The sequence below is a fragment of the Canis lupus genome, chromosome 21, assembly GCF_048164855.1.
Source record: "Canis lupus baileyi chromosome 21, mCanLup2.hap1, whole genome shotgun sequence".
In the NCBI taxonomy this organism is placed as follows: Eukaryota; Metazoa; Chordata; class Mammalia; order Carnivora; family Canidae; genus Canis; species Canis lupus.
Genome location: NC_132858.1, coordinates 6,661,471 through 6,785,801, shown reverse-complemented (window position 1 = coordinate 6,785,801; position 124,331 = coordinate 6,661,471). Strand labels below are relative to the sequence as shown.

At 48.4% G+C, this 124,331-nt stretch overlaps 3 protein-coding genes and 1 long non-coding RNA gene across 17 annotated transcripts; 2 read left to right on the top strand and 2 right to left on the bottom strand.

Annotated features, from left to right (window-relative positions):
* Nucleotides 1-23,607: 23,607 nt before the first annotated feature.
* On the bottom strand, nt 23,608-24,788 carry LOC140612554 (uncharacterized). Its single transcript, XR_012013721.1, has 2 exons — nt 24,257-24,788; nt 23,608-23,798 (listed from the first exon to the last, which is right to left on the bottom strand). It is a non-coding gene; the product is annotated as an uncharacterized lncRNA (long non-coding RNA).
* A 111-nt stretch (nt 24,789-24,899) lies between these two features.
* Nucleotides 24,900-81,586, top strand: CPT1A (carnitine palmitoyltransferase 1A). Its single transcript, XM_072790225.1, has 19 exons — nt 24,900-24,992; nt 39,603-39,756; nt 42,478-42,617; nt 48,704-48,875; nt 50,374-50,475; nt 53,461-53,598; nt 54,004-54,081; nt 54,760-54,867; nt 55,835-55,922; nt 58,891-59,086; nt 61,737-61,925; nt 62,615-62,720; nt 66,405-66,521; nt 68,728-68,892; nt 75,126-75,260; nt 76,143-76,295; nt 77,505-77,618; nt 77,885-77,977; nt 79,314-81,586. Exons 2-19 carry the CDS (start codon nt 39,616-39,618, stop codon nt 79,398-79,400), a joined length of 2,322 nt encoding a protein of 773 aa, XP_072646326.1. The 5' UTR covers nt 24,900-24,992; nt 39,603-39,615; the 3' UTR covers nt 79,401-81,586.
* A 1,140-nt stretch (nt 81,587-82,726) lies between these two features.
* On the top strand, nt 82,727-121,804 carry TESMIN (testis expressed metallothionein like protein). 14 transcript variants are annotated; one of them, XM_072790209.1, is made up of 12 exons: nt 82,727-82,824; nt 83,742-84,325; nt 87,459-87,617; nt 89,731-89,851; nt 92,295-92,371; nt 95,768-95,859; nt 99,282-99,353; nt 114,520-114,622; nt 117,776-117,913; nt 118,265-118,318; nt 119,813-119,988; nt 121,588-121,804. In XM_072790209.1, the coding sequence occupies exons 2-12, from the start codon at nt 83,819-83,821 to the stop codon at nt 121,778-121,780; spliced, it is 1,692 nt and encodes a 563-aa protein (XP_072646310.1). In that variant the 5' UTR covers nt 82,727-82,824; nt 83,742-83,818; the 3' UTR covers nt 121,781-121,804. The 14 variants fall into 14 exon arrangements, with proteins under 14 accessions (XP_072646310.1, XP_072646318.1, XP_072646312.1 ...); XM_072790211.1 differs by having other exon boundaries at nt 82,771-82,925; nt 83,742-84,307; XM_072790215.1 differs by having other exon boundaries at nt 82,771-82,925; nt 121,592-121,804.
* On the bottom strand, nt 108,089-108,457 carry LOC140612553 (histone H2B type 2-K1-like). Its single transcript, XM_072790224.1, has one exon. The coding sequence runs from the start codon at nt 108,455-108,457 to the stop codon at nt 108,089-108,091; it is 369 nt and encodes a 122-aa protein (XP_072646325.1).
* Nucleotides 121,805-124,331: the final 2,527 nt, after the last annotated feature.

Below are 124,331 nucleotides of genomic sequence, written 5' to 3'. Positions count from 1 at the left end.
TGGTTAAGCGTTGGACTCTTTTATCTCAGCTCAGGTCGTGATCTCAGGGTCATGAGTTCGAGCTCCACACTGGGCTCCGCACTGGGCTGTGGAGCTTACTTACTTGAAAAAAAATTTTTTTTTAATTTTTTTAAACCTAGGACTCTCACAGAAGATTCTTGAAGTGGGGCCATTTCAAGGGGCAGGATTTGAGGCCTGGGCTCAGAGCCCTCCATCACCCCAGAAATTACTCCCCCCACAGCACCTTTGCCTCCCCCAGGGCACACCTGTTCTTCACCAATTTTCCAGCTTTAATGTTTCTGTGGGAATGACACACAGCATTGGGGAGTTTGCTGTGCCACTACACAGGGCCTGGGGGAGGGGGGTTCTCTTGGCAGGATTCCTCCACCACCTCAAGCCTTGACCGGGTTCAGAGCCCCAGCTCTGATGGGCAACAACCTCACCGCCTGAGCCTCCGCCTCCTCCTCAGCTGCGTGGGGCCTTAGTGCTATTTGCCTCAGTGAGGCACTTGGCAGGAGCCATCGGCCTTAGTACCCAGAGGGCACGACGACCCCTTCCCTGGCCGCTCCGCACACCTTGCCAGGACCTCGGCGCACGTGCCAGGGGGGCGCCTGTGCGAACCTCTCCTTTCTCCTTCTCCTGGCCAGCAGGGAGCTGCATCCCTCTATTTAATTTTATTTTTATTTTTTCGGCATATGGTTTAAAAATCTTTGATAACAGACTCTGTTAAATCATACATCACACTTCCTGTGTAATGAAATACGCAAGGTGGAGTTCAATGGCACAAAAAAGCATTCTTCCGCCATGTGCCCACTTCTGTCTCTAGTCGTGTGGAATTTGCTCTGTCGGGCTTCGGGTCAATTTCCGGGATATTTAAGATGATTTGATAGCTAGGTATTTGTGTTCATGGGACAAGACAAGCTTAGGGTCCCCTCCTCGGCCACCACCTCCCTCCCCTCTTCTGCATTCCTCTGTTTCAAAATACAGGTTTGTGGGGGTTTGTTTGTTTGTTTGTTTTAAGAAAAGCTGTATTTATTTGAGAGAGAGAGTGAGCGAGGGAGAAAGAACAGGGGCAGGGACAGAGAGAGAGGGAGAAGTAGATGCCCCGCTGAGCAGGGAGCCAGATGTGGGGCCCAATCACAGGGCCCCGAGATCATGACCTGAGCCAAAGGCAGGCGCTTCACCCTCTGAGCCACCCAGACACCCCAAAATACAGGTTTTATTCTCATTAGGACAGTGAGCAGTGAGTCCAACAGATCAGGACTCGGCTGCTGTTGGAAAGATGGTTTATTACACACAGATCCCGAGAGGAAGAGGAGGGGGCCACACAGGAAAGCACTAGGGCCGCTCAGGAGGCAGAAGGAGACAGGAACTGTGGGCAGGAGCCTTCACTGTGGTTTCTGAGGGAAGGAGCAGGCGGGGCGGAATGAACAGGCTGAGGCTTGGCCGGTCTGGATAATTTCAGAGGATGTGGGACACAGGCCATCCCTGGCTGTCTGGGACCTGCCCTGGGCTGATGAGGTCCTGAGTGTGAGACCCAGGAAGACAGGTGGGGGTGAGCAAAGACTCTGGTCCCAACCACTTTTTTTTTTTTTTTTTTTTTTTTACTTCTGACTCCCATCCCTGCTGATTCCTTAACTCAAATACAGCCACAGAGCCCAGGGGTGTCCCGAATGGAACCCAGCAAGTATGTGCTTGAATCCATTGCAGTACATTCTTTGGTAATAAAGGGTCACCTTTCAAATGTAGGGACCTGTGGCCAGTGCCAGGGGATGTCCACGCAAGGATGTCAGGAGTTCCTTCAGAAATCACCCTGGGTTTCTTCCAGTAGCCGGGCCAGCACCTGGCAACCAAATTCCTGTGTAGGGTCCTTACCACATAATAGTGGTGACACAGAGAGGCAGGGCTGGGATACCTTTGGAGAACAAAGCCTGGCACATGTAAGTGATTGTGCTGATTGTGATTCCTGCCATCTTAAAGAAATAAGATTTTATTTCTTTATTTTAGAGAGACAGAGAAAGCACGGGTGGAAAGAGGGTTGGGGAGGGGCAGACGGTGAGGGAGAGACAATCCCAAGCAGATGCTGCGCTGAGATCATGACCTGAGATGAAATCAAGAGTCAGTCACTTAACCGACTCAGCCCCCAGGGGCCCCTTGTGCTGGTTGTTTTTATTGCCACAGACAGATGTGGGGTATTTGGGAACCGAAGCCAGCTTGAGGAGAGGATCTGTCTTGATCTCTCATCACCAAAGAACACATTTACGATGGGCTGAGATGTCCAGTTACTCGATTCTGTAGGGGAAGCTGCTGGTGTCCGCAGCTTCATTCAGGGTTAAGGGCTTCAAATCTCAGCAGAACACTTGTTCCTTTAGGGGCTCGCACTCCAGTCTGGTCCATGTCCCGTCTAGTTATCAATAAATATTTGTTCACAATGAGCTAGCTCTTCTCTTCAGATACTATTTCACTTGGGGGGGGGGGGAATCACAGGAAAAAGTATATGTTTGTGAAAACATGGAATATCCCTCGAAGTTGGCACCCAAAACTGACCTAAGTTTCTCTCTTCAGAGTGGGGAGCTGGGAAACCAGAGGACAGGAAGGGCATGCTTTTCTTACATGCCCTTTTGCGCCTTTGGAATTTTTGCCATAGGCAAGTACTATCTGTGCAAAAGAATGCATTAAACTCATTCAGAACAGCCATCATAAAACTCCGACTTCTTGCTTGGAATTCACAGGATCTTTGTGCAGAGGCGCGAGGAGGTTCTGTGCAGGGAAAAATCAAGAGCAAACAACCACCACCTTGCATCCAGAGCTTCCTGCAGGCGCTGCACCTCCATAAGTTGTCACTCCATCCCCAAATGATCACACCATAGGAGTCAGGGTTCTCCAGAGAAACAGCACCAATAGGATATCCGGAGATACACGATTTAGTGTTGGAGATTGGCTGTCACAGTTACCAAAGGGGAGATGTCCCATGATCTGACACGTACAAGCTGAAGACCCAGGAAAGTGTGATTCCACCTCCTTTTTTCTTTTTTTAGGATTTTATTTATTTATTTGAAAGAGAGAGCAAGAGAGCAGAAGTGGGGAGGAGGTGGGGGACAAGGAGAGGGAAGAAGTAGGCTCCCCACTGAGCAGGGAGCCCGATGAGGGACTCGATCCCAGGACCCCAGGATCATGGTCTGAGCAGAAGGAAGATGCTCAACCACTGAGCCTCCCAGGCACCCCATGATTCCACCCTCTTCTGCCAGTTTGCTTCATCCAGACCCCCAAGGGTGGGACAGTGCCCACCCAGTGCCCACCCGCACCCCCAGGGGACCAGGCGATGCTTCTCCCTTAGCCCCACCCATCAAAAGTTAACTTCTTCTGGTAATGCCCTCACAGACACACCCAGAAATTATGTTTTCCCAGCTGTCGCTACGTCCCTCAGCCCCATAAGGTCAATGTAAAATCAACCATCACACCCATGAATTTTTCACAATAATCCTGCAAGGCAAGTTTCAGGATCCCTGCCTCACAGGTGACAAGCCTGAAGTTTAGAGATGCCATGCCCAGAGGGGGAGGCACCTGGAGGCCCTACCTGGGGAGGTGGCAAAAATGCAATGGAGCAAATGTAATGACCTGATGGGCTTTATTCAACGATTCATGAATGGGGCAGCAGCCCACCCAGTGGGTAGAGGGGACGCGGAGGATCTGTACAAAATGGAAGGATTAATTTAATGGTCAGAAATGGGGACTTGACAAGGAGGTTATTAGCAAAGAAAAGATGGACTGTTTTGGGCAAAGTCACCTCCTTTTGGGGGTGGGGGGAGGGGGGATGACATCACAAGTGAGGTCCCAGGCCTTGAGAGGCTGAAAATGCCATTCGATGAGGTATGAAGTCTTGGCTGGGCGTAGTGACAGTGAGTGAAAGTGACTCCACTGCAGGCCTGTTGTTTCTTTGCTTTTTTTTTTTTTTTAATAAGATTTTATTTATTTATTTAAAAGAGTGAGCAGGAGAGCACAAATGGGGAGAGGGGCAGAGGAGAGGGAGAAGCAGGCTCCCCACTGAGCAGGGAGCCCAATGTGGGGTTCAATCCCAGGACCCCGAGATCATGACCTGAACTAAAGTGATATGCTTAACCGACTGAGCCACCCAGGCACCCCCACACACACCTTTTTAAAGAAAAAATCCATCTTATGCTCATTACTCAAGTGCACATCCTCCTCAAGAGTTAACAGTTGATGGAGGCACCTGGGTGGCTCAGTCGGTTGGATGTCTGCCTTCAGCTCAGGTCATGATCCCAGGGTCCTGCTCTGCGGGGAGTCTGCATCTCCCTCTCCTTGCCCGCGCTCTTCCTGCTTGTACTCTCTGTCAAATTAATTAATTAATTTAAAAAAATGTAACAGTTGATGGCAAAATCTTCCAAGCTTATTGCAACCCATTTATCTCTATTAAGCGTTATATAACATAGCATGTATTTTTAATTATTTTTTCTGCATGCATTTTTTTAAAGTTTGTATTTGTTTAATTTTATTGGAGAGAGTGAGAAAGGGCATGAGCAGGGGCAGATGGGGGGCAGAAGGCAAGAAAGAATCTCAAGCAGCCTTCAAGCCCAGCTTGATGCAGGGCTTGATCTCATTACCCTGAGATCATGACTTGAGCCGAAATGAAGAGTAGGAGGCTTACCAGACTGAGCCATTCAGGCTCAGAAAGAAAATATATTTTCCCCTATCCATCGTAGGTTGTGTGGTTGGGACTCTGTGAGTGAGACTGGCAAAGACAGACGAAGGAGAGAAAATGAAACAGAAGTTTATTAACATGGGCATTGCATGGAGACACACTGGAGCACACAGGGCAGAGCAACCAGTGTGGTGGTTAGAATTTAAGCTTAAATAGACCATCTTATAACAACCGTAAGAATCACCTAAGTTAAAACCAAGGCAAAGGGGATTTGGGCTGCTGGTCGGAGGACCAGTGTCAGGAACGTGACAAGGAAAAGAATGGGAAAAGAATGTTAAGCAGATGGGAGTCCCAGCCTTCCCCACTGATTTGCGTGGAGAGCCCTCCACTTCCTGTGTGAGAGAGGCAGACTCTTTACAAATGGAAATTACCTTTATAAATGTAAATTTCCTTTACAAAAAAACCCTTGTGCCCTGTTTTTAGAGGTTTTCCTGAATCTGCTGGTTTTCAATGGCTATTTTGCTCAAAAAACCCCCAAAGGCCAAAGAGGCCTATTTTGGGGTGGCATATGCTGGCGTCCCAACCCTTCTTCTCCCCTCCGGTTGCCTGGGAACTGCTCCCAGGACCCCCATCTGAGGACCCTGTGCCTACAGAGGTTGACCCAAGGTACCGATCTTGCCATTCTTGATGTAGTTAGTGTTCAGAATTCTGTAGGGTGGCACGTGGTTGGCGCTCCTGCAGCCCACTCTAGGCTGGACCCCACCAAGGCACAGGGTGCCTTAGGGGCCCAGGGAAAAGGCAATCCCATCAGATGTTAATGTTTGTTGCTGTCGCAGCCACAAAAGTACTTCTCCAAAAACAGCCAGCCCTCTCTCCACGCAGAAACAGCTGAGCCACATTTGGAGTGCTAGCTCTGTGTGTGTGTGTGTGTGTGTGTGTGTGTGTGTGTGTGTGTTAAAGAGACTCAATGTTTTGGAAGGAAAATCAAATCAGAGTGAATGTGAATGTTATCCATTGCAAGCCTTATAAAGAGGATTTGGTTGGGACTCCCGGGTGGCTCAGTGGTTGAGCGTCTGCCTTTGGCTCAGGGTGTGATCCTGGAGTCCCTGGATCAATTCCCACGTTGGGCTTCCTGCATGGAGCCTGCTTCTGCCTTGGCCTGTGTCTCTGTCTCTCTCTCTCTCTCTCTCTCTGTGTGTGTCTCATGAATAAATAAAATCTTTAAAAAAAGGAGGATTTGGCAAATTGTTTCAAAAGTATTAGCATTCACAGACTGTTTCTATCAATTCTAGAAATTTGTCCTAAGAAGATAATCAGATATGTGCCCAAGTGTGTATGTACAAGGACGTGCATCATAGCTGGATTAATAAATAGCAAAATGGGATAAATGCGGACGCCCAACAATACAGGGATGCTCAAATAATTACAGCCATGTGGTGGGCACTGTGCAGTTATCAAAGACCAGGTCGATCTTTTCCTGGGGATGGGCGAGATGCTATCCAACCTGGCTCTTGGGATCTCCTAGAAATAGAAACTGACAAGAGGCTAAACAGGTTTCAGGCAAGGCTTTATTGGGGTTTAAGCTCCAGCACAGGGGAGGCTCACAAAGGAAAGAATCCTCAGGCTGACTCCCCACGGAGGGTGTTTTAAAGAAACCCAGGAGAGGAAAGGGTCCTACCGAAGGATGCAGGGCTGTGGACTTATCAGCACCTGTGCACTCAAAGATGATGCTTCTCTCATGTGGCATGTCTAACTAGCATGTTCAATGTCTACCCCCAGCATGTGATTTTTATTTTATTTTATTTTATTTTATTTTATTTTATTTTATTTTTTTTTATGATAGTCATACAGAGAGAGAGAGAGAGGCAGAGACACAGGCAGAGGGAGAAGCAGGCTCCATGCATGGGGAGCCCGACGTGGGATTCGATCCCGGGTCTCCAGGATCGCGCCCTGGGCCAAAGGCAGGCGCCAAACCGCTGCGCCACCCAGGGATCCCTGATTTTTAGTATTATGACAGGAAAAGTTGGGGAAGGGTCACCACTGGGGTCCATCTTGGTGCAGACTAGTTTGGTCCACTCTTTGCCAGTCTTTGTTGTGAGCATCTCCCTCTCAGCTTGCATCCTCCTTCCCTCTGAATTCCTGCAAGATAAGCTATACAAGAAGCATAGAGCCTTAGCTTTTTCTTCTCCTTACGGAGGCAGCCGAAGATTTTGCGGTCAGGGTAAGGGGACCCATGTCCAGCTCCTGCTCTGTCTCTGGGGTGGGGACCACCAAGAATAAGAGGTACTTTTGGAGGTGATGGATATGTTCACTGTCGATTGTGGTCACAGTTTCCCAGGGGTACATGTATGTCAAGACTTACTGAATTGTACACTCTAAGTTGTGTGGCTTATTGTACATCAGTTATGCCCCAACAAAGATGTTTGTTTGTTTGTTTGTTTGTTTGTTTATTTATAAGATGTTTTTTAAAAGAACCCTGAAAGGGGCACCTGGGTGGCTCAGTCGGTGAAGCATCTGCCTTCAGCTCAGGTCATAATCCTGGGTCCTGGAATCAAACCCCTCGTCAGGCTCCCTATTTCACAGAGAGCCTACTTCTCCCTCTGCCTGCCGCTCCCCCTGGTTGTTCTCTCTCCTCTCTGTGTCAAATAAATAAATAAAATAAAATCTTTTTTAAAAACATAAAAATTAAAAAATAAAAGAACCATAAAAAAGAACCGAGCATTCAACCAAACAATGTTTCAAAAATATTCAATTAAATGGCACGTGTTATCAAAATAAAATGAAGGTGGAGGGGAATAATTTAGCTCAGACTTTTGGGAGAACAATTTGGTGGTTTGCTGAAAAATGTGAAAGTGTCTTAACCTAGAAAATTTCCCTTCTTGGTGTTATCTTACCAAGGACACAGCTGGAATGATCTTACACACAGCAGTCCAGTGCCATTATACCCAAAAGAAAAATCCCACTTCACAGTTGCTTGCAAGGCCCTCTGTGACCTGGCAGCCTACCACCTGCAGCCACTCTGGTCTTGCTGTTCTTAGAGCCTGCCACGCTTCAGAGCGCTCTGTCTGCTGCTCTTCACCTGCGAGGCTGGAGTGTGGGTCCTTTCTCCATATGTTCAGGTTCCTGTGCAAATGTCCTCTCCTCACACTGGGCTTGCTGCTGCAAGTCCCTCCCCACAGCGGTGCTGGGACACAGCATGCTTCTGGAAAAGGAAAGAAGCTGATGTGTATTTCACATCATTTACCAGAATAAGGTCCAAATGGATCCAAGTTTGTTTTTTTTTTAATAATTTTTTAAAAGATTTTATTTATTTATTCATGAGAACACACAGAGAGAGAGAGAGGCAGAGACACAGGCAGAGGGAGAAGCAGGCTCCATGCAGGGAGCACCAGACGTGGGACTCGATCCTGGGTGTCCAGGATCATGCCCTGGGCTGAAGGTGGCACTAAACCACTGAGCCACCCGGGCTGCCCTTTTTTTTTTTTTTAAAGATTTTATTTATTTATTCATGATAGTCACAGAGAGGGAGAGAGAGAGAGGCAGAGACATAGGCAGAGGGAGAAGCAGGCTCCATTCAGGGAGCCCGACGTGGGATTCGATCCCCGGCCTCCAGGATCGTGCCCTGGGCCAAAGGCAGGTGCTAAACCGCTGCGCCACCCAGGGATCCGAGAGAGAGAATCTTAAGCAGGCTTCACACCCTGTGCAGAGCCCGATGTAGGGTTCAATCTAATGACCCTGAGATCATGACCAGAGCCAAAACCAAGAGTCAGATGCTTAACCAACAGAACAATCCAGGCACCCCTTGAAATATATACTTTAAATGAACGAGTTGTATCATATAGAACTTTATTTTGATAATGCTCATTATAAAAAGACATACCGGTTAAAAAGTTATTTTTTCAGCACAATCTATGAAAAGGCCAACAACCTAGTAGAAAAATAGGCAAAATGTATGAGCAGTACACTGAGGAGAAATACAAATATTCCCCAAGTTTGCAAAAAGATTCTCAGCCTTACTCATAATGAAAAAAAAAATACAAATTTAAATGCACTAAGACAGTATTTTTCACTTCTGGGACTGGAGAACTCATCCCAAGCAGGGGGGAGGGCAAACCAAGACAACTCCAAGGAGGGTGTAAGGATTAATTTTATTTGTTAACCTGACTAGGCCAAGGTCGGGGGGGGGGGGGGGGGGGGGCCCGATATCTGGTCCCACATGATTCTGGGTGTGCATATGAGTCTGCTTCTAGAGGAGATTAACATTTGATTCAGTGGATTAAGTAAATTAACCTACAGTAAAACTTGCCGGTGGAAGAACTGACTTTTGTGCAGTTAACCATTGCAGCAACTTCATTGCAGTTTATAAAGCAAAAGACAGGAAATGCAAAATGTCACAGGACACAAATAAATCATGGTAAAATAAACTATACGATGGAACACTGCGTACCTTCAAACAATAAATAAAGTTAAATGACCCCCCCCACCATACTCCCTCTCTATGCAATTACAGGAAAATAACACCAAGACATCTTTTTTTAAAAATCTTTTTAAAAGATTTTTTTTTAAGATTTTATTTATTTATTCATGAGACACACACACACACACACAGAGGCAGAGACACAGACAGAGGGAGAAGCAGTCTCCATGCAGGGAGCCCAATGCGGGACTGGATCCCTGGTTTCCAGGATCACACCCTGGGCTGAAGGCAGCACTAAACCACTGAGCCACCCGGGGCTGCCCCCAACACATCTTTTAAAAGGAGAGGGCTATAGTAAACCATAGCAAGTCTCCTTTTACACGAGAAAGAAGGGAAATATATATATATATACACTCTCATTTTTTGGTTGCTGTTCATGATTTTTTAAAGTTTTAATTTAAACTCTAGGGAGTAAACATACATTGTAATATTAATTTCATGTATACAGTATAGTGATTCACCACATCCATACATCACCTGGTGCTCATCAGAAGTACCCTCCTTCATCCCCATCACCTATTTCCCCACCCCCCCCACCACCTACCTCCCCTCTGTAACCAGTGTAATCCGTGTGTTCTCTACAGTTCAGAGTCTGTTTCTTGGTTTGCCTCTCTGTCTCTCTTTTCCCCTTTGCTCATTTGTTTTGTTTCTCAAATTCCACATAGGAATGAAATCATATAGTATTTGTCACCCTCTGACTGATTTTGCTTAGCATAACATCCTCTAGTTCTAGCCACATCATTGCAAATGGCAAGATCTCATTCTTTTTTGATGGCTGATAATACTTCATTGTCTATATTCACCATATCTTCTTTATCCATTCATCAGTCAAGGGGCACTTGGGCTGTTGCCATAATTTGGCTATTATAGACAATGCTGTTATAAATACTGGGGTGCATGTACCCCTTTGAATTCTGTATTTTTGTACCCTTTGGGTAAATACCCAGTACTGCCATTGCTAAATTATAGTTTTATTTTTAACTTTTTGAGGAAACTCCATTCTGTTTTCCAGAGTGGCTGTACCAGTTTGCACTCCCACCAACAGTGTACAACACTGTATCCTTGTATCTGTATCCTTGCCAACACCTGTTGTTTCTTGTGTTGTTGATTTTAGCCATTCTGACAGGTGTGAGGCAATATCTCATTGTAGTTTTGATTCGCATTTCCCTGATGATAAGTAGCATACATGACTCATTTTGCTTGTTTTTTTCCCCCTTGTATTTTTATAAGGAAATATTGGAAGGATAATACAAGAAACCTAAGACTGATTACCTGTGTGTCAGATGGGGCAGATACCACTTTCCCTAGATCTTTTTAAAAATATTGATTTGATATTCAAACCACATTAGTGATCAGAGCATATTTCCCACTCAAAAAATAAAATATCGGGATCCCTGGGTGGCGCAGCGGTTTGGCGCCTGCCTTTGGCTCAGGCCGCGATCCTGGAGACCCGGGATCGAATCCCACGTCAGGCTCCCGGTGCATGGAGCCTGCTTCTCTCTCTGCCTGTGTCTCTGCCTCTCTCTCTCTCTCTCTCTGAGTGTGACTATCGTAAATAAATAAATTTTAAAAAAATTTAAAAAAAATAATAAAATAAAATAGAATATCCCCTCCTCACCCACATGCAGTGCTTCTAGACAGTGAGCCCCAAGAGGGTAGCATTATTTTGTTCTATTTTGTTCATCTGTTGTATGTCCCCAGCCTGAGAAAGGTGAGGCACACAGCAGGTGCTTAAGAAACGCATTTGGGATGAATGGTTGAAGAGAGTGAGATTGGAAACCAAGTAAAAGCGAGAAACAACAGGGACGCCTGCGTGGCTCAGCAGTTGATTGTCTGTTTTTGACTCAGCGCGTGATCCTGGGGTTCTGGGACCGAGTCCTGCATCGGAGTTCCCACAAGGAGCCTGGTTCTCCCTCTGCTTATGTCTCTTCCTCTCTCTCTCTCTCTGTGTCTCTCATGAATAAATAAATAAAATCTTAAAAAAAAATACACAAGAAACAACAGAGAATGCTTGAAATAGATAAAGGTGCATTCAAATTGTATAATATCATAAAGCAGTGAAGGACGTAGGTCCAGACCAACTGATTTCCAAAATGTACTGTGAAGGGGGAGGGTAGGAAGCAAGTTCCAGAACCGTATACACAACTTAGTTTGGTGTCACTAAAAGAGAGCTCTAAAATAAAACTGTGTATTTCTAGATATACGTAAGGTGTGATGTAAGAAGTGCAAAAAGTCTGGAAGAAGATCTTCCAACACTAAGGATGTTGGTTACTTCTAGAGAGGGGAGTTGGATGGAGGTGGGAAGGGAGGGGACGAAGGGGCTTCCAGGCAGCTTCCATTTATCCCCAAGAGAATCCATCCGTTGGGGAAAATGAATAATGTTAAATTAAAAAGAGAAGATGAGCACTTCATAGGCCCTACTCTACGACTTTCATTTTGTAAAAAGCAGGAAAGGAGGGTCTTAAGATCTTTAGAAAGCAGGACAAGGGACAGAAAGGAGGGGCGCCTGGGTGGCTCATCCCCTTAAGCAGGTTAAGCATCAGACTCTAGGCTTCCCCTCAGTTCCTCGCTGTCCTGGGAGGAGCCCTGCTTCCCCTCGGGGCTCCCTGTGAGGCGCCGGGAGGTGCCCTCTCTGCACTCCCCCCACCCATACTCCCTCTCGCTAAAATAACTAATAAGTTCTTAAAAAAGAAAGAAAGAGAGAAACGAAGGAAGGAAGGAAGGAAGGAAGAGAGGGAGGAAGAAAAGACCCACCAGAAAGGAAATACCCCCCAGCGTTAGGCCCTGAGATTCCAGGCAACCTTGTAAAGCTTTTTATTTTCATTTGACGGTTCAGTGTTTCCTGCGCTTCCACGACGAACGCACTTTACTGTGTGATTCGAAAACGTGATGAGGACGGACCAGAGCAGCGAGCTGCGCGGCGCCCACCCCGACCCTGCGCCGCCAGCCGCGCCGCCCCCGGGCGGGGACCCCGAGCTCGGGCCCTCGCTCCCCGGGCCGCGCCGCCGCCCCTCCCCCTCCCCCCCTCCCCTCCCCCCCTCCCCCCACCCACACACTCGAAGCGCTAACCAGCTGCCCAGCGCGACCCTGGGACGCAAATGGAGCTGTGGGTGGGCCCCGGGGGGGATGGGTGGGGGGCGTGGGCGCCCTCCCCTGCCCCCAGGACCCCCGGCACCCAGGCGGGCTGCTGCGTCGGTGGGTCCCCCTCCGCGCCGGTCGTTTCCGCGTCCCCGCCCCCCGCCGAACTTCCCCCTCCCCTGCCGTCCAAAGCGAGTGATCGCAAGGAAATCGCTCGTCTGGCAGCCAATGAGCGTCCAGGCAATTTCCCTCTTTCCCATTCCACACCAGTCTTGGCGGGTTGGCCCGCCCGGCAGGGGACCCGGGGGCTGTTCCGGATCAGGGTCGCGGACCTTAGGGAAGGTGGAGTGTCCTGCATCCCAGACCTATTGGAAGACCCGGAAGAAGGGATTCATCAGTCTCTGGGAGAAATCTGGGGAGGGAAATTGGAGCAGGTGGTATCTGACTTTGAAGGAGAAGTGAAATTTTTCCATAAAGGAAAAGAAGACCGGGCTGTATTTCAGGGTCAAGTTCAGAGCGGGAGCTGGGCTCCTGCAACCTCCAGGCATTGGAAGCTGATGTGTGGGTGCTCAAGGCATCCGCCAAAATGTCCCTTTGACACACAATGGAATATCCAGCCACAAAAGGGAAAGAAGTCCTGATACCTGCAAACGCAAAGATGAACCATGAAAACACGAAAGGAGCCTGACACCAAGATCATATAGTGCTGGATTTCATTCATATGAAACATCCAGAGTAGGCAAAGCTGTAGAGGTAGAAAGTAAAGTAGTGCTTGCCAGGGAGGCAGCAGGTATGAGAGGAGCACTGCTACTGGGAATGGGGTTTCTTTTAGGAGGGGATTTGTGGGAAATGTTCTGGAATTGCATCATGGTGGTGGTTGCGCAACCTCTTGTATATATTAAAAACCACTGAATTGTATACTTTAAAAGGATGAATGTTATAGCACGTGAGTCATATCTTAGGTTTCTTTTGGGGGGGAGCACTCGCAAGGGCAGGGAGGGGCAGAGGGAAAGAGAGAGAGAGTCCTAAGCAGTCTCCTCCGCACTCTACATGGAGCCTGACGTGGGGCTCGATCTCAGCACCCTGAGATCACACCCTGAGCCAAAATCAAGAGTCGGATGCTTAACCATCTGAGCCACCCAGGTGGCCTTATAGCGTAGATTTTTTTAAATGGGGGAGGGTTATGAGCAGAACCCCAGGTGGATGCAGCATTGGCCTGGCTGCTGCCCGTTTTGCAACAGAGGAAAGTGTACCAGCTCTGGGCCACGCAGTGGGCAGGGCTGCAGCTAAGCCAGAACTCAGGTACCCTGTGAGCATCTTCTCTGGAGTCAGGACTAGGTTTGATTTACCGCATCTCCCTTCCTAACGTCTAGCTCATGGCTGTGCACAAAGACAAGCGGTGAGTGGGGAAGGCACCCTGAGCAGGGAACAGTAGGAACAGATGCCCAGAGGCTGGAAGTGGAGTGAAGTCTTGAGGGAAGGAGCACAGAATTCATCGAGGCTTGTTTTTTTGTTTTTGTTTTTTTTAAAGATTTATTTATTTATTCATGATAGACACATAGAGAGAGAGGCGGAGACACAGGCAGAGGGAGAAGCAGGCTCCATGCAAGGAGCCCAACGTGGGACTCGATCCCACGACTCCAGGATCACGCCCTGGGTCGAAGGCAGGCGCCAAACCACTGAGCCACCGAGGGATCCCCTGTTTTTTTGTTTTTTAAATATTTTATTTAGGGATCCCTGGGTGGCTCAGCAGTTTAGTGCCTGCCTTTGGCCCAATGCATGATCCTGGCTGGAGTCCCGAGATCGGGTCCCACATCAGGCTCCCTGCATGGAGCCTGCTCCTCCCTCTGCCTGTATTTCTGCACCCCGCCCCCCGTCTCTCATGAATAAATAAATAAAATCTTTTTAAAAAATAATAAAGATTTTATTTATTTATTTATTTAGAGCCCAAGAGAGAGCACCAGCAGTGGGGGCGACAGGCAGACGGAGAGGGAGACACAGGTTCACCACTGAGCAAGGAGCCTGGTGCAGGGCTTGATTGCAGGACCAGCCCAGGACCCCGGGATCATGATCTGAGCTGAAGGCAGACAGCTGCCTGAGCCTCCCAGGCGCCCCTTCATTGAGGCTTGTAAGCACAGCCTGGGTGGCTCCTTAAGTACAGATTTAGGAAGGCCTTCAAAGCAGGCCCAGTTTCATGGGTGTGCCACCCATGCTGTTACAAGAGCCAGCAATCAGAGTGGCCCTGTGGTTGGTTTAATGCTCAGCTGTCACCGTCCTCAAATGCTTAATCATTTTCAAACAAGAGTCTCTGCATGTTCATTTTGCCTTGGACCTGACAAATTATGCATCTAGGTCTGCCTGAGGCCACAGGGTGCATCAAAGTTGTTGTGACTCAGAAGGTGACCTTAGGCACACCACGAAGAAGGACAGACAGGAATGAAGTTTAAAGATTCTTGAGGAAGAATTTGTGATGGGTTGAGGACACGGAAAGGAAGGGCCCACCGGGAAGGGCATGAGGGAGCTCATACCCATCTACCCACCCATCTATCCACCCATTTACCCACCCATCCACCCATCTACTCACCTATCAATCATTCAGCTAACATTTCTGAGACCCAAGATGAGTTAGGTGGGGTTACAAAGGTTTCTACCTTTAGGAACTTATGCTCCATTGAAAATATAAGCTAGCCTTACCTACCCCATGCTAGGTCATGCACCCTGGGTCCCCCTCCTTGTTTTTTCTCCTTTGCCCTTTCTTTTCACACAAAAGAGTGAATTTGCTGCTTGTCTGCTTCTCCCACCAGAATGAGGGCTCCTGAGGACAGGGCTTGGTTTAAAGCTCTATTACTGCAGAGTTCCAGTATCTAGAACAATCCTGGCACATTGGAGGTGCTCAATACATATTTGTCTGATGAATGAATGAATGAATGAATGAATGAATGAATGAAGAAATGAATGAATATGGTTCAGATCAGGGCTGGATTCAGATTTTTTTTTGAGAGAGAGAGAGAGTGAGAGAGAGAGAAACACCACATGCACAAGCAGAAGAGGAGTGAGAGCCAGAGGGAGAGAGAGAGAGAAAATCTTAAGCAGACTCCACCCCCAGCACAGAGCCTGATGTGGAACTTGATCCCAGGACCCTGAGATCATTACCTGGGCTAAAACCAAGAGTTGCCCACTTATCCAATTGAGCTACCCAGGAGCCCCTAGATTCAGATCTTTTGAAAGCCCTCCTTGCTAAAAGGATTAGGCTGACTTCCTCATATGTAATTTAAAAGATACATACTGGGATCCCTGGGTGGCGCAGCGGTTTGGCGCCTGCCTTTGGCCCAGGGCGCGATCCTGGAGACCCGGGATCGAATCCCACATTGGGCTCCCGGTGCATGGAGCCTGCTTCTCCCTCTGCCTGTGTCTCTGCCTCTCTCTCTCTCTCTCTCTCTGTGTGACTATCATAAATAAATAAAAATTAAAAAAAAATTAAAAGATACATACTAAAATGAGTATAAGAAAATCCTTCAGAGTTCTAATTTTCCCCTTGGTGGTTATTTGCTGCTTTCTTGGACATAGGAAATATAACACACACACACACACACACACACCTATTTTCTCTTTGTCCCTGCTCCACTGGCCCCTGAAACTTGCCTTCTCTTCCTGGTGGGTAGCTCAGCCCTATCATTTCACCTGGGGAGGGCCCCTCTGGTGAGGATTTGGGAGGATCAGAATGGGGTGTAGTGTGGCCGGGTGGGGGCTCACAGGGGAGCAAAGCTGGTGACGGAGGCAGGGCCAAAGCAAGAGGCTTGGAGCCATATCTAGGTTGAAAGGCAGATGGAGGTGAGCCAGAGAAGGCATCTGAGAACAGGTCCCAGCGGAGGAGGAAAACCTGGGACCAGAGTGACTCACAGGTTACAGGAGGAGAAGGCTCCCGGGAGAGGAAGATGAGGCAATAGTGAAATGTAGCACAGGCTTCCAACAGGATGGGATCTAGAGAAGGAGGCAACTGTGGTTTGCCAAGTGGCCTCTGCTGGTCCAGGGAGCTTGTGGGTCACCACAGTCACTAATGAGCTTCGGGAGGACTCGTGCTGGAGGTGAAGGACAAGATGCAGGATGAAGGGGCCTCTGAGGATCTCACATTCTGCAGTCACTCCCCGGTTAGCTTGTTGCCTGGCATACAGCAGGTGCTCAATAGATTCTTAAAAGTTCTCCCACCCCTCCGAGATGAGTTGGTGTATTTGACCCTCCTTTTATTTTTTTATTTTTTAAAGATTTTATTTATTTATTCAGGAGACACACACACACAAAGAGAGAGAGAGAGAGGCAGAGACACAGGCAGAGGGAGAAGCAGGCTCCATGCAGGGAGCCCGATGTGGGACTTGATCCCGAGATTCCAGGATCAGGCCCTGGGCCGAAGGCTGCGCTAAACCACTGAGCCACCCAGGCTGCCCGACCCTCCTTTTATAAATGAAGAGGGCCTGCTAGGGACAGGAGGGGACAGGCCTGGGGCAGAAATTGGGGCAGGGCAGTGACCTGAGGCCCAGACGGTTTGTGGAGCATGGAAAGCAGATATGCTTGCTCTGGCTTAAACCTAGAATCTTCAAGTGTTTCCTGCTTGGGATAAGGACCAAAGGAACGTGTCATTGGACTCGGCAGAGCCAGTGCTTTTCTCAGGCCTTGATATTTGCAGTCATCCTAGGTCTTTTTTAAAGGAAAAGAAAATATGGAATACATTGGAAATGTGAGGATAACACCATGTATGAGTAGGAAGGTGCAGTACAAGCTGGAGGTCTTGTACAAATGGTCCCGCGGTTTACCAGCTGCCCTGTGCTGCTCCAGGGGGCTCGTGGGTGTGGGTGCCCCCAACTCTTTCCCAGCAAGGTCTCCCCTAGTGTTGCATTGCTGCAGAAACGCAGGAGGATGCTATGGGCAAAAAAAGAGGTCCAAGCTGCTATCTCAATGTCTCTGCCTCTAAGAAGTTTGACCCTGGGTGGCCTGAGAAGTGAGCCCATTTATAACAAGAGACCCCAGAGTCCTAGGAATGTTTGAAGGCCCTCCTCTCTCATCCTTCATTCTCTGAGACGCTTTGTACCAAGTGTCAGCTCTCGGAAAGGCATCCGGCTCTCATGCACAGTAATGTGTGTCGGATAGGATTTTCAGTAAGTCAAAAACAGGACTCTCAAATACAAAGTGAGCAAATGTCAAAGATTTAAATTTATCAGTGAAGGAAAGAAAAAAATAAATAAATAAATTTATCAGTGAAGGACCCAACAGGATGGTGGGAGGAGGAGGATTCTAGAGGCTGAGTCCAGAAGTTCTGACAGAGGAGAAAGCTGGAACATGATGGCTAGGGAACTATTTCGACTCTGTGAGTTAACAGAAAGTATGCATAGGGGCTCTGCCCACCCCCCCACCCACTCCCGCCCCTGCCCCGCAGAGCTCCTGAAATCCTTGCAAACTCCTAAGCAATAAGAGCGCTGGCACCATCTGTCCAGGCGACTCTGGGGGGACCCCGGGCTGGGGGCTGGTCAGCAAAAAGACCAAGTCAGTATGAGAAGCTTGAAATTCTTGGCTGCCCCCTAGCCCCATTCTTCAGAAAACAGAGAGGGGCTGGAAATGGAGTTAGCAATCCCTCATGCCTACATGAGGGAGCCTCCAAGACACCCCAATAGCACAGGCTGGTGAATGTACCCACGCTTGGAGAGTGATGCATGCCAAAGCCATGGAGACAGAAGCTCCAGACTTGCCCTATGTGCCTCCACTGGGCTGTTCATCAGCATCTTTGTCATATCCTCTAATAAACCAGCAAGTCTAAGTAAGTGTGTCCCTGAGTTCTGTGAGCCACTCCAGCAAATTCCTTGGACTCCAGGAGGGGTCTTTGGAACCCCTGTAGAGGGTTGGCCAGAGCACACATAACAACCTGCTATCTGAAGTGGTGGGCACAGGGGAGCCTTTGGTGAGGATCAAGCCCTTAGCCTGTGGGATCTGACGCTATCTGGGTAGACCATGTCAGAATGGAGTTGAATTCCTAGACACCCTGCAGGTGTCTGAGAATAGCCTATTGCTGTGGGAAAAACCTCCCCGTGTTTGGTGACTAGAAGTATCAGAAGTGAAGTGCTATGATGGTGAGTAGATGAGTCACAGAGCAAACAGACACAGGGCAGGAAGAGCTGCGTTTTCCCTACACAGGAAGGTGGAAAAAAATCTGAAGTTTATCCTAAGTAGGTACAAAACTCCTTAACATCCTACAGGGCAATGAAATCATACCTTTGAGTCTCTTTTCTTTTCTTTTTTTTCTTTTCTTTTCTTTTCTTTTCTTTCTTTTTTCTTTTCCTTCCCTTCCCTTCCCTTCCCTTCCCTTCCCTTCCCTTCCCTTCCCTTCCCTTCCCTTTCCTCCCTCCCTCCCTCCCTCCCTCCCTCCCTCCCTCACTCTCTTCCTTTCTTCCTTTTTCTAAAATTTTGTTTATCTGACAGGGCAGGCACAAGCAGGGGGAGCAGCAGAGGGAGAGGGAGAAGCAGGCTTCCCAGGGAGCAGGGAGCCCGACACGGAGCTCTATCCCAGGACCCCAAGATCATGACCTGAGCCGAAGGCAGACACTTCACCGACTGAGCCACCCAGGTGCCCTGGAATACTTTTCTTTTTTCCTACTTTTTTTTTTCCTTGCATCTAATGCAAAGGATTTCTGTTGGACAAAAATCTACTGGTTAACACATAGAATCTTCATAGAGTCTGGGGCCTGGTCGAGATACGTTTCCCCAGAGAAGAAGCAAATCCTTGGATGGGCCAGTTAGACAACAAGCCCATGAAATAATATTCAAATACCCTTTTGCCTTGTTGCCACATTTCAGATTATTTTTCTTAACCTGTGTGAGTCAGGAGTTTGTAAATGGCTTTGGGAGGTTCAAGAATTAAATTATTTACCATGGTTTACACACGTGCATTTTTTCTGGGGAAAAGGTTGTAGCTGCCAGTAGATTCTCACTAGTGACCCTCCCAGCATAAAAGCCACTGACCCAAGACGCTAGCTGCCCATCTTCTTCTCCCTCCAAAGCGGGGGAATTTCCTTCTTGACACAGAAGTCTTCTGCTAATGCTCTCACTTGGATTTCTAGGCACCTACTTGCAGGCGCTGTGGGGCAGGGGGGTCAGTCACCTCTTCCCTATATTTAAGGTCCCAGTGTCCAGGCTGGTGCAGTTCCAGCTAGGGACAGTCAAGCTGTCAACTTCCAGGAGTACCCACTGAGCTGTCACCAGCTTTGTGACCAGCACGCTGCTCTGGTCCCACTACAAGCTCAGGTCCAGGCCCCAGTGCACACTCTCCAGGCAGGCTGGGCTAGTTTGCGCAGACCTCGGAGATGACCGGGATCTGAAGTCCGAATGGTGGCCCTTGAACTCTTCTGACATTTTCCATAAAGAGTTCCCAGATTTATTTAAAATAAAACTCTACAGTTCAAGAAGCCCAACTTTTTTATCCATGGCTGGCAAGTAATGCATCGGGTCTTGGCAGTCTGGACTTTGGAATAAACATCTGTTGAAAGAGTGGATGTGCCTCATGCTGATCGCAAGCTCTGGCTGACAATCATATCTGCATTTCTGATGACTAAACCAGGAAATAAGTTATTCATTGACTACATTTTATTGTTTATAAACAAAAGCTTTTATTATTTTTTTTAAAGATTTTATTTATTTATTTGACACAGAGAGAGAGCACAAGCAGGGGGAGCAGCAGGCAGATGGAGAGGTAGAAGCAGGCTCCTAGTAGGAGGAGGGAGGCTGATGAGGGGCTTGATCCCAGGACCCCGGAGATCATGACCTGAGCCCAAGGCAGACGCTTCACTGACAGAGCCACCCTGGTGCCCCTTAATTTTTAATTTTTGAAATTGAGGCCTACCATGCAGGTAGCAAGAACAGTAAGCGCATAATCTGAGGGATATAGAGCCCTGCATTTTCATATTACTCCACTGAGCCCGCCTGTGGCCTCCTTACTCTGTTTCTCAGTCACCCATCCCTGCAATTATTATGCACATTTGTTATAGAAATCATACAGCAAGGGCAGCTGGGTGGCTCAGTCAGTTGGGTGTCTGCCTTCAGCTCAGGTAATGATCTCAGGGTCCTGGGATTGAGTCCCATGCCGGACTCCCTGCTTAGTGGAGCCTGCTTCTCCCTCCACCGTCCCCATACTTGTGCTCTCTCTTTCTACCAAATAAATAAACAACAAATAAATCATATAACATATAAATATTTTGTGTGTTTGTTTGGTTTTCTTTTATATGATATAAGATCTGTAGGATCCATCCACTTGTGTGTTAGCACTCTATTCTTTTTTTTTTTTTTTTTAAGATTTTATTTATTTATGAGAGACACAGAGAGAGGCAGAGACACAGGCAGAGGGAGAAGCAGGTTCCCTGTAGGGAGCCCGATGTGGGATTTGATCCCGGATCCCAGATGCCCTGAGCTGAAGGCAGATGCTCAGCCACTGAACCATTCAGGTGTCCCTTTATTCTTTTTTTGTTGCTCCTTATTGCTCTACTATATGGAGAAATCACAATATATTTATCCATTCTATGTCGATGGCCCCATGGGTTGTTTCTGGATTTTTGTCCATTTGAGTGAAGCTTCTTTTTTTTTTTTAAGATTTTATTTATTTACTTGAGAGAGAGAGAGAGAGAGAGAGAGAACGAGCACAGAGGGAGAGGGAGAAGCAGATGCCCCACCGAGCAGAGTCACCAAGTCCCAGAGCCCCGAGATCATGACCTGAGCTGAAGACAGATGCCCAACCGCTTAAGCCATCCAGGCACCCCTTGAGTGAAACTTCTGCAAACATTCTTGTACCAGACGTCTTTGCGCAGACATGTGCTCTTATTTCTCTTCAGTGATACTCAGGAGCAGGATTACTGACTGGGTCATAGGGCAAGCCTATTCAAATAAGAATACCCTTTGGTTGTTACTAGGAGTTCCTGTCACTAGCACATGGTCGAGCTGTGTCTGAAACAGTTTGCTTGCACCTGCATGCTTTACCTCATTTTGTCCTTACCAAACTCCAGCGATGCTGGCTGAGCAAATATTATTGCCACCTGACGTGGGACTGCTGTTATTTGCCCACTACTGACAGCAGCTCAAGGTTCAAGTTCAGAGGGTTTCAAAGCACTGGAGAGGAGAGAGAAGCACAGAACTCCGGGATTACAAAATTGTTTCCTATGGGAAGTGAGAGCTAAATTCTAGAAAATCCCACATGTTTTGGGATCAGAACCGGCTGGGAGCTGCCAGCAATGAATATGGCTGGCAGGAGAGTGGGACTCAGCCGTGCTCTTGGCAGCCCAAGAGGGCCTACAAGCTTTTTTTTTTAAAAGATTTTATTTATTTATTCATGAGAGACACACAGAGAGAGGCAGAGAGAGAAGCAGGCTCCATGCAGGGAGCCTGACATGGGACTTGATCCCAGGTCTCCAGGATCAGGCCCTGGGCTGAAGGCAGCGCTAAACCACTGAGCCACCCAGGCTGCTCCAGGCCTTACAAGTTTTGTATTACAATTGTTGTGCTATTTTAGGTTGGCCAATGGTATTCTTGGTATGTTTTGTGTGTGTGTGTGTGTGTGTGTGTGTGTGTGTTAGGGGGATGTGTTTTTATTTATTATTATTATTTTTTTAAATTTATTTATTTATTCATGAGAGACATAGAGGCAGAGACACAGGCAGAGGGAGAAGCAGGCTCCCTGCAGGGAGCCCGATGTGGGACTGGATTCTGGATCCTGGGATCACGACCTGAACCGAAGGGTGGCGCCCAACCACTGAGCCATCCAGGTGTCCCACAGGGGAATATGTTTTTACAAAAAAACTTTTGTCTTTCAGAAATCTGTACTCAAGAACAGGTAGACAGAACAGTAGGATTTCTGGATTTGCTTTAAAGAAATCCAGAGGCAGTGGCAGGGGTAGACAAAAACAAGCTTGGCCCTCACTTGATAATTGTTGAAACTGTTTTGCTTGGTTATCCAGGACTTTATTGATTTCATTAACTTTTATATGCTTGAATTTTTTCATAAAAAGATATTTTCAGGCAGCCCGGGTGGCTCAGCCGTTTAGTGCCGCCTGCAGCCCAGGGTGTGATCCTGAGACGCGTGATCGAGTCCCACGTCGGGCTCCCTGCATGGAGCCTGCTTCTCCCTCTGCCTGTGTTTCTGTCTCTCTATCTCTCTCTGTGTCTCTAATGAATAAATAAAGAAAATCTGAAAAAAAAAAAAAAGATATTTTCAGAGTAAAAAAAAGGGGGGGTTTCTTAGTGATAATAAAGACAGTACATGCATTTTTTTTAAAAAGAGGTTTCTGTATAGCCACAATAGGCAGCTGCGATAGTATGTTCCTTTCAAACTGGGGAAGAATTGAAAAAAGAACAAAAACAGAAACGGACCTTGAGAAAGATTACTCTAGTTTCTGAGGCCGACTCTGGGATATTTTTGGCCCAAAGAGAACACAGGATTCGACAGGCCCGGAGCTCCCCAGAGGCCTAGTTCCTGGGCTTTTTATTAATAGTGGCTGCTAAGCGGCCCTGGGGAGCTGCAGTCTCGGGGAGCAGAGCACAGGAGGAGAATGAGGCCTCCACGCTCTGGCTGGAACTGCTGGCGGGCGTGGGCTTCCTTACCGTGGCCCAAGAGCCCAGTCACTGGGGCACAGGTGACTGTAGCGACCTGGTGGCCCCATGGACAGCAGTCCTGCCTTTGTCCCTGCCTCACCCGGCCTGCAAGGTGACACGGGGACATGCGCAGGGAGGTGTGTAAGGTCAAGGCCACAGAGCCCTGGGAACATACACAGCGCAGGGCTGATCCCAGAGGGGAGCACCATGGGACTTAAGTGAGGAAGAAAGTGACCTTGGGCTGGGACCTGCAGACCGCCAGCTGTTGTGTTCCAGGGAAAGGAGAGGGAAGAGCATTTGAGACAAGCCTGGAAAGCCTACTTGCCATGATTGTGGAGTAGAGGATGCAGGTCTCTGCAGGTGTGCCCTGGCCCAGCCCACCTGCTTTGGCAGGCTGCGAAATCTGGAGGGGAGGGGTGGGGGGTGTCGCAGCCTGGGATCCCTGGTGGGCAAGATGGGAGCCAGCAGTGGCGGGAAATCTCTAACTTCTAACTTCAGAGAAACGCAAATAAAAATAAATAGCATTATCTACACGCTCTCCTTTAGGACTGAGAAACATGAAGAGAGCGGATAGAGACAGACAGCACTGATGGTCCCTAGAGACAGGACTCCACTCCCATGCCTGGGTAGGAATAGATAGATGCCAGTAAGCTTTTTTGGGGCGGCTCTGCAAGTGACACCAATGTCACCAAAATGTCACAGGTGCCTGCCCTTTGACTCAGTTGCTTCACTACTAGGGATCTACAGAGAGAAATCAGAGCTCAGAGAGGCCCACTCACAGCCAGTGCAGCTTTATTTATACCCGCAATGGTGAAAAGGGGCTCTAAGGGCCGTGGGGCGCGTTCATCACCGAGACAGAGGAGGTCATCTCTGTATCTCCACAGGGAACCGTCGTCCAAGGGGGGAGCCAAGTGAAAACAAGAGTGTCACAAACAGCACAGATCCTGTGACTTCACTTCAAACAGCCTGGAGAGCGCACACCAACAGTTAACTGTAGTAGCAGCAGTGACGGGGGCGGGAACAAGAGAGAACTTTCATTTTCTCTTCTAAACCTTCCAGTGGTAACCACCAAAGGATACAGGCAGAAAGATGGAGGCAAGCATGGCCTTTTCATTGCCCAAAGAAGTCACTGAGCTCTAGGAGAGCCGGGTCTCTGTTCATAAACCTGGGGCCTTTACGGAGCACCTGTTACCTGCAGGGCCACCAGCTAGAGGGAAGGGAAGGCGCGGGGCGGGGCGGGGCGGGGCGGGGCGGGGGGAACCGCTGCGCCCCTGACCTGAGCGCCCTGCGGCAGCTGCCGGCCCAGGCCCCGGGGGTCCGCCCACGCAAGGGTCTCTGGGTCACTCTGTCCCCACTACCAGCCAGGTCTTTCCTGGCACCTACACTGCTTTAGGCGCCTGAATGATTAATTTGCCAAATCTTACCAAAGCCCCCGAGGGAGGTGTTTTTCTCCCGGTTAGATGAGGAGGAAGAGGCCTTCTCAGAAGGGTCGCGGGAACTCGCAGCAGCGGGTTGGCTCCGCGAGCCACGCGGCCTCCGGCTCGCCTGAGCTGTCACTCCCGGGACAATGTCCGATTTGGGGATTTGGGGCGACGGCTCTGGAGTTAGACTTGGCTCCAGCGTCGGGTCCATTTTCTCAGCCATATGGTCATGCGCGAGTTAGTGATCCTTTCTGCAGCCCCGGCCGGGATCGGCTATTTATGGGGGCGCTTTGCGGATTAGAGGCGGCAATGGCTGTGGAGGGCTCGCGTGAACCCCGCACCCTGCTAAGCACTTTTACGGGCTTGGCCCACGGGAGTTGGCCCATTTTTCAGATGAGAAAACCGAGTCTCCGGGCTGAGGAATCTCGCCCCGGGCCCCAGGCTGGCAGAGGCGTTGGCCGCGTGCCCCCAGCAGCCTCAGTTTCCTCACCCGACACGCTCCCCGGGGAGCCGCGGAGGCCCCGCCCCGCCCCGGTCCCGCCCCCCCCGCGGCCCCCCCCTCCGCCCGCCCCGCGCGGGGAGTCTCAGCCCCGCCCGCACCGCAGCCCCGCACGCTCCAGCCAATCGGCGGCGGCGGCGTCGGGTGCACTCGGCCTCGCCCGCGGCCCTCCAGCCCCCGGCTCTCGCTCGCTGAGCGCTCAGTGCGCCGCCGCCTCCGCCGCCTCCGTTCGCTGACTCGGTAAGGCTGGGCCGAGGCTGCGCCCGCGGACGGCGCGCGGGCCTGCGGGCTGCGGCGGGCTCGGGGGGGGCGCGCGGGGACTGCCCGGGTCCCGACCCAGGCGGGGGCGGGGGGCCCCCGCGGCGCGGAGGGGAACCCCCAGCATCCCTCCACCCGGACGGCGGGTTTCGCCGGGAGCCCGAAACGCGAGCGCGGCAGGGACTCCTCACCTCCCGCCCCGGATCGGATCGCGGGGGGCGGGGGGCGTCCGCCGGGGGCCGGTGTGCGCGCGAGTCCCCGGTGCGGGTCCGGTGCGGCCGCGAGAGGGATGCTCAGCCCCCGGACTTGGCAGGATGCGCCAAGCCCGGGACTAGCAGGGCCACTGGCTTCTTTGCTCGCTCCTGTCCCCCTCCTCTCCCGGGAGTGGATTGGGTGTGAGGGTACGCCCGAGGGTCGGCCCGCCGGCGGGTGCGGTGCCGGAGCTGGAGGGATGCGCGGGTCTCCGGATTTGGCTGGATGCCCCCGGCCCGGGGCCACGAGGGGCGCCGGCTCCCACATCCGCTCATCCCACCCTTCTCTTAGGAATGGTTTGGGCGTGGGGGTCCGTCCGAGGGGCGGCGAGGCTGCAGGACGGATGCTCGGCCTTCTGGACTTGGCTGGGCGCCGTCCACCCGCTCTCGATCCCGCCGCATCCCTTCCCCCATCGGGGTAGACTGGGTCTGGGGGGCCGTCCTGGGGTTCCAGGCGGGAGCTAGAGGGACGCTGGGGCCTCAGGACTCCCCGGCGCGCCGTCCGCCCCCCTCCCCGGCTGCCCCCGCATTGCAGCCGTCGGGACACGCCCTTGACGCGGGGCTCCAGGCGCGGCCCCGAGCGTCCGCCGGGGACCACAGGGGCGCCCGGCCGGGGTCTCCGCTGGCGGACGCCCCCCACCCCCCGGTGAGGCCCTGGGTGCGGGGCAGGTGGGCGCCGAGCGTCCGCCCAAGGTCGCGCCCCCCGCCGCGCTGGGGTGGGGGAGGGGCGTCACGTGACCGGGTCCGGGCTCCCTGGGCCCGCAAGCCCCGGCAGGCGCCGTCCGGAGCCCCGACGGGTGCAGCCCTGACCTCCGCTCCCTCAACGAGGCCACGACCATTTCCTTTCCTTTCGTTTTGCTCGGAAAGGCCGTGGGTCAGCGTCTTTGTTGGCTTTCGTGAAAGCTGGAGGGAACCAAGGTGAGGGCCGACTTGAACACCGAGAGTTAACCATCCCGTATAATTAACCAGGTTCGGTGCAGAACACGCTTAAGCAGTCCCCGCTCAGGACAAGGCTTTCGGTTCCTCGGTGCTCCCTGGGTTGAATTATTTAAAGGGAGATTGTTGTGGGGGAACTGGTAACTTTGTAAGTTGCCGAATAAAATAGAAATCCGTTTAACCTTTTGAAACGTGTATTTTGTTACACCATCCTCTTGCACCGGCGTCGGGTTTCTGGCCATTCCAGATATTCAGGCGTGTTGATTTCCTCCCGAACCTCAAACTAAGGGATTAGAACGTGGCTGGACTCCCTGGTTTTTTTTTTATTTTGTGCCAGCGAACAGCACCCCTCCCAGCCCCCCTTTCTCCGAAGTATTTAAGGTGACTCGCGGTGAGTGTGCACGGAGGACGACCTTAATGCAGATAGATGAGCTGGTCTTTGAGGGGAAGCAGGGTCTGGTGGGAAGGCCTATGGGGCCATCGCGTCCCTCGGAACTGAATGCAGCCTCAGACCGAGGGGTCTGGTGGTTGAGCCTCTGTGAGCCTGGGGGCTCCTCTTCGCCTCGAAACGACCCGTTTCCTTCCTGTGAAGCATTGCTAGACCCGGCCTCGCACCCTGAACTCCCATCTGTTGGAGTCCAACAGAAAAGGGCCACCTTTGGGGGCGCACATACTTTGTGTCAGGGTGGCAGAAACTGGCTTCCTGCGCAGGCCAAAATAAGCTTTCGAGTTGGTCCCGAAAACAAGTGGCCTAACCCGGAGGCCCAGGGAGTAAACCTGGCGTCCCCGCTGCTGCCGCCCTTGGCCCGACCCTGGACGCGCGGTAACCCAGCGGTCAAGCCTGGGCCTCCGGGGAGTCCTGGGGCCAGGGCCGCGCTGATGCAACCCGGCCCTTCGCGCCCATTCATAGAAACACTTCATTTTTCCTGGGGCGGGAGTCCCTTCCGGGCGCGCTTTGGGCGCCTGGGGCGCGGGGCTGCGGGCCGGCCGTGGGGCGGCAGCCGGCGCCCGCAGCCCTTCGGTGCCCTCGGGGTTGGCCACGCGGGGCCGGGCCTTCCCACGGACAGGCGCTGCGTGTCGCCGGGGGAGGAGGACGGGCTGCGCCGGCGATGCGCGCCAGCTCGCTCCGGAAGGTCTCTCGGAGCCGGGCGGGTGGAACAGGATCTGAGCGCCGGGGACGCGCCGGGCCGGGGGCGGGGCTCGGGTTAACCTTTCCCCTACTTTTCGCAGCCGTCACGTGACGCCCGCGGCGGGGCGGGGGGGGCGGGGCGCGGCGGCCGCAGCTGCCCGCGGCGCCCTCGAGGACGCGTTCCAGGCGAGCAATTAAAGACGCAGGCGGAGCTCGGAGGGCGGTGGGGAGGTGGGAGGCGGAAAGCGCGCCCGCTGCGGCCCGGGGCTGCTGCTGCACTTTGATCCGGTGCAGTTTTTCCTTTGTTGGAGAAAAGGTTTAGTCATTCTGCGTGGTTCTTACCGGCAGGCCAGAGTGCTGCTGCCGCTGCCGCCGCTGCTGCTGCTGCTGGTGCTCCTGGAAGCCTCAACTTCGCTTCCGGAAGAATTGGTGCTGTTAAGGCTAAAATAAAATTGGCATGTTCAGAGTGCGTGTCACAGATTCTCTGCTGGCTTTGATGGGGCCTCTTCTCTTTCTCCCCAGATGCTTGAGCCACTCCTGAGCAGCTCTTGCCAGCACTGTTCTGTTTGACAGATAAGTAAGGACAAGCACAGGGTCCAACATGAAGGCGGTGCTTAGGGGACCCAAGGATGCGCAGAGTTGGCCTCCCCTACGCGCCCAGGTCCCCGCTCCGGGGACCACCCTCTCACAGTGCCTTGGGTGCCTGTAGAAAGAGTCTAGGCTGCACAGGGCGTGCTTAAAAAAAAAAGAAAGAAAGGAAGGAAAAAAGATCTGGTAATTAACACAAGTAAAGAATATGTTCTTTTTGTTGATTTCTGACGTTTATGCCGCTTTTTGTGAACTTCACCTTTTACCCAGCGCAAATATGGGTGGACCTTGGGTTCCCAGCAGGCCCTGGGTGGAAGCCAACTGACCTTTTTGGGGTAAGGTGATCCTGAGCCTCAGTTCTCTGGAATGTCCACCTTTACTTTCCTGTAATGTGGGTTGTTTTTCTGCCTGTTTTTGGAAGTCAACAATTGAAATTTTGCTGCTGCCTTAGGCTTGCCTCTCTCAGTGTACAGTATATTTGCCACCGTGGAAGGCTGCGAGATTGCACAAGATTATCAACTAGTTGTTGGACACCAGGTAACTCAGGTAAAAAAAGAAAGGACTCCATACCACCAATGCTGTGGGTTCACCACCCACCTGTCCCCGCGGAACCTGAGTGTTCTAGATTCTTTCTGACCGTCCCTGAGTGCCACCTGCTACCTTTGCTTCCCACGGGACTCTTAAACTTGCCTTCCTGCTGATTCCTGTGAGCCAAAGTGGCCTTTCAGATATTAATCCAGTGAAGAACATTTGGGATCCGTTCTCCCCTGGATTGCTGCACTTTTCTGATGCGGTGGGGTCCTTAGGGGCTGTGAAAGTCTGTGCCAGGGAAGCAAGCAGCAGACAGAGGAAACTGTTATGTTCTTCCACCTGCCCGGTGCCCTTGTTTTGCCTTGTGACTGTGCTCAGGGATGTCTGGATGGGAGACCTGCAAGCTCCATACTTCCCACATCAAGGGAGGGACCAGTGACCTCCTCTTCCTACCAGTCTACTGGCTTCCTCCTGAGTCCCAAGGAGGCTGTTGATCCCCAGCGCACCCCTGTCTGGTCACCTCTTTGTTTCCGTGCCCTGGTGAGAAATACGGCTCCATGCAGATGGGACTCGTCCAGTTTCTGAGGAGTCAAGTTCTGAGGGTTAATTCCTTCTCTTTAGAAGCCCTGGCACCTCCTCCCACTGCCCCAGTAAAAGGTAATACGTGTTTAGGTTAAAAGCAAACACAAAATAACCTTGCCTTTAAGAAGTTTTCTTAGGCTGTAACTCTGACTTTACATTTTATGAAAGTCTTCCTCATTTATGAGATAACGCATCTGTCACTAATTTTCCTAAATGTCAACTCCTCTACTGCCCTTAAAAAGATTTAACGTGAAGAGTTTTGGTTTCTTTCTATTTTTTCAAAAACACTCTGTTGTACAATGGGGGGTTAAGGTTAGGGTACGATAAGGTGTACTAGAAATGGATCAGCAGCGCTCCTGCAAGCTGAATACCAGAGTGAGGAGGTCGGTCTGGGAGGTATCTGATGCTGGCAGGGCGTGCAGGGAACGGGGAGAGGGGGGAGAGGGGTCTAGGAAAGAAGTAGAGGGCAGATACACGTGGAAACCCACGTTCCTGGAGCATGGGACCGTAGTTCGGAAGGTACAGTGTGTTCCTACATACTGTGGTGTCAGGCCTATTACTTGATGTGAGGGGGGCATATTCTGCATACTTGATGTGCCAGGAAACGATGTTAGGATAAGGCAGTGACATTTGTTCAAGGCCTCCCTCTCTGTCTCCTTGTCTCCCTGTCTCCTACACGCACGCCCGCGCGCGCGCACACACACACACACACGGCTAAGTGGCAGAGCTGGAGTTCGAATCCAGATCTGTGTTCTCCAAACCTTGTGCCCCGTCTGTCTCCCTGTCCCAGGCTGCTTCCCAGACCCCTGTGCAGGCAGTGTTGGGTGTTAGCATTGCCCCCACCCCACCCCCCTGGATATGACACTGAATCAGCCTTATATGTGTTTCTGGATTTCCAGTTCCTCATCTGTAAAATGGTGCCTCTGACACCTGTTGATTTGTCTCATGAGTGGGGAGGATCCAGTAAGAGGCCAGATGTGAAAATAGTTTCAAGGGTATGAAGTAGGCATGAGTTTTAGCAAATAATACCATAGCCTCAGGCATGTTTTATGGATAGGACCATCCTCTCCAGGCCCTGAGCTGGAACTGGGGCTTGGCAAGGTCAGCGGCATCTCTGGGTGCAAGAGTGAGGAGCGTGCGAGGGAAAGCCACCTTGCCCTTGGTGTCAGGAACATTTGTGGGAACGATATCTTGCTCTGAGCAGAGGTTCAGGGATCTCTTTTGGGTGGAGGCATGCTTCTTCCAGCAGAGGGGCCGCCATCGGCATGGCTGGTGACACAGGTGCTTATGGATCTGCATCTGGAGAAAAATACTTGAGCGGAGCACAGATGATTGGGGCCTGGTGAGGCATTTTGTATTTTCTTCATAAAAACATGACTCTCGGTGACCTTTCCCGAATTCTTTTCTCTTGCGTGGATCATATTTCTTTGTATTTTTCTGATTGGCCATTATTTACTAGAGTGGGCACGATATCAGGTGTACATTTGAATTTGCTTTATTTTTATGCTAGCTCTGTGGGCAGAAGTTGGGTTTTTCCGGAGCCATAAAACAAACTATGATGATTGAGAATTCCCTCTATAATCTGCCTTGACTCAGCATCCTTACCCCATAAACGTGAATGGTGCCCCGTGAAAGACCGTGCTGCAGGCTCTGCCCACAGTGTCTCCTCTGGAGAGTTTTTCCAGGGTTGGAGGCCCGAGCATCCTCCCTGGTGAGGAGTACGGCCTGTGCTGTTGGAGACCCTGCCTGGTGTTCCACGTGGCTGCTAAGCCGTTGCTTCCTGTGGGTAACCTTTCCTCAAAGGATTCCCACCACAGCTGTTGACCCGCTAGATGAGATGGGCCGCCCTTTGCCGGATTTTAATAGCAGGCTGAGCCCAGTCCTGTGCGCGCGTGAATTGTGCAATTCAGTGGAGAGGCTGGTGCCTGTGAATAATTTTAGCGTTGGCACCAATCGTGTTTGTAGTTACTGTAGTTTTATTGCTGACTGCAATCACATCGTTTCGGTTACAACAGGATGACCTAATTTTATATTTGTGTAGCTTTAGGAATCTTACGTGGAACTTTTAATGGAGTACCTACCACTTAACTTGGGAGGTAGGCACGTGGTGTTTGGAGTTGGACGTGGGTCTGCTGGCTGTGACCTTGGGCAGGTGTCTTGGCACCTGCACGTTGATCTGCCCCTTGGTAAATTCTGTGCCCCTTCCCTGGGTTCTCCTGGGAATCAGATGGGTAACGCGGGTGAGACGCGGGTCATGTTGTCCAGTAGCCACAGTTTGGTAGAAGGAATATTTTTGTGTTTTCATTGTTAAAAGCACAGGAAAGAATCTGCTGCATTTGTCTGTCTGCCTACCTACCTTTCTCTCTCCTTATCTGTTGTTTTTAAGGTTAGGTTGAAAGACCTCTGACAGCAACTAATTACATATTTTGGATATCACAGGGCAGGTTTTACTGTTTGTTTATTACGGAGGTGATTTCCATATCTGAATTTACCCCCCGGGCTGTTTTGGAAGCCGGCTAAGCACTTTGCATTGTGCTGACCTTTTACCTCCTTTCCTTAGCCAGCTGCCTGCCCCAGAATCCTGGCCAATGGGGGTGGCACTGGGCCAGCTCCTCCTGAAGGGTAAGGGGACTAGCTTAGGGATGGCTGATGTTATGATTGCTGGCCGCTGACCTTGTGTGAACAAATTATGGTGAGGAAGAGTTGATGGAGGAGGAGGACAAAGCAGGCACATATGAAAAATGAACTACAGAACAATTTTTTTGTCCAAAGATGTGGTGAGTGGCATTGGGCAGTTATCAAAATTAAAGTAGTCTTACTGAAACTAAGGTATGTGTTACATCAGCCCCCACCCCCTGCCCCCAGCATTCACTTGGCATTAAGTGTTAGAGAGCTGTCTGTCTGTCGTCCTCAATGGATTCAGAGTAGAACAAGGATTTGTGTCCTGGAGACACTCCTCACTTCCTTTGGGAGATTAAATGAAATATTTTTTTTAAGTTTTTAAAAAGGTTTTTATTTATCAGAGAGAGAGGGAGGGAGCGTGCACATGTGAGATGGAGAGGCTGACTCCCCGCTGAGCATAGCCTGACTCAGGGATTTGATCCCAGGTTCCTGATATTGTGACCTGAGCGGAAGGCAGATGCTTAACCAACTGAGTCACCCAGACGCCACCTAAATGAAAGATTTACAAATGAAAGTCACCTTCCAGCCTGTGTGGGGAGAATCACCAGCTGAAACCTGGTGGAACTCGGTTCTCTGGGAATGTGGGGTCAAAGGCAGCCTGCAGAAGGGGAGTTTGAAGCTAAGTGTGAACCCAGAAGATGGGAATGGAGAGAGAGCAAAGGCATCCCAGCTGTGAGTTGGAGTTAGCAGGCTCTCCCGGCCAAGGCCCAAGTGGGGGTCTGGCTTGGGAAGCTGTAGGAACAGCCGCATAATAGACCAGTGATGTGAATTTATAAAAATTGCTATAAATAGGTCGTTGCTCTCAACTCGGATCTTGGTGTCTTTCCGAGAGCAGATTAACATAAGATGCTTAAGTTCTCTGGTGCAGACCTTGTAGACTCTCTCTCCAGTAGTGGGCTTCATGATTTTTAAAGTAGCACGTCACATGGTTCCCATGCTCAGCCTGGGGGTGCAGCGCCCAGGTGTGTTCCAGGCCGGGAGGTTCATGCAAGCTCACGTCAGCTGGGGCTGCCAGGTGGGCACTCTCCACCAGAGGCGGCCAGAGGTGGTTTCTGCAGTGCCAGGAAAAATAAGCAGGTCCACAGCCCCACAGCATGCCAAGCCACATAGACCCAGGGGGCTTTCTTTCTATCTTCAGCACTTTGGGTAAATTTCTTCACGTCTCAAGTGCCTCAAGTGGCCACTTCCTGGTTTACCCCTAAACTGGTCTGGCAGGTGCACAGCAAGAGGTGGCCTGACATCAAGAATAGTCCCCAAGGGGCCTTCCCCCTAGCACAACCAGGGCTTCTGGGGGAGGAGGAGCCAGCCTGTGTTCCCAGAGGGTGCGTCTGCTGTCACTCTCTTCCCTCCTGCTCAGATTTCTTGTCAGAGGGCTTCCGGTGGAGATGATTCGAGGGAAATAATGAGTGACCCAAAGGGGAGTAAAGCTCTCTTTTATGCTTTTGTGGTTTCTTTGCAGCCTCTCCCTCTCCCTCGTCTTTTCTGCTTTTCTCGCCGGTACGGGTGTTTTCTCTAGCCATGTGAGAACTCGGAGTGCAGGTGCGCATCCTGCTGAGCAGGAGGTGGATCCCAGCAGTCATGCCCTGTAAACTTTGTTCCCAGAGAAGCCACCTCTTTCCACCCAGGTAGATAGGTGCTCAGGTGAGGATGGTATGGTGGCAGTGGGGGTGAGGGGCAGCATACCTTTCCAGACTATCAGGTTCTGGTGCTTGCACCCAGCACAGGGGTGAGGTGCAGCATGAGGACACTCCAGCCTGTGTGCATGCCTGGGCCTAGCAGGCAGTGGCGGTGTTAGGGAGGGAGAAACGGGGAGGGTGTGTGGAAGGTGACGGGATGAATTTGCGGTTGACTAGCTTTGGTGTCAGTGGAGGTGTGCATGAAATGGTGAGTTGTGTGTGCAGGGAGAGGTTAGAGCCCCAGGCAGGGTCCTGCGGGGGGCTGAGTCCTGGGGTGCAGAGGGGCTGGAAGAGGAACCAGTGGCCCCCAGCTCAGAATCCTGAGAATCCCTAAGAGGGGCGAGTGGCAGGAGCAGAGAGATTGTGGGAAGGTGTCTGTGCCCGGTCACCTTGTCCAGGAGTGAGTGAGGCCAGCCCATGGACACTAACAGTTTAGTTGTATGTCATAGATTGGACACTGCAGAGCCCAGTGACAGCCCCAAGGGGCAGGGAGGGAGGTATGGCCTGCCCTCTCCAGGGCCACTGTGCTGTGGCCTTCACTGTTGTGCTGGAAGGTTGGTTGGAGGGATAGAGAAGAGGCTGTCGATCGTAAGTGGCCTGCATCCACACGCAGGCCTGGCCTGCCAACTGGCCCAGGGCCCTTCCTCTTCCAGGGTGTTGGGGTTTCCAGCTGTGCTGACAGAATGACAGGACAGCCTTGCCTGGCCAGGGTCTCCCGGGAGGCCAACCCGGGAACGGAGAGTTCAGAGACTGGGCAGTGTCACATGGACACAGCAGGTTCATCGGTACTATTCCAGACTGTGTGTGCAGCATGTATGATTGAAAACTTTTAGAACAGAAGACAGCCTTGCCGTGTAGTACAGTGACGTTCACTGGGGCTCTTTTGAGGTCCCCTGATTCATAATTGTCCATGAATTAATTGATGGCTTGTCTCCTTCCCCTGGGCAGGTTGCCTCTTTCCAGCCTCCGGCGTGGTTGGCCTCCCCTCCAGCCTTTGGGAAGTGATGGTAGCTGTGCCTATATCAGTTACTCCGGCTGTCCTTCTGGGGAGACGGGGAGGCAGGGCAGGCGGGCAGGCTTCACCCACACCCACCTGGGTGAAAGGTGAGGGTGTGCCCCGCGTCCGGTGCAGAGCGAGCAGTTCCTGCCAGGGTGCAGTAGGTCAGGGGTGCTGGGATCCCACAGACAGTCTTTGTTGTTGTTGTTCTAGGTGTAGTTGGGTGGGTCGGTAGATATTCTTATGTTGTGGACACAGTGGAATGCAAGGGCAGGCTTGTGGGCAGACAGCAGCCCTGGAAACAGACCCCTCCTTATTTGACTTTGTCTCCATGCCTGGTTAAGGGGCCCAGCCATGGCTCTGTTGAGGCTGGCTCGTGGCTCGTGGGGCTCAGGGGTGAGGTGTCCCCAGAAGGCAGACACACTGATGAGCTCACAAAGGGCCTGGGAGCTTTGAAAGTTCATTCCTGAGGGTCAGATGTAGTGCTGAGCTACAGTGGACAGGTATTTTATTTTGTTAGATACGTTTTAAGAAATTATGATTTTTTTTATTTGAGAGAGCGCGCGCGCACGAGTAGGGGAGCTGCAAGCAGAGGGAAAGGGAGAAGCAGACTCTGCTGAGCAGGGAGCCCGATGTGGGGCTCGATCCCAGGACCCTGAGATCACGACCAGAGCCAAAGGCAGGTGCTTCACGGACTGAGCCACCCAGGCGCCCTATTTTAAGAAATTATTAAGAGAGAATCACAAACGTACAGGAGAAAAGAGCCCAGCATAGCAGAGCCCGATAACGGCCACTGCCCGACTTCACCAGTTCCCACCGGTGGCCAGCTTCTACCTCTGCTCCTCTGTGCGCTCCACCCCCAGGGATCTTGAAGCAGACCCTAGACTTGACGAAAGATGAAATTGCATTGATAAATACTTCAGCATGTGTCGGTAAAAGATAGTAGCTCGTTTAAAACATAACCACACTATCCTATGCCACCTAAAAATATTTAACAGTAATTCCTCGATGCTATGAGCTGACAGTTGTTTGGAGGAGGAGTCCTCATTGAGTGGGACACTGATGGCCCTGCCCACCTGCCTTACCTGTTTGGGAGAGAAGGTTTAGGCACATGAAGGTTGAATAGATGACACTTGAGTTTCAGGAGGCTCGAGAGGCTGCATTTTAAAAATAGCTTTAGGGGCACCTGGGTAGCTCAGTGGTTGAGTGTCTGCCTTTGGCTCAGGGCATGATCCTGGGGTCCTGGGATTGAGTCCTGCATCAGGCTCCCCTTGAGAAGTCTGCTTCTCCCTCTGCCTGTGTCTCTGCCTCTCTCTGTGTGTCTCATGAATAAATAAAGTCTAAAATAAATTAAAATAAATTAAAATAATAAAATAAAATAAAATAAACAACCGCTTTCTGGCGGTATGACTTCACCCACTGTCCCTATGCCCACCCAGAGCATGCACTTCAGTGGGTTGAATCCATTCACACACAGGGGCACCCAGCACCATCCCTCCCCTCGGCCATCCACCCCACTCAGTGGTCATGTGTACCCCAACCCCCGGCAAACACTTCTCCCTTCTGGCTCTGTAGATTTGCCTGTTCTGGACACTTGACATAAATGGAGGTGTACAGTATGTGGCTTTTTGAGTCTGGCTGCTTCCTTCCTATGGTAGGATATCCTCAAGGTTCATGAGTGTGGTAGCGTGTGTCAGGTGCTTCACTCCTTTTTAATAGTAAAGAACATTCTGTTGGATGAATAGGCCACATTTTCTCTACCCATTCATCAGTGGAAGGACATTTGGGCTGTTTCTGTTTTGTTTTTGTTTTTTTTTTTGTTATTTGAGTAATGGTGTTGTGAACCTCTGTGTACAGGATGTTGGGTGGACACGTGTTTGGTTCTCTAGCATGGACACCGGGGCGTGGAAGTGCGGGGCTGTGTACTAACACCATGTTTTGAGAAACCACCAGACTGGTGTCCATAGCAGCTGCACTGTTGTGCATCCCCAGCGGCAGCACATGGGGGTTCTGGATTCTCCACCGCCTTGCCAGCACTTGTTACCCTCCATCCTTTGGATTCTAGCCATCCTGGTGGGTGTACAGTGGCATTTGGCCTCAGTGTTGATTGGCATTTCCCCGACAGTGATAGGAGGTAGCATTGAAAGCATATATTGTTTTTCTTTTTCTTTTTTTTAAAATATTTTATTTATTTATTTATGAGAGACACAGAGAGAGGCAGAGACACAGGCAGAGGCAGAAGCAGGCTCCATGCAGAGAGCCCAACGTGGGACTTGATCCCGGGTCTCCAGGATCATGCCCTGGGCTGAAGATGGCGCTAAACCACTGAGCCACCTGGGCTGCCCCTTCTTCTTCTTCTTCCTTCTTCCTTCTTCCTTCTTCCTTTTCTTCTTCCTTCTTTCTTCTTCTTCTTCTTTTTTTTAAACGCAGGCTCCGTGCCCAGCATGGAGCTTGCACTCAGGACCCTGAGATCAAGACCTGAGCTGAGAGCGAGGCGGACGCCTAACCGTTGACGGAGCCACCCAGGCGCCCCTGTGATTGTAAATGTTTTTAAACACGAGTCTGTGGATGCCAGGACAGAGGGTGGGATTTTCACTTACTAGATTTGCACAGGGAGTTCTTCAAACCTTTGTCTGCAGATACTGCAAACCTGGTTCTGCAGATACTGTCTCGCCTGCCTCCCTGACAGAGGTCAGACCCCTGAGCAAACACTGGACCCACACCTTCAGATAGAATTGACTGCAGACGCTATGTTTAGGTTCCATCTCCTGCCATTAATAATCCCTCACATCTGTATAAAGCCCTGGAAAGAGCTTATAAATCATCCCGAGGGTGGCCAGTCCGTAAGTTTGTTTGCCATGCTTCACTCTCTGCAGAGTGATCTCTGTGACACCTGCCTCCTGCCACATGTGTAGCCTGCAGTCTTTGTGGGGAGGGGTTAAGAGGTGGCCTTGAGGCGCTAGCAGAATCCTTGAGCCACCTGGATAGCTTTTTGAGAACAGGATTCAGAGCTGTTGAGGTGCCCTCTTCAACATCCTGCATTATCTGCAGGAGCCCTTTGCTTGGAGATCTTGCTGCTTTCAGACATGGGATCTGTTTCTTCAGAATCGGCCAGGCTAGGGAGCTTGGCTCCATGCCTGCTGAATAACACGTAGATAACCATGAACACTTTGCAGGTTGCGTTAAGCTAAGGTGATTCCCAGTGGATTGAGTTTTGCCGACTTGCTCTTTGCCTCCATGATCATCAAAGCAGGTTGTGTGCTGACTCTTCCCAGGTGTGCCTGTCCCAGCCTCTCCCTTTGCCCCTAGCCACGTCACATGTGGTTAAGTCCACACACCACTCCTCTGCTCCCACCCCCGACTTGTCGTCCCCAGGCAGAGACTCTCCTGTGTCAGGCAGTGGCTCTTCTGAGCCAGTGATCAAGCCTGAAGCCCCAGGGTGCCTCTGAAGCCTGTCTGGCTGGAGCGGGTTATCCTCCTCACCCCCACTCATGCCACTTTGGGCCACTGTCTCCTGGAAGACTGACTGCCTCTACTTCTTACTGGTCTCACGCCCTGCCCTGCCCACCATCCATACTGCAGCCAGAGTGGTCTTCTGTCTGTTAAAGACTTATTCATTTGAGAGAGCATGTGAGAGAGCATGAACGGGAGATGCAGAGGGAGAGGGAGAGGGAGAGAGAGAATCTCAAGCACACTCCCCACTGAGTGCAGAGCCATACATAGAGCCTCATCTTGCCACCCTGATACCATAACCTGAGCCAAAACCAAGAGTTGGATGCTTCCTCAACTGAGCCACCCAGGCGCCCCCAGAGGGGTCTTCTTGAGACAGAAACAGTAACTTAAAGCCCCTGGATGCTCTTCCTTCACCCTTAGCATAAAACCCAGCTGCCTCCCCTGGCTGCCTGTGGGTCATCCTCTCTGACCATAGCTGCCTGCTCTTGACACCAGCCACCCTGTCCTTGACCTGCCCTTGACCTCTGCCCAGAGTCCTGTTTTACCTTTGGGCCTGAAAGGCTTGCCCTCCAGCTGATCCTTCTGGGCTTCCATGTCATCTAGGAGGTCCCCTCTTGGACCCTCTCTACTTTTTGGCCTCCCTATGTGAGCTCTAGAGGGGCAGGAGGAGGACTTTACTGCCAATGTCTGCATCCTCCCCGTGGCTGGCATGTGGGAGGCAGTCAACAAACGCTTGCCGAAGGAGCAAATAAATGCAGGCCGCATGCCTCTCTGGGCCTGTAATGGAACCATTTGTTCCAATTAGCCGAAGACTAATAAGCTAGTTTGGCTTTTGTAAGTGGGCATCTTTGAAAGCATGACACCTGTTTATATTGGTAGGTCCTCCTCCCACTCAGTAGGCTTCAGAAGGTAAAAACAGGAGAAATTGTGATAAGAAAACATACAATTTTGGGTTTTCATTATAGTTCTTGGTAGCTTTTCCCCCTTCTGTTAGCTTCCTTTTTATTGTGGGGCATCCGGTATAGAGCTTAGGAAGAAGGAGCATGGTCCCGGGGCTCCAGGAGGTAGCAGAGGGGCTGGCTGTGCCGGAGGGAGCCGTGAGGTGCATCCTGAGTCCCCAAGGAAGAAGACAGGAACCATGAGGAAGGGAGCCGGAATAGACCTGGCTCTGAAGCCGTTGAAAGGAAACACACTTTTATTGGTTGAGGCAGGGCAGCTAGCCTGAGCAGAGACACCCATAGACACCCACTCCGGAGGATTCTCTGTGTCTCCTTTTCATGGAGTCTTCAGTGGCGCCTGAGCCGGTCTCTCAAGACAGCAGCCACATGCATCCCCCAGAGTCCAGTGCTCCTGCCTGGACACAAGGGGTTCAGGGCCATCAGGGACTCATCTGTGGACTCTCTGGGTTTCTTCTGTGCCAGACTCCAGGAGGTTGGTGGGTGGCAGTGAGATTGGCAGGTGGCTAAACGGCTGCCAACTTCCTGGGTCAGCTGGGTGTGGCCTGGAGGCCTGATGGTAGGGGTGGGGGTGAGGTTCCACTCCTGGACTCCACCGGCCACCCCGGGCCTCTGAGCAGAGGGGACAGTGGGCTGGGTAGTGCTGGACAGGTCGGGGAGGGGCCAGTGGCCCCTGGAATTGGGTCTATTAATGGAATATGAAGTTTGTTAGATGGCTGGGAAAGACTAAATTCAGAACACATCCCAGGTCCAGGTAAGGGGCTAATACCTGGTAAAATGCTGGTTGTGTCACACTGTCCCCTTCTCCTAGGAGATTGCCGAAGATGGCGGAAGCTCACCAAGCCGTGGCCTTCCAGTTCACTGTCACCCCAGACGGTATCGACCTGCGGCTGAGCCATGAAGCTCTTAAGCAAATCTATCTGTCTGGACTACATTCCTGGAAGAAGAAGTTCATCAGATTCAAGGTTTGTGGATCCTTGTTTAAATCTATGTGGTGCTCACGCTAGCACCTGAGAATGCGTCTGGGTGCTGGTGCAGGATGGGTGTGTCAGTGCTGACGGGCACGGGGTTGGTACTTCATCGGGACTTATGAAACACTTCCACATGTACTGGCTCACTGAGTTCTTTTACTTTTATTTATGTATTTATTTTAAAGATTGTATTTATTTACTCATGAGAGACACACAGAGAGCCAGAGACATAGGCATACGGAGAAGCAGGTTCCATGTGGGGAGTCCAGTGCGGGACTTGATCCCAGGACCCTGGAATCACAATCTGAGCCGAAGACAGACGTTCAACCACTGAGTCACCCAGGTGTCCCAGGCTCACTGAATTCTTGAAGAAATTCTGTAAGGCAGGCAGGCTGGTTTGGCACCCTGTAGGCAGGTAAGGCGGTTGTTCAGGGAAGCAGAGTAAAGACTAAAATCCACGTCTCTGAGTTCAGAACTCTTTACACCTTGGAGGAGGAGTATCGTTTCCAGCTGTACGAATCGCAGTGAGTTTATCTAACAGATGCCTCGCTGATAAGACAGTCAGATGTTGAAATATATGCATGTAAATTCAAATAGAGTTAACTTCACATGTTCTCAATTCTGTTTACCTGAAAGACTGGGAATTTATTCACTTTTTATAAAGATATTTTATTTATGAGAGAGAGCACGCACATGAGCAGGGGGAGGGGCAGAGGGAGAAGCAGACTCCCTGCTGAGCAGGGGGCCTGACTACAGGGTTCCATCCCAGGACCCCAGGACCGTGACCCAAGCCAAAGGCGACGCCCAACCGAGCCACCCAAGCTTTTTTTTTTTTATTCAAGCACAAGTCTCGTTTTCCATAATCATAATTTTTTTTTCACTTAATCATAATTTATTTTGAAAATCATAGGAGGAATAAGATGCATGTTTGGAAAGAATTCAAATGAGATGACAGTTCATCAAGTTACCTGCCGCAGGGAATGAGGAAAACTCATAACCGTTTATTTATTTTCCAGTTTCCTTTTCAGAGGGTGTAGCTCAGACTAGCGCTGTTGAGAAGGCCAAGGAGCCAGAGTAGGTGAGAGCAGTGACTCAGAAGGGCGACAGGCCCCCTGGGAACCGGCCTGGCTGGGCAGGTGCTGCCCCGGGTGGGGGTGGGGGTCCCCGCACACGGCCCTGGCAGCTCCCGCGGTCGAGCAGGCGCCACCTACAGGGGGAAGCGCGCTCTGCCACCTGACCTTCCCGAGAGCAACACCTTTTACCGCCAAATCCAGGGAAAGAGAGACTTGGGTGCAGAGCTGTGGCCATGTGTCCTTGCACCCCAGTGGAAGTGTTCTTTGGTTTCAAAGACCTTGTAGTACTGCTGGCAAGACCAGTGGATAGGAAGAGAGAGGATCAATAGTGCATGGCTGCACCTGACTGCATGGTTACAGAGGACCATGTGGCTCGGAGCTGGAGGGGCCGCAGGGGGAGGCTGGGGTGAGTGGGAGACCTCTTATCTGGACCCTTCTTGCCTTGGTTTTAATGTAACGTAATACATGTATGTGTCTTCACCTTAAAAGAACGTTTACTTCAGAGAACACCAGGAGAAACCCCCACTTTGTTTAAAATCTCTTTCTCGGGGCACCTGGGTGGCTCAGTGGTTGAATGTCTGCCTTCGGCCCAGGTAGTGATCCCGGGTTGAGTCCCACATCGGGTTCCCTCTCAGGGATTCTGCTTCTCTCTCTCTGCCTATGTCTCCCTGCCTCTCCTTCTGTATCTCTCCTGAATAAATATATAAAACCTTAAAAAAAAAATCTTTCTCTTAGACCTCTAGACAATAGGAAATCTATGGGAATAACATGGAAGGATGCAAGTAGCTTCTAAAATAATTCAGAAGAGCTTTGAGAGTTTTTAAATCCATTGTCTTGGTCAAATCAATCTCTTATTAAGAAGGCTTTAGCAAGAATTTTTTTTTTTTTTTTTTAGTTTAGTAGTTTCGAAACAAACACCAAAATAAAGAGAATAAGGAGGGCAGCCCCGGTGGCGCAGCGGTTTAGCGCCGCCTGCAGCCCGGGGTGTGATCCAGTCATCGGGCTTCCTGCATGGAGCCTGCTTCTCCCTCTGCCTGTGTCTCTGCCTCTCTCTTCGCTCTCTCTGAATAAATAAATAAATAAATCTTTAAAAAAAAAAAAAAAAAGAATAAGGAGGCACAATGCTTACCTGGGTTCCAGAATTTTATTTCATAACGTGCTTTCTCATTTCTACTTTTTTTGTGGTTTTTAGGGTGGGGGAAGTAGGAAGGTTTGGCTGAAGGATCATAAGCAAATTCTCAGCCTGGAGTGAGGTCTCCTGAAAATATTTGGGGGTCGACAGTACAGCCTCATGATTCAAGAGCAACAGGAGGGGTGGTTTTGGAGCTGGTCTTGGGGCATCCCCAAGGTGTAGCAGGTTGGGAGAGAGGACTTCATGGTTGGTTCAGTTATGAGTCAGTCTAGGTAGAGCTCGGGAATCAGTGTTAATAAACTAGTGCCTCGGGTGATTCTGATGTCCTGGGGTCACTCTCAGAGGAATCTGCTTCAGGGAGAGATTTGGCTCAGATGTAGAAGAAGAGAAGGAGCTGGAGGCTCTGGGGAAGATTTCCTCCAGGGACAACGTGGTCACTTAGCCACCATGTGCTACGAATGCCTCCTTACCACTCTGCCCAGGACTCAACGATACATGTTCTGTTTCTAGAATGGCATCATCACTGGCGTGTACCCAGCGAGCCCCTCCAGTTGGCTCATCGTGGTGGTGGGTGTGATGTCAACCATGTATGCCAAGATCGACCCCTCGCTGGGAATAATTGCAAAAATCAATCGGACCCTTGACACTACGTGAGTACTCTTTTCATATCTTAGATTGTCTAGGAAGCTAGCGATTTCTGTTGCTAATATTTTTATGTCTCTTCAAATATAATGACCATTCCTGTTCTGATTGAATCATTTGAAGCTTTGCTCTTCTCCGTAGGCTTTCTTCTGTGTTAAGGTCCACAGGGAGTTTATGGTCTCTTGCAGCTCTTTTTCTGGAGACAGCCTTGGGCCTGGGTTGTGCTGGGACATCGTGTCAGGGCCTGAGGTAGTGTGGTCAGTGCACATAGCCTGGCTGCAGTACCGCTTTTTTTTTTTTTTTTTAAGATTTTATATATTTATTCATGAGAGACACACACAGAGGGAGAGAGAGAGAGACAGAGACACAGGCAGAGGGAGAAGCAGGCTCCATGCGGGGAGCCCGATGTGGGACTCGATCCCGGGTCTCCAGGATCAGGTCGTGGGCTGAAGGCAGCGCTAAACCTCTGAGCCACCCGGGCTGAGGCTGCAGTATCCTTAAAAGAAATCTCTGCTTCAGGAACTGGTTCTGGATACGGTCAGTTCTTTGCACTGGAGTCCATGATCCTAACAAGTAGCTGCTCTGGGGGAGACCTCAGCCCCTTAGCTCTCTGTCAGAGTGGCATCAAACCCCAGAGGGAACCCTAGCACTCCTGAGAGTTTCAGGTTTTTCTAGGAGCTTGAAAATAGGCTCTCTTTTCACCATGATGTTTGGCCTAGAGGAGCCTCTGGGTTATTATGTTTCTGGGAAGGTGTATGTAGTGCGAGAGCACTTATGGAACCCTCCCGGCGTCCTTCCTCTGCTGCAGTCCCAGGGATGGGCCCTGACATGCGTGTAGGACCCCCTAAGGTTCAGACTCTACGCTGTGGTGACCTCTCACTGGGGTAAAGTGAAGAAAGGTACACAGGTACGAAGTCTCAGAGAGGAAGCAAGGGACTGGAATTCAGACCCAGCTTGGCACATCTCCAAAATCTAAGCTTCCTGCAACATGCCCTGAGCCTCCATTCAGAGAACCTTCCTGCCACACATACAACGGGCACCACTCCCTGGTTGGCATTTGAGTGACCAGATGATAGAACACAGGCATCTCTGTCACCCTGTTTGCATCTGGCCCTTTGTCTAGAATATTTATTTTTATTTTCTGGCTAGAAAGTATCCCAGTACCTCTATGTCGCCGTAGCTGTTCTGTGCCAGACCTTCCATTCTGTGTCTCTGTTTCTCGTTTGCACTGACAAACCTTCTAGGTCTCTTCCTAGAAAAATGATGGTCTCCCAAGTCCTTGTCACATAGCCAGGCTTTGTTTGGGGCAGTGGTTGTGTGTGGAGGGTAGGGTCCCCTGATGGACCAGATGGTAGCCCAGGGGTGTCCTCACGTTTCCTGGGGTGTACCTGGGGTGTCAGGTGCTGGCCTGAGCAAAACAGACTCCAGGCCTTTTGATAAACCAGCACTTTGCTGGTTGTTTGGATTTAATGTCGTTCCTGCAGAAAGGAATAAATTGGCAGGGTAGGACTTTAGATGAAAACTCTCAGCTCATGACTGAGTCAGACTCCGATGACTTTGAAGAAGGAATTCAGTGTGTGTGTGTGTGTGTGTGTTTTAAGATTTATTTATTCATTCATGAGAGACACACAAGAGAGGCAGACACACAGGCAGAGGGAGAAGCGAGCTCCCCATGGGGAGCCAGATGCTGGACTCCATCCCAGGTCCTGGGATCATGCCCTGAGCCGAAGGCAGACGTTCAACCACTGAGCCACCCAGGCGTCCTGGAATTCAGTGGTTTTATGTAAAGGTGTGAACTTCTGCCTTGAGTGGGTGCCCCTTCCCCTTCCCCTGCTTCTTGTTTAAAGCCCAGAGTCCAGCCGAGTTGCTCATGGCCTCCGAGCTGCTTCAAGAACGCTGGCTCCTGCCTCTATAAGCATCTGCAAGGCCTAGAATAAAAATTCCATCATTTCAGGGGAAGTGTGCCTGGGCTGGACGCCTGCTGATTCCTTGCTCTGCCTGGGGGCTGGGGAGGCTGAGACAGCGACCCTGACACTCCCCATGCTCTGGCCAAACCGTGTTCCTGCTGTCAAAACCCTTGTAGACAGCTGGCCTCTGCATCCTAGGTCGTGCTTTTTTTGCATCCTCTTTACACTGTTGTGGGCTTAATACAGATTTTTTTTTTAAGATTTTATTTATTTATTCATAAGAGAAAGAGACACAGGCAGAGGGAGCAGAGGGAGGAGAAGCAGGCTCTATGCAAGAAGCCTGATGCAGGACTCGATCCTGGAACTCCGAGACCATGTCCAGAGCCGAATGCAGATGCTCAACCGCTGAGCCACCCAGGTGTCCCTTAACACAGATTTTTAATTTACTCTCCACTGTGGGCTCTTTTTTTTTTTTTTTTTTTTTTTTAAGGAAGGCTTTTTAAAATTTTTTTTTATGATAGTCACACACAGAGAGAGAGAGAGAGAGGCAGAGACAGAAGCAGGCTCCATGCACCGGGAGCCCGACGTGGGATTCGATCCCGGGTCTCCAGAATCGCGCCCTGGGCCAAAGGCAGGCGCTAAACCACTGCGCCACCCAGGGTTCCCTCCACTGTGGGCTCTTTTTTTTTTTTTTTTTTAATTTTTATTTATTTATGATAGTCACAGAGAGAGAGGGAGAGAGAGAGAGGCAGAGACAGAAGCAGGCTCCATGCACCGGGAGCCCGATGTGGGATTCGATCCCGGGTCTCCAGGATCGCGCCCTGGGCCAAAGGCAGGCGCCAAACCGCTGCGCCACCCAGGGATCCCCACTGTGGGCTCTTAACACTGGATTATATTTAAAAGTGTTGGCTATTTAAAGCCCTATAATAATCTGGATCCTTATACGATTTGTCTCTTTGTGTCTGTAAACCGATTGCAGTGAACTGGGCCATCCCTGGCCCAAATTTAGAAGGACCGGGTTAAGGGTCAGTGTTTTCCAGGCATGGGTCATTCTGGAACCTAGGTGGCTGCTTGTTTGCTTTCTTTGAGAGATGGCAACTGAGAAAGTGAGACAGCACACAAGTGGTAGAGAGAAGCAGGATCCCCGCAGAGCAGGGAGCCCAATGATGCAGGGCTCGATCCAGGATCATGACCCAAGTCGAATTCAGATGCTTCACCGACTGAGCCACCCTGGCACCCCAGGTGGCTGCTTTCACAAGCGCAGATGTACCTGGCCCAGCAGGGTGTGCTCTGCTTTTGTCTGACTCCTGCAATCTCAGAAAGAACCTGTTCTTTAAAAGAAAACTTTTTTTGTGAATGCTTGTCATTGAAGCGCCTGTGTGTGTATATCATATAAAAATTGTGAACGTGTATTTATTTGCTAATGTTAAAATACTGTTCGGTTTTTGTTGGTCAATAGGTATGTGTGTCTTTTCCTTTAGTGACATAGTCCTTTGGAATCTAAAATGTAGATTATCTGAAAGATAGGTTCTTAACTCCTAGCTCCAAGCTTGCTTGTAGATTATATTGTCAGCAAAGAATGTGTAGGTGGAAAGTAGAAGCCACAGCTGAGTCTGAACACAAGATTTGACAGATTATAAGGAAAACATGAGTTTTGAAGCAAAACTATTTTACCTTGAAGACAATTTGTTTCAATACTTACGTATCATAAGATGTTAACTTGATGGTTTTTAAATATTGGAGATACCTGTAGGTTATGTATACTTGTTTTAATGATTTGAAGCACACTGAAATATTTTTTTTTAATTTTATTTTAAAAAAATAAAATAAAATAAAATTTTATTTATTCATGAGACAGAGAGGTGGAGACATAGAGGGACAAGCAGGCTTACGTATGGAGCCTGATGCAGAACTCGATTGCATGACCCCAGGATCATGACCTGAGCCAAAGGCAGACACTCAACCATTGAGCCACTCAGGTGCCCCTGAAATAATTTTAAAAAATGAGATATGATTGATATATAATGTTATGTTAGTTTTACGTGTGTAACATTACGATTTGGTAGACGTATATAGCTTAAACTGATAACCACACATCTAGTTAAGTAACACTCCTCTCCACACGAGTACAGATTTTTTTTCTTGTGATGAGACCTTTTAAGATCTACCTTCCTAGCGATTTTTAAATATACAATATGGCACTGTTACCTATGATCCCTAAGACTTTTTTGTCTTAATGCTGGAAGTTTATACCCTCTTTATTAAGATTTTATTTTTAAGAATCTCCACACCCATGTGGGGCTCGAACTCACAACCCTGGGATCAAGGAGTCACACACCCTACCAATGGAGCCAGCCAGGCGCTCCTGGTAATATGTACCTTTTGACCATGGTCCCCCCCCCCCCCCACTTTGCCTGTCCCCTGCCTCAGGCAGCCACCAGCCCATTCTCTGTGTCTGTGAATTTAGAATTTTGTTTTAGATTCCACGTATAAGTGAGATCCTGCAGTGTTTGTTTTTCTCTGACTTATTTCGCTTGGCATAAAGCCCTCAAGCTCCATGGTTGTCACAAACAGCAGGATTTCCTTCTTTTTTATGGTCGAATAACATTCCATCATATTTATATAGCACACCTTCATCCACTCTCCCATCAATGGACACTTGGGTGGTTTTCATGTCTTGGCTCTTTTGGATGATGCTAAATTGGACATGAGGGTGCAGATACGTTTTCGAGAGGGTGATTTCATGTCCTTCCGATAAATACTCAGAAGTAGAATTGCTGGATCATAGGGTAGTTCTATTTTTAGTTTTTTTGAGGAAGCTCCATACGGTTCTCCGCAGTGGCTGCACCCTCAGTGGCTGAGGGTTCCCTATTCTCTGGGTCCTTACCAACATTTTGTTATTTAAATCCTTTTTATTTTATACTAGGTTGTGGTTTCCAGAGCAACTAAAACTAAAAACCACAAAGATTTTTGACAGTCCCATCTTTACCGTACAGTCTATCCCCTTCCTTAGCCAATGAAAACATTTTCTCTTAAGTTTATTATTACTATTATTTTTTAAATATTTAATTTATTTATTTGACAGAGAGAGAAAGAGCACATACACAAGCAGGGGGAGGGGCAGAGACATAGGCAGAGGGTGAAATAGGCTTCCCGCTGAGCAGGGAGCCCCATAAAGGACTCGATCCCAGGACCCCGGGATGATGACCTGAGCCAAAGGCAGATGCTTAATCAACTGAACCACCTAGGTGCCCCTAAGTTATTTATTTATTTTTAAAGATTTTATTTATTTATTCATGAGAGACACAGAAAGAGAGAGGCAGAGACACAGGCAGAGGGAGGAGAAGCAGGCTCCATGCTGGGAGCCCGATGTGGGACTCGATCCCAGGACTCCAAGATCGCTCCCTTAGCCGAAGGCAGACGCTCAACCGCTGAGCCACCCAGGCATCCCCTAAGTTCATTATTTAAATGATCATTTTGTGGGGCGCCTGGTGGCTCAGTCAGTTGGGTGTCCGATTCTTGATTTTGGCTCAGATCGTGATCTCAGGGTCCGGAGATAAAGCCCTGCTTCGGGCTCAGCATTCAGCAAGGAGTTTGCTTGAGATTCTCTCTCTCCCTCCTTCTGCCCCTCCCCCTGCTCACTTGCACTCTCTGTCTAAATAAGTAAATAAAATCTTTAAAAAAAAGATCATTTTATGCCATCAGTTTCTTCATTTATACATAAGTATGCCTGCCTAGATCAAAAAGAAGCTTTTTTGATATAAATGGCTGTAATGGTTTCCCCAAATGATCTGAGTGTCCCATGACTAATGGTGAAACCCAAAGGTAGGTTTGAGGAGGAGGGGCAGGAAGGGAATGGCCCAGAGTTGCTGTGAGCACCCAGCTGAGCAGGTGGAGGTGGACCTGGGGCATGGGTTTCATCGTGGGCAGGCCACCACCTCCCATGTCACCCGTCACCATCCCTAGACCCTGGAGAAAGATGTGCATCTTTCCCTGAGAACACAGGAGGCCTGGTTTATCCTGAGGATAGGAGAGCGGTGTCTGAGTCTTTCGAGAGTTAGGCTGATGCTTAGCGAACGTGGTGTTCTTGGAATGTGGTCTCATTTGTGTTCAGGAAGGAAGGCCGCTCTGGCTGGCAGCGTGTGGCATCCACCCTAATGTGTTCTGGGCTTATGTCGTGTCCCTAGGGGCTACATGTCCAGCCAGACAAAGAACGTGGTCAGCGGCATCCTCTTCGGCACGGGCCTGTGGGTGGCCCTCATCATCACCATGCGCTACTCCCTCAAAGTGCTGCTCTCGTACCACGGCTGGATGTTCGCCCAGCATGGCAAGATGAGCCGCGCCACCAAGATCTGGATGGTAAATGACCCTCCCTTCACTCTTGGGGCTGTGTGCATTTTTTAGAACTGCTTTTTTTGGGGTACGCTTGCTGTACAAAAGGCCTCAGAGCAGTTTAGGAGTGTGCATGGCTCGTTGTGTCTGGAGGTAAGTATGCACCTGGTCCATCAGTGCCGCAAACCTAGCCTTCCCCCTACCCCCAACGCTTCCTCATGTCCCACCCTGCTTTTCCTTTGCGGTTAAGAGCATGTAAGCAAAATCTGCCCTCTTAGCAAAGGTGTAGGTGCACAGGGGCAGCGTGATCAGGGGCCCAGTGCTGCAGGCACCTGCCACCCCTGCCACCCCCCCTTCACCATAGTATTCAGTCTTCACTCAGCACAGTGTCTCAGGCGGGTGGCTTTTACTTTGAAAGGGAGATCCTCATGGGACCTTTCCCCTTCTACAATTGGTTGACCTGGGAGTTGACCTCATTGCTCCAGAGCCATTGATTCATCTTGACTCATAAGTGTGGGCCAAAGAGTATATTTTTCTTTAATGATGTTTGTCACTTCTGAAGGTGGTATGTTAACGTCTTGCCATCCGGATTATCCATCAAAGAGAAGGGACGCCCATCCACTTCTTTGTAGCTTTTCTGACTAAGTCGAAGGCAGACGTTAGGTGGATTCCCCTGCCGACCGGTCCGACCTGGTCTCCCTGATCCACCCCGTGCTTCAGGGTGTCCTGCTGGCTCCCCTGGGCCGCAGCCCGAGCGGCCCTGGTTTGCCGTGCGCATGGATGCCTGTCCCGGATTCCCTTCCTCCCCGGGGCTGCTTGGGAGAGGCACCCCCACGCTCGGCCCACTCTCACCCCTGGGGTGCACTCTCCCCTGACCGACTTCCTGCGCTGGCCTGGGTATAGTTTCACTGATTGGCAGAGTCAGAGCTGGTGCCCACCCTTGACGGAGTGAGCTAAACGGCGATCCCCGGGGTGGCCCTCCTGGCGTGTGTCCGGTGGAGTCCCAGCTGCCCGCTGTGAGCCCAAGAAATGCCTTCGAGGTCTGAGATCTCAGATCCCAGTGTGAGATGAGCAGGTGTTAGATCCTTCCAGAGGAAAGCCAGGGCCGAGAGTGGGCAAATGTGTGTTGTCTGCTGGGCTTGAGGCAGCCTCCTTGCTGCTCCACTGGGATCGGCTCGAGGTCTGAGCTTCTCAGCTTTGCCTCTGCTCACCCTTGCCAGCACTTTGAGTCAGTCCCCAGACCAAGAGCGGCCTTGCGGAGGTAGCTGGGTGGATCTTGGGCCACGTGCAGACATACAGTCAGCCGGCAACACCTGGGTGCGCATCCTCGCCAGGGCATATTGAAGCATCCATCAGACCTGGGCTTTCATCAGGCCGGTTTCTGTTTGGGGTTCCCTGTTTGTTTGCTAAGGCCTGGGAGTGTCGGGGTGGAAGACCACAAAAAAATCAGTAGTCAGCAAATTGAGGGCTGGCTTGCATCTTTAATGTGGTCTCATGTTTTAAAACATTCCTTTTATTTTTAAAGGGTATGGTCAAGATCTTTTCCGGCCGAAAACCTATGTTATACAGCTTCCAGACGTCACTGCCACGCCTGCCAGTCCCGGCCGTTCAGGACACCGTGAACAGGGTAGGTACAGCTTCGAGCTCACTGGAACACTCCCACTCCCCCATGTGTCAGTCCTCCTGGGATTAAGATTTATGACCCATAGCAGTTGGCTGGCTATACTCAGCGCCGTACTTGTCTAGCTATTGGAGGAGATCTTCCTTTCTGACATATCAGCACATAGGAGGTATTTTGTTTTTTGATGTTTTTATTTTAATTTGTTTTTTTAAGATTTTATTTATTTACTCACAAGAGACACAGAGAGAGGCAGAGACCTAGGGAGAGGGAGAAGCAGGCTCCCTGCAGGGAGTCCGATGCAGGACTCGATCCCAGGACCCCAGGATCACTCCCTGAGCCAGAGGCACCCCATGAGGTACCTTTTTTTAAAAGGCAGCACATTTGATAGAGAAACAGCTTTGGAAAAATTTTTTTATTTTTTATTTTTTATTTTTATTTTTATATTTTTTTTCAATTTTTATTTATTTATGATAGTCACAGAGAGAGAGAGAGAGAGAGGCAGAGACACAGGCCGAGGGAGAAGCAGGCTCCATGCACCGGGAGCCTGATGTGGGACTCGATCCCGGGTCTCCAGGATCGCGCCCTGGGCCAAAGGCAGGCGCCAAACCGCTGCGCCACCCAGGGATCCCGGAAAAATTTTTTTAAACATCTTTGTTGGCAGCCCGGGTGATTCAGTGGTTTATTTTTTATTTTTATTTTTTTTTAAAGATTATTTATTTATTCATAGAGACACAGAGAGAGAGAGAGAGAGAGGCAGAGACACAGGCAGAGGGAGAAGCAGGCTCCATGCAGGGAGCCTGACGTGGGACTTATCCAGGGTCTCCAGGACCACTCCAGGATCACCACCGGGGCTGCCCTGACTCAGTGGTTTAGCGCCGCCTTCAGCCCAGGGTCTGATCCTGGAAACCCATGATGGAGTCCCACGTCAGGCTCCCTGCATGGAGCCTGCTTCTCCCTCTGCCTGTGTCTCTGCCTCTCTCTCTCTCTCTCTCTCTCTCTCTCTGTCTCTCATGAATAAATAAATAAAATCTTTAAAAAATAAATAAACAGCTTTGTGTGATATAATTCACATATCATGTGGTTCCCTCAAAGTGTCCAATTCAGTCGTCTTTGGTATGTTACATAACTAGTTGTTTTAAATTGTGGTACGTAGTATGTACTATAAAAGTGACCATGTTAGCCACTTTAAGGAGGCAGTTGTGTGGCATTGAGTACATTTTCATAGTGCAGCCTCCACCATGGGCTAGTTCCAGAACTTTCCATCACTGAAACCCCACATGCATTAGCCTGACACCCCGTTTCATGTCTCCCCCGCTCCCCGACCCCTGGCACCCACCAACCTGCGCTGTCTCTGTGGGTTTGCCTGTCCTGGATGTTTCCTATAAATGGAATCCTACAGTATGTGCCTCTGCATCTGGCTCTTAGACTGTTTTGAGGATTTGTCTATGCCGGAGCATCTCTCAGCATATCCGACTGGACGATTGGACCACACTGCGTTCCTACATTCATCTGTTGGTGGATGTTTGCCTGGTTTCCAGCCTGCAGCTGTTGTGAACGGTTTTGTTCAAGGACCTGCTGGCACTGGGGTGGGTTGAGGCCTGGAAGTGGGACCTTGGGGTCTGACGGGACCTCTGTGTCACCTGGAGGAGCAGCTGGGCTGGTTGCCGCTGCAGCCAACCAGGGCTGGCTTCTGCCTTTGGCCCCATTTTAAAGACTAAGCAGGACATGTTTTGGCTTTTGCAACCAGGCCTGTTGGCTTTTCAGGTTTCTTCTCCTCTCTGCTCTCATGTGTCCTCACCTGCGATGTGGTGACAGGAGTCCAGTCCCGTGGGAGAGTGAGCAAGCTGCCGGCAGCTCTGGCTCAGTGGGCACTGCCACTAGGTGGATTGACACGTTTCCCCATACACTGAGGGCCTTATTTTCTATAAGTTTGCTCGTGTGCATTGCAGCAACTTTACATGACGGTCTCCAAACCCTGCACGTCTGACCTGATACGTGAGCACACTCACTTCAGAGTGGTGCCAGTCAACATCCCGGGGCCCCCAGAACCCTGTCCTGGAGGCCTGGCCTTGACCTGATGCTTGGCCTTCCACAATCCCATCCATTGTGCTGGCTTCTCCTTCCCACCCTGGTGTCTTGGGCTCACTTCCTGGCACTGTCCTGGCACTGTCCTGAGCCATGATCCAGTGGGAATCAAGGTTTTGATTGAGGGCCAAATGATGGCAACTATGGAGATGTCCTTGTCGGCCAAACCGTGATCTTGTCACTCTGGAATTTGCTCTAGTGATCTTGTGGCGATCACTTGATGCGGGTCTGGAGAATTTAAAGGGCAGTAAATGACGAAGAAGTGTGATTGTGTCATTGTCGCTGACATAAAGCCACATGGCTAACTCATGTGAGGACCCACAAAACCCACCACATGGGAGAGGTTTTTGTTTTGTTTTTTAAGATTTTATTTTTAAGTAATCTTCTTGCCCAACACGGGGCTTGAACTCACGACCCCAAGATCAAGAGTTGTACGTTCCGGGGCACCTGGGTGGCTCAGATGGTTAAGTATCTGCCTTTGGCTCATGTCATGATCTCAGGGTCCTGGGATGGAGCCCCATGTTGGGCTCCGTGCTCAGCAGGGGGTCTGCTTCTCCCTCTGCCTACCGCTCTTCCTGCTTGTGCTCTCACTCTATTTCTCTGTCTCAAATGAATAAATAAAATCTTTTAAAATTTATCTACTTATTCATGAGAGACACACAGAGCGAATGGAGACAGGCAGAGGGAGAAGCAGGCTCCTCGTAGGGAGCCCGATGTGGGACTTAATCCCAGGACCCCGGGATCAACGCCCGGAGCCAAAGGTGGACGCTCAACCACTGAGCCACCCAGGCGTCCCAAGCTGGGGAAGATTTTTAAATTCTTAAGCAGGTTTATATGTTTTCTAAGGCACAGATAAGGGATCTGTGTGTTTTAACTCGGCATGTGTGCTTTTCATTAACCCTGTAGTATCTGGAATCGGTGAAGCCTCTGATGAAGGAATCAGACTTTAAACGGATGACGGTCCTTGCTCAAGATTTTGCTGTCAGCCTCGGACCCAAGTTGCAGTGGTATCTGAAGTTAAAGTCCTGGTGGGCCACAAACTATGTAAGTGTATACACCTTATTTCTTGGTGGTGATATTTTCGTGTGCAAATACTTGTCCATGCCACAAACCAGCAGGGCTTCCCCGTGCATGGCAAGTGAAACAAGGTGGGATGTGGAAGAGGAGGTATTAAATGTGATCAGATGACACCAGATGATGAGGCTGGAGTGGCTGCAGTCATTGGGTGGGCAATGTAGGGGCAGGGAATGGCAGGCAAGCTTGCTCAGGTGTGCGCTGTTTTAATCAGGTGACCCGGCTACATGGGTGTGTTGAACTCACACTTGCACTCAGGCTCCTCCAGGCACTGTGATGGGAGTGCCGCCGAGCAGTGATGGCACTCCTGGCACCCCGCCGGCCTGTGTGGCTCCTGCTAAGCTTGCTGGGGGTCTGTCCTATTTGCACCCACAGGTGAGCGACTGGTGGGAAGAGTACATCTACCTGCGGGGACGAGGGCCACTGATGGTGAACAGCAACTACTATGCCATGGTGAGTCCCCTAGGCGGGCAAGGCGGGCATCCCCATGGGCCTGGGGACCACCCAGGAAGCTCCTGCCCCTGCCTACGCTGGCCGGACTTCCTTCCAGGGCCCAGGACCTGCTTGCTGGGCCCGAAAGCTGTGTGGACTTTCTTCTGTGTTTGCCCTGAGCCACCATGGAGAAATTAGAGCCGCAGGAATACTTTCAAGCCCATCAGCTGCCCCTCACAGCAGGGCCTTCCCCTGTTGTCACAGCGGCGTGTGGCCTATGTCCCCGCCACCTCCAGAGCTCAACACCTGGCGGCCCAGGGTGTAGCTTCCTCCTTCTCTGCTCTGGGATGCCAGATTTTTCTTTTTCTCCAAGGCAGTGATAGCCCAGGAGGTCACGTCCCATTGTTTTGTTAGCAGCCCCACAGTCTGGGTTCTGGTAACTGGCGTTTACTACCTTTAGTAACTGGCCATCTCATTATTCTTTGTCTCTTTCTTTCTGTTCTTCATTTCCATTTATTTTCTTGTAGAACTCAAAATTGGCAAAGTATAGGAAATGTACTTTCAATTTCTTCTTTATCAGAGCAGGTGTGATTGAACGCCTATGGAGATACTTTAGCAGCGTGGAAATGCTCTCCTGTGTATGTTAGCTCAGCTTTGCCTGCGAACGTTCCCTCCGCTAACACATGTTTACCTTTTCAGGACTTGCTGTACGTCTTACCCACTTCGATTCAGGCAGCGAGAGCGGGCAACGCCATCCATGCCATTCTGCTCTATAGACGGAGGCTGGACCGGGAAGAGATCAAGCCGGTATGCCCACAAACTGCTTCCTAAAACATTTCTTTTTAGGGTGCCTAGGTGGCTGAGTGTCTGCCTTCGGCTCAGGTCATGATCCCAGGGTGCTGGAATCGAGTCCCAAATTGGGCTTAGAGCCTGCTTCTCCCTCTGCCTATGTTTCTGCCCCTTTCTCTCTCTCTCTCTGTGTGTCTCTCTCTCATAAATAAATCTTAAAAAAGAAAAAACATTCTTTTTAAACAGCTTTGGTGACTTTGTTGTCATACAGCTGGATGAGTCCCATCACTTTAAATAACGTAGCTCTGAAACCATCCCCACAGTCCAGGTGTAGTGAGCACATCCATCACCCCAAAAGTTCGTTGTGCCCCATGGTCTTGCTGCACCCTGCCATCGCCCGCCAGCTATGCCTCATTCTGCCTTCTGTCACTCCGGATCACTTGAGCTTTCCAAAGTTTGATGCAAATGAGATCTTGCAGTAGGTACTTTCTCTCTCTCTCTGTCTAGTTTCTTTCACTCTGTGTAATTATTCCAAGATTTAACTCTCCTCGCGTACCCCGAATGGATATACGTCTGTTGTACCGCAGCCCCGAGATCTGCCCCAGAAGAAAAGCTCTTGTTTGCTTTTGGAGGAAAACAATTTAGCTGGTGAATTATTCCAGGGAAACAAGACATTTCTTTCTTAAATATCCCCGGGTTAAGTGTCAGTTTCTAAATAATCTGTGGTTTAAGTGTCGGTTTGTAAACGATTGATGAGAGCGTGCCCCTTGGGAAGGAAGGGTGCAGGAAACTGAGCCCTGGCAGGTCCAGTGATCTTGGTGATGAGGGTCAGCATCCTGGGGAAGAGCTGCTCTTCCCAGCATGGAAGCGATGAAGTCAAATGATATGTGCAAGGAAAACAAATCCAGTGTGTAATCTGCTCCTTCCCCCCTTTCCCCACCCCCTGAGGAATTTTTTGTTTGTTTGAAACATATTTTTGTTGCAGATTCTTCTTTTGGGATCCACAGTTCCTCTGTGCTCTGCTCAGTGGGAGCGAATGTTTAATACCTCGCGGATCCCAGGAGAGGAGACGGGTGAGTGAGGCTCCTTCGCAAAGCACTTTCTTGCTCCTTCCTCGCCGTGTATGGAAGGTGGCAAAACTCAGCGCACAGATTTGTGCTGACCGCTTCTGAGCATCTGCGATTTTATTTTAGGCTCAGGAACACTGGTCTGTTGAATTTCCTTGGCCTTTATTAGGCCCGGGCATGCGGCTTTTCTTCAGACTTCACAATTTCCCTCTGGTTGAAGGCTGTCTTCTAGGGTGTTCTTCCCACGTCTGGTTAGGAGTCTTCCTTGTCTTCATCTGGCTCCCTCGGAGGAGTTGTGCTCTGGCTCACACACATGTTGGCTTGTGCTTGGGAGACTGGACTTGGAATCCAGCAGCTCACTTGGGGCAGCCTGACCTGGGACAGCGGATCCCACCCTCGACCCTCGCAGAATGCCGGGCGGCCACGTAATTATACAAGCCACGATGCTCTGGAGAATGAGAGGGAGAGATGTGCCATCTGGGACTGTCCCAGGCCAGCCAGGGCTCAGGCTGTGTAGGTAGGAGATACTGGCCACTCTCAGCTAACAAACCGGGTCCTGTCTGAGACCTCGTGGTGGGCCATTATGATGACCCGTCGCTGCCTTTGAAGCTAACTGTATACAGAGTCCCAAGCTCATCCAGCTTTTGGGGGCTGTCGTGACAGCCGGGTACCTCCAGACTGTGAGCCCCAGGCAGTAACTTGTCCCGTGGACGTAGGCATGTGGGTCCTCAGACACAAAAGCTGGCCTCCGGGTAGGCTTCTGTAAGTGGATTCAGCTTGCCTCAGACCCAGGGCTCAGGGGCTTTCTGGAAACTCACTCTAGCAGTGCACTCAGTGCTTTTACAGTGGGGGTATTTCTGGCTAAGAAGTCAGCCTTTATTATGTCTCTCATACTCTGGAGTCCAGTGATCGGTGGCCAGATTTTTGTGAAAAGCAGATGAATTGGCAAAAAGCACTTTTGGGACAGTTGGGGACAGTAATTGCATTCTTAATTTTTTTTTTAATAATTAAAAAAGTATTTATTTTAGAGAGAGATTGTAGGGGGGAGGAGCAAAGGGGGTAAGCAAGAATCAGTGGGAGATTCCCCACTGAGCACAGAGCCCCCATGTGGGGCTTGATCTCATAACTGGAGCCAAAACTGAGAGATGCTCAACCAACTGAGCCACCCAGGCACCCCAGTCATAGCGCTTTTAAAAGTGGTTTTAATAAAACGTCCTACAGTTTTTCCTCTTACCCATGATTTCGCATTCCGTGGTCTCAGTTACCCGTGGCCAGCTGTGGTGTGGAGGCTAATGATCCCCCATAGCAGCCTAACCCCGTGTCACACCTACATCACTCCTAACATCGTCACAAGAAGACAGAACAGGACAAGGTGTTTTGAGAGAGAGCAGATCCACATAACCTTTGTTAGCACACATCATTATTTTGTTTTATTTTTGTTAATTTTTAAAAGAAATTTTAATTACTTATTCAAGAGAGAGAGTGAGAGGCAGAGACCCAGGCAGAGGGAGAAGCAGGCTCCATGCAGGGAGCCTGATGTGGGACTTGATCCCAGGACTCCAGAATCACGCCCTGGGTCAAAGGTAGGCGCTAAACCCCCACACAGGGATCCCCTATTTTTGTTGATTTTTAAACATACCTAGTTTATAAATTAAACTTGATTAAAGTTATATTGATTAGAGAAAACAATAGCGTGTTTGGGGTTCGGTACATTCCACGGCTTCAGGCACCATGGGGGTCTTGGACACATCCGCCTCAGATTGGGGTGGGGGGGCTTCCGCTCTGCTTTTCTCTGCCAGGGTCAGAGTTCTTCCCAACTTCTTTGTTTTTGTTGTCTTCAGTATATTTTTGATTTGTAGGCTACTGAATATATTAGTTTTTAGGGCCATTGTAACAAAAGCACAGACTGTGTGGCTTAAACATTCACTGTCCACCCCTGTCCTGGAGGCTGGAAGCCCGAGGTCCAGGTGCAGGCAGGTAGGTCCTCCTGAGGCCTCTCTGCTTGTGTGTAGATGACCACGCTCTCCCTGAGTCCTCACGGGGTTGTCCCTCCATGTGTCTGTGTCCTAATTTTTTTTTTTTTTAAGATTTTATTTGAGAGAGAGAGAAAGAGAGTCTAGGGGGAGGGGGAAGGGATAGGGAGGAACAGACTCCCCCCTGAGCAGGGAGCCTGACGTGCTCAAGCCCAGGACCCCGGGATCGTGACCTGAGCCTAAGGGAGACACTTAACCAACTGAGCCACCCTGGCACCCCTGTGTCCTAATCTTTTCCTCTAAGTACTCTAGTCATATGAGATTAAGATCCATCTTAATCACCATGTTTTGACATAATTACCTCTTTAAAGGCCCTACCTCCAATGCAGTAGCCTGTGAGAGTCTGCCTCCGGCCTGTGAGTGGGAGGGGCTCAGCTCAGCCCAGAACTCAGGTTAGAGGAGCACAGATGATCTCAGACACTGAGCTTCTACCCAGCTATGTTCTCAGTAATTTAAACAGCTATTTGAGGGAGGTTGGTTGGATTTTCTGTGGTTAATCATGGCTCTGAGAGGCCAGTGTTCCCATCCTTGAATCTCGATTCTTTTTTCTTAGTTTATTTTGCTGGCAGGCCCTGGTGTAGTGTTGAACGGAAGTGGCCCTAGTGTGCATCGCCTTATTTCTGACTCTAAAGTGAAGGCTTTAAGTGCATGTTTGTCCTGGTTTTCTGGGAGAAACCCTTGAACAGGCTTAAGTTGTTGGCCACAGCTGAATACATCCAGTGAGTGGCTGAGTGGAGCTGAGACGAGGTCAAGCCTGACTCCAGAGCTCTCTGCTCTGGTTCTGTACTGAACCTTCTGCAGGCTCTTGAGACGTGGACGGATGAGCTGAGTGGAGGGATGTGGGGTGACAGGGTGGGGCCGCTGGGAAGTCGAGGGGTCTTTCTCAGCGTTCCCTCACATCCTGCCTCTGAATGTTGTGTCTCACCCCCCATCCTGCTCAGACACCATCCAGCACATCAGAGATAGCAAGCACATCGTCGTGTTCCACAAAGGGCGGTACTTCAAGGTCTGGCTCTACCACGACGGCCGGCTCTTGAAGCCCCGGGAAATTGAGCAGCAGATGCAGAGGATTCTGGACGACCCGTCGGAGCCTCAGCCCGGGGAGGCCAAGCTGGCGGCCCTCACTGCGGGAGAAAGGTGCGCGGTGGCTCTGGGACATAAGTCCCACCAGGGGCTTGGCTGGGGGACAGGCGTGTGTCGGTGACTCACCGTGGCCGTGGGGCAGGGCTGGGGCCCCGCCGGCGGGTCCCCTCTGGCTGTGTGTGTGTGTGTGGCAGGTGGGCTTGTGTCTGCACGGGGACCAGGGCACATGCGGGCGGGAGTTAGGCTCTGTCACGGGGCTGCAGGCGTATTTAATTCAGGACACAGAACAAGTGTGTTTATTTAAGATTTTATTTGAGAGAGAATGAGCAGAGGGAGAGGGGAGAAGCAGGCTTCTCCACTGAGCAGGGAGACTGATGTGGCTCGATCCCAGGGCCCTGAGATCATGACCTGAGCTGAAGACAGATGCTTCACTGACGGAGCCACCCAGATGCCCCCCAAAAACAAGTTTAAACCAAGGCCTCTGAGTCAGGAATCAACTTTCTGCCATGTCTGAAGATCATTCAGAGGCTTTTGTTTACCTGAGGAATTAGCTTGTAAAGATGGGGCTGGCCTCCCAGCTTTGGCTCTGTGCCCACTGGGTTGCGTAAATCTTTGGGTGGGGGCCTTGTCCTGTGCGCAGTAGGATGTTGAGCACATCCCTGGCGGCCAGGAGCAGCCACCCTGTTGTCACAGAACTGTCCAGACATTGCCCACTGTCCCTGGGGGGCGGTACTGTCTGCAGTTGAACATCCGAGTTACGGCGATGTGGCAGCTGTTGGGGCAGTATGAGGAGCCCTTCTCATAGAAGAGTTTTCCCCTGCACGCAGAGGGTGGCAGCGGGCCAGCAGGAGTGACGGGTGTCTGGGGGAGCGGACTGCACGCCCCATGCTGGGAGCGACAGTGGGTCAGGACACCAGAACGCAGAGCAGAGAGGGTCCTCATGTGTCTGACTACACTTGGGCTGGATTCAGCTGTCAAAGGGGCTACCCCAGGGACCCGAGCAGGTGTATGGAATGATCCCAGTCCCGGGGCTCCCCAGGCAGTGAGGGCTGGAACAGGCCGTGTGAGCTGGAGGGGAGGCTCGGTGCCAGAAGCCCAGGAGGGATATTGGGCCATAACTGGGGCTCTGCAGGCTGGATGGAAGAGCAGAGGGCGGCGTGTCCTGGAGACAGAGCTCCCTTCCCACATGCTCATGGGCATCAGTGGGCTCGCTGGCCACTGGTTACAACGTGCTGCGAGGAGTGGGTTTGCCTGTGACCACCCAACCTGCGGGGCTCGTGGGCACCCGGCCCACCCCAATCTGTCTACAGTCCTTCTAATAGAGGCCGAGTGTATACATGGGTATCTTACCCTCCCCCCAGCTCTTCACATAGATGCTGAGTGTATGTACATGCCTATCCTCTGCCCGCCCTCTCCCCGAGCCCTTCACATAGACACCAAGTGTATACATGGGTGTCTTGTCCCCCAGAGTCCTTCACATAGACACTGAGTGTATATGTTGGCATGTTACCTCCCTGGAGCATTTCACATAGATGCCGAGTGTATACATAGGTGTCTTGCTCCCTCTCCCCCTGGAGCCCTTCACATAGATGCCGAGTGTATATGCTGGCATGTTACCTTCCTGCCCCTTCACACAGCACTAGGTGCATAGTAGCCATCCTGTTGTCATGGTTGCCCCTGGCAGACGGAGTAGAGTGGTCTGGGCCAGGTGTGTGTGTGTATCCTTGTATTCACAGGTGTGTTGGCATCACAGGCTGCCTTGGAGAGAAGAGGGCGGGAGACAGGCCAGATGACTCTGATCTGGAAGGGTGGGTGGGGTGAAGGACCCCAGGAGGGCCTGGGTGAGGGGCCCAGGAGCAGTCAAAGCAGCCACAGCTGGGGTGACTCTCAGGAAGTGGGTGTCACATCAGCTCCTTGGATCCCACGTGAGGGAGGATGGAAAGAGTCACTCTAGGTGGACTCCCGGGGTGCCTCCTTGTCCCAAGGTGTCCTGTGGTTATTAGTAGCATGGACTGGGGCAGCTTGTGTTTGAAGCTCTCTCTGCCACCAACTAGCTGTGACCGCATCTCCGTGCCTGTTTACCCCTCTGAACGATAGAAACTAGTTTTGATCAGTGAGCTAGCACATGGATAAGGGCTGGAGCAGAGCCAGGCAGGACTTGAGTGCTCACATGAGCTTGCCAGAACTTCTTCAGGATGGCCCCTGGTTTGGGCCCAAGGAGAACTTCTTGGGGTTGCTGCCCCCAGGTGGCTGAGCTCACGGCGTGCATTCTTGTTGCTCAATCAGCATTTATTTTTTGTTTTTTTAAAGATTTTATTTATTTATTCATGAGAGACACACAGAGAGAGAGTGAGAGGCAGAGACACAGGCAGAGGGAGAAGCAGGCTCCATGCAGGGAGCCCGACGTGGGACTTGATCCTGTATCATGCCCTGGGCGGAAGGCGGCGCTAAACCGCTGAGCCACCCTGGCCGCCCTCAGTGTTTTTTGTTTGTTTGTTTGTTTTTTCTCAATCAGTGTTTAGCAAACAGAAGTGCACACCATGCCTGTGCTCTGCTCTGGAAATCCGGCAGACAGTCATAAATATGTAGTTTCCCTTAAATTTCTACAAAACAGTGAAACACCCTGTCATTTTGAACATCACATATAAGTAGATGTCAGTCACCACGTTGCTACAGGTTTAACTCCCTTTAACTCTTGTTTCAGAGTACCCTGGGCCAAGTGTCGCCAAGCCTATTTTGGACGTGGGAAAAACAAGCAGTCCCTTGATGCTGTGGAAAAAGCAGCATTTTTCGTGACACTAGACGAAACAGAACAAGGGTATAGGAAGGAAGACCCAGATGCATCGATGGATAGCTATGCCAAGTCTCTCCTTCATGGCAGGTGTTTTGACAGGTAATATCGCTCACACCAGCCTCAGGTGGAGGAATAAGGCTTGCATAAAAACACTTTGGTTCTCTTTTCTGTGCGTGTGCGCGTGTGCACACACACACAGCTCAAGCAGCAGACTTGAGATTTTCCCCTCCGTGCACGACCACCTCTGATGGGAGGTGCTAGTGAGAAGAGTGGCTGTGGTGCCTTGACCAGGCAGGAGAAGGTGGTAGACAGGGCTGACCTGGATGTCGGCTCTGGCTTGCTCACTGAGCTCGTGACTATCCTGGAGCCTCCTTTACCTAGTTTGTGCAGGGCCGTCCTGCCTGCCTCGCACGTAGGGGTGAGGTCGGCCCAGGATGGGGTGTGTGGCTCCCGGACAGCACATGCTGTCCCATCTCTCTGCAGATGCCTTATCGATTCCCTTCATGTTAGAGTAACATGTTCTGTTCTGCTGGCCTCTGGTGCATAACTGCTTATCTTTGTGTCTGATGACAGAGAAGTGACCAGAGTTCTGTGTGTGCTTTTGTTATCACTTTGCAGAGATTTTTGACCGCCAGCCAGCTGTTCGGGGTGGGGCGGGGGTGGGGCAGTAGGGGTGGCAAGTGGGGGGCAGATGACCCATGCAGAATAAAATCAGTGCCTAGTTTTTGTTCAACTTGCTTTTTTTTTAAAAAACGGTTAAGTCCCATGAACATTTGTGTTCCATGCAGGTGGTTCGATAAGTCTTTCACGTTCATTGTCTTCAAAAATGGGAAGATGGGCATGAACGCAGAGCACTCCTGGGCTGATGCGCCCATTGTCGGGCACCTGTGGGAGGTGAGTGTTTGCAGCTTTGACATGAATGTGGGGCCTGCCGTTGCAAATCCAAACCCCAGACTGCATTTCATTGTGTGATACCTGCTCCCTGAATCTAGAACACTTCTTAACACACGTTGGTGCTTCGTGTGATGTTAATTGGCTGAACAAAACCTAGGTACCTGTGTCCTCATCTACTGAAACTTAAGTTCTTTCAGTAGAAACACATTTAATGCCATCTCCAGGTGGAACCAAAAATAATGAAATGAGAGTCGGCTTTCAGGCAGGGATTTCAGGGAAGAATTCAGCAAAACCTTCTTTGCTATGTTTTCAAGATTTGTCTCATGGGCTGAGTGTTAGGCCAGCTAGAAGCAAGCATATTAAAATCCTGGTTGATAAAAATGCAACGTGCTTTTTACCACATCATTTAATTCTTAAAATTACCAATTTAATTTAAAAACCACCAAACCCAAACCCCTGTCATCCCATCCCTCTACCCAGCTTGTTAAAATGCAACGTTGGATCAGCCCTGAAAATTCTTTAAATTTTAAAAAACTCATTTCCCCCTGAACTGTGGTAACAGTCTTCATGTTGGCACGAACAATCGAAGGAAGGTTTTGCTTTCTTAACTCCTCTGGTTCTTGTTTGAAGAAGCTTCCAAACTCTGAGATTGTCAACAGTGGACCTGATCCAGAAATTCTCTATTATCTTGGTTTGATGAAACTCAAGGGTAACTTGGTTAAAGCTACAAGGCCCTTTGAAATTCACACTGAACGCTCAGACTGTACTTTGTGGTCTTCCTGCTGCTCTAGCGAGTGGAGTGGAATAATGTGACCCTAATGTTGCTGTTATCTCTGGGAGCTGCACCTTTGCAACCACAGAGTGAGGACCTCCTTGGCCCTCACAGGGCATGGAGCTCGGTCATGTACCTGAGATGATGAAATCATAGTGAACTTGTGAAGACATCTTAATGCATGACCTCTTTCTCTTTTAACTTCTGTGAAGGCTTTGAATCTCGATATTTATTTTTTAAAATATTGGTTTATTTAAGAGAGAGCGTGTGTGTGCACGTGTGCACGAGCGTGGGGAGGGGTGAGGGAGAGAGACTCAACTAGACTCCCAGTTGAGCACAGAACCTAACACAGGGTTTGATCACAGGACCCTGAGATCATGACCTGAGCCGAAACCAAGAGTCAGATGCTCAACCAACTGAACCACCTAGGCGCCCCTCAATGTTTATTTTTAATGTATCATATGTATTTTTTTCCCTAGAGTCATACAAATCCTGGAGGGTGTCCTGCTGTCTCTTGGCAGGGCCTTGGCATGGCCTTGGCATGTGCCCCCTCCTTTGCCCAGAACACTCTTCCCCTGGCCACCAGCCCTGCCAGGCTTCACTCCTTCCAGGCAGTCCCCTCCCCCTCTCCTGCCTCCTCCCAGTCCTGGGTTAGGACAGCCTAATACTCCTTCCGAGGCTTCTCTTGACCATCTTACCCCTGGTTGGGGTCTCAGCAAAACCTAACCTGCTGTTCCTTTAGCCAAGTGAGATTTCTCTATGTAGGGAAAAAAGCATAAATGAAGGGAAAATGAAGTGTTCCAAAACAGTCTCGAAGATAGTAGTACTATTGGTCCCAAGACATGAACGTATAATAAAGGCAGTCAAGTCTCTTGACCGCTGCCAGTCTATTGATGCCAACAAAGGCTTAACAGTCCTTTCAGCTTAAAACCCAGTGAAGATCCAGCCTCCTTTGTCCTTGGAGGTCTGTCCACCCAGCAGAATAGTCCAGGTCTGCTGGCACCTGTGCTAAGGTCCTGAGTACTAAGTGCATGTTTGTGGATGAGACAGAACCTGAGCCACAGGTGGTGTGGACGACACAGGGTAACTGACCAGGTGGAGTAATCGGGATGTTGACAAGGCCATGCTTAGGTTTTAAGTTCTCCGGAGGAGATAAGGGTAGAGGGATTGTGTGTTAGCCCAGGACCATCACTTAGAAGTGCTGGGGTTTAACTGTTACTATCAGCTGACAGCATGGCCTGTGGTCCCAGGGACGAGCCGGGAGCCCCAGAAGCTTCCCTTGGGGATGGGAACTGACCTGCCCTCTTGTCAGAGGCCCAGGCCAAATTAGAACAAGAGCCAATCTGACCATGGCAAGCCAGTTAAGAACAAATCTGGCCAGGGTTGGATCCTGTTTGCTGCCGTTTGTCTGAAGCTTCACTGTGTTGGGCTCTCTGGGGGCTTTGATGCAGAGCGGCTCAGATACAAATAGGCCTGGCTCCTTTGCCTGCTCAGATCTGTGTGGATGCCAGCCATACCTGCATGTGGCTACCTCCCCGCGCCCTCACGCTGGAGCCCCTGACGCCTCACCACCGGGCAGTGCCACCAGCTGGACTTTGGTTGTGGTTTTGTCTTTTGACTTCTTTGGGCGGGGGGGGCCCTCCCCCGCTAAGATATAAGCTCCCTGAGTGTGAGTGTAGGGATTCCTTTTTTTAAAAAAAACTCTTTTTTATAATTATGAAGATAAAATTGACATACCATAAAATTTACTGTCTTAAAGTGTACAGTTTGCTGAGTTTTGTGTATTTACAATCACCAGCATCTAACTTTAGGATGTTTTCATTCTCCCCAGAAGGAACTCCTGCCCATGCCTGCCCCCACCCCTGGCAACCACAAATCTACTTTCTGTTTCTGTGCCTTTGCCTGTTCTGGCCATTTTCGTGGGTGGTTTCCACATTCTGACTACTATAAATACCGCTCCAATGAAACATTCGCGTAGTAGTGAATGTATATTTTCGTCTCTTATGCGTGTGTACCCAGGAGCAGAATGGGTAGGTCAATGTCTGTATTTATCTAACTTCTTGAGGAAAGGCAGAAATTCTGGTCTGTTTTGTACACTGTTCTCTCACTGATGCTCAGAGGGCTGCTGGTGGCCATAGTAGCTGCTCAGTAAATACAGCTGAAGATGTTGATTTGGGTTTCCTCACCAGCGGCAAGAGAACATCACAGCTGCACCTGGGTCCTGGCTCACCGGGAGCATGAACTGGGGCACACGTCTTCCCCCTTGGGAGGCTGTCTCCTCATTTACACAGTGGGAACACTGGGGACTGCCTTCTGGGCCAGCTGTAAAGGCAGTGGGGTGGCACCCGGAGGGCACCTCCAGCGCAGCTGGGACCTGGAAGCAGGCTTCGAGCGGTGTCATGTATGACACGTGCTGGAGTCCTGGCTGTTCTCACTAGCCCATATGCTGGGGAGCCTCCCAAGCCAGGGCTGTTGCTCTCTCCTCTGAAATGGAAATAAGAACTTTCACGGTACAGGACCCCTAGGTGGTTCAGAGGTTAAACTTCTGCCTTTAGCCCAGGGCATGGTCCTGGAGTCTCAGGATCCAGTCCCGCATCCGGCTCCCTGCAGGGGAGCCTGCTTCTCCCTTTGCCTCTCTCTGCTTCTCTCTTTCTGTGTCTCTCATGAACAAATAAATAAAGTCTTAAAAAAAAAAAAAAAAACCTTTCGTGGTAGGGGGCTGTATGGAGGATGTCAGGTGCACAGAAGCATACTCCCAACATACCTCCAGTAGCTACTGCTAAGTCGTCATGGTATCTTGATGAAAAATAAGGTTCTGTGTACTTTGGAGGTCATTACAAAGATGTTTCATGTAACACTGTTGACCACGATAATCTTCTCTGACTTGACGTGTGTATCTCTTCATTTGACAGTACGTCCTGGCCACTGACTGCTTTCAGCTGAGCTATGCAGAGGACGGCCACTGCAAGGGCGACCCCAACCCGAACATTCCATACCCCACCCGGCTGCAGTGGGACATCCCAGAGGAAGTGAGTCTGGGTTCTCAAACACCTGTTAACTTACCTGGGGTGGGAGACAAGCTTAAAGGGTCACAGCCAGCTTGTCCATGCCTGCTTCCTGAGTATGCATCAGCTCAGCTGAAGGCCACAGAGGCTGAACTTTGTCCCTGTGTGGGTTCTTCCTGGGGCCCTGGAGCTGTTTCAACTATTGCTGCCTCAGGAGCCCCAGTAAATAATACTTCTGCTTCCAGTTTTGGTGAAGATTGCCAACAGAGATTTCTAGCTCAGACTTGGCTAGATATCAATCATAGTGAAAGAGCAAAAAACAAAGTCACTTCCTTCAGAGTTGAAATACTCTGAAAGCACAACTTATCATTTTTGTTGTGCTTAATGATTTTCATACGCAGGCCACTCAGACGGAAGCATTTTGAGGAAGGAATGTGAGGGTTGGAAATACCACAGTCCAGCTCATCAGATCCAAGCAGGCATTCCTGGAGCCCAAGAGACTATTGTTGAAGTAGAATATGCCACATGTGGTGCTACACCCTCAGCTGGTCCTTTTGTCCTGCATCTCCAGAGGCTAGTGTGGGCTCCTCGGTGACTGTGTAGCCTCTGCCAAAGAGGGTAGGTTTAGGATGCTTGGACCTGACCCAATCATTCACTATTTCAATTTTTTTTTAAAGAATTATTTTCTTTTATTTTTTAAATTCTTGTAAAGATTTTATTTATTTATTCATGAGAGACCGAGTGGGGCAGAGACACGGGCAGAGGGAGAAGCAGGCTCCCTGCAGGGAAACTGATGCAGAACTCAATCCCAGGACCCCAGGATCATGCCCTGAGTGAGCCAAAGGTGGACGCTCAACCACTGAGCCACCCAGGTATCCCTATTTCAAGTTTTTCTATAGATTGAACTTTCTCAATAGTTTCAGTTTGCCAACACAATGGAGCAGAAAGTCCAGAGAGCTCCCTCACAGCTGCCTGCCCCCTCCCAGTGCATACACATGCAGCCTCCCCCACCACCCATGTCCCCACCAGGGTGCGTCTGTCACAACCCCTGAGCCTTCACGGACAGGTCGTCCTCACCCAGAGCTGGTTGTTGATGTGGGGCACACTCAGGGTCATGCATTCTTGGCATTTGGACAGATGTATGATGGCCTGTGTCCACCAGTGCAGCCCAGAGATCAGGCACTGCCTGTGCCTCCTGCCCCCCAAGCACCTGGCGACCAGCAGTCTCATCACAGTCTCCACAGACCTGACTCGTCCAGAATGTCCCCTTCTTGGAATCCTATCGAATGTGGCCTTTTCAGACCAGCTTCCTTCACAGCCACATGCATTTAGGATTCTTCCACGTTCTTTCATGGCTTGGTGGCTCATGTCCATTGCATGCTTATGCCATAGTTCGTTTCCTTCCTTCCTTCCTTCCTTCCTTCCTTCCTTCCTTCCTTCCTTCCTTCCTTCCTTCCTTCCTTCCCTCCCTTCCTTCCTTTATTTCATTCATTCATTCATTCATTTATTTACTCATGAGACACACAGAGAAAGAGGCAGAGACATAGGCAGAGGGAGAAGCAGGCTCCATGCAGGGAGCCCGACGTGGGACTCGATCCCGGGACTCCAGGATCACGCCCTGGGCCAAAGGCAGACGCTCAACCCCTGAGCCACCCAGGTGTCCCATCCTTTTTTTGTGTATCCATTTGTTTTTCAAAATGGGTTCCTCGGGGATCCCTGGGTGGCTCAGTGTTTTAGCGCCTGCCTTTGGTCCAGGGTGTGATCCTGGAGTCTCGGGATCGAGTCCCACATCGGGCTCCCTGCGTGGAGCCTGCTTCTCCCTCTCTCCCTCTCTCTCTCTCTCTCTCTCTCTCTCCCCCCCTCTCCCTCTCTCTGGGTCTCTCATGAATAAATAAAATATGAAATGAAATGAAATGAAATGGAAATGGAAATGGAAATAGATCCTCATGGTCACCACAGTGGATTTCAAAAACTGAACTCGGACTGTGTGAGATGCACTGAGGGGTCCCACTTGGACTGAGGAGCCCCCAGCTCCTCCCAGCATTCCTTCTGCTCGGGTCACCCCAGCACTCTGCGGCGAGCAGGGGACCGTGGAGAACACTTCCTGAAAGAAATGGGAAGGAACTGGGATGTGTGCATTTTCCAGTAACGGCCCCTGTCAGCTGCACTAAAGTCAGGAACCCTGCCCTCCCCACCAATAAGTAAAACCTCTCTCTCCTTTTTTGTCAAGTGTCAAGAGGTGATAGAGACTGCCCTGAGCAGTGCAACCCTGCTGGCGAACGATGTGGATTTCCATTCTTTCCCTTTCCACACCTTTGGCAAAGGGCTGATCAAGAAGTGCCGGACAAGCCCGGATGCCTTTGTCCAGCTTGCTCTCCAGCTGGCACACTACAAGGTACGAGCCTGGGGTTTTGTCACAAGCGCTTCAGGGTCCTGAGCACATTTCCAGAGCTGCCTGGCTTTCAGGGGGGAGGTGGTGGTGGCTGGACACTTGTCCCAGAGGGAAGCCACCATCACGGAAGCACCACCCGCTGGTTCTTACTCACATGCCATCACCCAGGCCTTCTGCCACAGGAGGGATGGGACGCGTGGTGAGCAGAACCCCTCTTGGGGGCAGGGGTCAAGTCTAGAAAAGAAACCGATACAGGATAGCAAAAGAGGTGATGTTAAAATAAACTAGAACAGATGGGCCAAAATTGTACTTAGAACGGACTCTACCATATAGTCTTTGACAAAGATGATTGAATCACGAAGATTTCTTTTCCCAAGTAACATAGGCACTGACATGCATGCTCCCAGAGCAGTCGGATGGAGGCACAGCCATTGTAAGAGCTCTTTTTCCGATGGAGTGAGAGACTGAAAGAGGAACTGGGTTGAGGAATTGGATTTTAGAATTAATAATTGGATGTTTAAAATTGATGAGCAAACATTTCACCTAAAATGGTGATTAGGGTGATAAAAGGAGGGTTAGGGTGATAAAAGGAGGTGCCGTCTCAGATACAGGGAAGATTTTCCTAAGAGAGCCCCAGGGCCCGTGGTAATACATTTGAAAATCTTGCAATGATTATTTTCTGCAGCGACAGAGGTTAGTAAAGGTGACCCGAGGCAAGGTAAGAAGGCAGGAGGCAGTACCCACGATGAAAGGCAGAAGTTGGAGAGCCACTCACTAACGTGAACCTGCTCGGAAGCTGCTGCATTGTTTTGACGAGCGTAGGGTTCTGGAGGCTTCAGAAAGCTGGGAGCTGCCTGGTTGATTCCCAGGACCAGCTTCATGCTGAGCATTACAAGGAACAGCTGAGAGCCGCCCGGGTATAGTGCTGAGTGCCTCACAGGAGCTGGTTAACAGCGGCTTGGAGGGCCTTTTTCATCTCCGCTTTACTCAGGAGATGGGGAGCTCCATTGCCTGAAGTCTACAGCTCACGGTGGCACCGCTGAGCTTGCATCTAGGCAGGCTGCTTCTGGAACCCATGTCTTAATTTGATGGACGTGAAAAAGAACCATAGGATCAGCGTTGCTCATGAATATAAACACAAAAAAACTAAGTAAAATCTTAGCAAATAGAATCTAGCAGTATATTAAAAGTGTAAGCAGCAGTAGCAGCTTATGGTCCCAGCAGCAAGGAGATGGTTTGGTGTTAGTAAATCCAGTCACAGATTAAATTATATTATTAGATCAGAGAAGAAAACAGTCATTTTGACAGATACTAAAAAGACATTAAAATCCTGGCAGGCATTCCTGATAACAGCTCTAAGTAATAGGGGCTGTTTCCTTCACCTGATAAATACCACCATGTATTAGTAGCCAGAGTGTGGCTTGAGAGGTGAAAAATGTGAGATAACCCCATTAAAACAATGGGGCTGTGATGAGGCTGCCTCCAGCAGCTCCGCTGTTCTCACTGTTCTCGAAGGCCTTTCTGGAAGTACAGTGCGTACAGCTGGGATCATTGGGCAGGAGCATCATCGGTATGTCTTCTCAGGAGATAGAACCTCCAGAAAAGCTTCTATAATTAAGAAGAGTACTCAGTAAGGAGCCTGGTACAGAATCCTACAAAGAATCAGCAACAAATTATTGTGCTTTAGTAATGAGCACAATGTGGCACTGGGCTGTAACGTGCGCCACGCTGTTCTCTGTGGTAAAGGTGGGGTTTGACATCGGTGTGAGAGGATGAGTCCGTTAGTGGATAGGACTGGGAAAATTGGTTTAGATGGTTCCTTTTGGGAAACAGCCTGGTAGGAAAACGGGAGTCAGAGCAGAAGTTGGTTCAGGGGAGCAGAACAATACAAATTATCAGTGAACGTACATGGAAAATTAAACTTTTGAGGAATCCGATAAGTGCAACGTAAGTAACACTGGATTTTTTGCCTACATGATTCGCAAAGGTCTTCTGACCCTTCCGTGTTTGTACAGGGGAATTTAGGGAAGTGCGTGTGTGGCAGTTGGGCTCATCTAGCTGGAAGTATGTGTCCTGAAAGTATAACCATTTCCCTGGCAAATTCTTCCTTGAGAATTGTATTCTTTAAGGACAGGTTCACAAAGATGTGCTGAAATATCACCCTCGGTAAAAATTTGAATCAGGCTAAATCAGTCTGCATGAAACATGTTAAATTATGGTATTTTTGTACAACGGACTATTGCGTGACCATTAAATGTGTCTGTGGTGTAGTAAAAACGCTTGAACATAAAACACCATGTGAAAGTTTTATTCACTACGGTGATCTGCAGACTGTGTCCCATGGGCCACATCCAGCCCCTCACCTGTTTTCGTGTGGCCCTTGAGTTGAATGGTGTTGTGTTTTTAATAACTGGAAAAAAAAACCCTCAAAAGAATAATATTTTGTGATGTGTGAGTATCCAATGTAATTTCATTGTTCACAGAGAACATTTTGTTAGCACTCAGTCACGCTCGTTTTGGCTGTACTGTCCGCAGGTGTTTTGAGTTATGGGGCATGAACGAGCAGGTGCAGCACAGAACCACCTGACCCACAGAACTGTGATACTTGCTACCTGCCTGTTATAGAACATGTGTCCCAGCTCTTGCTTTATTAAATGCAAAATCTAGAAGAGATTTAGATGGAAAATCCAATCTAGATGGAAAATCCAGCAAGGTGCTGTGAAGGTTGATTTGTATTGTCTCACATTGTTCTGTGTTGACATTTTTTGCACAAGCTCGTATTACAATTACTTTTTAAGAAACCAAATTCCTCTGTCAGAGTAGAAGATCACTTATTTATTTTTGATACTTCCATTGGTCCTTTGTCCTCTGGCTAGAAATAATCACCTGCCCCCCCATTCAGTTCTTTATGTAGCCCTCAACCTATTAAGAATGGTCCGTGGATTAAGATGACCCATTAAAAATGTGGGGCAGATCTTTCCATTCAGAAGAAGTTTCATACGTGCTCGGTTGAGCACCAGCTGCGTTGGGGACACGGCTCTCTTTGTGGAGATGTTGTTCAGACCCTCTCTGCTCAGCTCAGAGCTGCGGGATCTCCCCGTGGCTCTGCATAAATCCAGATGTCCTGCATGTTCTGGGGGATCTCTCCCAGACTTCTGACCCTTCTCTGTGCCCCTGGACCTTGTAGGCAGTTTGGGAAAGCCTTTGGGATCCCATTTCACAATAACGTTTACAAAGCATTAAAGGAAATACATATGGTCACAGAGTTAATTGGTTGATAAAAATGCACGTCAAAATATTAAATGTAAATTTGTGGTGCAGTGGATGTAATTAGGCACTAAATTTGGGATAGTGGATCTAATAACGACTATAATTTTGAGTAGTTGTAAGCATGTATGATATTTTGGGGTATCTGCAACAACTATAATTTGTTGTGCAAATAGCTATGATTTTCTCTTCAAAGTCACCACAGTGTTCATAACTACTGTGGTTTTTGCCTGTGCTACTTAATGCAATATTTCAGTTTGAGGTTAGTAGGAATTAAAACATACCTATTTTTCCCTTCTGAGTTAACACATTCCCAAGGTTAGTGACCACCGGCCTGATCCCTCTGCCCTTCCAGCCTTCTCTAATATAATATTTGTCTCATGGACTCAGCTTTAGCTTTTTTGCTGTGCTCAGATACGTCAAGCCCATTCCTACCTCAGGACATTTGCACTTGCTCTCCACGGATAGTTGCTGTTTCCTAGATTGATGTATGGTTGGTTAGGTCTTTACTCAAGCGCTCCCACCTCCTATTAAAATAGCCTGCACTCTATTGCTCTTCCGTCACCCTGCATTGTTTCTGTTCGGTGCACCTGTCACTGTAATATCGAATATCCACATTTCTCCCGTTAGAACATTTGCCCCACGAGGGCAGAGACATGATCTATCTATCCCCAGTGCCAGGAACGTGCCAGCCACAGAAGAATAGGCATCAGTAAATGACAACTGATTGAAGGTTCTTGGCTGTGGTCATAATTTTAGTCAAATATGCCTGTTTGTTTCCTGCATTTGGGTCATGTTTATTTTTCATTTAGAAACTAGACGTGAAAAACCCCCAAGTGCCACCAGCCTGAACACTGAGCCCCGGGGCAGCCGATCCCAGGGTGTGACAGGTTTGTGTCCTCACACCATGCATGTCAGTATACCTTCACAGACCGTGTCTTTTCATCCCCCTCGTTAGGAACCGGTGGTGTTCTGTGGGTGGCAAGTGGCTGCTCTCCCGATGGTGGCTGGTTGTGGCAGGAGAAGTGGCTTGGCTCTCTGAGGGCCTGAGCAGCCTGACAAATGTCAGTGCATTTGCCAAGAGGTTTTTAGATGATCATTTAAAAAGATTGTGGGTGTCGTACATGACTGTGCTGCCCACTCACACAATTAAAAGCCTGATGTTGGCAAGTGGACCTCACGTAAATCATTGGATTGTGTCTCCCAAGCTGACTTTATTAAATTGACTAAAATGCCGGATTTGTATTTCTTCTTCTATCTCCCGCTCTCCTCTCCCTCCCCCTCTCCCGACTGCTTCATCATGTGCCCCTCTGAGAGCTGGTAGGAGGTTCTCTGAAAGGCGCATTTGACAAATAACCTGGACCCCTGCTTACCTGTTCTATTCTTATTCTTACTCTACATAGAATAGAATGAGGAGTTAGAGCCCCTCTTGGACCCCATCCAAGGGAAAAGTAATGACTGGTGTATGGAAGAAGTGTGGTGAGTTGGTGGCTCTTTGTGTTGGGCGTTGGGGGCAGCGTGGAAGCCTTTCGTGTGGGGCAGCACAGGTGGATGGCAGTCAGCGGCGGCTCGTCACAGACCTCCTGGCCTGTGTTCCTCACCCCGTGGCCTGCTCGCCTCATCACGTTACAGGCAGGACTGGGGGAGGGACAGAGCCCCGAAGGCCACTCACAGGCATGGCCCGCACACCAGGAGATTCAACCTTGACTCTGGCACCAGCTTTCCTTACCAGCACCAGCTGGTGGCAGGGTGTCCTCTGTCACCACGGGGCCACCGGGGCCCGAATGCCGAGAGGTGTTGTCCGGTCATAACAGGAATAATCGGGGTTCACAAACTGCCATTGACCACTTTCCCATCCGGGCTGGGAACCTGTGTGTCTTCGAGCCGTGGGCAACCTGACTCCCTCCCACGGCGCATGTGGTGGGACGCCGTGTGCTCCTCGGCCCCCCCCCCCCCCCCCGCACCCCCTGTCGCTTCTACCTGTAGCCCTTGATGTACTGTCATCCTGTCACCAGCAGGGTCTCCACTTCAGATGCTGCCTCCTCTGTCATCCTGTCCTCCTCCTGGTCCCTGATGCCACTGTTCTGGACCCCACAGCGCCTCCGCCCGTCTTGCCCTCCCTTTTCCCTCTCACTGGGCATGACTCCTCGGTCTGTTGCCCTCCTCCCTGACTATCCCATGGCCCCAGGCACATCAGGACCACCCCTGGTTCAGGCCAGCTCTCCCCTGCGTGGCCTTGCACCCAGGAGGCTGGCATGGCTGCACTCAGACCCCAGAGCACTGGCTCCTTCACTTCAAATTATTGAGCGCTCACTCTGGTGGACCCCCAGGTAGCCCACTCTTAGCCCCTCCATGCCTGTTCCATACCCCTCTTCTCCGACTCCTAGCACCTCCCTGCTTCCTCACCCTCAGCAGACTAGCCGCCTTCTGGGTTCACTGAGAAAAGGAGAAAACATTGCAAAGAGACCTCCTGACCACTCCCCCCCTGGCTACACCCACCTCACTTCATTTCCCCTCCTCTCTGGTGCGGCAGCTTGGACACCTGCCCTCCTGCTGGGGGACATTACTCCGGACCTGTCCCTTCTCTACTGGGTCATCCTCATTGTCATCCAAACACGTTAGAATATTTCCTGCCAACACCTCGTGTCTTTTAACAATTTCAGACCGTTGCATGCGCATCACCTTGTCATGTGTTCCCTCCATAAATGTGTCTGCACTTGGGTAGGTGTGTGATGCTCAGGAACTTGTGCCATGGCATCAGTTGCATCTGGAAATAGAATCTGGGCTACCCAGAAACTGACCCCCACCCCCAGGCCTTTTCAAAGCTAACGAGTCTCCATCTGCCTGCTGCACAACCCTGTGTGAAGACTGATGAGTAAAAGCTAAAGCTGACCGTAACCCATCCCTTCTTGTGCGTTTGAGGCCCTTGGCGTGCCCTGCTTTGTATTAAAATACTTTTCCTCTCCCAGGACATGGGCAAATTTTGCCTCACGTACGAGGCCTCCATGACCCGGCTCTTCCGCGAAGGGAGGACGGAGACTGTGCGTTCCTGTACCACTGAGTCATGCAACTTTGTGCTCGCCATGGTGGACCCCACCCAGACGGTAATGTGGCCCCAGGCTGAGAGGTGGTGTGTGCACCTTCTCCAGGGGTGCTGGATTCGGCTTCTCTCCCTGCCTCCTTTCAAGGGAACTGAATGTGGTCAGGATGTGCACAGAGAGGTTAACATTTGTACAGTTTCCTGATGTCTCCAAATCTGCTTGGATTCCTTATGAGTCTAAACTAGACTCTCACCCAGCATGGAGAGGCATGGGACTTGGTGCAGTGGGACAGTCTTAGGAGCTGATGGGTGGGTGGGGAACCTGGAACCATGCCCTGGAACCTTCTCCGTGGGGCTAATGGAGCCCACGGCCCACATTCAGGCCCCCTGCACAGGCTCGGGGCTTGAGTTTCCTCCACACTGCCTTTGAGCATCCTGGCAGGAGCCTGGGGGGTATGCTATCCATTCGTTCTAAGGAGCAGAGACGACTCTGAGTTCCGTAAACTGCTGGCCACACAGCTAGGATGTGGCAGAGGCCAGATCTGCACCCAGCAGGCCAGGTGCACGTTGCAGGTGGCGGGGGAGATGCTGGGTAGGGTGCTCTGCTCTGAGGAAACTTTGTTCCCAAGGACTAAGGCTTTTGATTCTTTGGAAGATATCAGTAGGTGTGAATGAGGTGTGCTGGGCAGGCTGCACATGGCACCAAAAGTGCGTCTCCACCGTGCCCCCCCAGCCGCCCCCAGCCTCTGGGCCACCCCATCGGCAGCATGCATCTGGGGAGGGGGCAGCTGGTCAGTGGGGCTTCTGCTGTGGCACTTCTGCTCTGCACGTCTCTCCCAGAGACCCCCTGATGCCTGCTTTTATGGTGCTGTCTGGCCATTGGAGGGAAAGGCCTGGTACATGCATCCCGCACGGTGACGTGAATCTCCCACCCTTGGCTGCTTAGGTGGAGCAGAGACTCAAGTTGTTCCAGATTGCATCCGAGAAGCATCAACATCTGTACCGCCTCGCCATGACTGGCTCTGGGATCGACCGCCACCTCTTCTGTCTTTATGTGGTTTCCAAATACCTGGCCGTCGATTCCCCCTTCCTGAAGGAAGTAAGTCCCCTCTGTGAGTGGCAGCTCACCTGGCTTTATTGGCTAACTGAATACTAAGTCAGGGCAGCCTCACAAGTGGGAAACAGCCCCACAAACAGGTTTTTGGGCTAAACTGTCATCATGGTGTCAGATCTGAGCTGTGTCCCTTCAGCCCCCGGGAATGCTTTGTGTTGGGTTTACCCTCCTGACCTCCTAGACACAGATAACCTCGAGTATGGATCATAGTAAGATGTGCTCAACTAATTAGGAAGTGATGAGCTCTTGCGTATTTATTACTCTTTTTTTTTTCTTTAAGGTTTTATTTATTTATTCATGAGACACACAGAGAGGCAGAGACATAGGCAGAGAGAGAAGCAAACTCCCTGCAAGAAGCCCCATGTGGGACTCGATCCTGGATGCTGGGATCACCCTGGGCCGAAGGCAGATGCTCAGCTACTGAGCCACCCAGGCATTCCTGTCACTCTTGTTTGTTTTTTCACTCTTGTTTTTTAAGAGAATGTCATTTTAAGTTATAAAATTTAATTTTTAGGCACGACTGGGTGGCTCAGTGGGATCCTGGGATCGAGTTCTGCATAGGGCTCCCCATAGGGAGCCTGCTTTTCCTTCTACCTAAGTCTCTGCCTCTCTCAGTCTCTCATAAAGAAGTATACAAAATTGGGCAGCCCCAGTGGCGCAGTGGTTTGGCGCCTCCTGCAGCCCAGGGTGTGATCTTGGAGACCCTGGATCAAGTCCCACGTTGGGCTCCCTGCATGGAGCCTGCTTCTCCCTCTGCCTGTGTCTCTGCCTCTGCCTCTGTCTCTGTGTGTGTCTCTATGGATAAATAAGTAATATCTTTAAAAAATAAATAAATATACAAAATTAAAAAAATAAATAAAATTTAATTTTTAATAATGTTCTGCTTAACAAGCAGCTTGCAAAATTCCTGAAATTGAGCTCCAGCACAGCACAGCCCCCTTTCCGAATCTTAGTGAACCTGCTCCCTTTTCAGCTGGTGTTGGGCCTTCCAGTCCACATGTCCTCATCTGCCCTGTGCCCTCTACACACACTCTGCCCTGAGCCAGCAATGCTTTCAGGGACACAGGCCTCCGGTGTCTGAGAGCCCAGAGACCCAGAGAGCCCTTTCCTGCCTCCCACTGGGGCGGCGCAGGGACAGAAGCAGACAGCTCTGGGAAAAATGTCATTAGAGCATCATCTTGTTTTACTCAACAGGTCTTATCAGAGCCTTGGAGATTATCGACCAGCCAAACTCCTCAGCAGCAGGTGGAGCTGTTTGATTTGGAGAGGAATCCGGAATATGTGTCCAGCGGAGGGGGCTTTGGGCCGGTGAGTGTCTGAGTATTGATATACATGGAACTGCACATCCAGAGACAGGACGTCTGCCTCCGCTTCATGTCTCCCTGGACTTTGAGCGGGAGTAACATGAGCACCCCTTGTGTTACTTTGTTGAGTGCCTTGCCCCCTCACCCCCCACCCCAGGGAATTCTGCAGGTTATTAATGCTATTTTGTATTTAAAATGTGAGAGGGTGCCATTTTCACATCATCCTCACCCCCCCCCCCCATGTTAAACTTCAACTTACTGGTTCTATAGGTTGCTGACGATGGTTATGGTGTATCGTACATCCTTGTGGGAGAGAACCTCATCAATTTCCATATATCTTCTAAGTTCTCCAGCCCTGAGACCGTAAGTACAACATGAAGGCCCTTTTCTAAAGACCAGAGTATTTTTTACTGTTTTCTTCTTAATTTGACAGAAAATATCAGTTCAACTGTATGCTCTTACTTGGTGGGGACATTTTCAAATAAATGAAACTTTAAGTTCTTTCACCTAATTTTACTTCATTGCTATTTTTTTTTTTAAGACTTTATTTGAGGGCAGCCCGGGTGGCTCAGCGGTTTAGCGCTGCCTACAGCTCAGGGCGTGATCCTGGAGACCCGGGATCGAGTCCCACGTCGGGCTCCCTGCATGGAGCCTGCTTCTCCCTCTGCCTCTCTCTCTCTCTCCTCTCTGTGTATTCTCATGAATAAATACATAAATAATCTTGAAAAAAAAAAGACTTTATTTGAGAAAAAGAAGGAGCACATGTGTACCAACGAGGCAGAGGAGGGACAGAAGGAAAGGGAGAGGGAGAAGCTGACTCCCCACTGAGCAGGGAGCCTGATTTGGGACTCAGTCCCAGGACCCTGAGATCATGACCTGAGCCAAAGGCAGATGCTTAACTGACTGAGCCCACTGGCCGCCCCTCTCTAACCTAGTTTTAAAGAAATCATCTTATTTGGTTGCAAATATTTGTTTTTGCCCATAGGAATGGTTTTAAATCTCAATGTTGGAGTGCTCATGTAACTCTCAGACTCTAATGTTGGAGGGTGGACTGTGGTCAGTGTGCACATGGAGAGACATACCATATAAGATGAAGGACGGTCTTTGGTGTTCTGTGGGTGTGGAACCTCTTTCCTTGCATGGCATGCTTAATTCTTGTTTCTCTTCTGCCTTTCTACATTGTATACTACCTGAAAGCATTGCCAAGTTCACTGTTAGCAGAGAGGATTGGAATCCATTTATTGTCGTTTTTTTTTTTTTCTTTAAGATTTTACTTATTTATTCCTGAGAAACACAGAGGCAGAGACACAGGCAGAGGGAGAAGGCTCCCCAGGGAGAGCCTCATGTAGGACTCAATCCCAGGACCCCAGGATCACAACCTGAGCCAAAGGCAGACACTCAACCACTGAGGCGCCCCTATTTATTGTGCTTTATGTAATGCATTGACCCTTGGGGAGGCCTTAAATCAAGACCACACCCACACAAACATATATAAATGATTATCTCTGGGAACCCGCAGCATTTCTCCAGAAAGTGGAAATTCACAATGAAGCTGTTAGGTCAAAGCTTAGAGCACTGACAAAAAGGAATGTTTGTTCTTTGCATCAGGTTATAAGTAGAGAAAGGCTCAAGTGTGGAGATTTCCAGGTCATAACATGTGTTTTGTGTTTTTTTTTTTGTTTTTGTTTTTAAATGAAAGGACTCGCATCGCTTCGGGAAGTACCTGAAACAGGCCATGAGTGACATCATCAGTTTATTTGGGTTCAGCTCCAACTCCAAAAAATAATTCCATTAGAGCCGCCGTGAAGGAAAACGAGCTCTTCGGATAAAAACCAAATGAAAAATAGCTGTGGATCCTGATCGTAGTTCAGGATGAAAAATTGCTCTACAAAACTCAGAAGTTTTCCTTCCAAGGGTTTGATGTTTTTCTTTGTATAGAACAGTAGGTCTCAACCATGTGAAGTAAAACTCCACTACTTCCTGGCAAGTCCTGACTTTGAGAAAGTTTGATAAAATCCCCTCCCCCCAACCCCCCCCCCCCCCCCGAAAGCTTTTGCATCTTCCTGGGCTTCCTGAGGGACGAAAATATGATTGAGCTAATTAAGGGAGTAGTGGGGTTGTGACTTCACACATTGGAAATGCGAGTGGCACGTTTCCTTGGTGGTGACCAAATACCTGGTACTTAAACGGGCATTTACTTTAACCGGAGCTTGTTTTGTTCAGAGAGGAAAGCATCTGAGCTTTGGAGATGGGGACCTTTCGTAGCTGATGCATATATAATGCACTAACTGAAACGCTGTGCTTTTGGAAACAGTTTTTGTTGCTGTGGGTAACCCTGTCCTCATTTGCCTCTCCGTGCTTGAAGCAAGTAGTATGCCACACATGTTTAGTTTTACTGACTGAGCAAGTTGTCAAAACCCAGTGCCTTAACAATGCAGGGCCCTAAGTGAAAGGGAGACCGTGGGGAAGATTTACTGTGTCGGGTCTGCAGGTAGAATCATGAGTGTCTTACTCCCTTCCAAGTTTATGGAGTGGGTGACCTGAAAAAGTGTTTCCTATGGTTTCCTTCCCCCTAGAAAGACCAGTTCCCTCCTGAGGGCAGCTGGCCTGGATCCCCCCCAGTCAGACCACCTTCTTCGTATCATTAAGCAACAAAAGAAAAGTGTGTGTGTGTGTGTGTGTGTGTGTGTATACACACATGTATGTGTGTGAGAAATGGGGAGCAAGGGATGTTGTGGTTAAATGTGAGGTGTCTGGAGCAGTTGCTGCAGAATGAAGGGTAAGCTGTGCCTCAGGACTGCTGCTTATCCAGGCTGACAGCAAGGAGGGCATGACGTTTACCACTGATGAAGGAACAAAGCTTGAGAAATAGAAATAACCTCAGAATGGTCAGGAGAGTGCAGTGCCAGCAGGCCCTGGGAGTGCTTCCCAGTCCCACCTGGCAAGAGAGAACCATGTTCCTTCCCAGAAGAGATGGAGGTAGATGGACATGGTAGGCCACATCATCTCGGTGACTGATGAAGATGCTGTGGGTGACAGGTGCTAGGTTGAACACAGTCTGCCCTTTAGATGGGTGTGCCTTTATTGAAAGTGTCTGAGTGACCAAAAAGCAATTATGCACTGAATTGTCTTCAGTATTTAATGTAAAAATAAAGCATCATGGAATGAAAAGACCCACCACTGCCTCTGGGCTGTAATGACAAGCTTAGCTGTCCATTTTTAAAACTCTGTATTTATTTTTCTGACCACTTTGTTCTGATGGGGTCGTGCACTCCAGTGATACAATGACCAGGCTGGGCTGTTGGAAGAGAGAGGGGCGCTTGCTGCAGAGCACATGTGTTTTATTTCCATATATGTTGTCATGTAAAAATCCCACCTAAATGGGCCAAAGATTTTTTTTTTCTCTTAAAAGCAAGAAGGAATGAAAACAGACAAAAAAGCTAAAATGAAAACCAACAACTATGCTATCAACACCCCCCAGCCCCCATTCATCTGTGGTTCACAGTTAAGGAGGTTGTGGGGGGAGGAGCCCACTCTGCCCCAGGGCAGGCGTGGCTTCCAGTCAAAGCTGGATCAGTCGCTGTCGGAGCCACATCAATCCTGTGCTATTGACCACTGACCTTAGTGTTCACATGTGAATTCAAACGTTGACGTGTAGCACTTAAACATATTTGGGCTTGTTTCTCAGGTTTAAATATTTCAAATGTAATTAATTGTTTTAACCAGTGCAGTTATCAATGCAATTTTATATTTCCTAAAAGAAGGAAGAGTGGGTTTTTATTGTACATGTTGAAAAGAAGAGGGAAGAGTATTATGTATTTAATTTAATTTGGAATAAGCCATAGTCTTAAAGAGCTGTGGTTTGAATTTGTTATCTTGGGCTGTCCACTGCATGTAGATACAATATGCTCTTTTGGATGTAAATCTGAGAACTGCAGTATGAATGTTATCATTAATAAAACATTAATCCCAGTTTTTGTTTCTGGCTCTTTTGTTATGTGAATAAGGAGGTAGCGCTGATGCTGGAGACAAAAGGTGAGAGACTACAGGAGGTTTGCACAGATGGCCTGGCCTGGGCAGAGTGACCTGGCTTAGAAGGGAAGCTGCGGAGTTGGGCTGTGGTTTCCACTCTACGTTTATGCATTTGCTCCCTGTCCCTGTGCCTGGAACAGTGTCCAACACGTAGTAGGTACTCAAATATCTGTTAAGTAGATGCACAACATTACCTTTCTCAATAGTCTTTATTGAGCACCTGCTGTGTGCTAAGCTCTGCTCGGTACAATGGGGACCCCAGTTCTGGCTACAGTGGAGATCGAATCCAGTGGGAGGAGAGAACCAAGACAGCCATTCAGAGGACCTTCAGCGTCCTGAGGCAGATGAGAGGATCATGTGTGGGCAGAGGTAGCTGGCTGAGAAAGGAGGATTTGAGTGGAGGTCTGAGTAACAAGACAGCTGGCTTTGGCTGATCCAGCAGAGCTGAAGAGCATCTAGGAGTGTTGAGGAGGTGCTGGGCCTTCGAGTCTGGCTGGCTTGTGACTCACACTGGAGAGCTGTGCATGCTTCATGCATGGGAACTGCTCTGTAAAAATATGTGAATGGTATGGTCTTGCTCATGCTATTCAAGCTAATCAGATTGTTTTTTGTTTTTTAACGAGGGCTCTTCAGTTTATTTCAGCTGCCTTTAGTTTGGGAAGCCCAAACTGCGTTCTCAGCCCTGCCCTGAACTCAACTGACTTTAACCATGATGCGATTATTTCAGCCCTAAAAGAAGTGAGGCCATCGGCCCTGTGAGGCCCTGGAAACGCCTGGAAAGATACCCAACTGAGGAAAGTGTCTCCTTTGGCGGGCAGCACCACTGGAATGGCACAGTGCTTAAGGGATCTTCAGCTCTATCTGTAGCATTTCAATATCTCAATAGAGTCATTATTCAATGCAATGAATATGCTAATTTTGATCTGAACAAGTGAGGCTGGTCCGGGCGCCTAGGTTTCCTCAAGTGAACCTAGAGCCCAGGCCCCAGGAACCTCCTTCCTGGCCCTTCCCCCACAGCCCCGCCCCCCGGCCCGAGGCCCCGCCCCCTGCGTGGCCCCGCCCCCCGGTGCCCCGCCCTCAATCGCCAACCGCCGCGGGCACGTGCGGGCCGGCTCCAGCCGGCTCACCCCGCCCCGCTCCGCATCCCCGCTCGGCGCCGCAGCAGCCCCGCGGCCCAGGTGCGTCCCCCGGGGAGGCCTGAGCCCGCGCCCCTCGGCCGCCGTCGGGTCTGCCCCTGGGCCCCGGGCCCGGCCTAGGGGTCTGCAGGCCGGGAGGGAAGGTGGGTTCCCGGTAGGCTCCTGGGATGGAGGGACCCCCGCCCGCTCCGCCCCTCGGGATGGAGGGACCGCCCCCCCGGGATGGAGGGACCCCCTCTCCCCGGTCCGCCCCTCGGGATGGAGGGTCCCCCGCCCGCTCCGCCCCTCGGGATGGAGGGTCCCCCTCTCCCCGCTCCGCCCCTCGGGATGGAGGGTCCCCCTCTCCCCGGTCCGCCCCTCGGGATGGAGGGTCCCCCGCCCGCTCCGCCCCTCGGGATGGAGGGTCCCCCTCTCCCCGGTCCGCCCCTCGGGATGGAGGGACCCCCTCTCCCCGCTCCGCCCCTCGGGATGGAGGGACCCCCTCTCCCCGGTCCGTCCCTAGGGATGGAGGGTCCCCCTCTCCCCGGTCCGCCCCTCGGGATGGAGGGACCCCCTCTCCCCGCTCCGCCCCTCGGGATGGAGGGACCCCCTCTCCCCGGTCCGTCCCTAGGGATGGAGGGACCCCCTCTCCCCGCTCCGCCCCTCGGGATGGAGGGTCCCCCTCTCCCCGGTCCGTCCCTAGGGATGGAGGGACCCCCTCTCCCCGCTCCGCCCCTCGGGATGGAGGGACCCCCGCCCGGTCCGCCCCCCTGGGATGGAGGGACCCCCTCTCCCCGGTCCGTCCCTAGGGATGGAGGGACCCCCTCTCCCCGCTCCGCCCCTCGGGATGGAGGGACACTGCCCCCCTCCCCCAGTCAGACCCTCTGGATGGTGGACTCACCCTCCCTGGCCCTCGGGATGGAGAGACCCCCTGGGGATTCCGGGGCGGACCGCCCACCTCACCTGGTGTGTCCTTGCAGGTGCTCGGCTCCAGGCCGGAAGGAATCCAGTGGCTAGGGGTGTGGGGCGATGCCGGCCCGAGGTCCTGGCAGTGGACATGGAGGAGGCCCCTCTGCTTAGCAGGATGTCCAGTCCGGAGGAGGAGATCGTGACAGACCTTTTCAGTGCCGAGAATCCGTTTGTTTCTGAAAACCTGACCCTGAAGCCCCCGGTAGTGGTGAAGCACGAGGAGGACGAGTTCCACGTGTTTAAGGATGCGTATCTGAGCTCTGCTGACCCCAAGGAGCCCCTCCTGCACGTGTTCAACCCCCCGCTTCACGGGGACTGTGAGAGTCAAGTCAAAGTGGAGCTGGTGGTGGACAACGACGAAGAAGAGATGCTGGCGGAATACCCAAGTCTCCCCGAGCTCCCCCCACTGGAGGACGCCGTGCTGCCCGTGGCCCCGCAGCCGCTGCCACCACTGCCGCAGCCCTACAACGTGCACTTCCTGTCCTCCCTGCTGGCGCCGCATAGGAGTCCTGCTGTGGTGCCGCTGGGCGCCTGGGCCCGGGAAGGAGCTGCCCACCCCGGTGTCCGGGTGATTCCAGTAAGATCCATGTGGCAAGTAGGCCCACGACCTCGGTGCCCCGCCCAAGATAGAGAAGTGAGACCATTGGCTCAGGCCAAGATTCCCCTCTCCAGCCTTTCCACGCGTCACTAGCATCCCTGGTTGGATGCACTCATTCCAGCTGAGCACCTCCCTTTGTAAGCCTGGTGTTGACTACCCTGCCAAGCCATTGTCCCTGCAGGAGATGAGGTCCTGGGCAACTGGTTCAAAGTAGCCTAACACTGCAGAGAGCATACAGCAGAAGAGGGAAGCAGCTAGAAGTGTGTGGCCCTGGGCCTGTTGCTATCACTGGGTTTAGGAAAGAAGCCTCATTTGTGTTTCCCAGTCACTAGTGGGGGAAAAAATGCAATGCAATTGTGTTTTCGTGAAATCAAGACATGAGAGCTTCTCTCTGCTAATAAGGGATTGTTCCTTAACCATATGTAATATAAATCAGAGTCTACGTGAATTCCTGCTAATTTTACCCTAACTAGTGTCTTTAGCTATCATCACTGGTGATTTTCTGCTTTGTTCTTGCTGAACCTAAACAAATCAATTTTTAAAGGAAACGATCCCAAGGGTATGTGTATTGGCCCTCTAAGGGGGCCTGGTTTGAAAACCTAGATTACTTAGCCACAAAATCATTGTAGTATTAAGTTAAACCTCCACAGAGCACTTTGGAGTTGGTGTTGGATGACTGTAGCCTGACTTCAGGAATCAGCCAGAGCTTCAGGAGCTGAAATTTCTGCCTTTCTGGTTCTCCTTTCATGCAATCACTACTCTTTAGTGTAAAGGAAAGCTGGAGAGGAGAGGCTAGACTTCAACCACCCTCGCAGTTTGACATAGAGGAACCCTAGAGCTCACCCAGTCCTACCAGCCTTCACCCACGATACAGGTCTTCCTTGAATCTTTTTCAAATGGCTTGAAATGGCCCCCGCTCCACTTTGCTTCCAGGCCAGACTTGGGTTCTTGGCACCTCTTGCCTGTTGGGCTTAGTATGGCTGCCTTCCTGTACAGAGTGGACCCAGTGAGAATTTACCAGAACAGGAATGGAACTAGCTTATGTCAAAATCATAAAATTCTCTTTTAATGTAATCCAATTTTAACAGAATGTGCAGTTAACAAAATAGAGGAGAGGGTATTTGCCTATTTATTTGCTTTTTAAATATTTTATTGCCTATTTCCTAGTTAGGTAGTAAAATGAAAAAGATACAGCATGAACATGTTTATCATTTAAACAGAATGGGATTATTTTTTAGTAAATACTGAGAATGAATTGCTAATTTCCTTTTTCTAGAAATTCATTCCCACGTTGACCTTTATTTCTATCTCTTCTGTAAAAATGGGACTTTGCTGAGTATAAGTAGTTTGGATCATAGTTGCATGTGGCTGAGTTGATAAATTTACTATGTAAGTACTTGTTAGTTACAGAGTGGTAAATTAGATGTAATAAACTCAGATGGCGTGTGCCTGGTAAGTTCCTCAAAGCAGAAAGCAGAATAAAATTTAAAATTTTCTCTTTTCTATAAAATTTGAATTATCAAAATAAAACCATAACTTGAAATACAGCTAAACCTTCCTCTTTTTGAAGATGTATACCTTCCTGCTAGTCTGCTGTGCTAAGGAACCTACCAGTAATTATTACCTGTGTGGGTTGCCAATCTCACTGTTCCACATCTCCGTATTCACAGCCATAGCTATACCTTGGAAACATTGTTACCTGAGCTGGGATTTTATATGAGGTCTGCAGAATGCAACCCTACAATCACTGTCTTCTTGGAAGGACCCCAGGACCTGGCTCTCCTGTACTCTGCAAACGGGCACTCTGGGCAGGTTCAGGAAGGCAGGGACAATGCAAAGTGTGGGTTGGATACTGTTCCCAATCCTCCTCATGTTCTTAGCAAACTTTAGAAGGAATCCTCACAATTTTGGAACGCTCAAATCTGATGGTAATTTTTTTTTAACCACCGAGTCTTTCGTTCTTAAATTCCATTAATTTTCAGTACTATCACTGGCATTTCACCCTCTGCTGATTTCACTGTGCGTCACTGAGTTGGCTGTTGTTGGAGAAGATGGCTTAGAGACAGAGTTGGCAACTCTCCTTGCCCTCAGCATTTCTTATTAGTTATCATCCTGCCACTCAGTCAGGAAAGCGCTACCATGTAATTGTAAGTTTTGCTGTAAATACATTATCAGTATCACTGAAACATCTGCCGGGATTGTAGGCTTCTTGAGAAAAAACCAAAACAATCATTTGGAACATTTAATACAACTTAATGAGCATGCTCTAAGAATGGTGAGAAAGGATCCACATTTGAGGCCACTTGGGGGAAGGTCCCACAAGGCTGCCAGCTCCTTTAGAGTGGAGGGCTGTTGAGTAGCTTGAGAGGCACCAAGGCAACTGGGACGTCTTCTTAGTTCCTTACACAGTGTGTTTGAGACAGCATGAGCACCACATCAAAAAATCACACCTTCACACTTTGCAGACAGGTCGCTTTGGTTCTCAGGGTCCTTAGTTCCTGGAGAGTCTGATCAGATGACTTATCACCCTCCTTGTTGTGTTCCTCCCCCCCGCCCCCTCCAGGGTGAATAATAGAGAAGAAGTAAAGGTAAGGATGCTATTTACTTTTTTTTTTTTTAGATTTTATTTATTTACTCATGAGAGACACAGAGAGAGAGAGGCAGAGACACAGGCAGAGGGAGAAGCAGGCTCCATGCCGGGAGCCCAACGTGGGACTCGTTCCCGGGTCTCCAGGATCACTCCCTGGACTGACGGCAGCACTAAACCGCTGAGCCACCAAGGCTTTCCGCTCTTTACTTTAAAAACATAACTTTGGGGATCCCTGGGTGGCTCAAGTGGTTTGGCGCCTGCCTTTGGCCCAGGGCGCGGTCCTGGAGTCTCGGGATCCTGGCATGGAGCCTGCTTCTCCCTCCTCCTGTGTCTCTGCCTCTCTGTGTCTTTCATAAATAAATAAATAAATAAATACATACATACATACATACATACATACATAAATAAATACATAAATAAATACATAAATAAATAAATCTTTAAAAAAACATATAACTTCTACACAGAATTTTCTCTAGTTTGCAACTGTGAAGCCCAGGTCCACAGTGTGGTTTCTAAAATAACAATTGCTTTTTTTAGGTGGAAATAAAGGAAGCAGGTGGTACAATTATAAGTAACAATCCGGAGGAAGCAGCTTTTCAGAACCCTCTTGGCCCTGAATCCTGTTGCAAGTTCCCCTCATCACAAGAAGCAGAAGACACCTCTGGCTGCTCTCACAAGAAAGACTCTAACCCAATGGTAATGATGCCCAAGAAAACGTGTCTCGCTAACATTATCTTAAATATTTGACTCTGATCATTGCTAAGACCATAGGAATTGTTGATTTTGGCCACTGGTTTTCATCCTATTTACTTGAGTCCACATTTTTGGTTGCATCCATCAAAAGCAGAATGTAATTGGGGCCTTCCCAATGCTCTGTTCACTTCTGAAATTCTCATTTCTCAGGTATTAACAAACCAAACAAAGATTAGAACATTGCTGTACTTGCCGAGGAGAGGAACCACAAGTCCCCTTGGCAGTGCAGACTGGGGTGGGCCCAGGGGTGGGGCAGCCTGCAGAGCTGCATGGTTTGGCAGATGGGGCTGCTTCCTGTCCCGTCTGCCCTCAAATTCCTGATTATACCAAGTGACACTCGCGTGAGATAGTCTATTACACATGTGGTTCATGTGATTGTTTGGCATGTTTGTGTTTTCATGTAATCCTCCCGTCAGTACTATAGCCTAGACATTATTTTAATCTACGTTTCATAGATAAGAAAACAGAGATGCTACCTGGCCTGCTTGTAAGTGGTGTATCTGGGGCTCCTGGTCTGAGTATGGTGAGGACTGGGAAGGAGGGGCCCAGAGGATCGGGCCCCATCTGTCCTCTGGCAGAGTCCAAAGAACCAGAGATTGCCTTTTCCTTGGTAGCTCGTTATTCCAAGAAAGGTAGCCTAGGCAGTAAGGCACATACTTTAGGAAATATTTGAAAATGAGCTCATCACAGACTTTGGCTCAACTGTGGCATATGCCAGTACCTGCCGCTCTGTCTGTGGTTCTGCTCAGGTGCATGGGTTCCGAGAGCAGAGCTTTTCCAGGATACCTGGACCAGGTGAGCAGGATGAGAACTTTTCCAGTTATAACAGAGTACTGGGTAGCGTGTGCTCGCTCTTGGGGCAGGGGGTAGGGTGGGGGACGCCCAGGCAGAGCCCAGGAGAGCCTGCTCTTGTGCACGTGTGTACGTGTGCATGTGTATGTATGTGTGTGGCTATAGCTTTGTGCACGTGTGTGTGTGCGTGTGTAGGTATGTGTGTGGCTATAGCTTTATGTTCTAAATACAAATAAAATGCCAACCAAACACGAATACTGGCCTCTTATCCAATGTCAGGGTGATCTAAAGTTTTGACCCAGTGATCAGCACTTTGTTAACATAGTCTCTACGTGTGTTATTCTGCTAACATCGATCCTTTATGCTTATTTGGGCTTTCCTGTCTGGGAAACCCTAAGGCAACCTGAAGTCCGAGACCGCAGCTTCTTTGGGTATCTGTGGCTTTACCATCAGAATTAGAAGCTGTGTGTGGGCAGAAACCATGACTTCTCTTGCCTTCATATTCACACCTCACTGCCTTGGATGAGATGGCACCCGGGGCGGGGGGGGGCTTTGCTTGACCTGTGTCTTTGACTGACGGACTCACCTGGCTCACTAAGGATTTATTTATGCTCAGAATCCAACTAGGTGATCTGAGAAAGCCAGTCAGGCCCAGGAAAACTGATATGGCTTCTTAGAATCTTCCAGTTCTTGGATTAACCTTTCTAAACTGTACTTGTAGGAAATAAAATAAATGGACATTAAAAAAAAACCCACATGTAAAATAATAATACATAGCAGGAAAGAGTAACGTAAAATAAAAGATTATTTATTCTAAGTCTGTGACCAGTTCTAGGGATGGTGTTGAGGATGAAGTCTTTCTTACAGTTAACTGGATCTAATGGGACTGGGGTTGGGCAGATCCACGTACTCTTCATTCACGCAGATGGTGGAATATAAGGATGGCGAAGGAAGCTTTGGTGCATAGTCACCCCATCCTTACCCTAAATCTCCGTGGGCAGCAACCTGTAGAGGAAGGTATGAGCAGGAACTTGTATTCACACACTGAACACATCTCACAAAGCACTTCCTGGGGGATTTTTGCCCTGTGAGACATGGAGTAAGAGTAGAGTAAGAAATGGAAAACAGTTCTTCATCTTGCTATTTTTTTTCCATTGAAACTTAAATTCTGGATTAAAGTTATTTTCTCAGATTTAAGTTTATTTAGGTTCATATTACTGGATATCTTTTAAAAATGAAACCTGATCATTATTTTTCATTTTAGGTGATATGTCAGTTGAAAGGGGGTACACAAATGCTGTGTATAGACAATTCTGGGACAAGAGAACTAAAAGCACTTCATTTGGTTCCTCAGTATCAAGACCAAAATAATTATCTACAGTCAGGTACAGAGTACATTGATTAAAAAAAATATGTCATATTTGATATGTAAGTTGGTAAGTGAATATGTTTGGCTTTGTCTATAGAGTAAAAGTAAATAGGCAGTTAGGTTATTAAAAAGGCAATTTGGCAAACCTCAGAGCCCTTATGAGTGAACTAAGAATAGAAACAAAAATCTTTATAGACTAATTTATGTACATTGTGTTCTTGAATAGTTACCCTGTGCTTCCTTCCCCTAGCTGCAGAGAGCCTTGTGATCCTAACAAATGATTGCTTTTACCAACAAGTGGATATGCCTAGAAGGAACTGGGGTTGAAATATCAGCCTTTCCCGGATTGGGTGGGTGGGGGGGTTAATGGTTCAGGTGTGGTGTTTTTTTGTCTGTTCTTTTGTTAAGATTTTTTTTTTTTTTTAAGATTTTATTTATTTATTCATGATAGTCACACACACACACACAGGAGAGAGAGAGAGGCAGAGACACAAGCAGGCTCCATGCACCGGGAGCCCGATGTGGGATTCGATCCCGGGTCTCCAGGATCGCGCCCTGGGCCAAAGGCAGGCGCCAAACCGCTGCGCCACCCAGGGATCCCTTTTGTTAAGGTTTTATTTATTTACTCATGAGAGACAAAGAGAGAGGCAGAGACATAGGCAAAGGGAGAAGCAGGCTCCATGTAGGAAGCCTGATGTGGGACTTGATCCCGGAATCATGACCTGAGCCAAAGGCAGCTGCTCAACCACTGAGCCACCCAGGCGCCCCTCAGGTGTGGTTTAAATTATATACATTCAAATGGAAACATTTTCATATAATTAGTGAGAACGATGATTATGCTTTAATCACCATGACTTTGAAATAAGTATATCAAATGCTGATTTTCTCTGCCATTCACTCAGAAACATCCTTAAACAGGCATAATAATACATGACCTATAAGTACATAATTATCCTCAAATTACTTATAAATGATAAATGAAAGAATAAATAGCATAAGTTTAGGATTGTGTTTGTAAAAGTTAGACCCTAATTCTTGAAAACTAAGCATCTCTATATGGATTATATACATAATCATGTAATTCTACATCTTGAGTTAATCAGAATATTTTAATTATCAGATATTTTGCTGACCTTGCCAATGATTTATTTTTGTTTTACTTTTTGTTGAAGTATAATTAACCTACCACATTATATTAGTTTTATGTGTACAACAGTGGATTGACGTTTGTATACATTGGGAACTGAACGCAGTAAGTCTTACCATCTGTTGCCACACAAAGTTGATACAGTATTATTGACTATGTTCCCCATGCTGTACTTGCCTATAATTTAGATCAATATTAAATACAGATGTCATTTCAGTGGAACTTTGGAGTTCAAGGCTATAGGAAATATTGCAACTCCTACCCCATCCTGATAGTCTCTTTATTCAGGACCATAACATGCCTTCAAGGCATTTACTTTCCTGTGATGCAGAATCGGGATTGGAGCTTTGTCTTCCAGGAGACCTTGGTCCAGTCCCACCATGGATTTTCTGGCTCCAGTCCCTGTAGGTCAGAGTGGCATCAGATCCTCTGCACAGGCAGAGAAGGCTTCTTTCCTAATTCCCTTCCTTCTGGAACATGACAAAATCCTCATGCCTTTAGGTCCACAGAAGGAGAGAGTTTATACAATGTTCTCTAAATCTCCTTCCTTGTCATAGAATCATACCCCCCCCCAACAAGGTACATATGAAATACCAGCATAAAATAAATGCATCTTGTTACCGAAGTCTCAAGGTAACATCACTCAAAGGATGCATAAGCCTGGAGCAGGAAGTGTGTTCAGCTGGTAGGGGATTTGAAACACTAAGACACATTTCTTCCTCAGCTTGGACTTATTGAACATGGAGGTTTGCAAGGGCCTGCATATCTCAGGAATGTTTTTCACTGCACCCTTAGACCAAATATCAATCAGTTCCAGCAGTTAAATAGTTTTGGGTCCAAATAGCCCAATAAGTATTTACCTCCTAGTATGTTAGTAACCATTTGAAAAAAAGAATGCACATAAATTGAAAGTAGTTCACATGATGTCCAACAGATGTCGCTGTGCTTTCCTTGACTGTGTGACCATGACCCTGTGGTGAGTTCACTGATGCGCCTGCAGGCACCCAGACACAGTCATACAGTTTGGGAACCTGGACACCTGGCAACAGTTTCGTTTTTAGTATAGTAGGCTATCCCTAAAAGCTTAAGTTAAGCAGTTTTATGGCCAAGAAAAAAGGGTGGTAATAACTTAAAAAAAAAAAAAACATGACTCAAAAAGTTTTACAGAATAAAAAAACAAATAGGATCAGGATATGTTTAAATTATTTTGCACATGATAAATCCCTGATACATGATCATGTTTGTACTTCCATGTGCAAGCAGAAAAGGAACAATATATGTTATCAATTAATTTTAATTGTCTTCCTTACAGATGTCCCTAAACCAATGACTACTTTAGTAGGAAGATTTTTGCCAGTACCAGCAAAATTAAATCTCATTACACAACAAGTGAGTCATTGTTTTAATAAAAAAAAAAAAAAAAAAGTACATTTGGGCATTATTTTCTCTTAAAATTTCAATTGTTGAAGTTGGAATTACTCAGGAAACATAATTTATCCTGTTTTAAAATCAATGGTAAAACCTTTTCCAAGTATTCAGTAGCTTCCCCACGGTGTCAGACGCTGGGTGTTGGGAGGGAATGGAATGATTGCAGACAAGTTCTGGGCCTGCCAGGTGGGGCCGCCTCGCCCTTCCCCACAGCCTCCAGACCACCTTTCTGCCTCCTCTACGGCCCTGCTGTCTATCCACCAGCATAAATCTCCCATTTGGTGTAGAGCCTTCTTCAATGGTCACAGCATTTCTGCGTGTTTTGGTTTGTTTGTTTGCCTGCATCCACAGGAGTAGAGATCTCATGAGTCTAGTTTGTCTCTGTAAACTGAGAACTGGAACCAAACCTGGCACTTACAGGACATTCACATGGAGTGACTTTCGCTCAATAGGGCAGGCGCTGGTCGGAGCACTTGGACTACATCAGTGAGCTAATAATGCTAAATGATCCCCCTGAACAAAAGCAAAAGCAAACACGTGACTCTACCCCCTGCAGCTTGCGTTTTAGTGTGGGAGACAGACAATAGGCAAATCTAGTCCATAAACTATATTATATGCTAGGAGAGCAGGGAATGGGCATAGGGTACAGAGGCTCTGTGAGAGGAAGGCAGAATACAGGTTTAAACGGACCAGTCACAGTTGGCTGCATTGAGAAGGTGACAGTTGAGCAAAATCCTGAAAGAGAGGAGAGGGTGAGCCGTGTGACTGTCACATGGAAGAGCACCCCAGGCAAGCAAAAGAGCACAACACAGGGTCAGCCTGCTGTGAAAACAGCAGATAGTGATGAGGGGGTCAGGGGGAGGGGATGGAGTGAGCAAGAGGAAGGGAACAGAAGGTGAGGAAGGATGGATGTAGATGGCATTTAAAGCCTTGAGATAAGAAGGTTGTGGGGCAGCAGGTATAAACAGTCAGATGTTAGTCAAGTGAGTAAATAAATATTTCTCAAATGATAACGTTAGCCAGGAGGGCAAAGAGTATTGATCAGTGCAGGAGATCCTAAGCTGTGATCCCCTGAGCACCTGACGCAGAGTCTTGCAGATGCTGCACACAAGCCTCCTGCCTTCTGGCTGCCTCCACTCCACCATCTTCCTTTCTTCACTGTGTCAGCCCCAACCAGAGAGACCCACTTGGACTTGCTCTTGCACATCACAAGGTCCCTTTGGACCACAACTCCTGTCTGTCCACCACCTCCCCATCTTTTCTTGGCTGTTATTCCTGGCCTCATGTCGGGTGCTTCTGACTTCTTACCCTTGAAGCAACCACTTTAGGAATGCATTTGCTGCTTTCTTGCCAAACTTCCAGTTCTGTATATATATTTCTAAGTATTTTATTTTTAAGTAATTTCTGCACCCCACATGGGGCTTGAACTCAACCGAGAGATCAAGAGTCACACATTCCACCAGCTGAGCTGACTAGATGCCCCCAAAGTCTGTATTTTTTAAGCATGTAATGACTCACACTGTGGTGCACGGACCAGGAGCCTGGGCATCATCTGGAAACTTATTAGAATGCAGGATCTCAGGCCCTGTCCTAGACTCGCTGACCCAGAATCTGCGTTTTTGCGAGATCCCAGGTGATGTGAGTGAGGAACCCTGCCTTGGAGTTCATGTCTTTACTCCTAAGTGGCCAACCTTTGCTGAAGAAGGTCATGGGTTCCAGGATAAAGCTGCTCGAGATTTACTACCTATGCCATACTTAAGACAACTCTTTTTCTCTGCTTTATTTTGGGGCTAAATAAGCAAAGGGGAAAGGAGAAATTGTACCTGGTTTATCCAAAGGATTGCCTCGATCCTGAGAACTGTGAAATCCCTTCTCTAAAACACTGCTCAGGTTTTGACTGTCACTGGGGACATAGGCCTGATAGGTGTCTGGTGATGGGAAAGAGGAGGTTTCAGTAATTTGTGAATGCTTCCCTCCTGTAAATTGAGTGAGGAGGGCAGAGCTCCACACGGAAGGGAGGGACCCCTGGGGTGAGGCTCCCCGGAGGGACAGGGCTTTGTGCTGAAGGGCATGGACCCAGGGTGGCTTCTCAGTGTTTTCCAGCCCTACAGACAGTGATAACACACAATTTAACAAGAGGCAGAAGAGAAAAAAATGAGTAGGATGAATAAAATATTTGTTTTTCCAGGACTGTACTTTTTAAGTTTTAAGTAATCTCTACACCTAACATGGGGCTCGAACTCAAAACCCTGAAATCAAGAGTCACATGCTCTCCCGACTGGACTGGCCAGGTGCACCCGCCACCCCCCCCTCCCCGCTCCCCTGCAAGACTGTACTTTTTATATAAAGCTTACTTTTAAATTTCAAGTGTTCAGGGGAGGAATTTCAAGTGTTCATCCAGGTGAACAGGATAGGGTATTGAAGTGTGACATATACAAATCATGTTGAAACCTAAATTTATGTAATACTTTACATTTCTTCAGGCTTAAAAGAATTAGGTCATTCCTGACTTTGCTACCCTTTCCTTTTCCTGGGAATATCCTCTGTGAGCCACGCTGTGAGTAATAGAAAGAAAAATAAATGAAAGCCAGGAAAACAAAGGACACAGAGGGGGCAGAGGTTGTGACATTGCTTTTGGACTTGTTGAAACTGACTACAAAGTTGTTTTTTATTTTTATTAGATGAGACACTAATGATTGATAAGCCTTCAGATTTTTAAAAAATATTTTATTTATTTGAGACGGAGAGCAAGCACGAGTGGGATGAGGGGCAGAGAGAGAAGCAGACTCCCCACTGAGCCGGGAGCCCAATGTGGGGCTTGATCCCAGGACTCTGGGATCATGACTTGAGCTGAAGGCAGACGCTCAACCAGCTGAGTCACCCAGGCACCTCAAGAGCTCTTATGCTATACCAAGAATGTACTCATAATTAAAGAACAGTTTCAGTTTACAGAAGTTTGTGATGGAATTTAATTCATAATTTGTAGTCATAAAAATGAAAAAGCTATCCTATAGTGTCCATGGCCAGCCGCTTGACTGCTGTGTGTGGCTGCCGGGCCCTGCATCCCTACCCTGCGGCCCCCAGTCCACACAGGCAGGGCTCTCTCGTCCCCGGCACGGTGGCCGGGAGGGTCTGGGACACCATGGGCTAGGCTCCCCCACTGCTGCAGAGAAGCCTGGGCCAGAGCCCACTCCAGTGTGAGGGGAATTGTCATGGTGGTGGGGCCTGACGTAAAGTGATTGGGTTGTAAACCTCCAGAAGAACATCAGTTATTTTTGTCTATACCTAGGGGTTGGCTGGATGGAACTTTTAAAACATGTACTAATTAGAAATATGCTTGTCTTTGACTTTACACAGCTTGAAAATGGAGCCTTACCGTCCATAGTCAACGGGTCTATTTTCCCTTCGGGATCCACTCTTCCAGGACCACCCAAAATAACTTTGGCTGGGTAAGGATTAAAAGCAATCAATTGTCACTTACTTTAATATAAGAGTTTATTCTAAGTTCTAAATCAACTGTAAGCCTTGAAGACCTCTAAACAATATATTTTACATTAAGCAGCACCACTCACAATGTCGCCCTGTGTGTCTGGTTTGTCGCTGGAAGGGCTTCCACTTTGTCCACTGTCCCGTGTCGGTGATTCAGGGGTCTGCTGCCATTTAGAGCTCTGTCTTGGTCTCATATGAGTTTAAACTGAGATGGTTTATTTCTGTTTCGCAGTCATCAACATCAGTAATGCTGCGGCATGCACTTAACACCGACGATGGCCTAGAGCGTCTTTATGGGCCATCTTTGCCTGCTGCCGAGTCCCTGATGGGTCAGGCCACACTGAGTGGCAGGTGCCGAGGACACGGTCCACATGGATGTGGGCTGCCCTTAGCTGGGGCCTTGTGTTGCCATTTTAAGGTCACATCTATAATTGTAACTAATTAAACTAACCAAGCTGGTTGGAACATTCATCTGCTAACAGTGGACGGGACAGCCCGTCCCGCTCGTGGAGCCTTTGAGTTGGTTACAGAGGTCAGTCTGTTCCTGCCTCTGTGGGTTTGGGGTACACAATCCAATGTTGTCAGACATCCCAATCAGGTCATGCAGTTTATGATGTGTTCACCATGGGCTCAGGTGCTCTCCAGGCCACTGCTGGGCTCATGGCGTTGGTGAGTGGGAGGAGGGATGACTAGGGGCAGTGTGGAAGGCCAAACCAACCCCTTGGCAGAGTTCTAGATCTGTCAATGCCTTCCCCTCTGCATTGCCGCTGGAGCGTGTTGGGGGCTCTCGTGGTTCACTGCTGCTGTGGTTTGAACAGCCTGTCTTTCTGGTGGTTGTCACATGGTACCTGGGCAGACGATGGCTTTCAGTTCGTTGGACGGGATCAGGCTGTGTGAAGCATTCTCCTTGCTCCACTGTCTTGATGAGAGATCAGGGAGGGTGTGTAGTCACTATTATGGTACTCGGTCCTGTCATCATGGCTCTTCAACATTTCTGAGCAAAACAGAAGCTGCATAGTGACTTGTAGTTCCTGCTGGCAGCCTCCCACCTTTGGTTACCCTGCATGACCTATGATGTTACCATTCCTACTATACTCCCTTTATCTTTCTCGGAATCTGGGAGCATCTGGCCAACAGTGTGGCATTACTCTGTGCTTTAGCTGGTCTGGAGCATTCAAGGGAATTTGGCGCTTGTAATGCTTCATTTCAAGTGTGTGCTCTTGGAGTCCCGGTGCAATCCGAGGTCTCTCTGTGTCATGGCTGCCAAAATGCCCTTGTGGCGGATAGCAAGTATCTGTGACCTCACCGGTGTTGTCAAGTTCTATCTCCTTCCAAAGTAGTTTGGCTTCTTCCATCTATATTAAACTATTGTTTTCGAATTTTATGTCATTGACAATCAGTATCAAGTAATTTGACAGCTGATTATATATTATCTTCTGTCCTCCAATTTTTCAATCCTATATGTCTCATGTCCCAAATTATTTGTTGGATTACTCCTGGACTGGTACTATAAATTTTTATACGTGTATTTTTTGGTATTCCCTGAAGCACTTATCACAGTCCTGACCACTTGATGATCCCTCAGGAAATGCCTATTGTTATCTTCCTGATACAGGTTGTTCACTGAGCTATATATACTCTGTCCTCCCACAGTTGTGGCAGGTCACCCCTGGAATGTCTCCATGCACCCCATCCCATTTTTTTTTAAGATTTTAGTTATTCATGAGGGACACACAGAGAGGCAGAGACACCGGCAGAGGGAAAAGCAGGCTCCCTACAGGGAAACTGATGTGGGACTCGATCTCAGGACCCCAAGATTACACCCTGAACCGAAGACAGGTGCTCAACCACTGAGCCACCCATTTTTTAAAGGAAAGAATTTTTGTTGCTCTGGACAGCAGTGCCAGGCCACTGTGGGCCCCATTTTTGGGGCAGGGCTTAGGGCTGAGGGCAAGGTCAGTGAAGTAGGTGTGCAAGCCCACTCCTCTGCATAGCATAGCCTGTGTCTGAATCAGGGTGCATGGGCCAGGGGGCAGTGTAGCCAGATCTGCCACCCCCAGGCACCTTTGGGGACAGAAAGCCGTCGTTCTGCTATGTACAAAGGGGAAAAGTAAACCCGAGGAATAATAAATTAATATAGCATTCAGTGATGTAGTTTCTGGGACATTATCTTTAAAATGGGAGCATCTCCAAAAGTAAGAGCAGCTCCTCCGTGAGCTGGGTACCAAGTATGGGAGGGGATGGGGTGTTGCTAACAGAAGCCTCGATGGTGAGGCTGGGGTGGAGGCCACTAAGTCCGGCATGCCCATGCAGGAGGAACCTGTGCCAGGGCACAGGGAATGAGGGGCTGAGCTAGGATTTAGGATGGACCCCAGTTGGGACTCCAGGTAGTTGAGTAGGTGAGTGCACAGAGTACAAGCAAAGGGGCTTGCCTGGCACACTGTCCTCCGGGCATTTGTATTAGCTACGACCACGGCTCAGAGTATTTCCGTGCTCCACGTGGATACTGTGGCAAACGTGAAGCGTGTGCCACATACCATTGTGGTTTCTGTAGGAAGCCCTAGAGCAAGCTGTGTCCCTGGCCTGAGATAAGACTACTCACATCATCTCAAAGAGTGCTTTGCTGTATGAGATGGCCACACATGATGCAGCAGAGCCCTGTCGCCAGGACCCTCCTTTCCACCTCAGTGTATTAAACTTCTCACATAACTAATATTCGAAGTTCCTCAGTGAGCAGTATTGTAAAGCAGCACTTGGAGCTTTTCCCGATTTTTAATCCACAGCAGCCCCTCATAGTTAGCATCCAGGACTAATGTGTCTCTCCTCCTCTGATCTTCCTCATGATGGCTCCTGGGCTGATCCCCAAGAGCACTTGGGAGAGAGGTCTCCCTCGAAACCTGCTTTGATGTTGGGGTAGTTCTAGAGTGTGGACAGCTCTAACACTGCTGGAACAACATAGAGTGATGATTCACCTCTTCTTGAGATTATACTATTTGTCAGAGTTCAGATTTTGGAAAATACAAAACAGTTGAAATAAAGGAGCTATTTGGTGTGAGGGTCCCCACACAATAGGGGTTGAAACAGATCAAGGGAAGAAAGTCCAGAAGGCTTCTTGGGGAGGGGACAGCGATAGGGTCCTGTTCTGAATCCCGCCCTCCGACCCCCTGGGGGATCTGTGGGCACACAGGTGGGATTGGCCAGGCTAGATCCATCATATTGTAGATATGCACACCACTTCCATTTCATGATCAGGCTCCAGTAAATAATACCCATAACTCCCTGGTGTTGAAGTTTTCAGTATTTGTTCAAAAACACCAGATGCTTAGCTAATTCTCCTTTTAAATAGTAATGATCTGAATATTCTCTTTTTTAATCTTTATAGAGTAACTCTTAGTTCATGGGACACAAAGTCTAAAAAGCCATGTAACTGTACCAAATCCCAGTGTCTGAAATTGTAAGTAATCACAAATCCTTCATTATTAAATAGAAATAAGGTTGTTTAGAAGTCAGTAAGTGGCACAGAGTCCAGACAAGCCTCGGTGGCGAGCAGTGCACAGTCTACAGCCGAGGTCTGACAGCCATGTGCTAGCACTCACCGCCAGCCAGAGCCGCCAGACGCCGTGCCTTCTGCACAAGCCTGGGTCAGGTCTCTTGGGATTATCTTGGCCCATTAACTTAGTAAAGGACCCGGCCTTGCACCTCCCGTAGTGTGACTTTCTTGGGTTTTGGTTTACATCTCTGCCCCTCGGACAGGTGCTGACCATGACATCCTTGTGGAACCCTAACTATGACATTTCCACATCCTGGTTTTTACAAGTTTGGTGGATGGGTTCACTTCATGTTGAATTTTCTCAGAAAAATCCTGCCCCACGGATGCCAGCTCACAGGAGGCTCAGGCAGGGGCAGTAGGGCAGGTTGTGCAGCAGAGTCGTGGGCCATGGGCACACAGTGTGGCTGACATGGGAGGTGGATCCAACATCTGCTCCTGCTCTGCCACGTGTGGACGGTATTCATGCTGCCTGCCCTGCTCTCGGCTTTGCCCGGTTTCTGTCCTGAAGGCTTGCCTGGCTTTGAGGTGACATGTTGGAGGGGGAATCCATCCTCATCCTGATGTCTAACCTGTCTCCACGTGGTTTTTCCATTGCAGAGCTCCTGCTGAAGTCACTGGGAGCTCCGCTGATGGGATAGTGACTTGGGGGGTATACAAGTGGGTACAAAGCCAGAAGTCCGAGAAACTTGGTTCACTGAAAAGACAAATCCATTTCTTTTGAAAGCAGTGCTGAAATCTAGGGTTGACCATGTGAAAACATTTGAGCTATCCCTGGTTTAGTCTGTGAATGCCAGCCACGCACCTCTCTGAACGCTGGACGCGCCATGAGACCACTAACATGCTGCTCTGGGTGAGGAGGAAGGAGAGCGGAGGGAAAAGCCTGGACCGCGTGACACTGTCGAGCCAGAGTGGCTGGCCCAGATGGAGACGTCCGCTGCGGTGGAAGACAAAGTGGTAGCGTGTAGAGTGGACAGAGCCAGGATCAGGGCGGGCCTGGGGACCAAGCTGCCCAGCTGTAGTCTTGTCTGGGGACTGGGGAGACCCAATGACCTGGGAAGCCTAGAGCAAGATGTAGAGATTATCAGGTGGGGCTCTAAGAAGGGTTTAACTTACTGATGACCCCACAATGGAAGCCCAAGGACATGGCTTCCTGCCCAGAAGCAGTTTTCCAGATTAATAGGTGACTGATGCATTAAAGAAAGAATCTGCCATCCCAGGTGGGCTGGGTCAGCATTGGAACAAAGGAAAAGGAGGTTCAGAGTGTGTCCTGTGCTCTCAGACAGAGGAGGCACTGTCTCCGAGGGACGTGGGCACCGCCTTCTCAAGGGAAAGGATGTGTGCTGTGTGCAAGAGGCTTACGGCACTCACGTCCTGCTTCAGGACCCTGCACCTCCGACCCCACGCTCAGCACGTCACACCGCCTGGCCGTGATCTCACTGCCCTGGGAGCTCCACGCTGAGAAGCTGGGGGCCTCAAGCATGATGAGCCCTGGAAGGGGATGTTATTTGCACCTGAAATGAACACGTGGCATTCTGATCAGTGCATCACGGTTTGTTGGCATCAATCACTGAGAAACCAATGATCCCTGGAAGGGTTGTTTTCGGAAAGGCTGAGGAGTGGGTAAACTCACCCACCTGTGCAGAGGCAACCACCAGGTCTCTTGGTGGCCGACCGTGCTTGGCGGCAACATGACTGTTTCTGTGCGTGCGCTGCAGGTGCTGGGGAGCTTCGGCCGGGACTCCTTGCTGGGAGTGGATGCTCTGTGGCCTGCCCCACCATCACATAATGAGATAGCTTTCAGTTTCCTTTACTCTTTTTCTCCCCACAAGTCATGTTCTTACAGTGACAGAAGATCATTCTCTTGGGGTGTGCTGGTCTTGCTTCACTGGGAGTATTGTAGGAGAAAGGTCCAGAGGGATTGCTATGAATTGGCCATCAATGAAGCGAGAAACACATTATTGTATTTTTTGAAAATCACAGCGATACACGCACATGGGTAAAAATCAGTCACAATAGCCAGATGACAATGGAAAGTAATAGTACCTTGTTCCACCTCTTCCCATTCTCTGGACTCCTCCCTAGAAGCGACTGTTTTATTGGCTTCTGTTTTCAGGCTTTCTGGGGGGATTATCTACCGCTTGTCCCTGTGAGGGTTTCACTCTGCACCCATGTCCCTCCCTCCCTCTTCCAGAGAAGCTAGAGCCACCCCTGCTAAATCCTCTCCTGGTTTCCTCGAAACTTTTACATAATGGACTTCGACCTTTCTGTGATGTGTCATTAGTCAGCGGAAGTTGGGAATTATTTTTAAATGATAAAATTAGTCTATACAATTAAAATGGCATTGATGTAAACTTAATAAAAAGGTAGATAAATGTTTTGTGATTATCTTATTGAAAATTCACTGATTATTTAAGAGTTTGTGAGCAGTGCACTTCTCCCTTTCCACTGCTACCTATGTCTTAATATTTTCATATATTTTAAACATTGATCTGCTTCATATGTAGTTTATAAAAGCATTGATTGTGAAAGTCACTTCTGTAACAGGATTTTTTTTTATGTAGGCTGTGACGTAAGTGTGGTATTCCAGACCTCTGGGCAGTAACTTCACAGAGTGGGGAGGAGTGCTCTCTGTGGGAAAGAGGTCTCCTGAGTTAGTTCACTCTGAAAGGAGGAACCCGCTTTACGGGTATGGATGCTTTTCCACACAGTTTTAATTAGTCCTGAAATACATTAGTCAGCAAATCGAAACAAAGTTTTTTAAGTATCCTTCATTTTGATTCAATTTTTGCTGAGATGCTGGGTGGGATTTGTTAGGAGCAGTTATATCATCCGCATTGTTTTCACCCTAATCAAATCCAAATCAAGATTTTAATCATAGATTGGGCAGTCTCTAATACTGGTTTTTCAAATGGCCTTTTGTCTCTGATTATAATTTTATAATTATTATATAATTATATTACATAATAATTATAATTAATCAGAATCCTGTGGCTAAAAGATCCAATCTGGGTAATCATTTTGTATAATCTCCTCTTTCTTACTTATACTTTAGATTCCTTCTTTTCTGTTACAAAATGTCAAATATTCTAATTCACATTCAGTAGCTCAAAATTCTAATCTTTGCTTGTCTGATTCTAGTGTTCTCTTGATTTTTCACTTGTTACCACATGTATTTTGCAAATATTTACAAATTGTAAATTATAATCACTGGGACTTTATATACAGGAATTCTGAGATTGGCCTGAGGGTGCATTCCTGCAGGGAGAGTTTGTGTTTGCTTCTTCTTTGGCCTTGGTGGCACTTCCAATTTGGACAACTTAAAATTTTTCCTAAGATCTTATTTTAGGACACAGTATGAATTCAAACCCAGATGAGCCCCCTCCTCCCAAGCCAGTGTCCAGATGGATGCATTTTCTTGCCTTTTCTTCTGCAGGGCATATTTTCCTAGCGCACTCACTCACTCCCTGGGTGTAGACCCTCCACTCTTCAGTCTGATGCCAGCTCATGGAGCTGATCTCCTGCTGGGGTATGCCCTAGGCTTTGGGTCGATACATGTAGAACACTTAGAGCAATGGCTGGCATATTCTACATGTTCTTAAACACATTTGCCTTTGGTTTCGGGATCACAGATACCCTCAGATGGCTGCAGGCTTCAACTTTAGCTTCCTTCTCTAAATTTTTGTTTTTCTATGATTTTTTTGGCCTCTGAGGGGGCTCCTTAAATTTTTAGGAAATGCTGAAATATGCATCTAAAAAGGTTTTAAATATTTAATGCCAATGTTTTTTTTTTTAAGATTTTAGTTATTTATTCATGAGAGACAGACAGACAGAGAGAGAGAGAGAGAGAGAGAGGGGCAGAGACACAGGCAGAGGGAGAAGCAGGCTCCATGCAGGGAGCCTGACATGGGACCAGATCCTGGGTCTTCAGGATCATGCCCCGGGCCAATGACAGCGCTAAACCGCTGAGCCACCCAGGCTGCCCAATGCCAATGTTTTAAAGTGTTTTGAAGAATTTGTCAGAATGGCCAATGAATTAAAAATAAGTTTAGAATATATGTCATCTCGGGTCTTTTCAAACACATTGAGACTCTAAAATTCTAGAGTACAGTGTTCCTGTGTCCGAACTATTTTCTTGGGCAGCATTTTCACTTTCTTGTTAAGTCGCAGAGTAGAATTACCCAGAAGCATTGAAATGTTGCCCACTTCCCAGCACTAAAGTAATCTCTGTCTCAAAGACAGCACCTATAACAGAGTGATGCTCCTTCATGTGTTTCACAGACAAAAGAGGGACCACCAAAGCTCACTTGGTGGCTGTGGATGTGGTTTCCTAGGCAACAGGAAGAGTGGCCCATGGAAGGGGGCCAGTGCGAGTCCCTAGAGCAAAGAACACATAGACCATGTACAGCAGTGGTGAAAGCACAAACTCTGGGTGTGCTCCTGGAGACCGCCAGCCACACTGGTTCATCCACCAGCTGGCAGTCAGACTTTCTGCCATGGGAGATTTGGAGCCCTGAAGCCCATCTCCACCAGGTCTGTCAAGCAGGGGAGCCTCAGACCGTAGAGGACGGTGCTTTGTTAGCTCTCTTGCTGCTACCAACTGGAGCAGAGCAGTTTGGGCCTTTTCAGAGAGGGAAGTGATTTTGCAGGGAATTTTGAAGGGAATTCAAGAAATCCAGCCATATCCCAAGTTTAAATAGTTGTGCTGTTAAGAGTTTGTTCTAAATTTATGAAGTTTGTTTTTTTCCTTCTGGCCTTAAAGCACCTGGAATTGATATTTATGAATGGGATTAGGTAGGGATCTAATTTCATTTATTCCCCCATTTGTACAACTAATTGTCTAGCACCATTTATTGCAAAACATTAATATAGTTCCAGTGATATGCAGCACATTTCATGTTGGCTGTCAGGGTGTGATGTCTGTGTGCGGTTCTGGTTCTGGTTCTGGGTTCTCAATCCTGCTCTGTGCATGGATCCCACTTGTTATAATGATTCGTCTCTAGACCTCCTTCACTTTTGTATTTAAACAACTGTCTTGTCTGCAAGTAAGGACCATGACATATTTCCCTATCTTTATTCTATTTTCTTTTTTTCTTGTCGTATCGTATTAGCGAGGGCCTCTACCACAGCATCTACCATGTTGGGAAGTACTTTTGCTCCTGGTTTTATTAGTAATACTTCTAATATTCCCTTGCCTGGCCCTAAATAAGATATTTGCTATAGGTTTTAAGGATATACTCCATGGTTACATGCTGTATAATAGAGACTCTAAACTGCAGTCTTTTGGGGGCTCACATGGCAGCTTCAGCTTAGTCTATCAGCCTCCCTTGTCAGCTGTTCTGCCGTCCTCAATGGAAGGCTTCCCCACCTTCACCTTCATTCCAGCCTCTAGGGAAGAGAAAAAAAGGTGAAGGCACCCTTCTCACCTTTCAAGGCATAACCAGAAATTGCCCAAATCACTTCCACTCTTGCTCCACTGGCCAGAACCTTGTCCTGTGCTCAGATTAGGTGAGGTTGGAAGCCAGGAATTGTGGTCTTGAGTGGAGCCACCCACGTGCTCATCTGAAATGCTACTGCTGTAGAATAGGGGGACAGTGGCTACTGTGGAAGGGCTGCTCCTCCACTGCACACCTGCATCAAGCTAAGGGGGTTTCCTTCTAGTTCTTATGTTCCTAAACATAGGTGTTCTGTTTTTTTTTTTTTATTATTATACATGAGTGGTGAATTTTATCAGTCTTTTTCCTGCATTTGTGGAAATGATCACTGTTTTCTTCTCTTAATCTTATAATATGATCTATTACAATAAATTTTCTAATGTTAATCCTTGTACTCTAGGGATTGAACCCAAATTGACCATGATATACCTATTTTACCTTTTTGTAAACACTGCACGATCTGGTTTTCTAATAATTCTGCCTAGGGCTTTGCATCTTTTCTAGAGTGGAGTAGATCTACAATTTCCCTTTCTTCCATGTCTAAAATTTAGTTTTACAAAACCAGTGTTTTGTATTTCTAATAAAATGCACTGTTAGGCTTCCCTACCCCTACCCCAGGCTCTTCTGTGAAGCCTCTGAGAAAGTTCAGGTTAGGTGGCACTTGTTTGTCCTTGAAGTGTGATAACCCCTCTGCTTGTAAAACCTTTGGGGTTGGGGATCTTTGTGGGCTGCAGTGGGAGAAGGGGACAGGCTACCTGGTCACTTTCTCTCATTGCTATTGCTTTTTCTAAGTTTTTATTTATTCTGGAGTTGATGTTGATGTTTTACATTTTTCTTGAAAATTGTTGAATTCTCTAAATTTTAAAATCTACTTGTATATTCTTATTTATATATTCTTGTATTGTTTTAAAAGTTGTCTCTGTACCTTGTACATTTTCTAAGTTTCCACTATTGTTGCATGTCTCTCTTCTTTTTCTTGATCTTTCCTATGGGAAGTTGGCCTATTTTGTCAGCCTTTTCAGGGCATTGGCTTTTGGTTTTCTGGATTTTCTTGCTTATATTTCTGTTTCCTATTTCAGAGGTACATTAAATTTTGCTCTTTACTATTTCCCCTGCACACCTGTATTATTTTACTCTCTTGCCTTGCTAGCTTTTTGTGCTAAATGCTTATTTTCTCTTTTTAATTTTTTTTTTTTTTTTTTTTTTTTAGGAAATGCCTTTAAACCTTAAGATTAGCCCCTGCACTGCTTTAATGCACACACAAGAGTTGGTATGAGGTGCTTTTGTTGTTACTCAATTGGAATATTTTTAAATTTTCATTGTAACATTCTCTTCACCCATGAGTTATTCAGGTGCACATTTTGTAGTATCCAGATGTGTATGTGTATATGTATGTTGATATATGTTTAAACTACATTTTAATTGTTAATTTTTTGCTTTGATTATTGTGTGGTCAGATAATGTGGTCTCTATGGTATCAATGCTCTGAAATGAACAAAGACTTTCTCTATGACTTAATGTTTGATTGATTTTTAAAATATATTAACTTAAACATGTATATTCTGTACTTGTTGGATGTATTTACTATCCATTAGGTCTGGTTTGTTAATTTTGTTGCTTAAATGTTTATTAAATGTTGTGTAATTTATCTGTTTTTGATAAAAATATGTTAAGACCTCTCACTGGTTGGGATTTTTCTGTTTTTCCCTATAATCCCATTTGGTTGATATGTATTGAGTCTGTAGTAAAGGGCATATAAATCTATGGTTGTTGTATCTTTTTGTTGAATGCTTCCATCAACTGTTAAATATACTCTGTATCCTGTTGCTTTTTGCCTTAAGTACTTTCCTTGTGGACACTCATGTTGTCACCCTTGTATTCTCTGGTTGGTGTTACCAAGCACACTCCCACTCATTCCTCTCTGCACACACATTCTGTGAGGGTGTTTTATTTTAGGTGTGACCTCTGCAGTCCAACTATAGCTGGATTATAAAAAAGCAAATCTAATAATTCACATCTTTTACTAGGCTTCTTTAATCCATTTGTACTCTTTTTGTCATTATTGATATGTGTGGACATATTTGTACCACCTTATTTTTTTGAAGTTTTAAAATTTATTTATTTAAGTTTTTTTTGCCCCAGTCAGATGGCAACATTCCATACATACTTTGTATATCTTGTTTTGTCATGGAGGGTTTTTTTGTGGTAAAATATACATAATAAAAAACTTATGATTGTAACCATTTTTAAATGTACAATTCAGTGGCACTAATTACATCCACCATGTTGTGCAACCATCACCAACATCTACTTCCAGAACTTTTTTATCATCTCAAATAGAAACTCTGTACCCAGTAAATAATTGTTGTCTCCTCTCCCCAGTCCCTGGAAACCTCTGTTCTACTTTCTGTTCCTGAATTTGCCTACTCTAGGGACCTGATATGAGTAAAATCTTTTGTGTCTGGCATCTTTCACCCAGCATCCATGGCTCATCCCTGCTGTAACATGTATCAAAATTTCATTCCTTTTTAAGGCCGACTCCTATGCCATTGTGTGTATAGACCACATTCTGTATGGCTCTTCATCTGGTAATGGACATATGGGTTGTTTCCACCTTTTTGGCTACTGTGAATAATGCTGCTGTGAACATTAGTGTACAAGCATCTGTTTTGAGTCCCTACTTTCAATTATTTTGAGTAGATATACCCAGAAGTGGAATTGCTGGATCATATAGTAAGTCTGTGTTTTAACTTTTTAAGGAACTCCCATACTGTTTTCCACAGTGGCTATGCCATTTCACATTCTCACCAGGAATGCACAATATGCACAATAGCATCTTATTTTGTGTTTTTCTGATTACAGGTTGTTTTTGTTGTTGTTTTTTTTTTTTTTTTTTTTTTTGCTTCTTTTTGCCTGATACATGTTTTAGGAAATTAGCACTGATGGCAAAATAGAGGAGGTTGAAAGTGAAATTAGTTAAGAGGCTATATCACAAGACTGTAGAAGAGGTGAGAAAGACCTGAACTGAGGCAGGTATGGTAGCAATTAAGAAAAAAACAGACATATACATTTACTCATTTATTCCACAAATATTTTTGAATGTCTGTGATTTCAGGAGTGAGGAAGGCTGAGGTGAACAAGATAGTTTGTTGTTGTTGTTTGTTTGTTTGGGGAGCAGCTCACTCTTTATTGATAGAAGGCCCTGAGTCACTTGGAGCCGGTGTACTTGGTGATGGCCTTGGTGCCCTCAGATATGGCATGCTTGGCCAGCTCCCCAGGCAGTAGCCAACGCACCGCCGTCTGGACCTCCCAGGATGTCAGTGTGGTCTGGCCCAAGTACTGGGCCAGCCGGGCAGCTTTGCCAGCCAGCCGTTCAAACACATCATTCACAAACGAGTTCATGATGCTCATGGCCTTGGAAAAGATGCCGATGTCAGGGTGCACCTGCTTTAGCACCTTGTAGATATACATTGAGTATGTTTCCTTGCGCTGGCTATGCTTTTTGGACTTTTTATCACCAGAACCATGTCCCCTGCGGCCCCCAGACTGTGGCTGCTGCCCATGCTCGGTGCCCATCCTCCTGCCTGTCCTCTTGACACACACGGTCTAAGGGGGAGATGGACATGAATAAAATAATCATATACATAAAGGTCATTGTGGAAATGTGGAAAATGTGCCAAAGGAGTAGTAGTGGGTGTGTGTAGGGGAGAGTTGATCAAGTATGAAAGCCAGCAAAGGCTTCCCTAAGGCGGGTATTTAGATGAGGAGAGTTAATCAGATGGAAGTGGATTGAGAGTGGATGACTAAGAGTGTTCTAGACAGAAGAAATAGCACATGAAAAGGCCCTGTGGCAAGAGAAGGAAGGAACAGGGTTCTGGAATGGAAAGGAGGCCAGTGCCACTGGTGTAGTATTGTTTACCTTCCAAAATATATAAAATAACCTAAATGTTCAGTATGAAGAGAGTTATTTTTTTTTAATTTTTTTTAAAATTTTTATTTATTTATGATAGTCACACAGAGAGAGAGAGAGAGGCAGAGACACAGGCAGAGGGAGAAGCAGGCTCCATGCACCGGGAGCCCGACATGGGATTCGATCCCGGGTCTCCAGGATCACGCCCTGGGCCAAAGGCAGGCGCTAAACCGCTGCACCACCCAGGTTTCCCTGAAGAGAGTTATTAACTGAATTATGATGCTGCTGTAGAAGGGGACACTGTGTAGTCACTGAAATGGTGTTTAAATCAATGTATGTGGGAAATACTCATAATATTGATGAGTAATAAAAACAAGTAGTTAAACTGATTACTGATATTGATAACTAACAAAAACACACTGAAACAGTGTATAGAATATGATCTTGTTTTTGTTTGTGTATAATATGTAATTGAACAACATATGTTTATTTCAGTATGCATAGTTTTAGAAAGTCTGAAATATGTTCACCAAATGGTCATATGTGGAATTCTGAGTGATTATAATTTTTTTCTTTTTGCTTATTGATATCCAAAAACTTGTCTTCAACAAATGTGATTTACTTGTATAAAGATAAAATTTTTAAAAAGACATTTATGAGCCAGAATCAGTAGACTTGAAAACTCCTTAGGTGTGGGGAAAGGTAACTATCAGAAGGGACTCGGGATAATGTTAGCCATGGGTGGCCCCATGGATGTAGAGAGGGAGCATAGCTTGAACAGAGAGGGGTGGGAGAAGATTGCAAGTTAAAGGCCAGACACACTGAATTGGAGGTAAAAATGTCTGACAGGAAGTTGAAAATGTGTTTCTGGAACATAAGAGTGTCACAGCAGCTGAGACAGACGTGCAGTGAAGAGGTCCTTTCATCCCCAGTAAGGAGGTTGTTGATTGCTTTTGAGAGCCAGTGGGGCAGAGAAGAAAGTTGGAGTGAGGTAGAGTAAAAGGTGAATGGGTGACGAGGATGGATAAGCAGCAGATGTAGATAATCCTTTCATGATGTTAGTGGAAGAATAAAATGAGTATTTTAGGGTAAGAGAGTAGGTTTGATGATAAAGATTTAAAAATCTTCAACATAAAGTTGAAAAAAGTGAAGGGCAAGAGTTAATAAATCAAATCATTCAGCAAAGTATGTAGAACAAGAGAAGAATTGTGCCTGGCCTGGACCTCAGTGAATAAGGGTAGTTTGGGTATAAAATTCTGGATTGTTGGTTTTCCTTTCAGAGCTTTGAAGATACTGTTTTTACTATTTCCCATTATTTCTTTTTTTTTTTTTTCCCATTATTTCTAACAATAAGTAAGCTGCCAGTCTAGATAATCTGTCTTTTTCTCTCTGAGGCTTTTAACATTTCCCTTCTATCTTTTCTTTTTTCTCTGTATTTATCTTTTTGGGGGCTCGTTAAGTTTTTAAAGTCAGAGGATCCACAACTTTCAACAGTTCTGGAACATTCACAGGCATCCTCATTCCACAGCCTCTTACCTTAGTTCTCTTCTGTCCTGTAATGCTGATCTGCCATTTGCTAGTCCTTCTAACTATGCACCATTCCTCTTAACCTCTTTTCTGTGTTTTTAATCCCTTTGTCTTTTATGATGTGCCTCAATCTAATTTCTTTATCTTTCAGTTTATCCTTTCTTGCTTTTAATTTAGTTATTATTTTTATCCATATTATATACACATAGAGGTTTTTAAATTATATATATATTTATATTTAAAATATTTTATTTATTCATAAGACACACAGAGGCAGAGACATAGGCAGATGGAGAAGCAGGCTTCCTGCATGGAGCCTGATGCAGGACTCAATCTCAGGACCCCAGGATCAACCTCAGCCAAAGGCAAATGCTCAACTGCTGAGCCACCCACGTGCCCCTATTTTTATCTTTTTTAAAGATTTTGTTTTTAAGTAACCTCTATGTCCAACATGGGGCTCGAACTCACAATCAAGATCAAGAGTTGCACACTCCATTAACTGAGCCAGCCAAGCACTCTACACACAGAGTTTTAAAAGCCAAGTAATTATGTAAGACTTGTGACAAAGAATGGTAGCTCCCTGACAATTGTCCATTATTTTTTGATCTCCAGGAATTGTCAACACTTTAAACAGAATCTTTTAATATTTCCACATATGTAAATAATATGCCTGCTTTGCTAACTTCTTGACTTTTCTATTTGGGCATAATCTCTTATTTTAGCATCATGGAAGATGTGGGTTTGGCTCTGTTTCCTCCCCCCTCAACACACACACACACACACACACACACACACACACACACATTTCCCACATCCAGACATTAGAAATATGTGGTTAGATCAGTAGTGTTTATATTTCACAACTAGGAAAACACTACTCACTGCTAGACCTTGATTAATTTCCTTTCCTGAACTTCTCCATCTTTTCCTTTGAGTTAGTAGTTGGTACTTAGCTTTCTGTGTACATGGCATTAATTTAACTCTGAACTGCCCTCTGGGTGTATAGCTGTCTTCCCACCATGCTCAGATCTGCTACATACTAGGCTGTGTTGTCAGAGGAAGCCTTTCTCAGAGCCATTTGCCTGCCCCACGCTGGATGGGATGGCTTCCAGGCCTGATGGACAGCTCTGACCATGGACTCTCCCTCTGCCACCACACCAAGGGCTTCCTTTGCTTCCTTCTCAGGTTTGATTCCCTGATTCCTGGATCCCAATCATCTCCCTCATTTGACTCACTGCATCATTTGATGCAGCACATCCTCCAAGAACATCCTGAGAGAGGGTGCACAGAGATTATCTTTCCAGAACCCCCATGTCTAAACCTGCCCGAATATGTCCTCACACCTAGACAATTATTTTGGATTGGATAGTTATTTAGATTTCCAATTTCAGTTCGATTTTAAATGTTGAATTTTTCTGCAGAATTTTGAAGGTTTTGTTGCATTCTTCTAGTTTTCACTACTGCTATTGAAATTTTGATAGTATCTTTGTTCTTGCCCCTTGTGTGAAACCTGCTTTATTCTTTCTGGAGCCTTGTAGGATCCTCTCTTTGTTCTCTGTGCTTTGAAACTGGATAGTGAAGTCTTGCTTTGCGACTATCTCACCTCTTGTGCTGGACACTTGGCAGTCTTTTTAGTCTGCAAACACATGCCAGATCTCTAATTACATAAATCTTGGACTTAGGAAACAGATTCTACATTTTTCTTTCTCCTGTTGTTTTTACTTCCCTTTTTGGGGGGTGGAGGGCAGGGGTCCTACTTTTCATATCTTCTGTTAAGATAATGCTCTCTGTGATTACTCCCCCCCCCCAAACATCATTTTTATACTCTGTTTTTTTAAGTATAATTTTCTTGCCTCTTAATCTGTCTAAGGCTGCTAGTGCTCACACACACACACACACACACACACACACACACACCCCGAGTTTCCTTTCCCTAAACAGTGTGTTTTTTTGGGCTTCTTGTCTTTCATGTCAGGTTTCCTGAAATATCTGCAGATCTCTGGCTGTCACTCCACTCACATTTAAGAATGAGGCATAAGCTTCCTGGGGACTCTTGGTGGTATGACTAAGCCATCTTTTGGGGGACTCACTGTGGGGCTCTTTCTCTCTGTATTCTGTCTTGGTCTGGTTGGCGTCCTGAAAGAAGGCTTTTCCACTGTGGCGCTAGGATTCTAGGGGTCAAGGAGAAGAAATCCTCAGGTCTCAATATTCACCTTTCCTCCTTTGGTTCATTGTGATACCCACCCGTCCTCAACTGTTTTACCCCAGAAAGTAATTTCAGTATCTTGCTACAGTGGTGGAGAGAAGGGTGCTGGAAAGGGGAGGAGCCTGGGGGTTCTAAAGAGAACTTCAACCAGTTCTCTTCTCATCCTACCCTCCTGCACTCCACTCCAGAGCAGACTGCAACTGCTGCATCCGAGTCTTCAGAGCTGCTTCTGCTTCTTCCCTCTCTCCTGATGGGCCAGGGTTCAGGATTCTTCAGTCTGTCATTTATAACTCTCTCCCCTCTGCTTCCCAGCCTCCAAATTTCTGTCATCTCTTCCTTCTTCTGTCCATCCCAGGGGTCAGGAAGCCTTAGGAGACACACTCATATTACCCCTGTGCTTCAGAGAGGGATGTATCTCCACTCCTTCCATGAAGTAGATTTGTGGAGAGGTTGCCTTTCAAGGATCCATGCTTTACATGGTGCGGGTGTTGGGGGGCTCTCTGGTGCAACTCCTCTTAGTCCTGACTCGGTGTCCTGTCTCCTGCATGAGCAGGCTCTGAGTCACCAGGGACCTGCAGATGCCCCAGGACAAAACTTAGCAGCTACAGAACTCTTCCCTCTAGGTGCATAGTTTTTTCTTTATTTTACCTCTGATAATCTCTTTTACTTTCTTTTGGCTTGACATGCATTTTAAAATATTATTTTAAAAAATTGAAACAAATGTTAAAAGAATAACGTTTAGGAATTCTGTGGGGACTTTTACATACAGTAAGGTTTCTAGAGATATCTATCTGGTCTACCGCGTTGCCAGACATTGGCCTTCCTGGCATCACACAGCACTGTAAAGGAAGCATGTCTATGGGATGTCCTGAGCTCCCCTGGGTGGCCCCTTGAGACTGGTAGGTTGGATGCCACGACTTCCATTTTATAGCTCAAGATGCTGAATGACAAATAACCTATATCAGTTAACATGGGGACCTGGTGGCAGAGCTGACATGAGAAACCTGGATTTGAAGCTCTTTTCAATGACTCATGCTCTCAGGAGGGAGCAATGTGGGTCTTCTCCAGTCACGAACGGAAGCTGTGGAGTGGCTGATGAACTCCCGAAACCTCCCTGGGGTTCAGGTTATAGGTAAGATATTGGGAGTCCTTGCCTTAACACTGAATTTTTACATGAGTTGAGAAACATGTCATATCCCTGCCCACACTGAACCATTTGAGCCACAGGCCTATAAATGCCTCTGTTCTGCAGCATGAGAGCAGGAGTCTTACAAGAGCACAGCTGTAGACAGCTGATGGTTTTTCAAGGAACACCGTTTCTGTCACCGAGTAATACCTTTATGACCTCCAGAATACCAGGGCACAGTGGACACATTTGGGGACAAATTCTGCTAAAAAAGCTGTTCTGCAGAATCTGAGTTCCCCAACAGCACTTTTATTATAAGAGAATATGACAGCAGTCACTTCGTACGTGTGTTTCTTCCACCATCCGTCTCTTCCCCCCAAGGTCAACAGGGAGTGGAAGTAAGATCAAGCCCAAGCCACATTCAGCCTCCAGGCCCCATTAGTTTTCACTCATAGTCAATGTCTGGCCAGGAAGAGAACTCAGCTTCAGTTGTGTGGGTGGACTGGGAGTGGTGGTGGTTGATGGTGTCTGCCTGCCAGTGCTCCAGCACTGGTAGTGCTCCTGGGAGAGATTCAGTGGGCACCTAGGGACAGGAGGCAATGGACAACAAGGGACAGGATCCAGGAAATTGTTTTGCTCTGCAAACTCCTATATTACGAAACCAGTGGTTTTAACTGGTTTCTCTTTCTCCTCTGTCACTGGAGAGCATCATCCCAGGTGTTGTAGCTTTCATAAAAAAGGAGTCAGAATCATCTAAATAAAAGTTGTACTGAACTACAGCATGTTGGCAGGCTCTTTTCCTATGTGGGTGCTATTGTCATTTGCTCATGCCATCCACACCTTTGACACACTGTGTTGTTGCTTCACAGGTACTGTGATTGCTTTGCCAGTGGGGACTTTTGCAACAACTGCAACTGTAATAATTGTTGTAACAATCTACATCACGAAATCCAACGGTTTAAGGCCATTAAGGTAACAATTTTTCCACTAAATACATGCATTCTAAAAGTGTTTTAAAGTGCTTAAGATATGGGGTGTCTGGGTGGCTCATTAGGTTGAGCGTCTGACTCTTGATTTTGGCTCAGGTCATAATCCCAGAGTTGTGGATCCAAGCACTACACTGGGCTCTGTGCTCAGCACAGAGTCTGCTTGAGGTTCTCTCTCTCCCTCTTCCCTTTCCCCTGCTCACACACTCCCTCTCTTTCTCTAAAAATAATTTTTTTAAAAAAGTGCTTGAGATATTCATAAAGCTGTCATCTCTAGAGACTCCCAACTGATTTCAATATTGGGAAAACCCAAAGTGTTGATGAGTATACACTGAGTAGGATTCTTCCTGAAGGTGGCCGTGGACAAGAGCTGTAAGGAGTTAGCAGCCAGAGAAAGATCTTTATTCTCTACCATGTGGGATGACTTCAGTGGCACAGCACTGTTGGAAGGTTCTGATTTCAGAATGTACAAATGTCCACTTTGTCTTGTGTTGGGGTTTAGAGATTTGGGTCCTGTCATGTAGTACATAAGCCTGAGCTTGAGGAGTGTAGCCTGAGAGGTGTAGAAAGTCTGCTGTTCAGAGAACTGGGTAGAGGTTCTCAGCCACAACTCATGTCTAATTTTTATTCTCCATAGCTCTCAGGTAAGGGGAGAATTTGGACTTTCCTCAAGGGGCCAGCAGCAACTCTGGCAGCCCTGCGCTTGCTAACAGCTACATACAGGAACCTGCAGTTTTCATCCCTTCTTGTAGGCATAAAAGATCATTAAAGAAGGGAGGATGGGTAGGCATGGGGCCACCAGCCTGCTCTGGGGGCATATTTTGGTGCCCCTTGTTTGCAAAGGGCAATGAAGGACTATCCCATGTAGACTTGAGACTGTCATGCTGTCTCGTGGTTGGTCTGTTTTGTTTCTACAATAATTTAATTCTCCTCTTGAATTACAGATAAACCACTTGAAAATATCTTACCCATTTTGATATAGCCGGATCCAGGGGACAGAAGAAAATTTTGATGCCTCTAAACTTTAGTAGTGTAGCATTTTCTTCAGGGTTAAAGGATTGTCTATCATTGGATGTATATAAGTTTTATTTAAAAAGTGTTGGCATTTTCAAGAATTGCTGGTAGGAACATAAGTTGGTACAAGCACTTGGGGAGGTTGTTTGACAATAGCCTCTAAAGATGAACCTTGGTACATGCTATGATCCAGCAGTTTCATTCCTGAAAACAGAGACAATAAAAATGAGTGCATGCGTCGACCACAGACACACACAGTAGCCCCACCCTGGAAACGACCCAGTGTCCATCAGTGGTAGAATGTTGTATCGTATGGCGGACTACTACACTAGTGAAGAAGGCAGTCCCACCATGCACTGCACGTGGATAAGTCCCGTGGGCACTGTGCTGCTGAAGGAAGCCGGGCACAACAGGGTACGCCACAGGGGCCCACATACAGTGAAAGCAGTGGAGGTCAGCACGGTGGCTCCCACTGGGGTGTCAATGGGTACCAGTCCTGGGAGTTCCTGGGGGCTGGACTACCCTCCAGTCTGAGCTGGGCAGAGGTTACACAGGGCACACTGGTGCTCTGTTCATCATGCTCCACCCCACGGATGGGTGCATTCCCTGCCCCTCACCTTCCATAGAAATAAAAACATACAATAGCAGCCTCACTTGAGGCCAGTGCTGCCCAAAGGACCTTCTGTGGTGATGGGAAGGCCTTGTGTCAGACGGCGCAGACCCTAGCCACTAATCTGTACGAGGAGAGCAAAGGGCAGGGGGTGCTACTGTGTTCCTCAAATTGCATCAAATCACTTCGTTAATAAAAACATGCACACATTTGTCTGTCTAGATGGATCATAGAAAGATACATAAAAAGAGTTAAACCAGCCAGGATAAAAAGCTGAGCATGTTGTGTCAGCAAGGCGTGGCCCGGTGGCCGAGTGTCTGGGCTGGGTTAAGCATAGGGAGAGGGATTCGAGTCCATCACTGGCCATTTATTACTTAACCTCTTGCCCTTGATTTCTTCATCTGTGAGACAGAAACAATAGTATTTGTTCCCCAAGGCTGCGGTGAGGATTAAGGGAAAAAGTGCACATAAATCGCATAGAAGGGTGCCTGGAACACAATCAGTGTTTAATAAATGTGAGCACCATGGCCCCAGCTGTCTCAGGAAAAAAGTACACAAGAAATGCTGGAAAGGAAATAGAGCCACACGGACACAGTCTTTAATATCCAGTTATTTTACAATAAGCATGTCTGACTTTGAAACTCAGGAAAAAAACAATGCCTTTTACAGTGTAAAAGAATTAAATGAAACAAGAAGGGGACACACTTTCTTTTTTTTTTTTTTTAAGACTTTATGTATTTAATCACAAGAGACACACAAAGAGGCAGAGACACAGGCAGAGAGAGAAGCAGGCTCCCTGCAAGGAGCCCATTACAGGACTCCATCCCAGGACCCCGGGATCACGACCTGAGCTGAAGGCAGATGCTCAACCACTGAGCCACCCCAGCATCCCGGGGATGCACTTTAACTATGGAAGGACACACTGCCTCATGTGGCTCTTTCTTTGTTTATTTTATTTTATTTAAATTCAATTAATTAACATGTAATGTATTATTAGTTTCAGAGATAGAGTTCAGTGATTCATCACTTGCATGTAACACCCAGTGTTCATCCCATCACATGCCCTCCTTCATGCCCATCCTCCAGTTACCCTGTCCCCCCACACTCCCCTCCAGCAACCCTCAGGTTTTTTTCCCTATGATTGAGAATCTCTCATGGTTTGTCTCCCTCTCTGAATTCATCTTATTTTATTTTAACCTCCCTTCCCCTGTGCTCCTCTGTTTTGTTTCTTAAATTCCACATATGAGTGAAACTGTATGATAATTGTCTTTCTCTGATGGACTTACTTCACTCAGCATAATACCCTCCAGCTCCATCCACGTGGTTGCAAATGGTGAGATTTCATCCTTTTTGACGACTGACTGATAGTCCACTGTGCTGTGTGGCTCTTCTAAAGCAGCAACTGGATTAACACAGCAGACAAATGAACTTTCACGGAATGTTGTTCAACTTTCACTGAATGTTGTTTTTAAATAAAAGGTACATCTTGATGGAGTTTTGTGTTTTCTGCCTTAGGCATGTCTTGATCGAAATCCAGAAGCTTTCCAGCCAAAAATTGGGAAAGGGAAGTTGGGAGATGTGAAGCCTCGGCATAACAAAGGCTGTAACTGCAGGCGCTCAGGCTGTCTTAAAAATTACTGCGAGTGCTACGAGGTGAGCCCCCCACCCCACCCCCCAGGGCCCTGGGCTCAGTGACACAGCAGATGTACCCACAGTTCCTCCGGGAGGCTGGCACCTGCTTCGGGCCCACTGCATGGCCCTGCCCACTCTGCCACAGCACTTCGGGAGCTCCCAGAGGTGGGCCTTGCCTCTTGCTCGCAGAGCTTTGTCTCTGGGCTGGCACTCAGAGACCACAGTGAACAGTGGGCCTTGGCTGGCGGACAGCACACGTCGTGGTGCAGAGCCGCCCGTGGACCAGAGCGTGTGCCTGCTCCTCACAGACCCACTGGGGCGGAGAGGCTTGCTCTCTCTCTTCATCTTCCCTCTTCTTTCTTGGTGTTGAAGAAAAGCGAGGGAGAGGAGGGAAGAGCTCTCAGACCTCAGCTGCAAAGCAGCCAGGTAACTCTTCCTTAAAAAGCTCTCCTTTGGTTTGCTTGAGGTCTTTGCAGGGGGTGGAGTCGGGGGGAGGCACCTGTGAATTTTACTTTTAAAAGGTTGTCACAGATGATTGGGCTTGAGAAGAGTCCTCGTGATTCGGGGGACACATGTTGGAAGGCCTGAGTAAGCAGGCCAAGCAATCCCCCAGCTGGGATTGTGAGAATGCAAAGTCGTGCGGAGATACAGAATTCAAACAGTGAGGCACCTCCCCAGCGAAGCAGTTTTCAGATGCACTGACAGCATCCCTGCCTGCTCTTCACAGTACCCTCCCTGCTGCCTGAGACAGAGAGCAGGCTCACTTTCTGGAGGCTGAGCCTCTGCCAGGCAGCAGCCCACATGAGGTGCAGCTGTCCTGTAGTCTCCAGAGGGGACTGGAGATCTTGAAAAGCCTCTTGCTCAAAACAGCCAGAGGTGCAGAGTAGAACACAATAGATACCCTTCGATGTGCATCTCTGAGCTGACGAGATCTGAGGGACAGCCCTAGCAGCTGAAAGAAAGAGGGAGCCACAGCAGTTGGCAGGGCCAGCTTTCAGACTGCCCGGTGGCATGTGTAAGCAAGGGGTTGGGCCCTGGCTTGCCAGGCATGCTCCCTGTGGCAAGAAACGAATTCCACCCACAAGTAAGCAGCAAGGCCTCCCCTCACACCCACTCAAGGCCTGCCTTCGGTGGGTTTCAGCCTCTACCCACCTACACATTCCCCACAAGAGCAGAGCCAGCATGACATGGGCCCACCTAGGAGATGCTGCAGGCTCGATTCCAGACCACAAAGCAACAGAGCAAATACCGCATCCAAGCCAGTCAGATGAAGTTTTTGGCTTCCCAGTGAAGATAAAAGTCCTGCTTACAGGACACTGCAGTCTATTAGGTGTACAGTAGCATTAGGTCTAAAAAACAAGGCGTGTACCTTCATTAAAAAACCCTAATTATTCCCTGAGCTCTTAGTTACCATCACTGGACACAGATCATAGCAAACATAAGAATAACGAAAGGTTTGAAATGTTGAGATAATTACCAAAATGTGACTGAGACACAAAGTGAGCAAATACTGTTGGAAAAATTGTGTCAACAGGCTTGCTGGACACAGGTTGCCACAGACCTCCCGTGTGTGAGAACCACATTGTCTATGACATGCAGTGAAGTGAGGTGAGCTGAGAGAGCTAGAATCTTATGACCCATGACACAGTCGGGGGCAGCACTCTGCTGGCATCCCCTGCAGAGAAGGGAGAGTGACCCCCTCTCTGCTCGGGACTCATGCTCACACTCACATGCCAGCCTTCCAAATCCCCTCCCTGTGTTTGGTGTGAAAATTGCAGATTAAACACACACACACACACACACACACACACACACACACACACACACACACACAGGGTTACCTAAGGTCCACATAGAATGTGTTGTTTTTTGATGAATTATAGTGCAGTCTGATTTTATTGAAGTATTTTATGTTACCAGGCCAAAATTATGTGTTCTTCTATTTGCAAATGCATTGGTTGCAAAAATTATGAAGAAAGCCCAGAACAGAAAACACTAATGAACATGCCCAACTATATGGAAATTGGAGGGTTTGAAGGCAACCATCATTTGTCACCAACTAAATTCTCAGGACTACCAAAATTCAGAAAAGATAGGTAGGTACTGTGAAAAGATAGGTAGGTACTCCAAAGAGGGGAAACAGGTTAATTTGAGGACAGTTAATCTCTACACCGGAAAGAAAGTGTGTGTGTCCATGGGGTGGGCATGAGGGATGGGGCGGAAGCAGCAGCTCCCCTGCTTGACCAGCCTTAGGTCCCACTCTGTGTTTCCTCGGGGGGCCCACTGCTGAGACTGCTCTGTCCATCGGTCTTCCTGGGCTGTTACCCGTTTTGTGCACAAGCAGAAGGGCCTTGCAGGGACTGTTGATAGGCCACTGCCCTTGGGCAGTGAGGCCACAATCTCAAGACAGAGACACACAGACCTGAAGTACTCCTTACCATATGAAGTGACAGCGTGCCTACTGTGTCCCTTACTGGAGGGTTCATGGATCTCACAGTAGGCGGATAGTGTCCCATTTAACTATTCCGAGGCCATACTATAATCCTAGCAGATCTCAAAGGTTGAGTGATAATTTTACTATACACTAGACTAGATTTATCCATTAAAAAAAATGGCTTTCAACTCAATACCATGAATGAAATCATGAAAAAGCACCAGATATCATTAATTCATATAATTCTGCAAAGCCAAGTTTATGCTTATTTGGTCAGAGACATCAGAAACACCATCACTGTGACCTGCAAAGGTCTTTATCAGTAAACATTTACCAGATGTAGCTTCATCTTCTGTGAAGGGGCAAGCAAACATGTTATCTCCTGGCACCGGGACGCTGTGTGTCAGGCTGAATGTGATGGAGCCTCCACATGCTGGAGTCTGGCCTCAAAATACTGTGACTCTTGACCCAAGGGCAGCCCTATTCCTTGAGCTTCAGCAAAAGTCGTTGTGTGTTGTCTGTCTAGAGAGATTTCAACCAATTCCAACTCCTGTGTCTATTTCCATAATCCAATACTTTTTAAGACTATAGGAAGTTTTCCAGAACTTCTGCAGTCTGAGCACTGCTTGGGCAAGTGTCTAGCTAAGCCAGGTTGCCCCTCGAGCCCAGCGGGGGCGCATGGACAGTCTTGTATGATATGGTCTTGCCACCTTTGGGAACCTGGTTAAGGGTTCTAAGGGGCGTTGGGAGGGGAGGCCAGGCTGACAGTGTCCCTCCAACGGGGCAAGTCCCCAGAGCCCTTTGGCATCCTGGAGTGCCAGATGCCCCTGGGGAGGATGGGGCTGACACTAGGACACTGGCTTTCCTGAGCATACATATTCTGCTCGGAGTTTGGACCAGGCTGCATGGCTCACCTGTAAGGCTTATCTCAATCTGAGATTCCTGCTTCCACCGCTGCACAGCCCACCAGCGTGATGCAGTAGCCCCGGTGCCTCTGAATGTTGTAGTGGATCTAACTTTGAGGATATTCAGAATCTGCTGTGAGAAGGAATGTCAAGAGGTAGACCGTTGCCTGTGCTCTGTGTTACTCTTCTGAAAGCAGTCCTTCATATTGTCACAGTTTCCAACATTAGGAAGATACCATTCGATTTTACTGGTGACGTTCTTTAAAATACCATGACAAGGACGTCCCCTTGAACATATAAGATATTTAAAATGTGGAGCTGAGGACGGTGGCCTGTAACTGCTCTGTTTCTGCCAGGCAGTCTTCCTCGTGCATCTCCTGGGAGGTGGTGGAGGCCACGTGCGCCTGCCTGCTGGCTCAGGGTGAAGAGGCCGAGAAGGAGCACTGCTCCGAGTGCTTGGCGGAGCAGATGATCTTGGAGGAGTTCGGGAGGTGCTTATCACAGATTCTCCGGATTGAGTTTAAATCCAAAGGGTTGAAAATTGAGTAGCATTACAGCATGGTAAAATCTGAATGCACATAGATTTTGCTTCAATATTCTAAGGGAAAGAAATCTATAGTTGAGAGGTGGTTTGAGGAACACGAGGCCGGGTTTGCATCAATGGCTGTGTCACTGAGGTCAGGCTTTCCCTCTGCATCCGGGTGCCAAGGGGATTTACTCAGAGTGGGTGAGGGTCTTGGTGATCAACGGCTTTTGAGGAAGCACAGACACAACTAACCGTTGTTGTCTGGCCCTGGAGAGAGAGCATGGATTCCTGTGATGCTGGGAGGATTGTCTGTATTAACAATGAGGGATGGAGGGAGGAAGCAGGCTCTGGAGAGAAATAGCAGTTCATTGCCACTGGCTTCACCCAGTCTTGCAAATTTTCCTCTCGAGGCATCTCTGCCTAAAAAGCCATAATGATTTTTTACTAAAATTATTTTGAAATACTTTCTCCAGATGGGCTGCTAAGATACAGCGTAAAATCTCTCAACAGCCCTGAGTCCCTTGAGGAATTCCTGAGTGTGAACATTTTCCCAGAGTCACACAAATGCCCTGTCTCCCTTAGGGCCACCATGAAACACAGGCCGTAGGGTCATACTTATGGGGCTGAAATTTATCTAGTTTCTTGTGTGTTTTCTTTTTTTTTTTTTTTTTTTTTTTTTATTGGTGTTCAATTTACTAACATACAGGATAACACCCAGTGCCCGTCACCCATTTCTTGTGTGTTTTCATTTGAATGTGGAAAAGCTCTATTATCCAATTAACTTCTCCCTAATTACTGTTCTAATATTATTACTGTTTGTTAAAATATGGTTGAAGTAACTAGTTTGCAGAAGCCAGCAGGTAAGATTAATTATTAAGTTGACTCTTTTAGTTCTTTTGAAAAAGCAAAATGGTTAAAATTTCAAATGTCTTCCATTGTTGTAATTAACTTAGTAACTATAAATATATTCATCCTGTTCTGTGTTTATGAATAGCATTGGCCCCTTAGAGTATGTTTAGAAAATTTACTTGCCAGCACAGCACCGGCATAAGCAAGGGGCCCAGCGGCTGGCTGGCGTTTAGTAGAGTTGTATTCAGAACAGCAAGTTCTGATGGGAAACCCTGGAGGGAGAGAAATAAACTTAATTCTTCACCATTTCAATTCCCCTTTGGCTCCTCCGGATGGAGATTCATGGTGCAGGCCAGAGGCAGAGGCCTGGGTGCCCCGGGGCTAGGGGCACTTTCAGCCCCCTGTGCATCTAGGAAGGGGTGGGAGGGGTGCTGCTGGAGGGGACCCGTCCACTCCACCCTCGGCGTTGGTGGGGTCCTGAACCAGGGCTTCCTGATCCCCTTCTTGGGGGGCGGCCTTTCCTCTGCGTCTGTCCTGAAATGCTGCCAGTGGCAATGTCTGCAGGGCCTTACCAGTCACTTCACATTTTCTAGGAGCCATATTTGAAAAAGTGAAGAGGAGTAGGTGAAATTTATTTTAGCAATCTTTTATCTAACCCCATATATTCAAAACACTGTCATGTCACGTGTAATCAAAATAAAAATGATTGAGGTATTTCACATTCTTTTGTATGTACCACATCTTTGAAGTCCAGCGTGCATCTTACAGGCACATCTCTGCGCACACCCGGCACATTTTAGAGGCTCTGGAGCCGCATGGCACAGGTATGGAGGGAGGTAAAGGGAACACTGTTCTCCAGAACTATTCTGAGATAAAGAGCTGCCTATAGAGGTCCCGAAGCCAGGGGTGGTCACCTACAGAGCCCCAAGGAGGAAGATGAGCAACAGCCTTCGGGTCAGGGACCCAGCACTACCCAGGAGCTGGCCGGAGCCCAGGTTCGTGTGAGGCAGGGGACCTTTCGTGCCAGGCCAGGATACTCTGACTGTGGCCAGCTATACTGAGCGGGAGCCTGAAAATTAAGGGATGGCCCATCCCTGTGGAGTTTCTTGCCAGAGAGAATTTATTTATTTATTTTTAAAGATTTTATTTATTTATTCATGATAGTCACACACAGAGAGAGAGAGAGGCAGAGACACAGGCAGAGGGAGAAGCAGGCTCCATGCAGGGAGCCCGACGTGGGATCCGATCCCAGGTCTCCAGGATCACGCCCCGGGCCAAAGGCAGGTGCCAAACCGCTGCACTACCCAGGGATCCCTGCCAGGGAGAATTTAGTAAGCCCATACAGCTTTTAGAAAATTCAGTATGATAAGTGAGAGCCAAGTAGAGCCGTGTATCAAACCAGTGTAATGCCCAAAGGTGACAGTTACATAGGATGACTTAAAGATCTAAAAGTACATCTTCTGGGATGCCTGGCTGGCTCAGTGGTTTAGTGCCTGCCTTCGGCTCAGGGCGTGATCCTGGAGTTCCAGGATTGAGTCCCACATCGGGCTCCCTGCATGGAGCCTGCTTCTCCCTCTGCCTCTCTCTCTGTGTATCTCTCATAAATAAATAAATAAAATCTTTTTAAAAATAAAAAAAGTACATCATCTGTTGCTGGTAAAGAGCCAAGGCCATTTTAAAACTATATAAAAATAAACATAGCATGCCTTGCTTCTGGATGTGGCT

Excerpts from the sequence above, each read along its gene's own strand:
- CPT1A (XM_072790225.1), top strand. The coding sequence starts at position 39,616 with ATGGCGGAAGCTCACCAAGCCGTGGCCTTCCAGTTCACTGTCACCCCA. Across the intron at positions 42,618-48,703 it reads AATCGGACCCTTGACACTAC|GGGCTACATGTCCAGCCAGA; the intron begins GTGAGTACTCTT and ends TCGTGTCCCTAG. Across the intron at positions 77,978-79,313 it reads AGTTCTCCAGCCCTGAGACC|GACTCGCATCGCTTCGGGAA; the intron begins GTAAGTACAACA and ends TTTAAATGAAAG.
- TESMIN (XM_072790209.1), top strand. The coding sequence starts at position 83,819 with ATGGAGGAGGCCCCTCTGCTTAGCAGGATGTCCAGTCCGGAGGAGGAG. Across the intron at positions 87,618-89,730 it reads AGAAAGACTCTAACCCAATG|GTGATATGTCAGTTGAAAGG; the intron begins GTAATGATGCCC and ends TTTTCATTTTAG. Across the intron at positions 92,372-95,767 it reads TAAATCTCATTACACAACAA|CTTGAAAATGGAGCCTTACC; the intron begins GTGAGTCATTGT and ends GACTTTACACAG.
- LOC140612553 (XM_072790224.1), bottom strand. The coding sequence starts at position 108,457 with ATGGGCACCGAGCATGGGCAGCAGCCACAGTCTGGGGGCCGCAGGGGA.